Source organism: Elgaria multicarinata, chromosome 22 (genome assembly GCF_023053635.1).
Source record: "Elgaria multicarinata webbii isolate HBS135686 ecotype San Diego chromosome 22, rElgMul1.1.pri, whole genome shotgun sequence".
NCBI lineage: Eukaryota > Metazoa > Chordata > Lepidosauria > Squamata > Anguidae > Elgaria > Elgaria multicarinata.
In genome coordinates this window covers 2,905,927-3,046,002 of record NC_086192.1, presented here as the reverse complement: position 1 = coordinate 3,046,002, position 140,076 = coordinate 2,905,927, and the positions used below count along the sequence as shown (strand labels likewise).

Genomic DNA, 140,076 nt, shown 5'->3' with positions numbered 1-140,076 from the left:
GAGATGACTGAGGGTTATAAACAATAAAACTGAACTGAAACCAAATAAATAAATAAATAAAGGAAACCACCAGATTCTTTGCCTTCCTCCAGACATGCTCGTGTTTGTCAATATCCTTCTTAAAACATGACTCTCTCCCTGCAAGAACTGGGTGCAATACCCCAGATATGGCCTGATCAGCTCAGAAATAAAGTACAATTTTATTCCTCACACGCCGTTCAGCGGTTTGGGAACTAGCGCCCTCTCGGCCCAGCCAGGCCACGTGAAAAGCAAGTATTTGGCCCATCGCCTGCCAGGGCCCTTCCAGAAATGAATGAATAGCGTTTTACCCACAGCCGCCCTTCTCAGAAACGTTTGGGGACGGATGCTATAACTGAACAGGAAGGGGGAGGAGGAGAAACAGGTTCTCAGGATGCAAGAAATTCTTTATTTCAGGGCTTTGAAATAAAGAATTTCTTGCATCGTGAGAACCCGTTCCTCCTTTTTTCCTGCCCTGACTTGGTTTTTCGCCACAACAGGAAGAAATTAAAGGGGAGACGGAAAATTAGACAAACTTGGGGAGAGATTTCTTCCGGACTTCCGGCTCTTCTGAATCCGTGGCGTCTTCCGAAATGGGCTTGAGCGAACCCTCTCGCTTTCCGTCTCGCAGAATCGGGACCAGGGTCTTCCAGTTTTTCCCTGAACCTGGGGTGGAGGGTGACGGTAGTTTTTTTTAATACGGATCCTCTTCTCACACACTCCACCCCTTAACCCGCCCTCCCATCTCCCTTTCCCATCGCCCGTGCTTTCGAGAACAGCAATTATTTCACGTGACCTCGTTCTTGGGTGTCCGCTATAACCTTTTCAGTGGTGGCCCCTTCTCTGTGCAACTCCCTGCCCCAGGAAATTAGCTTCCCCAGCGCCCGCGATTTGTCCCCAAACACACACATAACTTTTTAAGAGCCTCCCACTGTCCAACTGTGATGACAGCAATGTGGACTAGCCCCTTGGACGCTTGCAAATATCCTCACTTCTGCCAGGCTTGAAAGAAAAACTCAGGTTCCGCTTCAGCTCCTCGCTGTATCCGCCGGGATCTTCGTTGATGATGCCCAAGTTGGTGTTCCATGTAGACCAGTTCACCTCATCCACCCTGTGCGGGAGAAAAAGAAAATGCGACGTCCCTTCCTGTCATTGCAACTGGAAGGTGGCTCCACAGAGCTCTGAAAGCATGTGGCTACGGATGACCCATGCACAGAATCATAGAATAGCAGAGTTGGAAGGGGCCTACAAGGCCATCGAGTCCAACCCCCTGCTCAATGCAGGAATCCACCCTAAAGCATCCCTAACAGATGGTTGTCCAGCTGCCTCTTGAAGGCCTCTACTGTGGGAGAGCCCACCACCTCCCTAGGTCACTGATTCCATTGTCGTACTGCTCTAACAGTGAGGAAGTTTTTCCTGATGTCCAGCTGGAATCTGGCTTCCTGTAACTTGAGCCCGTAATTCCGTGTCCTGCACTCTGGGAGGATCGAGAAGAGATCCTGGCCCTCCTCTGAGTGACAACCTTTTAAGTATGTGAAGAGTGCTCTCATGTCTCCCCTCAATCTTCTCTTCTCCAGGATTGTAAGCCTATGCGGATTATTATGCGGATATTAGAATGTAAGCCTATGCGGCAGGGTTTTGCTATTTTATTGTTTTACTCTGTACAGCACCATGTACATTGATGGTGCTATATAAATTAATAATAATAATAATAATAATAATAATAATAATAATAATGACTAAACATGCCCAGTTCTTTCAGTCTCTCCTCACAGGGCTTTGTTTCCAGATCCCTGATCATCCTTGTTGCCCTCCTCTGAACCCCCACAAGCGGGGCATTGTGGGAGGAAATAAAATGGCGGCCATCACTGAGTTGCAAGAACTGGGATAGGGTGCCCCCAACATTCCCCCAAACCCCGATCCTTCATTCCCCACCCTGGAGAAATCACCAAGCTAACCCCCTCCTCTTAATTTTATGGACTGTGAAGAGGGCTGTGAAATGGAGGGTAGGAGGACACAGTCCCCCTCCCCTCACAGTTCCATGGTCAACTGAGAAAGAGTGGACCAACCTGAAGCACCAGCGGTAATCGTCCTTGCCGTCCGGGGTCATCCCCACCAAAACCTGCTTCCCGGATCGGAAGGGGTTGATGATGCAGTTCCAGTAGCTGTTCTCGATGTTCAAGATGGTGATGGCGCGCTGCACGCAAAGACGAGGAGGGCAAGGTGGGTGGGAGAGAGAGAGAGAGAGAGAGAGAGAGAGAGAGAGAGACCGACCACAGGAGTCACAAGCCATTCGAGGGGGTCAGAAAAAGGCAAACTGTGACGAAGAGAGTTTCTAGTCCTCAAGGTACCGAATAAAGTGGCGGTACTCATCCAGCAGGGCTCTTCTGACGATCTCCCTCTCAGGTTTCGGAGAAGCGTCCTTAGAACATCAGAAGTGCCCTGCTGGATCAGACCGAGGGTCCATCCAGTCCAGCACTCTGTTCACACAGGGGCCAGCCGGCTGCCTACGGGAAGCCACAACTAGCAGGACAGAGTGCAACAGCACCCTCCTGCCCACGTTCCCCAGCAACTGGCGTATACCTGGCTCCTGCCTGGAGACGCCAGGGACTGAAGCTGGGGCCTCCCGTTGGCAAAGACCAGCGGATGCCGGCGCCCTCCCGCGGAGGGCCCGGAGGCGCCCCAGCTCCCGCGGCCCCCCAGCCCACCTGCAGCTTCCAGATGCTTTTGCTCTCCTGGGCGATCTTGTTGACGGTCTCCCCCATCAGGGCGATGAGCATGTTGAGCAGCAGGATGTAGGTGAGGATGACGTAGACCACCAGCAGGATGACGAAGACCGACTTGAAGCGGTAGGTCTCCGTGAACTCCAGGTCGCCCATGCCGATGGTGAACTTGAAGAGCTCCAGGCAGGTGGAGTAGAGGTTGTTGTAGGACGGACGGCGCCGGGCCTGGCACGGGCAGAGGCTGCTGGTCTGGTTCAGGTGGGGCCCCTCGCCGTCCTCCTCCTCGATGAGCGTCACCACGGCTGCCGCGGGGCGGGGGAGGGGAGGGCCGCGTGAGACGGGTCCAGGCCGACCCTCCTGCGCCCCCCCCCAGCGAAGCTTCAAACCGACCCGTCGAAACAAAAACGGACCCGCCCGGCCCTCTCGGCGCCACGGCCCGTCCTCCGCCCCCCTCCTCCCTCGGGCGGCCCCCCAATTACCTGTCGAAAAGCCGAAATGGAAGAGCAGGTAGACGACGATGAAGCGGCCGAGGTCCCGCAGCATCATCTGCACAAGGAGAGGGGATGGAGAGGAGCGGGAGTCAGGGCACGGCCACAGTAGCTGCCTCTCTCCCCCACCCTAGTAGGTCGGCCCTCGGAGGGGAGAGCGGGCAGAGCCCCCGGGCTACTAGCCGCCTGCCGGCTTTTCTGAGCCATTCCCAAGCTCAGAGAGGCTTTGCGCTCAGGGACCCTTCCCAGCTTCCTTGGAACACCTTCCTCCCCTCTCCAATACTGCACTGTTCCCCAACGCCGTGCCGCCTGGACCTGTGGGACTACAACGCCCATCAGCACCCCGCCAGCAGTCGGGGTTGATGGGAATTGTATTCCAAAACATCCAGAGGGAACCAGGTCGAGGAAGTTTGCTCAACTGATTAGAAGAGGATCGCCAGGTTCAAATCCTGTCCTCCAGCATTGGGCAGATGGCCCCGCCCCTTTTCCTTGGCCCCACCCCCTTTCCCCCTTGGCTGTTGGGCGGTTCCCTGCCTTTGGTGCTGTCTTCCCCTGCCCCCCACCCTTCTAAAAGGCGGAAACCCTCCTCCTTCATTCCTAACCATGAGAGCTTCAAGCTAATGCAGGCTGGCATTTTCCAATCCCGCCCCTTTTGCCTTTAGCTCCGCCCTCTTTTCCTTTGGACCCGCCCACTGCCTGAACACAGTCCCCCGAGGGCTTCCGCGAAACGGAACCCGGAAGAGGTCATCACCCAGAGGCAGCAGGTTATGGCCGACTCGATGGAGCCACGGACCGATGGGCCTGTAATGGAGTCACCTCGCAACCAGAGGTCTGGCCTGGCTTCCACGGCCGCTGTTCCGTCCCACGCTCACCTTCTCTAGCATGACGGAGTAGATGCCCATCTGCTGGAAGCCGCGGGTGTAATAGAGCAGGTTGGTCCAACCCATCGCCAAGGCGAAAACCATGAAGACCACGTAAAGTTCTTGTCTGCTGAAGTACAGCACCGCCGAGCTCAGGAGAAGGACGGAATGGATGAAGCTGCGGAAAGCAAGAGGAAGACCGGGGGGGGGGGGGGGGAGCGTGAACTCACCAAAATCGCCATTGGCACGAGGACTGCGCAATTTCGGGGCGCAGGCGGGCAGCTGCTGAGTGCTTGCTGGGGCTTTGCGAGTGCTCGGGGGTGTCCGCGCTCGCAAGAGGACCGCCCAGCTGGGTCGGGAGTGGGCGGACGCCAGGGCAGTCCACCAAGGGGCGGAACCAGTCAGGTGCTTGCGAGGACCCTGAGGGAGAGGAGCCCTCGCTTAGGTGAGTACGGGGAGACACAAGTAGAATCCTAGAATAGCAGAGTTGGAAGGGGCCTACAAGGCCATCGAGTCCAACCCCCTGCTCAATGCAGGAATCCACCCTAAAGTATCCCTGACAGATGGCTGTCCAGCTGCCTCTTGAAGGCCTCTAGTGTGGGAGAGCCCACAACCTCCCTAGGTGACTGGTTCCATTGTCGTACCGCTCTAACCATCAGGAGTTTTTCCTGATGTCCAGCCAGAATCTGGCTTCCTGTGACTTGAGTACCGGGGAGGTGCAATATAGAGGCATACAAAATGATGCACGGTGCGAGTCAAATGTCTGGAGAACATTCCCAACGGTCAGAGGAGCCCGACAATGGAACCAACGACCCGGGAGGTTGTTGGCTCTCCGTCGTCAGAGGTATTCAATCCGAGATTTGGTGGCCATCCATCGGGGACCCTTGAAAATGGATTCCTGCCCTGCGCAGGGGGTTGGGTTTGTCGGCCTTAAAGGCCCCCTTTCCGACTTGAGGATTCTACGAAAGCAGTCCTTGCAGGGTTGTCGTACAGATCGCAAACAGATACCCGATACAAAGCAGTGTGAACTTCCGAAAATGCTGCAGAAAGGCGGCACGTTTATTACGTAGTGTAACTTTTAGAGGTGGCCGACAGACAACTGAACTAAAAAGTCAGTGAAATTACGGACTCTGGGCGGCTCCTGCGTTTGAGCCCACGGGAAACAGCGCCCACGTACGCGATGCTTACAAAAGCAGCTCACTGTAGCTGTCCGTAAAGACGGTCTTCAGGGAGGGGCGCCTCTGCTGGAAATACTTGATCTGCAAAAAACGGAGGGGAGACGGGGATTTAAGAGGTCCCGCTCCATGGAGAGCCAGGGAAGTGCGCTCCAGTGGGCGGAGTACGGGTCAAGTTGGCCAAAAGACACTCAAGTTGCGCTTGGAGCAGGCTTCACCCTTCTCTTTTGAGGACCAGCCTTTGTTTGAGCGGGAGTCCCGTCCAGCTCTGGTTTAAAGATAAAGGACGATCAGATCGGTGGAATTCCCGTCCACAGTGAGCAGCGCCCGAACAGCCGATCCAACAGGTGGGGAAACGGCTCACCTGCTCAATCCTCCCCGGGATGGTGAGTCGCTCTGTCCCGCTGTTTACATTATAAGGACGATTGCTGCATTTGTATCCACGCGTGCGAAGGAGCACACGGCCGTTTTAATGCAAAGCGATGTCCCTTTCGGCCTTCCTTTTTGGGGTCGATGCATTTCCTCTTTGGGGGGCAGTTCATAAATGCCCCCACTTCACCCCAGGACGGACCCCAGTGCTGCGCTATAGAGGCCCTGCTTTGCATGCCAAAGATCACATGGTTTGACCCCCAGCATCTATGATTAAAAGAAGTCTCGTCTTGCAGAGAGCAGGGGAGACGCTTCCCAGCCCAAGAACCCAGGGAGTCTGCTGCCCATGGGATGAGGCTGCGGGGTGCTTAGCAGTGGGATCACTGCCATTAAGCAAGGAGGAAGAGGGGTGGCACAAGGGGGCTCTCACAGTACTGATGGTGCGGACATCTCCTCCTCCTCCTCCTCCTCCTCCTCTACTTCCTGGTGCTGCTGAGAAATAATGAGCCACAGCTAGCTCCTGTGCCATGACTCAGCTGGATTTCAAAAGAAAAAACAAAAACCTGCAAGCAACCACTTCAGACATGGGGCAAGAGGGATGCATACTTTTCCCTAGCAGCCCACTGGGCAGGGAAGGAAGGAGGAAGGAGGTAGCAGGATGGCATGGAGAGAGAGAAAATGGGGTGGGGAAAGAGAGAGAGAGAAAATGGGGTGGCAGAGAGAGAGGAAGAGAGAAAATGGGCTGGCAGGAAGAGAGAGAAAATGGGGTGGCAGAGAGAGAGGGAGAGAGAGAAAATGGGGTGGCAGGAAGAGAGGAAGAAAGAGAAAATGGGGTGGCAGAAAGAGAGGGAGAGAAAGGAGAGAAATTTGGGTGTCAGAGAGAGAAAATGGGGTGTCAGGAAGAGAGAGAAACAGGATGTCAGAGAGAGAGAACGGGATAAGGAAAGAGAAAGAAAGAGGACAAAGAAAAGGGGTACCAGAAAGAGAGCGAGAAAATGGGGTGATACAGAGAAAGGGAAAAAGGTGGGGGAGAGAGCAAGTGAAAAAACAGGATGGCAAAGAGGGACAGAACAGGGTAGCAGAGAGAAAATGAGAGAGGGAGGGGGGAAAGGGTTATCAGAAAGATAGAGAAGGAAAGGGAGTGGCACAGACAGAGAGACTCAAATGGGGTGGCCCAGAGAGGGTCAGCAGGCGAAAAACAGGGTGGCAGAGAGAGAGAGAGAGAGAGAGAGAGAGAGAGAAAATTGGCTAGCAGGAAGAGAGAGAAAGAGAGAGAAAATGGAGGGGCAGAGAGAGCGGGAGAGAAAAGAGAGAAATTTGGGTGGCAGAGAGAGAGAGAAAATGGGGTGGCAGGAAGAGAGAGAGAGAGAGTGTGTATAATGTTTTTGGCCCTAATGAGAGTAACTCTGACCAAGCTCTTACCCCTCTGAAGAAGAAATAGGCCCCTCCCAGGACACTCAGCATCTCCCCGGTGACGCGGAAATACTCGTGGGTCGTGTGATGAAACGCAAAGGGAGGCTGTGGACGAAAACACAAGCATGGTCAGAGGAGCAAAAGCCCAGAGTCCAGGTCCAGCCACGGACCAGAGGGAGGGAAGGAGGGAGGGAGGGAGGGAGGGGGCCGCAGCTGCGGAGGAACGCCAACGCTTACAGAAGACAGAAAGGGAGAGGAGCCTACAGGATGCTGATTTCTGGCAAGGGGGGGACAGAAAATGGCCGCCTTGAACCCTAAACAGGAGGATCGCATACGGCAACTTTTTCTTGCACGTCCCACTGGTAAAGTAGTATTCCTTAAGAACATCAGAAGTGCCCTGAGGCTGGATCAGACCAAGGGTCCATCTAGTCCAGCACTCTGTTCACACCGTGGTCGGCCAGGGACCCACAAAGCAGGACATGCTGCAACAGCACCCTCCTGCCCATGTGCCTCAGCAACTGGGGCACGCAGGCTTACTGCCTCTGCTAGTGGAGGTTGTACTTCGCCATCAGGGCTCGTAGCCACGGATCGCCTCCTCCTCCAGGAAGTTATCCAACCCCCTTGGAAAGCCATCCAAAGGCCATCACTACATCTTGTGGCAGTGAGTTCCAGAGTTTAACTCTGCCTCCTTTTTCTTTTGTGCCTCGCCTTGTCCCCACCCTCCCCTTGTGCATCTCAGAGCCGCACAGCAGGTGGAAACCCAGCAGGTGAGGCATGCCGTAAGCAAGCACAAACGTCCCGTTTCTCCGCCCGCCGAACTTCCGCTCGCCACGCCACGGCGGATCGTGGGGCCGTGCGAGGAGAATTAAAAAAAACGGGGATAGGGGGAAGCCTTGGAAACCCGCCGGGTCTCCGAAACGAAAAAGTGGCAACCCGAGGCTAAGTCCGGCCACCTTCCCGTGCTTCTTCGTCGGCCGGTAGTAGGCGGCTACGGTGAGGGTGAGGATGTGAGCGGCGTACACCAAGAAGTTGAAGTAGAAGAGGTGCTTGACAAAACGGTCCCACTTGTCCTGTAGGAGCTGGTTGAGAGGTTCCACCAGCAGCATCTCGTGGCGGTTCTGGAAGGGAGAGAGCAAAAGAACATCAGAAGTGCCCTGATGCTGGATCAGACCAAGGGTCCATCTAGTCCAGCACTCTGTTCACACGGTACCCAACCAGCCATCAGCCAGGGATGAACAAGCAGGGCATGGTGCAACAGCACCCTCCCACCCATGTTCCCCAGCAACTAGTGCACACAGGCTTACTGCCTCGAATACTGGAGATAGCACGCAACCATCAGGACTAGTAACCATGGATAGCCTTCGCCTCCAGGGATTTATCCAGCCCCCTTTAAAGCCATCCAAATGGGCGGCCATCACTACATCTTGTGGCAGTGAGTTCCATAATTTAACTCTGCGCTTTGTGAAGAAGCCCTTCCTTTTATTTGTCCTGCATCTCCCACCATTCAGCTTCTTGAGATGACCCCAGGTTCCAGTCTTTTGAGAGAGGGAGAAAAATGTCTCCTTCTCCACCTTCTCCACACCAGGCGTGATTTTGTACACCTCTATCATGTCTCCCTTCAGCCTCCTTTTTTCCAAGCTAAACAATCCCAGTTGATGTAACCTTCCCTTATAGGGGGGATGCTCCAGCCCCCTTGATCATTTTAGCTGCCCCTTTTCTGCATTTTTTCCAGCTCTATAATTTCCTTTTTTAGGTATGGTGACCAGAACCGTACACAGCATTCTAAGTGTGGCCGCACCATCGATTTGTATAAGGGCAGCACGATACCGGCCGTTTTATTCTCAGTTCCTTTTCTAATCATGCCTAACATGGAGTTTGCCTTCTTTACAGCGGCCGCGCTCTGGATGGACAAAGACGGAGAAGCACGCCTGGTGTGGAGGAACCGGGACGTGTCTTCCGCTCATCGCCGCCCGTCAGGAAGTGTTTCATCGGTACAGAACGGGGGGAGAAACTACATAAAAGCTGGAAATCAGCCCGACCAAGGAATTAATAAGCCATCTGCCGTTGGCGGCCAGGGGGCTGAGAGCCAAGCGTTGGAAAGACGGCAAGGGACCGAAGTATTGATAACCGGGACCAAAGTTGTTTGGCAGGTGGCCCTTTTAGAAAAACTCACCCTCAAAACTGGGGAAAGCGCAAGGACGACGAAGCGAGGACAAATTCGAGGGGGTCCAGAGGGAATGCCCTGACTTTGTGAACAACACAGGAAGCGGGAGGACGCCTCCATCGGCGTATATAGAGCCACGGACGGGGAGGATGGGTGGAGAGACTCATTTCCGAGGTATTAGTTAAAGTTAAATAATATTTGACCCAGGCGGGAATGTGTATTTGGGTTGACACTGAATGTACATATACGATGGAGGACCTCACCTATGTAGCCAGAAGCACAAATTATAAAAATAAATATTTAAAAAACAGAAAAAAGAGAAAGCAACCAGATGACTGGCAGTCGGGGAAAGGGGGTGGAGTCAGGGAAAAGGGCGGGGCCAACGGGGTGATACTGGAGGACCCCAGGAAGGGCGGATTTGACCCCACGGCTTTGAGGTGCACCCCTGATGTAGGGCGTCAGCGCGAGTCGAATCTCTTGGTTACGAGTCTGAGCGACGAGTCCCAAATCGCCCAATTCAGAATTCAGGCGTGACCCAACTGGGAGGCAGGGCCATCACCGGCGGGGGTCCTCCAACCCACCGGCGTGTCGCTGCTGTAAGCGATGATCTCCAGGACTGAGTTCTTCTCACAGGTGTCGATGCTGGAAAGGTCGTAGAGGGACGAATGCACGGGTCCGTACGCCCACTCGGTGAACTTCCGGGAGAGGTGGCGACACCCCGGCTCTTTCATCTCCCGCCGGAGGATATAGGCGAAGACCTGATGGTGAGAGGAGCGGAAAGGGGACACGCCACAAGGATGGATCAGTGGAAGCTGGATTCAGAGGAGGGGGAGGCAACAGGGATTTACAAGTGAGAGTTCAGAGGAGGGCAACCAGGATGATCAGGGGTCTGGAAACAAAGCCCTATGAAGAGAGACTGAAAGAACTGGGCATGTTTAGCCTGGAGAAGAAGAGATTGAGGGGAGACATGAGAGCACTCTTCAAATACTTAAAAGGTTGTCCCTCAGAGGAGGTCCAGGATCTCTTCTCGATCCTCCCAGAGTGCAGGACACGGAATAACAGGCTCAAGTTAAAGGAAGCCAGATTACAGCTGGACATCAGGAAAAACTTTCTGACTGTTAGAGCAATACGACAATGGAACTAGTTACCTAGGGAGATTATGGGCTCTCCCACACTAGAGGCCTTCAAGAGGCAGCTGGACAGCCATCTGTCAGGGATGCTTTAGGGTGGATTCCTGCACTGAGCGGGGGGTTGGACTCGATGGCCTTGTAGGCCCCTTCCAACACTACTATTCTATGATTCTACGATTCTATGAGATCTTTATTGGATCCTTAAGAACAGAGGAGGAGCCTTGTTGGATCAGACCAAGGGTCCTTCTAGTCCAGCGCTCTGTTCACACAGTGGCCAGCAAGCCATCGACCAGGACACACAAAGAAGGGCACAGTGCAACAGCACCCCCCTCCCATGTTCCCCAGAAACTGGGGCACACAGGCCCACTGCTTCAGACACTGGTGGTAGCACTTAGCCATCAGGACTAGTAGCCGTTGATAGCCTTCTCCTGCAGGAATTTATCCAACCCCCTTTTAAAGCCATTCAAATGGGTGGCCGTCACTACACCTTGTGGTAGTGAGTTCCACAGTTTAACTCTGTGCTGTGTGAAGAAGTCCTTCCTTTGATTTGTCCTGAATCTCCCACCCATCAGCTTCATGGGATATGACCCTGTTGGGTTCTAGTATTATGGGAGGGGGAGGAAAATGTCTCCCCCTCCCTCTTCTCCACACCAGGCATGATTTTGTACCCCTCTCCCCTCTCTCTCCTCAGCCTCCTTTTTTCCAAGCTGAACAATCCCGGCTGTTGTGACCTTCCCTCCTAGGGGAGTTGCTCCAGCCCCTGGATCGCTTGAGTTGGTCTTTCCTGCACTTTTCCCCGCTCTATAACATATATATTTTTCACCCCCTGCCTTGAAATTAGCTGGGCTTCCTTCCAAACAAACTCAGCTAGTGTCAAGCCGTGTGAGCCGAAACACGCTGAGAATTTCTGGAAAGATCAGGCGTGCAGATTGGCAGGCGAGAAAGTCTCCATGCCTGGGTAGAATATTCTAAATCTGAAACTCCGGAAAGCTGATGAAAGTCAGCGTTAATCAGCCTACCCCAGCGGGTTTCTCTGGATGTGTGGGACTGCAACTCCCATCATTCCCAGCCAGCATCTGGCTGGGAATGATGGGTGTTGCAGTCCCACACATCCAGAGAGACACAGCTTTGGGTAGGCAACTGAGTTACACAGAGAAATGTGGCGTGACTATGTAAAAAGCAGTGTCTGGTGTTCCTCCTGACAACTGAACATTCCCAAACTCAGGGCCGGGACACAGATGTATCGCGACACACCTGTCAATGATCTGGGTGTGGGTGGGTGTGCATTACATAATCATGAATCCAAAGGAAAGGGAGACAGGAGACTTCACGGCACACCTCTGGCGTGATTTCTTGTCCGGTTTCACTCTGTTCAGCCAGCTTCCTCCTCTGGAGGCGAATCACCCAGCCGTTATCTCTGCAGGGACTTCTGATTCAGAGATGTCGCATGCCCAGAGGAGGAGGCATCCCTGGGTGAGCCAACGCTTGGCATGTGTCTCCTTCAGAACAGAGCCGTGACCTTGCAGAGACTCACGGGGACGGGCACGTTAAAAGAAATAAAAATCAACCGTTTTCTCGAGTGTTAAGACCGAATCGGGTCTCTGCTTTTCAGCAAGAAAACAGGTGTTTCAGCCGTCTGGCTTACAACCACCCTGCGAGGCAGGCTGGTGCTCTTAGAGGCATGCTGCAAGATGCAGAGTTTGAGAGAGAGAGAGAGAGAGAGAGAGAGAGAGAGAGAGAGAGAGAGCACGCCTGGCTTAAGACCACTGAGCAAGGAAGTTTTTTGTAGGAAGGCTGGGAGTTGGGAGACATTTTTCTGTCTAAACATGAACAGAATTTGCGCCCTCCATAGCTTTTCAGTTTGGGCATTCATTGTGTGCTGCTCTGAGTACAATTTTAGCCAACAGATACTTTATTACTTTTAAAAATTACTATTTGATGGTCATTTCTTTATCATCATCATCATCATTTACTAAGCTTGGTTACATCCACCTAAACGCAGAACTTGAGCTCCTACAGGAAGCTGAGTTAGACCCCGGGCCCTTCACGCCCAGTGTTGCCAACACAATGGGTCTGTCCCCTCCATTGCCTGTTACCTGGAGGTGTGTGGGTGTGGTCTCCTGGGCAACCCTTGGAGGGCCGGGTTCGGCCCCCGGGCCGGGAGTTCATCACCCCTGCTCCAGTCTAACACCACGCTTTTTTGAGGAGCCTCTCAGAGACGGCGCGGCCTCCTACCTGTATCTTCCCGGTCTTGGCCGCAAGGGTGAGCGGCGTCAGCCCTCGCCGGTTGGTGATGTCTTCCTGCTTGAGAGTGGGCTGGATCCTGGCCCCCAGGATCAGGATGTCGTTGTACATCTTGGTGACGAATTTGGTGTTGTCTTCCGTGTTGTCAGCCACCTCCACCAGGGCGTGGAGGACGGTGTTGCCCATGGAGTCCTGAGCGGCGATGTTGGCCGGGTGGAAAGCATTCTCCAAGAGATACTTCACGATGTTGAGCTGGTTGGTGCAGGCGGCCAACGAGAGCGGGAGCTCACCTAGCAGCAAGAAGAAAGAAAAAGGAACCGGGGGTTTCATGGCACAGCAGCGCCCCGTAGCATCGAGGGAGCCATGGGAAGTGGAGACTGACCCAAGGGGAGATCTCGGGGTTGTGGTGGACAGCTCGATGAAATCGTCAAACGGAAAGCAGAGGAGGAATAAATGGTCAATTCTCCCAAAGGAGGAAAGGAAATAGTGGGGTCCCACAGGGATCAGTATTGGGACAAATCCTTTTCAATTTGTTCATTGAATTTGGAGCGTGTTCAGAGGAGGGCAACCGAGATGAACAGGGGTCTGGAAACAAAGCCCTATGAAGAGAGACTGAAAGAACTGGGCATGTTTAGCCTGGAGAAGAGAAGATTGAGGGGAGACATGAGAGCACTCTTCAAATACTTGAAAGGTTGCCACACAGAGGAGGGCCAGGATCTCTTCTCGATCCTCCCGGAGTGCAGGACACGGAATAACGGGCTCAAGTTAAAGGTAGCCGGATTCCAGCTGGACATCAGGAAAAACGTCCTGACGGTTAGAGCAGTACGACAATGGAACCAGTTACCTAGGGAAGTGGTGGGCTCTCCCACACTAGAGTCATTCAAGAGGCAGCTGGACAACCATCTGTCAGGGATGCTTTAGGGTGGATTCCTGCATTGAGCAGGGGGTTGGACTCGATGGCCTTGGAGGCCCCTTCCAACTCTGCTATCCTATGATTCTATGATAAACGATCTGGAATTAGGAGTGAGCAATGAAGTGGCCAAGTTTGCCGATGACACCAAATTATTTAAGGTAGTTAAAACACAAAGGGATTGTGAGGAGTTCAAAAGGGATCTCTCCAAGGTGGGAGAGCGGGCCTCCAAATGGCGGATGCAGTTCGGTATAAAGTGATGCACGTTGGGGCAAAATAAACCCAACTTCGAGTATAACCTAATGGGATCGGAGCGGGTGGTGACTGAACAAGAAAGAGATCTTGGGATAGGTGAAAATGTCCACCCAGTGTGTGGCTGCTGTAAAGAAGGCAAACTCCATGTTAGGCATGATTAGAAAAGGAACTGAGAATAAAACGGCCAGTATCGTGCTGCCCTTATATAAATCTATGGTGCGGCCACACTTAATATACTGTGTGCAGTTCTGGTCACCACACCTAAAAAAGGATATTATAGAGCTGGAAAAAGTGCAGAAAAGGGCAACTAAAATGATTAAGGGGCTGCAGTATCTCCCCTACGAGGGAAGGTTACATCAACTGGGATTCTTTAGCTTGGAGAAGAGGAGGCTGAGGGGAGACAGGATAGAGGTGTACAAAATTATGCCTGGTGTGGAGAAAGTAGACAGGGAGGAATTCTCCCTCTCCACTTTCTCCACGTCATGCACCATTTGCTAGACCTTTATCATGAGTCCTGTTTCCACACACACACCCAAGCTACATTTTTTTCTAATCACGTAGGGGGCAAGCACTGTTCCAGGGATGGAGTTGCTTCTTGCCACGCCCTATATCAGAGATGGGGGACTTGCAGGCCTGTTAGGGCCCACGGTTCTTCTTTATCCAGCCAATAAACATCTGTTGGAAGCCCCGCCCTCTCTCCCAGGCCCCGCCCAGTGCTCAGTGCTAGAAATGGGCTGCCTTTCTAGCACTGAGAAAGGAAACCCCGCTCTTATCTCCAATCAGTGAGAACAGTGGCCACTCTCTAGCACTGAGAAAGGAAACTCTGCTCTTATCTCCAATCAGTGAGAACAGCGGCCTCTCTCTAGCGCTGAGAAAGGAAACTCCGCTCTTATCTCTGATCAGTGAGAACAGCAGCCTCTCTCTAGCGCTGAGAAAGAAAACTCCGCTCTTATCTCCAATCAGTGAGAACAGCGGCCTCTCTCTAGCACTGAGAAAGGAAACCCCCTCTTATCTCCGATCAGTGAGAACAGCAGCCTCTCTCTAGCACTGAGAAAGGAAACTCCGCTCTTATCTCCAATCAGTGAGAACAGCAGCCTCTCTCTAGTGCTGAAAAAGGAAACCCCCTCTTATCTCCGATCAGTGAGAACAGCGGCCTCTCTCTAGCACTGAGAAAAGAAACTCCGCTCTTATCTCCAATCAATGAGAACAGCAGCATTTCTCTTTGTCAGTGACCCTAATAACCCACATACACAACCCACCATGTCATTTATTTATTTATTTATTGCATTTATATACCGCCCCATAGCCAAAGCTCTCTGGGCAGTTTACAAAAAAACCGCCCAGAGAGTTTTTCATGAGCAGCATTTTCGTTTTTGGGCTGACCCAAGATCTGAATGATTGGTAGCTCTAGCGTCCTGCTGTAGAGAACCCTACCGAAATAAAATCCAGGCCGCCCTTTGATCTTCTGGAAGAACTCCCCGTGGGCTCTGGCGTGGACATCAGCTCCGTTCTGGATCAGGAGCTTCACCAACTGCATGTTCCGTCTCTCTATGGCGATGTGAAGCGCCGTTTGACCTAAGGAGGCACCAGTTAGAGCAGGAGATTTCAGCACCTTGGAGAGGTTCTTGCTGAAACCCCGAGTGGATTCGCCGCCCCACCGACCACCAGCCAACACTGGGTCCCCCACCCCTGCCTTAGAACTACCCCTGAGCACTGGATGTTTATCCTGAGGAGCCTGTTGCGGAAGAACATCCAATGGATCGGGGCCTTGAGGCCCAGATCTCCACTGCCGCCCTTAACGCCGCCTGTGGCCTGCCTTACCCTTGTAGTAGCTGTCCGTGTACTCGGCGTTCACAAAGTCCTTCAGGTTGTCCGTCTTCTCCGCGATCTCCAGCAGGAGGGGAATGGTGTCATTCCGTCCGTTGTGGAGGTTCAGCATGGCTTTCAGCAGGCACGTCTTCCCCGTGTCTGGCTCTGGACAAAGGCGAGAGGCGAACATGGCCACAGGCCGCCGGGAATTCTGGTGGATCCCCGGCTGGTGTCCCGCCCCAGCACAGCTCCGGACCCCAGCGTTCCCTGCTCCTCGTTACTTCGGCGGCTGGCTTGCCCATAAAAACTGTCTACTGTGGACTTATTTCGACTTAGGCATAAAAAGCAGACCCCCAAGTCAACACAGCAGTTTTGTAAAGCAAGTGGCTCTTAATGGGGCATCCTAGACCACCCCCAAACCCTTTGCATTCCAACAGGGATGGCGCACGACAACGAGGTACCTGTTTTCGCCGAGCTACTGTGGCGATCCCTGCTAAGCTAGGCGAGCACAGAGACGTCTGAGAGGCGTGGCAGATGACCCAAATAAAGGACTGACGGAAGGACCCAAAGGGCCCAAATACAGCACTGACTATCCTACCCCTGAGGAAGCCGCCCGCGCCTCGTCCTCCTCAAATTCCTCTCCTGCACACTGAAAAGGCTGGTGATAATTGCCGCTCCCAAATCCTGGAGGAGAAAAGCGGCCTGCTCCTCCCTCTCCATACCTTTGAACTCGTCATCGGTCAGATTTTTCAGAGACTCCAGGAGATAGATCAGGAGGTCATCCAGTTCGCTGGGATCACCCTGGGCCACAGCGTCGAAGAGCCTCCTTCGGTCGTAGATCTTGAACGCCTTCTCGGCGCGCACACCAATAGAAGCTGTAGACAGAAACCTGTTGCGGAGAAAGGAAGGGGATTCCAGATTATTGAATTCTGGAGATGAAATAATCGTACTCTGAATAACGCTGCCCACCCACCCAGACGATTATAACCCTGTCACCAGCTTTCAGACGAAGACAAGTGGTCACTTAAATAACAGCAGAGTGTGTGTTTTTTCCAGGACCATAAAGAGCAAAACAGTCACATGTGAAAGGAAGGAAGAGGCAGCCAGTGGTGGAAAAATTTAGAGCCATAAATCATGTGATAGACAGCTGTAAGCTCAGACTAGATGGACCCTTGGTCTGATCCAGCGTGGCATTTCTTATGTTCTTATGACTTGACAGTTAGTTGCCACGTTCAGCTTTCCAGAGATCTCCACTTTCATTTTTGCAGGATGACCAAATTACCAGCCCTTGTGGTGGGGAAAATATTCGTGAAGGGCTTTGTCCGCTAAAACCTTAGAAGCTGGGCTGATGGTGCACAAGCGGATCGATTCCTTCGCCTCCCTCCTGACTGGCAGAATCAGAATAAGTTACGCCAAACAGCAAAATAATTTATCAAATATAAGTCAAATAATTACGATTTCTTCCATTTCTGTCATCTTTACGGAGACCTCAAAACCCAGCCCTTTGGCGGTACAGGATGTGGATTAACTTGTCAACCTGGCCATGCATTTTGACGTCTTCCTCTGCCGTCCAGACAACAACCCTGGCTGGGACTTGCAGAAGAAGCAAAATGCAGGCAAATGTACTTCGTATATATAATCGATTGTTCTGAGCTGGCGGAGGGAGAGAAGTTAGACGAAAGAAGGTTGATGGGCCAAATCAGGCTGGACACATTCTTTTGTTAGGTAAATTTCAGGCAATGCATTGCTACGGGAACTGAATACTTCGCCCATTGCTTCTCGAGAGAGGAGGATCGTTTGGGAGGAATATTTTTGAATAGGAAAATTGAAGGCGACAGACCCTTCCCAGCTAAGGATGATGCAATCCAGAAGGCTGCCTGCGAAAAGGACTTTAGGTCTGAGTCAAAACTGCACTCGGGAAGAAAGAGCTGTCAGGCTTCCGATCTGTAAGCATCTTCGGGTGCGGACCGTCTCCCTGGTGGTGATCAGATTTCGGCTGTGCGTTGGAGCACTTAAACTCCGCCTAAGCTCAAACTATTGGTAAATAGGGTTGTCACAAGCCCCCGACTGGATCCAGGACCCCTCCCCCGCCGCATCCGCCCCACCCAGACCCAGTTGGGCGCTCCTCTTACGAGCGTGGACACTCCCGGAGCGCTCGTGAGGCCTCGGCATCCGCCCGCTCACTGAAACTGCGCACTTTCCCCTTCCTGCCATTGACGTAACGGGGGGGAGTGCGCATTTTCGGGAGCCTCCATAAATGGCGCATTCCCCCACAAACACCAATGGTGGCCTTAAAGTCCCCACTGATGCACGGCTAAAGGGGCGAGTTGAGTCTCCCGCCCGCCTGGGGTCCCATGTCAGCCCTGTAAGGGTCCCCAGACGGCTACTCGCTCTGCTCCTGACCCCACACACTTCCCCCCCTCAACCGCTGATCGTTTGGCGACTTCCCGGGTTTTGCAGGGTTGTTTCCCCATTCAAAAAAATCGAAACACCTCTCTGAAGGTTTCATTCCTGGCAGAACGGGCTGGAAGCAGAAAGAACTGAGCGTTTGGGTCCTTCGGCCCCGCCCCTTTTGCTCCGCCCCCGCCCACTGCTGGCCCCCAGGAGCTTCCCCGAAATGGAATCCGGCTCTCAGGGCCGAAGAGGCTCAACGCCTCCAGCGTAAAGCACCCCGATTGTACCCCAGACGGAGCCCCACTCACTTGGCACAGTGGCTGTCACACTTCCCCCGTTCCAAGCTGAGGCTAAACTTAATGATAGGGCTGGAGACCAGGTGGTCCATCTGGTAGAAGGAGTCCATGGGCGCCATGTCCTTGTCGCCGTCGCCGATCCCGAAGCGCGCCCGCTTCGCGAAGATGCTGTGCTTGGCTGCCTTCGTGGCGTTGTTGGGGGTGCCCGTGGTGGACTCCTCGCTGTCCGTGTGGTCGTCCACGCTTTCCGACTCCTCCAGATCCGAGCTGCCGAGTTTCCTCATCTTGCCCAGGATCCCCGACATGGCCGAGAGGACGAGGACGCGTCAAGGCGGCCGAGATCTCCCTGGAAGCCACAAAGAAGATCTCTCTCTCTCTCTCTCTCTCTCTCTCTCTCTCTCTCTGACATTCAGTGGTACGCCTAACCTAGCAAGCCCGCCGTTATGCACCAGGAATTCGTTACAAGGCTGACACAAGATAGAAGAATAACAAACAGTGGTGACTCCAGGATTTAGGAGTGGGGGACCTCCAGCCAAATAAAGAGTCCTGTGTCACCCGAAAGACTAACGCAATCATTGTGGCAAAAGCTTTTGTGTCAGGTCTCCCGGTCCCTCGCACAAGCTCATATTCTGGCAAACCAATACAGGACACCCGAATCAGTGAGACCTTCTTAATTACCAGGAATCCTACAGTAAAAGCTGAATGGTTGCGCACTTCAGAAATCTTATAGCTGATGGTCAAAGCTATCGGCTCCAAGAAATTCCAAAGCAGTCAAAAGTTCATCACTACGTTTTGTTCAAACTACTGCATGCGCATTCGCCAGGGATCCCTGCCACAACTCCGCAAAGGAAGACAGAGACATTATCCCCAATTTGTAGGATGGAGAAGATTGAGGGGGGGAAGACTTATCCGGGTGAGACTTTGAACTCGCACCCCCATCCTGGTGCCTCCTCAGGGACATTTACTCAGAAGTAAAGCCCGGCATGTCCAGGAGGGCTTGCTTTGAAGTTAAAAGTTCTCCGACAAATAAAGGAACTCAGTTACACTTCTCCTATTCAGTTTGCACCAAGAAAGGGTCAGCGCATAACTTTAAACTCCCTTTTCTTCAAAATGCCCCCCTCCTCAGCAACAACTATTTCTTCCCAAGCAGAAGGGATAAATAAATACGCTGCTCCATTTATGAGAATAATGTTTCGAGTCCATTTTCCAATAGCGTACACTTTCCAAGTAAACTGGTGCATTCTTATCCTGCCATCCTCCAGCTTCTTTGGACTACAACTCCCAGCATCCCTGATCATTGTTCATGCTGTTTGGGGCTGATAGGAGTTGATGTCCACAACATCTGGAGGACCCCACTTCAAGGAAGGATGCTTCACAGCAACCCTGTAAGGCGGGCCGGCATTCTTATCCCATAGCACACGTGTGTGTGAGAGAGAGAAATAATAACTTACATTAGTCAAACACAGCAGGTTATAGAAACTATCGACAGAAGTCAAAGGGAAGGGATCAAATGCAAACCACATTTTCCAGGCAAAGGTAAAATGCAGGACTTACAAATCCCGCAAGGGTCTTCGGGTTAAGAGCCGTTCAGAGAACCTCTGGCATCCCCGCACGATTCACGGTGTCCCTTCTTAGGCGTTGGCTGGCTGGCTGGGAAATCAGGGATTCATTTGCTTGTAAATTGGTCCATACAGTTGCGATTTTGATAGGCAGGCGACGACGCAGACAGCAACCCGGACTTGAGTAATAGAATAATGGAAAAGACAGTTCTGGAAGCATTAGCGATCTCTATTCCCAGGAGTTCAGCAAAGCTTTTTGCAAACAAACAAAGAAAATCATCAACATCATCTTTGCCATGTTTAGGGTTTCACATCTTTCTTTCTCTTCCCCCTCTTTTCAATTTAGCAGCAGACACTTCAAATTTCCTCTCCGAGGGAGGGAAACACATTTAAATTACAGCCACCGGTTCTCTCCGGGGCTTGGATGGCCGTCAACTTTAAATTTCCTGAAAAGTTACTCATTATTACATTCATATATTCTGCTCTGCCTACCATGAGCGTAGGGAGGAAGACTATGCAGCGCCTCTCATTTTATTATCACGACAACCCTGCGAGGAAGGTTGGGGGGAGAGAGAGAGAGAGAGAGAGAGAGTACAACCAGCCCGAGCTCAGAACTTCACAAGTGAGTGGGTTATTTGAAGCTGAGGCTCCCTATACAGCAGCCTTCCTCAACCTGGGGCGCTCCAGATGTGTTGGACTGCATCTCCCAGAATGCCCCAGCCAGCTGGCTGGGGCATTCTGGGAGATGGAGTCCAACACATCTGGAGCGCCCCAGGTTGAGGAAGGCTGCTACAGTGTCTGAAATCCTAACCGGTATCCAATTGGTTCCATAAGAATATAAGAACAGCTCTGCTGGATTACACCGAGGGTCCATGTAGTCCAGCACTCTGTTCACACAGTGGCCAGCCAGCTGTTGGCCAGGGACCCACAAAGCAGGACATGGGTGCAACAGCACCCTCCCACCCATGTTCCCCAGCAACTGGTGCATATAAGCTTATTGCCTCAGATACTGGAGGTAGCACCCAACCACCAGAACTAGTAGCCATTGGTAGCCTTCTCCTCCTCCAGGAATTTATCCAACCCCCTTTTTCAAAGCCATCTAAATGGGTGGCCATCACCACGTCTCGTGGTGGTGGTTTCCATAGTCTAGCTCTGCGCTGTGTGAAGGCGGCCTTCCTTTGATCTGTCCTGACTCTCCCACCCATCAGCTTCATGGGATTCTAGCATTATGGGAGAGAGAGAGAAACGTCTCCCTCCTTGCATTCTGCACACCAGGCATGATTTTGTACACCTCCATTATGTCACCCCTCATTCGCCTTTTTCCCCAGGCTAAACCATCCCAGCTGTGGTCACCTTCCCTTGTAGGGGAGATGCTCCAGCCCCTGGATCACTTGAGTCGCCCTCTTCCGCTCCATCTAGCCCCAACATCCTACTCTGGTCCCAGGAACATCACATGCAAAGCACCAACACGGCCACTTCCCCCACGCCATCCACAGCAATGATATTGCCGTGTAGCTCATAAATGTATAATAAAAACATAATTTACTTTTGATTCACCAACTTACGCGCTTCTGTGTTCCCAAGGTGTCCCCTGAGTATGTAGAATGCGCTGCCTTTTTCCTTGAGGCGGCTCCTCTCGGCTTCCAAAACGATCCACACGTAACCACCGGCGTTCGGCATTAGAAGGAATGGATGGGGCCTCCTGCGTATTGACTTCAGCTTACAGGGCCGGCCCTAGCGTTAAGACAGTGAGGCGGCTGCCTTAGGGCGGACAAAGAGCAGAGGCGAGGTGCTGGATGATAAAGCGGGCGTGTGTGCTTCATGGCCCCTAAGCTGCCCTCAGGCACCGTGGATGCTGTCCAGTTGCAGATGTTGACGTATATACATGGAATTGCCCGTTTGTGAATGAGATGTAGGCGTGGGAGAACCATCTTGCCCTCCGCCTCAGGCTGAGAAGTATCTTAGACCCTCTCCCCTGCTACTCGAACCCAAAGGCGTCATCTCATGATGCTAATTGCTGGGAGATTCAGGAGAGAGAGAAAAGAAGGACTTCTTCACACAGCAAAGAGTTAAACTGTGGAACTCACTTCCACAAGATGGAGCGATGGCCACCCATTTGGAGGGCCTTAAAAGGGGATTGGACAAATCGATGAAGGAGAAGGCTATCCACGGCTACTAGTCCTGATGGCTACCCCAAGATGTAGTGATGGCCACCCATTTGGGTGGCTTTCAAAAGGGGTTGGATAAATTCCTAGAGGAGAAGGCTATCCACGGCTACTAGTCCTGATGGCTATGTGATACCTCCAGGATCCGAGGCACGATACCTATGTGCACCAGTTGCTGGGGAACATGGGCGGGAGGGTGCTGTTGTGGTCATATCCTGCTTCCTGTGGGCATCTGGTCGGCCGTTGTGTGAACAGAATCCTGGACTGGATGGACCTGGGTCTGACCCAGCAGGGCGCTTTGCCTGTCCTTATGACGATTCCCTCTTCTGAAGAGACAGTGCAGTACAGAAGGATCCACACTTGAAGGATAAGTTTGCTATTAGTACATAGGATTGAGCGGGTGCTGCAGAACATTTCCAGATCTCCGGACTTTGCCTGGCTTGGCAGGACTTGGAAGGGAAAATAAACAGGCCCCTCTTTGGATTCTGATGTCATCTTCCGTTTGAACAAGGCTCCTCCAGATCCCGGCTGCGTGGGGGAGATTGCAACTCCATTGCTGCAGCCAGACCTCCATCTTAAACGTTGCCCTGAAATAGGCCACGCTTCCAAAGAGTCCTCTGAGGAATAAGTAATTAAAAACAAAAAGAACGGGGCGAAAAAAACTCCAGAGTAATTAAAGAAAAAGGAGAACACGCCACGGAAAAGCAGGATCCGCTCGCTTCAGGCTTTTTGATGAGCTCAGGACGGAAATGTCAAAATTGGTGTGGAGGAAGGAAGGGTGACGATGATGGGGAAAGGGCAGATGGACAGAACTTTAGTGCTCCAGGATTGGAAAAACGATTCGGTGCTCATGGAGAAGAACATCAGAGGAGCCCTGCGGGATCAGACCGGGGGCCCGTCTAGTCCAGCACTCTCTTCACATAGTGGCTGACCGTCAACCAGGCACCCACAAGCAGGACACAAGTGCAACAGCACCCTCCCACCCATGTTCCCCAGCAGTTGGTGTACCTAGGCTTGTTGCTTCTGTTACTGGAGGTAGCACACAGTCATCAGGGCTAGTAGCCCTTGATAGCCTTCTCCTCTGGGAATTTATCCAACCCCCTTTTAAAGCCATTCAAATGGGTGGCCATCACTACATCTCGTGGTAGTGAGTTCCAGAGTTTAACTCTGCGTTATGTGAAGAAGTCCTTCCTTTGATCTGTCCTGAATCTCCCTCCAATCAGCTTCATGAGATATGACCCCATTGGCTTCTAGTGTTATGGGAAAGAGGGAGAAAAATGTCACCCTATCCACCCCAGGAATGGTGTTGTACAGCAAGCCCTCTGCAAGTAGCAGGAACATCGCCTATGTATGATTATAGGGAATGGACTTGCATTGGATCAGACGGAAGCAGTTCACGGAGGGAAGACTGAACATCCCCCTCCCTAGGCACCTCTCCACCGTGCCTGGGTCCAGCTCCAGCTGAGAGCCCCCTCCCTCCTGCTACCAACTGTCTCTGCAGAGGCCACCAGTGAGGGAGGAAGCAGCAGCCAGGCACCTCTCCACCGTGCCTGGGTCCAGCTCCAGCTGAGAGCCCCCTCCCTCCTGCTGTCAACTGTAACTGCTGAACTTTCCAACTAAGATTGTAGTGCCTGAATTTGCTTTCCTTTTCCCCCTCCTCCTCCCTCCCAATCCCCTTTCCTTTTGTGTCATGTCTTTTAGATTGTAAGCCTGTGGGCAGGGACTGTCAAGAAATACTTTTGTAAGCCGCCGTGAGAGCCTTTTTTGGCTGAATGGCGGCATAAAAATCCTTAAATAAATAAATAAATAAATAAAATAGTTGTGATCCGGGTAAAAATCCCACTGTGCCAGACAATGGGCCTTAGGGAGGGGAAGAGCTCCTGTTGGCACCGATGGTTGTGAAGAAAACCACAGCCCCAAACACTAGCATTTATTTATTTTTAAACAGATGTGATCGCTACCTGCGCAATAAACGTCTCCTCTAGCTCAGAGGTGTCGAAGCCCTTTCAATCCGAGGGCAGAAGTCAATTTTGGAGCAGCTCCTGCGGGCCTCGTTCCAGCAGTGGGAGGAGGTGGGGGAAAGAAACGTGGAGGGGGGGGGCAGACCCAGCATAGCCCCCAAACGCCAACCTATTTTGGCTTGAAGCACTTGCTGGGGCAGCTCGCACAACCTGCTAACCCACACTCGGCGGCTGAGAGCAGGTTGTTTCTTGAGCCGTGGCTTGTTTGTTGAACCGTGGATTAGCGTGACGTCTGAACCTGGGATGTTTTCCGCCAGGGGGGATTGTTAACCACGCTGTACGATCCAACCACAAACCGTGGGCTCTCAAGGTGGCTTGCACACGAGAAAAATAAGCCACATGGCATGGTTAACAATGACAGAGTCTGGAAGTTGGGCAAACCCAGTCACTGTCAGTAACTAAGGTGAAGCATCTCAACATCTTAGAACTGGGGGGGGGGGGATGTAGAAAGCCTGTGAAGACAACAAATAATTGGCAGTTGTATAGGGGAGAGGAGCCAGGCCATCTGGGGGAACCCCCAGAGAGCTGGATTTGGCCTGCGGTCCTGAGGCTCAACACCCCTGATCTAGTTTAACCCCAATGACTGAAAGAACTGGGCATGCTTAGCCTGGAGAAGAGAAGACGGAGGGGAGACAGGATAGCACTCTTCAAATACTTGAAAGGTTGTCACACAGAGGAGGGCCAGGATCTCTTCTCGATCCTCCCAGAGTGCAGAACATGGAATAACGGGCTCAAGTTAAAGGAAGCCAGATTCCAGCTGGACGTCAGGAAAAATGTCCTGACGTTTAGAGTGGTACAACAATGGAACCACTTGTCTAGGAAGGTTGTGGACTCTCCCACACTAGAGGCATTCAAGAGGCAGCTGGACAAGCATCTGTCAGGGATGCTTTAAGGTGGATTGCTGCACTGAGCAGGGAGTTGGACTCAATGGCCTTCCAACTCTATGATTCTGAGTTACGGCTTCAGATCGATTTTCCCTTCCCACTTGGAGAGGCAAAAAATCGAGGCGTGTGAGATAAAACATAAAACGCAAAAGGAACAAGCCGAAGGCAGCGCAGAGGTGGCAAAGAAGAATTTTATTGTTTCTATTGCACCAAGATGTCTGCCACCACTCCAAAGTAGTAAACCTTCTCTCCTAGCCGCTGAAGGCCGGAGGAATCACGGGCTGGAGACGGGAGGCCAAGTGGCACGGAGGCATGCCCCCCAACCTCCAAAACGCCGTTCCGGAACATTTCGTTCCAGCAAAACAGACGGCACCGCAGAGCGGTCCTTCTAAAACCCACCACTGCAGCCACTCACAGGGTGGCTGAGCCAGCCTGCCCTGACTCCAGGCCTTGCTGGCTGTTGGCTAGAAGCTGAAGGCCAAAATATCTGGAGGGTGACCAGAGTGGCAGATGTCCACACTGATAAAACAGGAAGACATCTCCAGTCCCTCTACGCAGCAGAAGGGTGGATTACCTGGAATGCTGTTTCTTTGGGAGACGGCCAGGCGGACAAACTCCCCTTTCTTTCACCCCACACTTTCGGCAGTGAAGAGGGAGTGCCCCACCCTGCCAAAAGAAACCTTTTTGGGGTGTGGAGGAAGAGTTTGGCTCCAATGAGGCATGCCAGAAAGCACGTTTCCCCCGAGGCCTGCTTCTCCCATTTGGAACGCAAGTCAATGTGAAACCAGCGACCTTTCAAACCCCAGGTTCCCACAGTCCGAGGCCCGGCATCTCAGTCGGCGGAGATATTTCCCAGTCGGTTGGGGCACCACATATAAGCATCCTCCCTCCTTGGCTAGGATTTCAGGCGGGGATAAATCTTCCAGATTATTTCACAAGGGGAGGGTTCTCCCTCCTACCTGCCTTCCCACAACGTTTCCGCACTCCACATGTCCTCATCCCAAACAGAAGGAGATTCGGCAGCCCCAAGCCCAGCGTGACCTCACTTTCTGCGCAGCATGGCCAGGGCGGCGCCCACTGCCGCGTCCACTTCTTCCCCATAGACCACCGGAAAGGGGAACGCCATCTCCACTTCCTGCCTCATCACCTTGTTGCGGCAGAGGCCGCTGCCGCTGGCCAGGATCCGCTTCGCCCCCGCCTCCCGCAGGCGTTCCGAAGGCAGCATGGAATGCAGGTTCTGCACCACGCCCCGGCACAAGGCCCGGGTCACGTGGCCCAAGGAGAGGCCGGAGGCCGCAATGCCCGTCACAGAGGCCAACCTCTCGGGCAAGTGCCTTTCTCCAAAGATGGTCGGGCAGATGGCCAGGCCAGGCTCGGTTTGGGCCAAAGCGGCCCGGATCATCTGAGGATAGAGGTCCGATTCCGAGACTTGGACTCCTGCAGAAGCAGAGAAAAGGGAAAATCAAAGGCAAGCTGGAGCCAGTGTGGCATAGAGGTTAGACGCGCAGCCTTCCTCAACCTGGGGCGCTCCAGATGTGTTGGACTGCATCTCCCAGAATGCCCCAGCCAGCTGGCTGGGGCATTCTGGGAGTTGTAGTCCAGCACATCTGGAGCGCCCCAGGTTGAGGAAGGCTGGGTTAGAGCATTGGACTAGGACTCAAGAGATCCGGGTTCAAGTCCCCGCGTGGCCATGACGCTCACTGGGGGACTTTTGGCCAGTCCCGGACTCTCAGCCTAACCTACCTCACAGGGTCGTTGTGAGGGCAAAACACAGAGGAGGCAGAGGATCGCGTATGCAACTTTGGGCACCTCGAAGGAAAAGCGGCGATATCAGCGGAACAAATCAAGTTTAAATAAAATGAAACGCACAGGGAGAAACGCAACAGGTTTTTAAAATCGCTCCAGTAGCAAAAGCAGTTGCTGAAGGCCGGCAGAAACGGAGAGAAGGCGAGAGGCCGCTGAGAAACGAGAGGGCGGCATCTTCAGAGAATTGCAAAAGTACAACAATGTGAAGAAACAAAATAAAACCTAAGGTGTAACATACACACCGCCTAATAAGCCCTACAAAGACTGAGCACGACCTCTTCCTTTCCGGTCAGCAAGCAGTCCAGTTGACAGTAATTGTGGTTGGTGGGAAAGACAGAATAAATGACCGGCTAGCACTCAAGCCATTAAGCACTTGAAATCCCCAAGAAAAACGGAAAGGCGGGGGGCGGCAATTGAAATCTTCATTCAGGCGCTCTTTTGAGGCCCTGTTAAAAGACGAGTACCGGGGGGGGGCGCATTCTGTGGCTTGGAGAAGGCGAGGAACCTGTTCTGTCTTTGAAATAACGGCTTTTTAGTTCTGCTGAGGGAGAATCCGTGAGGGAGAGTGAAAAGGAAGCAGTGGGTTGAACTCCGATGTCTCCTCCTTCGGGAGCACCATGCAAGGGTGCTCAACCGTTCCCCTGCCAGCCGCAATCTCCCGAAAACTACCTTCCTGATAAACACGTCAGGGGGAAACAGGCCAGCAGGGAAAAGCTACTGCAAGAGACCAAGCGCTGGGCTAAATGGACCACCTTGGTCTGGTCTGGCAAAATCCTGCTTTCTAACACTAAGAGTCGCGGACTTGGTTTGCACATAATGTTAGCCCGTGGTTTATTCACTAAGAAAACATGGGCTGATAAGCAACCCAGAAAAAGAACCCATGGACCTGGTTCGCAGGTAATGACAATGCATGGTTTAATTAACCTGTGGGTTGTTGCCATACCCAGAGTTAACCCACAATTTGGCTGGCAGACGATTGGACAAACCACTGGTTTGGTCAATTCCTGAGTTATTTGGTTCCCACATTCTTCACCCGCTCTCTCCCTTATCCCTTTGTAAACTGCCCAGGGAGCTTCGGCTATTGGGTGATATAAAAATGCAATAAATAAATAAATTTTCCCAAATGCCTTTGCGGCACTGTAGAACTGGCTAGGTGGGGTTTTTTAATCACTCTTGCTTGCCACTTTTGTAGCCTACGGAAACAACCCATGAACAACCCACAGTTCTGAGTTTGCACTTCACAACAATCCATGGTTTAAACAGTTCACAACCCAACAACAAACCATGGGTTTTCTTCCAGGTGAAAAACTCATCGTTTCAGGTTCACGCGTGATGACAGGCCACAACTCAACAACCCATAGTATGGGTTATTGTTACATGCAAACCAGTTTGTTGTCGAGTTGCAAACTCTGGGTTGTTTAAACCATTGGTTGTCATTATGTGCAAACCCAGAACCATAAGTGGTTCAACGGGATGTTTCACCAGGCTAAACGGCGAAAAATAAAACCCAGCCCCTTTATAAGCCAGTACTACAATGCCACAAAGGCACTTGGGATACAGGGCAGGAGCAGGTGGAGGACAGGGAAAACCAACCAACCCAGGGATTGAACAAACCAACCATGGTTTGTTTGGTCATCTGCCAGGCAAACCCTGGGTAGGGCAACAAACCGTGGTTTATTTAACCAGGCTGTGGTTTACAAACCAGGCCTTAACATTGCTTCTGTAATCCATTATCCACTCCCGCGACGGAATACTTTACCCAGCTCAGCCATCCACTTAACCAGCATGTTGACAAACGTCGCCATCACGTTCCCCCCGTTCAGCGAGGCTGCCACCACCAGATAGCTATCGTCGAAGTAGGGATAATACGCCACAGGCGAACGAGGATCCGGAGACTCTCCGGGCTGGAAGCCAGAGGGCATCAGGACAGTGAGCTGAGCGGAAGTCCCAATGTTGAGGACTAGGAGGAGGAAGAGGAAAAGGAGTGGGGGGAAAACAAGGTAGGAATCTGTGGGAGGGGGGACTTAAACCGTGCTCTTCGTGTGGCGCAGAACTTTTGGTGTTTCGGCCGTTTAAAATGTGGGATAACTGCACAACTATGGGTAGTTCAGGGTAACAGGCGCAAGGCCATAGGAAGAGGGAGTGTGGACCTTTGCGGGTGCCCTGAGAGACTAGACAAATAAAATAAAATAAAAATAAATAATAATAGATTGCAAGCCAGATTGGGCGGCTTTCGGTTTAGTACCTCTGCTTTAACATACGGGCACTAGCAACGCGCGCGGCATGGCACTCCAAAACCAACAACCGCAAAAGTTGCGTTTCCAGCTTATACTATTTTATGGATTCAAATTTTTTAAAAAAAATCTGAAATTTTTAAAATAGAAACGCACTAAATAAAACAAATTTCAGTTCCAAGATGGACGCCTTGCAGCTCTCTCGCCCTTACCTGCGTCTGTGTTCTCACTCATGCCGGAGTACACGGAGCACTGGAAGTCCCCCAAGGCAGCTCCAACTTCCGTCCCCTTCGGGATCCGGTGCCACACGCGGGAGGTTCCTCCTGCCAGGTCTCCGGGCTGGACCACTTCGGGAAGCAAACGGACAGGGAAGCCGGATTCTTGGAGGCTGCAACCGGAGACAGGGGTCAAAGTGAGCTAGCCTAGGCAGGCACGAAGAGGACTAGCTCCTTGACATGCATTGAGGTTTGCGGGTGGAAGGAGCAAACTCAGGATAACCAAGCCATGCAGGTTACGGCTGCATCAAGTCAGTGCTCGAATTATTGGAAAAACCGGGGGGGGGGGGGGAATAGGTGGACAAAATCCACAAGTCCCCACCCTGCTGCAATTTCGTTTTTGTCACGGATGCATTCGATCCCTCATAGAATAAAACCTTCTCATCGTTGCAGAATTCGACAAGGACACAATACATTCGCCTTCTCCAACCTGGTTCGCCCAAGGTGGAGGGGACTGCAGCTCTCCCATCATTTCTAGCGAGCAGGGCCGTTGGTAGCTGGGAATGATGGGCGTGGTAGTCCCAGATATCTAGGGAGAACCGGGTTGGGGGAAGGCTGCAATGGATCAATGAAATCCAGCACCGTATTTAAGGAATTCCAAACCTGTGGGTCCCCCGTATCCTTCCTAAACCCACAGCTAAGGGGAACCTCAGGACAGCACACCCCTCCCCCCGGGGGGTAATTCGAGCACTTCGTCAAATGACTTCTCGGCGACTCAACGACACACTAGATCAAGGAGGCGAGCAGGAATCTCGACTAGGGACGAGGGAAAATGCAACGTAGGGCATCGTTGAGATTCACAAAATTCTTGTTTTGCCTCTGTTTAACCTCTGAACACAAGTGTTTTTTCCCCCTTCTATCCAGAAAAAAAAAAGCATTTTAATTTTGCCCAATTGAACATAAATACACATTTCCCCCCACTTGAATCAAAATCCGCATCTGCCCCCCCCCCCCCCATCAGCTAGACTAGAGGGTGAAAATGGTGGTGGGACGTTTGCCCAAATGCGCATTTTCAGAAATTCACACTTTTGACCAGGAACGCAGGCTTGGGGAACTACAAACATTTCCGGAGAATTGCGTTCCTGCTTACATTCACGTCCGGGGTTGGGAACAGGGCACGTTTGCGCGATTTGGGAGCGGGAATGGAATTTCCATGCAGCTCTCACGGTAACCGAAGAGGCGTCGTGCACTTGAGAGATGTGAGACTTATGAGAAGGACACACAGACAACCATGCAGTCGTACGCCACTGGATGTCATGTGCTGAATGACAGCCGGGGTTCAAGTACCTCGGGATACGCAGGTCAGGAGTGCAGAGTGTCTCAACTAGGCAAAGTTGGGCGGAAACCCAGCCCCAGCCAAGAGCCAGAACACCAACACGTCAAGGCAGGTCAGGGAACTGCCTCCAAACCTTCCCTCTAAAGCAGGGGTGTTGAACGTTTTTTCAGTCCGAGGGCCGGATTCCATTTCATAGAGGCCCACAGGGGCCGTGTTCCAGAGACAGGCGTGGCAAAAGGACAAAACCAGCTTGCGACCACCAGGATACCAACCTGCCCGGTCACTGAGGTCATTCCTGGTGGTCCCACGTGGACCTATGGCCCAAATGGAGTCCACTATGAGAAGAGCCTTCAGTGTGGTGGCCCCTTCCTTTTGGAACTCCCGGCCCCCAGAGGTCAGACAGGCGTCAACGTTGTATTCCTTCCGGCGCCTCCTGAAAGTGTTCCCTGAACGACCAGCCACGGTTTAGTCGGAACTCTGTTCTTTTAAAAATGTAAGTTTTTTTAAAGGTGGTTTTATTCTGAATTTTATTGTTTGTTCACCGCTCCGAAATCTTTGGATAGGGAGTAGTATATAAATATTGTAAATAAACGAATAAAAAATGCCAGCATATTTTAGTTTAAAGCTCTTATGGCCCGTCACTGAGCCTTCAGAAAGGCATTTTAACCTCCCTTAAACCATGAGAAAGCTGGGACACCAATGAACGGTGGGGTCAGGGAAAGAAGGCGTGGCTATCTGGGGAACCAGATGGCATCCTAGGCAGGCAAGGCCTCCGGATCAGGGTTATTCGCTTGTCACAATCCCAACAGCGCTGGCCTGGGAGTGCAGCCCCTTGCTAGGTGGACATAGTGACCCTGTTCAGACGCCACCCTAAGCCACGGTGGTTAAGCATTCTGAGCTCAACATTATGGCTTAGCGTGTCGTGTGAACCATTCCCAACCATGGCGGCTACCTAACTGGGGCTTCAACACGCTCGCTAACCATTTGCTGCAACCGTGGCTTAGCTTGTCGTCTGAACAGGCCCAGTGTGTTATTCCCCATGTGTTAGTCCTTCCAAAGAAGCAAAAACAGCAAGCAGTTAGATCTCATAACAGCACGCCGCTTACGCCGGGTTAGCAATGAAAACGCGAAAGAGCAGAGCACACGTTTTCTGCCAACCTCGAGATGGCCAGCGAGTAGTTTTATCGTCCCTGCCAGAGGGTGGGGTGTGTACGGTCTTCCCGTCTTGGGAGTCCTGGCCCAGTTGGAGGCCACAGACTCTCCTTCCTGCAAAGAACAAGGTCAAGATGCCGCAAAAACAAGACCGCGCACGACTTTTACAGCGCTGTGAGACAAGCCGGCAGGGAGATCAACCAGGCGCGGTCCAGCCGTTGTCGGCCTGCAACTTCCATCGTCCACAGCCCAACACATCGGGGGGGGGTGGAGTCGGGGAAAGCTACGATAGGCCCGACGCTTCAATTCCCCACAATGCTTTGGGGTGCAGTGTTGATGGAAATTTAAACATTTGCAAAATCCATTTGCAATTCAGGGAGCGGTGATTCACGTAAACCCACCAGGAGTCAATAGTGGGAGATGGGGTGCTCAGGGCGGCTCTCAGGCCTGGAAGCAGCTCCTGGAAATGACCCACCCTTTCTCCCTTGTTGCTCCGTATACCTGGAACCAGCTCCCAGAACACCACATACGGTCATCTCTCACGCCTCCTACAAACCCCTCCTCAAAAGCCCACCTTTTCTGTCCCCGTGGTCCGCTGCAACTGAGCCCAACGAGGTGCAGTTGAAATAAATGCACATTCTTCCCTTGTGCCGTCGTCTAGATCAGTGGTCTTCAACCGGCAGGTCGCAGCCCCAAAGCGGGTCATGGGACCAGTCCGGATGAGGGTGCGGCAAAGCAGCGGCCGCTGTTCTGGGTGTGGAGAAAAAAGCGAACGCCTGCCCATGCCAGTCGAAGACCACTGGTGTAGACTGCAAGGTCCTTGGGGCGGAGAACCCTTCTCCCATTCTTTGTAAAGCGTCTTGTACAAAGACGTCATCATCATCACAACCAACCAAACGCCATTCAGTTTCTACATTTTGCAATTTTGCAACTGTGAGGTCAAGCGTAGGACACAAATATCAACAGCAACAGATTATTATGGATTGATTAAAGCGACAGTTCTACACCCGCTTACCTACAAGTAAGCCCAACTGAGCGCAAATGAACTTAGTTCTGAGTCGGGATAATCACATGGGGCAGAATTCCCTAACCTAGTGTCCTCCAGGTATGTTGGGACTACAACGTCAATGACCATGTCGGCTGGGGATGGTGGGAATTGGAGTCCAACACACCTGGAAGGCACCGGATCCAGGCAGGCTTTGTTTTTACTTACATGCCCGTGTTCCAGCTTTTACTCGTGGTGTTGAAGTACCCCCAGCTGGCTGCGTTCTGGACGGTCATCCGCGCCCGTTCGCGGCCGCACAGCATGGCCACCACGTAGTCTTGGATGGTCCCGGCAGCGTCGTAAGGCTTCAGGAAATCGGGGCTACCGGACGACAGTATGCCAATGTAGGGGGAAAAACGCACCAATAAGCGTGGATGCTAAAAAGAGAAATCAACTCTGGTGCTTGATAAACGTGTTAAAAACTATTTTATTCTTTAAATCCAAATTTGGCTTTGTATTTATGTATTTGTATTTTTATGTACATGTAACTGGGGCGTATAGTGATGCAATGACTGTAATAGCTTATATTCTACACAAGGCATCGCCAGGGGAAAGCAAAATATCTGTGGCAAGGTATCAATAGGAGAAGGTAGTGATCGCATATAATCAAAAATAAGCCATTAATGGGGAGGTGATAAGACAAATCAGAAAAGCCTAGATTTTCGAAGTGTAAAATTTGTGGACTAAGGTCAGCAAATTACATTATGTAATCCTGAGGAGGGATAAGGACAAAAGTGTCCCTAGAAAAACCTTTAGTCTCCACGACTTGCGGCAACTACAAAATCTGGAGACAGGAGTAGCTGAGGTTTCTACATGAAATGTTTCAGTAACGCATGGGTGTTGTTCCTGTTTTGTTATTTTTTAAAAAAAACCTGTATATTTTACTATAGCTCCTGATGAAGGACGATACGTCCGAAACGTTGAGCAGAGCATTTTTTGGGGTTTAAAGAATAAAATAGTTTTTAACACGTTTATCAAGCACCAGAGTTGATTTCTCTTTTTAGCATCCATGCTACCGGACGACAACAAGGAGAGCACGCTCGGCAACTTGCTTTTCATTGGCAACTGATTTTCAGCAGGGGGCGGGGAACACCGTTCACGCGCAACCCATGGGCTTCACCTGGCCTGCTGCCATCCCAAAAAGGCAGCTCGGGGTGAACCGGAGCTCCCAGCATTCCTGACCATTTGACATGTTGGCTGGGGCTGATGGGACGTGAAGTCCAAAACAGTCTGGAAGGCACCAGACTGGGAGACGGATGCCGTTAACTGCCACACTATGCCAGCGCTACCATATTCTATTTTTATTCGTTTAAAATATTTTAAGCAGGCCTTTTAGGGTACAAACGCCTTTAGGACGTTCACAAGGTTGTGTTTTTTTTTTAAAAAAAAATGCAATGATAATAAGGATTAACAAAAGCAGGGAACAAGAAAAGAGACGTGCCACCTGGAAAACATTAAAGCCAAAAAAGAATTTTAGTTAAAACCATCAGCGGCCGTCCTGTAAAGAAATATGACATGGGCAGAGGCAGAGGAAAACCAAATGAATTTTTAGGGCGGGGTGAACCTCATTTCCGTCCTCGGACCAAATTCCATCAGGGAGTAGTTTTCAAGGGGGGAGGGGGCGTGGCCATCTGGGGAACGCCGGATTTGGCCCGCAGGCCTGCATTTCTGACCCCCACCCACCCCGTTTAGGGCCTGATGGACTTCACTTGGTAGGTGCAGTCCCAACACGGAACTTAGCAAAAGGGCTACCCTGGATTTTGCCTCCAAACAACCGTCAAGGAATCATGCAGGGGAAAAGCAAAGGAGAGGGAGCGACACAGTTCGCGATACCTGTTCTTCAGGTACCAGTAGATTGTGGCGCAGCCGTGCCCTGTGGTCACGTTGAGGTGAGACCGCGGCCGGGGTAGGGAGGCCAGGAAGGGGCAGCTGCAGCGGCCATCTTGCCAGGTGACCAGGGGGCTGACTTCATCTGGTTCAAACTTCGGCCCGGATCCACAGTTTGTCCACTTGCAACCTGGAATGAGCAAATCAGCCAGTAAGGGAGGCCTGCTGGGCCGGCACAAGACTTTCAAAGCGGCCTGGGCCACGAGGAGGCAAAGTTAGACACTCACACGCCCGACCCAAAGGCTTCGTGGGGCATCCAGCGGTTGTAATGGCAGAGACTGGGACAAAATGCCTGCCATTTATTGACCATTTTTATGCGCTATATGCTTCATTCACCCAACAACCAACGTTCTCTCGGCAGATTATAAACAGCTCAAAGACCACATAGAATCAGAGAACCACAGAACAGCAGAATTGTAAGGTGTCTTTAAGGTCATCAAGTCCAACCCCCTCCTCAATGCAGGAACCCACATCAAAGCGTCCCTGACAGATGGCTGTCCAGCTGCTTCTTGAATACCTCTAGTGTGGGAGAGCCCACAACCTCCCTAGGTCATTGGTTCCATTGTCGTACAACTCTAACAGTCAGGAAGTTTTTCCTGATGTCTAAGCGGAATCTGGCTTCCTTTAACTTGAGCCCGTTATTCCGTGTCCTGCATTCTGGATCGAGAAGAGATCCTGGTCCTCCTCTGTGTGACAACCTTCTAAGTATTTGAAGAGTGCTCTCATGTCTCCCCTCAATCTTCTCTTCTCCAGGCTAAACAGGCCCAGTTGTTTCGGTCTCTCCTCTTAGGGATTTATTTCCAGACCCCTGATCACCTTCTGAATAGAGGGGAACCAGTACCTTGTGGTAGCATTTGCTTTTTTCACAGCCACCTCACACATACAAAGAGTTAAAAATATAAATAAACAAATGTTGGGAAGAATAAAAGACAATACAAAACGACAAACAGCACAGGAATAGATTAAAAAAAACCATGAAAAATCTGGAATTACATCTCAACAATGCCTGGGAGAAAAGTAGTCTTTGCTAGGGGGGTGGGGGAGGGAGGGATGCAAGAAACTCATGGCTCAGGTGAGACTAAAAGTAACTCGCCTGAAAACCTGATTGATTGATTGCATTTCTCTACCGCTCTCTGGGCGGTTCGCAAGAAGAACAAGGCATGCCAACCTCCCAGTTAAACCAAGAACAAGCGTTTGAAAAACATCTTAAGAAATAAAGTTATAAATCCAAAAGGACCATGGTGGAGACCCCAGCACGATTAAGTGTGTTAAAGATTGCAGCCGAAAACTCTATTATTATTATTATTATTATTTTAAAAAAGCCAAACACAATCAAAATTAACTGACTCGTATAAAAGACAAGCCCAAGCAAGTATTCCATATCGCCGCCCTCTTCGGCTCCTACCCAGTAAATACTTTCAAGGGATGCAGTGGGGAAAATAAACCAGTATTTAAGTGGCCCCCTGAAGAATAAAAAGCAAGCAAGGTTCATAAGCCTGACCCCCGGGAAAGAATTCCACAGCAGCAGTGTGTGCAATTTGGAAAAGGCTCAGCTCTTAAAACATAAATAAATAAGATTTTAAAAAGAAATCACCCTCATTTCCTTCTTCCTGTCCTTACTTTTCCTTAAAAAGGAAAAAAAGCAGCTTTCAAATGTTTATTTTTCTTCTTCGTCATCCAATTTATCTCTCCCTAACTCGAAAATGGGCTCTTTGAAGGAACATTAACAGCAATCTCTTAAAAGGCCAAAAAAAAAAAAAAAGAAAAAGGCCACAGTTTAGAAAATAAGCACATAAACCAACAACAACGCCTCACTGGCAGCAAAAAGCATTGTGGCTTCTTTTTGGATAAACCGCTCAGGAGGATGGAGAAAAGACAAAAAAACATTTTACTGCGGAGGCCAAGAAACAAGGAATTGAGGCAAGGCATGGGAAATGTAACCCCCCCCCCCAAAAATCAAGCAATTCCACTTTGAAAACATGTATTTTATTTTTATTTTATTGGCATGGTGCCCACAGGAGATCTGGAAAGCAAAGCAACCTGTCTGCCGATTGAACACTCATTTCTGATTATTTTGGCACAAATGAAAAGTCATATAAAGGTTATTACAGACCAGATAACCTCCACCCGGAAATGACCAATACTTTCAGGAATGCTAACCCATGGTTTGTTTAACCCAGTTTGTTGCACTACCCAGGGTTGGTCTGGCAGACAGTCGAACACACTGTGGCTGGTTTTCTCAATCCCTGGGTTGTTTATCCACTCACTCCTTCCTTGTATCCCAAATGACTTTGCAGTGCTGTAGTACTGGCATGTAGAGAGGCTGTGGTTTTTGTACCGCTCTTACACACCTCTGCTGTAGACTGGCGAAACAGGCTGTGAACAACCCACAGTTCAAGGTTCCCATATAATGACAACCCATGTTTTAAACAGCCCAGAGTTTCAAACTCAGCAACAAAGCATGGGTTCTCATTGTGGGTTGTTCGCAGTTAACAAACCATGGTTTGTTAGCATCGCTGTGTTCACGCATCACAACAACCCACAACAACTGGGCGGCTGTTTTTCCACTGTGTGAACAGAATGCTGGACTGGATGGACCCTTGGTCTGATCCAGCATCAGGGCTCTTCTGATGTCCTTATACATATCTTAAGGAAGGTGGAAGAGACACAAATTCAGAAAGTACATTTCTGAAAAACATCTTACCTCGACCCGTTTTCCAAAATACAACCCCGTGCATTTGTCCAGAGATGCCAACGCGGCACACTCGTTCAAGGGCTTGTCCGGGGAGGTCCGCAAGGCATGAGTTTAAGGCAGCTATGATTTTGTGGACGTCTTGCTCGTTCCCCTGTGAGAGAAAACAGAGAAAGAAAGAATGAAAGAGAGAGAGAAAGCAAATGAGCAGAGAGAAGAGATGCCTAGAAGCCACCTTGCCCGTTTTCTGCAGTTTTGCGTCAGCAAACTACTTTCCATCTGTGTGCTAGAAAAAGGTGCACCGGTTGGATTTCTGCCTGTGAATCAGCTGTTGTTAAAAGCACAGGAGCCCTGGCCAGGGGGAGCCGACGAACGTCCCACCGCCAGGGCATGAGGTCAACAGCCCCCAAGCGACGGTTATTCAAGGATAGACTGCTCCTGCAGCTGGAGGCTCCATCTATCGAGCTCGACAAAGTAACACAAGATTGATCTCCGCTCATTTACCGTATCTCACCCCTGCTCACCTGCGGCCCGGCGTCAGGGCTGTCCACCTTCGCCTGTGTGTCCTTGGTACAGCTGGCAACCACGGCCGGGCCCCGGACCATCTCCTCCACCAAGACAGCTTTCACTGACGTGGTGCCCATGTCGATGCCCAACACGCAGGCCGCCATCCCAGCAGGATTCGAAGTCCTGTCCTGAGCTTTGGGCAGCGCCTGTGCTGCCCGCGGACTGGGCTCCCTGCAAGGAGAGAAGGGGATAGCACTGATCCCGTAATCAGTGCTGGCTCAGAAGACACAAATGGGACTGGGTTGTCAATTCCCCAAAGGGATGGCCATTTTTTAAATTTCATTTACAGTGTAATCTATGGTGACCATATGGAAAAGAGAACTGGGCTCCTGTATTTTTAACAGTTGTATAGAAAAGGGAATTTCAGCAGGTGTCCTTTATATGCCTGCAGTACCTGGTGAAATTTCCTCATCACAACAGTTAAAGCTGCAAGAACCCTGCCCTCTTTTGTATTTGGTCACACTAGGCAGGGCTCCTGCAGCTTTAACTGTTGTGATGAAGAGGAAATATCACCAGGTTCTCCATATATACAAAGGACACCTGCTGAAATGCCCTTTTCTATGCAACTGTTAATGATACAGAAGCCTTGTCCTCCTTTCCATAGGGTCACTCTAGCGCAGTGGTTCTCAACCTGGGGCACTCCAGATGTGTTGGACTGCATCTCCCAGAATGCCCCAGCCAGCAGAGCTGGCTGGGGCATTCTGGGAGTTGTAGTCCAACACATCTGGAGCGCCCCAGGTTGAGAACCACTGCGTCTAGCGTAATCCCAGATGGGTCTTCTCAGAAGTTAGCCCCACTGAGTTCAATGAGACTTACTCCTAGGTAAGCCACAACGCATGATCCTCCTACCCAGGCGCAAGGCAGCGTGAAAGGCAGCCAACAGCAGGCAAACAACTACGTTTTGGATCCTGACTTACGTCATGCTTAGAGTAGACCCACTGCAATCAATGGGGCAAGTTATTGATGACTTCATAATTTCAATGAGAAATTAGTTAGATAACTAATTTGCCTCATTGGTCTCAATAGATCTACTCGAAGCGTGATTTACATGGATCAGACTAACTTTCCCCATTGATTCGAATGGGTCTACTCTATGCACGAATTATATTGGTCAGGCTATTTTGCCCCACTGGTTTCAATGGGTCTACTCTATGCACGAATTATATTGGTCAGGCTATTTTGCCCCACTGGTTTCAATGGGTCTACTCTATGCATGAGCCACATTGGTCAAGGTAGCCTGCCCCATTGATTTCAATGGGTCTATTCCACGCACGGCTTAGGCTACGCTCCTATCCCCACTTACCTTGGAAGAAGCCCCATTGAATTCAAGAGGACTTACTTCTGAGTAGACCTGCGCAGCGCTACACTGTAAATCTGGCTACAACCCACTCAAATGAATTCATATTACCCCCCCACACACACACACACCCCACAGAAAACCAGCCAGCCCAGGTAGGTACAGCGATACAGAACAGACCTAACAAACCCTCCGCCCCAAATGGGCAGAGTTAAGGCGAAGGTGCAAAAGAGGCCTAAATTCTGAGGTGACCAAAGCCGTCGAGAAGCTGTGAAGGAGTGAACTTTGGAGCTGTTTTTCGTCAGGAAAGTGCGCCGCACCCAAGATGGCGGCCCTGGGCTGCTGACGCCGGCGCCATCTTGGGTGCGTCGTTCCTCTCAGGCCTGGTTTTCTATCCGGATAGAATTTTCTACCCGGAGCTCGACACACCCAAAATGGAGAACTCAGGCCGTCGCCGCCATCTTAGGTGTGTCTGATCCGCCACAAACCCGCCTTCTTCTCCTCAGCGTCTTTTTCAAAGCCCTGCAGCCGCGTTGAGGTTGACCTAAAAGCCTTTTAAAGTGACTAATGGACATAGGAGGGGGGAAAGGCTTGGCAGTCAGAGAGGAGGAGAAAGCGACGCCCCCTCCCATCGCTTGCCACGCCCAAGATGGCCGCTACGGCAAGCGAAGAGGCAGACGCGGCCAGCCTTCATAGAGAGCCGGTCTCCTTAGCGACGCCACGAAAGGCCTAGGCGGGAGTGAAGGGGAAAGCAGCCTTCGCAGGAAAGGCCTGAAAGAGTGGACGCTGCTGCTGCTGCTGCCCGCCCCGCTGGGGTAAGTGACGTTCCTTCGGAAAGTGGTCGAGTTCGCGGTCCGGAGAGTGTTTGGACAGGGCCGTCAAAACAAGAGAGGACTCCATCTCCCAGCGTGCCCCGCGAGGGTGCGGCCACCGCCTTTGGGGGTCTCGGCGGCCGCAATGCATGGCGGGAGTTGTAGTTTTTAATGGAGGCACTTCTCCTATAGGGTTTATGACCTTTATGTTTGTATCCCCTATAAAATAGGCGTGCATTTGGTTGGGCAGGGGCAGTTTCCCCTTCATTTCCTCCCCTCTAGGCTTCCCCTTCGCCATCCTAGACCCAAAAGGTGAGTCTCTACCCACTGGCACCATTAGGGTTGGACTCTGGGGCTAATGCCCAGGGCCCCCATAGACTAGGGTGGGCCCCTTAACGAATATATATTTCTCCCTGTTTTGCAATCCGATTGCTTTATTAAACATAAGGTCTCTTATCACTGTTGGTTGCATCTTGCTGGGATCCAGGTTTTGCTTGATCGTAGCGCTGTTTAGTTCCTTTCCCTATTATTACAGTATAATGTATTAATATAATATTTATTATTTACTACATTTCTATAACGCCCCATAGTCAATGCTCTCTGGGCGGTTCCTAACAATTAAAATCATAAAATCCAACATAAGCTACAATATTGAACTTATTTTTATGTTTATATGATTATATTAATCTATTAATTTACCTTAGTTTGTTTGCGTGGTGTAAATATGCAACTACTGACGAGGGCGTAGCTATTTATTTATTTATTACATTTTTATACCGCCCAATAGCCAAAGCTCTCTGGGCGGTTCCTATTATTACAGTATAATGTATTAATATATTTATTATTTACTATATTTCTATACCATCCAATAGTCAACGCTCTCTGGGCGGTTCCTAACAATTAAAACCATAAAATCCAACATAAGCTACAATATTGAACTTATTCTTATGTTTATATGATTATATTAATCTATTAATTTACATTACTTTGTTTGCATGGTGTAAATATGCAACTACTGATGAGGGCGTAGCTATTAATTTATTTATTACATTTTTATACCGCCCAATATCCAAAGCTCTCTGGGCGGTTCACAGAATATAGCTATGCTTTATTTATTTATTTATTATTATTATTATTGTATCCCACCTTTTGCCCAATGCTGGGCCTCAAGGCAGCCTTACAAAGTTTAAAACATACATTGGGGGTGGGGGTGGGGGAACAAAACCATAAACGTTTAAAATACACAACAAAATTATAAGACATTAGCATAGATGGAGGGCCAGATTATTCTCCAAATAAGGTATATATATCGGCAGGGATTCGAACCCAGCTCCCCCACTCTAGAACCACTACCATACAGTGCCTCTCAACTCGCATCAATAAATGTCTCGTTTCTGTCAAATGTGTGTCTCTTTCTCCCCGCAACCCCTTGAAGTTGTGATTTGCGTGCACACCCCCGGCTAACGGAGAGTTTCTTTTTCATGCTCTCTTTTGCAGCTGTTTGGTTATAATGGAGAACAGACCGCTCCTCTTCCTCCATCTGCTGTGTTTCTCCCTTGCGTCATTCGCAGCCTGCGGTAAGTTATCCGGCCTTCGAAGTTTAGCCTTCGGCTGCAAGAGATAAACAAGCTGCCTGCTGCTTCTCGCTCGCCCCGCTCTTGCAGGAGTGTCGTCACGAGGTCTTAGATCCTGTGATGTTTTTCCCGGAAACATTTCTCAGAGCAAAACTGGGACGTGCTGTTACATGGTTTTCGGAGATTGTTTCGCTTCTCATTTTCGGGGAAAAGCTATGAAACACAAACCTTGCAGGAAGGGGAGGGATACATGCAAACTAGCATAGATGAATTCGTCTTCCACCGCCCCGTATATGTATGTGTGAGTGTGAGAGAGAGAGAGAGAGAGAGAGAATCAAACATCTTTAAGCCACGTTGAATTTGTCACAGATCTTTAAGCTGCATCTGATTTGTCTGTTTTGTTTTATTTTACTTTTTCAAATTTATATCCCGCCCTCTGCCTGAAATGACCCTCATGGCGAGGAATGAGAACAAATTATCAATAAAAACAGTGTTTTTATTGATAATTTGGGAGAAACGCAGGAGCAGCAGGGACCATATGAGCTGAAGGTCGCCAGTGGGTCCCCGCCCCATATGGGCCCTAGCCTGTGCCCAGTTATACCTATCTTTGACACCTGCAATGAAAGTACCTTGCCTCAAGCCGGAAATGCAGCAAGGCAGTGCCTTCCGTGAATGTAGCTAGTTCTAAATAATATCCTTTTGGTGTAAACAGACTTAACATTTAGACAAAAATCTTGCATTGGAAGAGGAGAACCGCCACGTTTCTCAGTTGGGATACAGCTGAGATCTCTTGGTTGCCTCTCACCCGTTTGCTTCAAGCTGGGAACACAGCAGGATTACCTAGCTTCTAGTTATCCCATTCTTCTTCCCTTTGTTTTCTTTTTTCTCTCTCTCTTTTTAGATGGAGACCTCGTTCTCTTCGTCCCCGAAGAGATTTCGATGGAAAACGGCAGTTTGAAGAACATTCCGGTGACTCTGAGGTGGGTCTGGAAGCCCTGACGTCCGGCGTTTTTTTCAGCCTTTGCTCTTGAAGGAATGCAGTTGGTGCAGCTCATTTCTTTGCTTGGTTTTCATCACGTCCCCCTATACCAGCGGTTCTCAACCTGTGGGTCGGGACCCCTTTGGGGGTTGAATGACCCTTTCACAGGGGTCGCCTAAGACCATTGGAAAACACATATTTCCGATGGTCTTAGGAAACTGTATTGACTGAACTATGTCATGTATCATCTTTTGTATTATTAAAGCTATTGTTATGTATTATTTTCATTAGCAAACCATCCCATGACAATGGATCGTGTAGAGAAGAACGAAAATAATTTTATGGTTGGGGGTCACCACAACATGAGGAACTGTATTAAAGGGTCACGGCATTAGGAAGGTTGAGAACCACTGCCCTATACGATGTAGCCAAAATACAACCCCTTCTCCCTTCACCATTATCAGTGTATTCTTTTTTTCGCTGCAGAGGTGGGGAATCTGTGGCCCTCCAGATGTTGGACTCCAGGTCCCATCATCCTTCAGTCTGGCTGGGGCTGATGGGAATTGGAGTCCCAACAAGATCTGGAGGGCCTCAAAGTTTTGGCCTGCTGCTTTGACTACTACTACTATGACCTCTCTCTTTCTCTCTCTCTGGACTTTCATTGTTACGGGAAAGGGCTATAGCTGAGTGGTAGAGTCCCTGCTTTGTGTACGGAAGGTCTCAGGTTCAATCCCTGGGCTTCTCTGGGTACGGCTGAAAATGGCTCCTGCCCAGTTCCCCAAAGAAGCGCAGTCCATTAGAAGCAACTGTAGCTCATTGGCTTTGCATGGGGCAAGCCTGCGGTTCAACCCCCAGGATTTCCAGGTCGGACTGGGAATGACCCCGGGGTGAAATCCCAAAGAGCTGTTGCCGGTCAGAGAAGACCCAGCTAGAAGGACAACCGTTCTCACTCGATATGAGGCAGCTCCTCCTGCTCCTATTGAAATCAGCCCTCTTGTCAGAACCATGAGGACTGGAGCCTTACTTTGCTTTTGAAGGGAAGAGTCATAGCTCAGTAGCTGAGTGCTTCCTTTGGACAGAGAAGGTAAAATCCAACATAAGTCCTACTTAAAATAGACAGGCTGAAATGAATGGGATTTAAATTGGTCATAAGTAGGACTTGCGTTGGAGCTAAGGGTTCCACTTTTAAAAAGACCAGATATTAGGTAATATCAGGGGTTGAGGGGAGAGACCCTTCTCTGCCTGACACCCTGGAGAGCCCTTGGCTGCCAGTCAGTGTTGACAATACTGAGCTACTTGGACCCATGATCTGAACTGGTATAATTCATCTTCCTTTGCCCACTAAAGGCCCATCAAGTGTAGTCTTATTTCTGCAGCCCTCACGTCTCCCCTTGTCATTCCTTTCGCAGCGCCCCGGCCAACGAGACGCTGGTGATCACGTTTAACGTGACGTATTCGTCCAAGGGGAACCTCACCATTGTTCAGCTGCCCAGTCAAGTAAGTTCCGGAGTGAACATTGGGCATCGTGGGCTGAAAACAACAGAATGAAATTTAATTGGGATAAAGGCCAAGTTTTACACCTAGGAAAAAGAAACCAAATGCCCAGTTACAAGATGGTGGGGGGGATACTTGGCTCAGCAATACTACAAGTGAGAAGGATCTTGGAGTTGTTGTAGATCACAAGCTGGATATGAGCCAACCGTGTGATGTGGCTGCAAAAAAAGCAAAGGCTATTTTGGGCTGCATTGATAGAAGTACAGCTTCCAAATCATGCCGGGTACTGGTTCCCCTCCCTTCAGCACTGGTTAGGCATCATCTTGAGTTCTGGGCACCCCGCTTCAAGAAGGATGCAGACAAGCTGGAGGGGGTTCAGAGGAGGGCAACCAGGATGATCAGGGGTCTGGAAACAAAGCCCTATGAAGAGAGACTGAAAGAACTGGGCATGTTTAGCCTGGAGAAGAGAAAGCTGAGGGGAGACATGATAGCACTCTTTAAGTCCTTCAAATGTTGTCACTCAGAAGAGGGCCAGGATCTCTTCTCGATCCTCCCAGAGTGCAGGACATGGAATAACGGGCTCAAGTTGCAGGAAGCCAGATTCTGGCTGGACATCAGGAAAAACATCCTGATGGTTAGAGCAGCACGACAGTGGGACCAATGACCTAGGGAGGTGGTAGGCTCTCTCCCACACTAGAGGCCTTCAAGAGGCAGCTGGACAGCCATCAGTCAGATGGATTCCTGCATTGAACAGGGGGTTGGACTCGATGGCCTTAGGGGCCCCTTCCAACTCCACTATTCTATGATGCTGTGATGGCTGTTGGCGTTGTCCCTGCGAGGGAGGACTGCAGTTCAGCCCTGGTTTGCTGAAGGAGCCAGGGTGATATCTCCAGGTAGGGCTGTGGAAAAAATCCTTCAGACCCATGAGGACTGGAATCTTGCCTTTTACATCTCCCCAACTACCAGGTAGTTGTAGCGGCCGGCCAAAAGAACACAAGTTTCCAAGTCCGGGCGAAAGCCGTGGGGCAAATGACCGTCTATCTCCACAGCAATGCACTTAACCAAACCGGGTAAGTTGCCGAATAAACGGTGGCCATCAGGTAGTTCCGTTAGCCGGGGTACACGCTCCCTATTCCTTACGTGTCTTTCGAAGTCTTTCCATGCTGGAGAATTCTTGTTGGTGTTGTATTACCCAAATGTATCTACTGCTTTCCATGGCGTTATTGAAGCGGTGAGCCCGCAGTATTGTTGCTGCCAAAACACAGCACAAGTCCTACGGAGTAAGAAATAAAGACTGCTCAACAATAAAGCTCCATGCTCCACTGTGTGCTACAGACCACAGCTGGCTGGGTCATACCTCAGGGGAAGGCTGCATCTCAATATTATTATATTTATTTACATCCCACCTTTTCCCCAATACTGGGCCTCAAGGTGGCTCAAGAAAATTTTGACACGACCAAGTGCCTGAGTGTTGCTTGCTTTTTTCCTCTTCCCTCCTCATTCCTCTTCCTTTTGTGTCGTGTATTTTTTTTTTACATTTTAAGCCTGAGGGTAGGGACTCTTTCATAAGAAGAGCCATGCTGGATCAGACCCAGGATCCATCTAGTCCAGCACTCTGTTCACACAGTGGTCAACCAGCCATCAGCCAGGGACCAACAAGGCAGGACATGGTGCAACAGCACCCTCCCACCCATGTTTCGTTATTAATCTGCAGAAGTCATTCTGGGTGGCTTCTTTGGCTAGCATCAGGGGCATGAAGGGTGAGGAGATCCTTAGGGTGAACAGGTCTCAAATTGTTTCAGGCTGCCGCTTCTGTGTTGGGTGCCCGGCTTACACGAAAACGCTGACCTGGCACGCTTCAGGGGTGTTGGATTACACTTCCCAGGCCAGCTGGGGGATGCTGCCAGTTGTAGTGCAACGCCTCGGGAGGGGAGTGGAGGGCGGTGGGTCCAGTTTTGGTTAGGCAGAGGTTCCATTCTGGGTTTTTGTTCCAACCAGCCAGGAATCTAAAGGAGCTGTCCAAGGTGTGGTATCCCATCACCTTGGAGAGCTCCTGTATTTTTTATTTATTTCCTTTATATCCTGCCTTTTTTTCCTCCAAGGAACCCAAGGCGGCATACATAATCCTCCTCCTTCTCTCCATTTCTATCCTCACAACAACCACCCTGTGAGGTAGGTTGGGCTGAGAGTTTGGGACCGGCCCAGTGTCACCCGGTGAGCTTCCATGGCTGAGTGGGGACTAGAACCCAGATCTCCCGACTCCCAGTCCAACACTCTAACCGCTATGCCACACTGGTTTTAGACTCCTGGCTGGTTGTAACTAAAAGCCAGAACGGAATCTCTGCCTCACCAAAACTAGGTCCACCAGCCCCCCGTTTGGAGGGTGCCAAGTTGGGAAAGGTGGGCTAAAGCCACACACTTTCCGACCGCTCCCGAGTCCTGCCGCCCTGGCTCCCAGGTTTCATCCAAACATGCCCCTTGTGTGCCAGTCTTAACGGCTGCAGTCATGAGGTCTAGGAACCTGACACGCCCGGGGGGACCGCCCATTTGGCAACCCGGTCGCCGATTCCCTTTCGCAGGCCCAGGATCCGGTTCCTCGTCCTTCACAGCAACGTGGTGCGGGTCATGGACCAGGTGATCGGGTGGATCTACTTCCTGGCCTGGTCGATCTCCTTCTACCCTCAGGTCTTTGAGAACTGGAGGCGGAAAAGGTAACGACACAGCTTCCTTTTTAAGATAGCTGGATTAACAACAGAGCCTAGTCTATTGTTAGTGTATGTATGTATGTATATATATATACATACATACACACACACACACCAGGGGCTTCCCCGTATGCCTTGGGGCTATGGGATCACAACCAAAACAGTGTACCTCTGTATTTAGGCTGGTTATCTACACCCAAATATAGGAGGGCATTTTCCCTAGCAAGGCTTAATGCTCTGCCTTCCAGGGTAATGGAGGGCAGATTTGGGAAAGTCCCACTATCAGATAGATGCTGCCCCTGTAACAATGAGGAGGTGGAATCTATCTCCCACATCTTATTCAACTGCAGCTTCTATCAGGAGGCAAGAAAAGCCCTTTTCCGTCCTTTCACGCAACGATTACCTGGCCGATCGTCCGTGACCCTTATGTCGGTCCTTTTACAGGCTCGATATAAGCCTACCACCGAACAAGTTGCTAAATTTCTTAATCAGGCAATCATCAGATCAGTTATGGTGGCAGGGCTTCCTTTTGCTTCTAGTACAGAACTTTAAGGAGGCTTCATGCGATCATGCTCTGTTTTAATTCCATGTATTTTAAATATTTATTATGTGTTTTCATATGTTTTATTGGTCTGTTGACTGTAATAAAAAGAATTGATTGATTGAGCTTTTCCTTGGCCTCTACCAGTGGGATTCAGAGTAGGGCCCCTCAAAATTGTAGGCCCATGCCAACTGGCCCCACTGCCACCCCCCTCTGCCCAGCCCTGGTCACAGGTAGAATTCAATATGTGCCCAGGCTTCCTTGTGACAGCGACGTCCAACGGAGAGGTGTATTCTGCAGCTCCATTTTTGCTGGCTTCTTTGAAAAACAGAGCCTCTCTTGGAGGTGGTTGTGGGAACAAAACTCCGGAATCCTAACCGAATTCAGCGAAATAGCCAGGAGCGAGTTCCAATCCCGTTGTTGGATTTGCTCCAGGGACCCCGAAGTTCGCCAAGTTGATTTTATTTATTTGGGTTTCAGCTCCTTTCCAGGGGAAGGGTTCCAGGCTTTGGAAGCCCTTCCTGATTTTCTTTGGCCGGAACAGAAAAATAGGGGTTTTTTCTTGCTAGTTACCAGTAGAGGGAGATCAGTGATAGGCAGAAACCTTGGTATTACAGCTACCTTTTTTCCCCAACCTGGTGCCCTCCGGGTGTGAGGGACTACGACTCCCAGCACGCCCCGGGGCATACTGGGAGTTGTGGTCTAACAGATCTGGAGGGCACCAGATTGGGGGAAAGGCTGCATTTTCAGTCAGCACCTCCTTTAATTCATTTTTCCCTGGATACACCAACTTTATCTCTTTGGAGGAACACACACACACACACACGCAGGCCAGGAAGTCTTCCGCTACTCCCAGCCCTTTGACCGTGCCTGGATCCTTCTCAGCTTTCCCTCTGTCTTCTGCCAATCTCACTCACCCAGCGATTCTGGCCCCTCCGGAGCAACCAAAATCAAACCCGCATCTCCTGCCACGGCAGCCTCTCTGATATTTAACCCTTTTTAAAAAATGTCAGCCTCCCGGAAAGGGTTTCTCTCATGGTCATGAGATCCAGGAACTTGGATGTTCTGGTTTTAAACGAAAGCTCAGAAGCTGGGACCCCAAGTTGGTAGCGAGACATCAGATTTGCAGCATTTGTTTTTATTTGGTACCTTTATTATTCCCCTTTCTTCCATTGTGGAACTCAAGGGGGGGGGGGGCTGCATGCATTTTCCGTGGGTGTCCCCTTCCAGCCCTCACCCATTCCGGAGATGCTTCGGCTCATGTACTTCCGGATCATGCCCTGCGTTGTCCCGGAAGGCTGCTTCCCTGGATAGGCATTTCAACGCTGATTTCTCCGGATCCCTTTCTCCCTTCTCGCCAGCGTCGTGGGCCTCAGCTTTGACTTCATTGCTTTGAACCTCACCGGCTTCATTGCCTACAGCGTCTTCAACGTTGGGCTGTTCTGGATCCATGCTGTGAAGGTAAGCGGGTTCCCTTCCTCTGTCCGTCTGCGTCTGCCACCCTCCGCTGCCAGCACTGACCCGGCCGGGGGCATCTTTCTTTCTGCACAGGAGCAGTTCCTGCAGGTGTACCCCAATGGCGTGAACCCCGTGGACAGCAACGATGTCTTCTTCAGCCTCCATGCCGTGGCCGTGACCCTCATCATCATCCTCCAGTGCTGCATCTACGAGGTGGCTGGCCTCCTGTCCCTTTGATTTATCCCAAGCGTTTCCATCCTGCTTTTCGATCCAACCGCTCCCAGGCGAGAACGAAGCATCGGATGGGCTCACCCGACTCCGGGCTTACAAAAGCCATGACACGCAAGGAAAGGGGGATTGGGAGGGAGGAGGAAAGGCAAAAGCGCTATGGCATTGTGCGATTCAGTTACCCAAAGGGATGGGAATTGAACTCATGGTTTGTACTGTGGCTGTTCTTTGCTGGCCGCCTTCTTTCTTCTCTTCTGCAGTTTCTTTTCTTTTGAGTTCTTGATCCGCTTCTTCTCCCATCCCCTCAGGAAAAAACTTTCCTTAGATGTCCTCCTGGCGGCACTGAGGACAAAACATGTAAAAGGCGCAGGGACGGCTGTGCTCCAATGCAATTTAGGTTTTAAGAGCATAAAGCTGCAAATGGAGCCCCACAGATACCGGACCTAGCCACGGGCTGAGGGACGATGGCAGCTTTAGGGCCGAGGTGTCTGGCGGGGCGGACGTCGCCCGGCCCTGTCGTAACTTTTCCGTGTGGTGCTCAGCACTTGTATGGCAGCCGTCACCGACTCGTCGCCCTCCGGAACTGTTGGACTACAACTCCCAGCATGCCCTTGGCCAAGAATGCCAGGACTTGTAGTCCAATACATCTGGAGGGCGACAGGTTGGGGAAGGCTGCGTTAGGCAATGGTCGGTCTCGAGAGAATAAACGCAGCCTTTCCCAACAGGGCAGGCCCTACACGCGCGGAGGACACAATTTCCATCATCCCTGGCCAGCATCCCTCCACCCTCCCGGGTTCCTTCTATCCCAGCCTCGCGGAAGCGCTCTCTGTCAACGCCGCCTGGTTCTGCATCCTCGCTTTTATAAAAAGGAATTGCTTTCTTTTCCCTTCTCCTTTTGCCGCTCCGGCCTTGTCAGAAAGGGGAGCAGAAGGTCTCCTGGGTGGCCATCGGGCTGCTCCTGGTGGCCTGGATCTTCGTCTTCATCACCTTGACCGTGGCCGCCGTCGGGGAAATCACCTGGCTCCGGTTCCTGTTTTATTTCTCCTACATCAAGCTGGGGGTCACCCTCGTCAAGTACTTCCCGCAGGTAAGCCCGGCCGGCCAGTGGCTTTGTGGAGCTCAAAGGGAGCCGCACGGCCCCACTTCAAAATTGAGTAGCAGAGAGAAGCAGCTCTGTGCATGCAAAAAGATCTGGGTGGAATCCTCTGTCTTGGTCTGTCTGTCTTTCTCTTCTTTTTATGTGTATATTTGTCTCTCCTCTGTGTCTGTTTATATGTCTGTCTCTTTCTTGCTCTGTGTTTGTATGTCTGCCTGCCTGTCTCTCTCTCTCTGTTGGTATGTCTGCCTCTCTCTCTCTGCCTGCCTGTTTGTATGTCTGCCTGCCTGCCTCTATTTGTATGTCTGCCTCTCTCTCTGTTTGTGTCTGTCTGTCCCTCTGTGTCTGTCCCTCTGTGTCTGTCTGCATCTCACGATTTTTCCTTGAAAAGCCCCACTGAAATCCTGTTGAGCTGGCAAGCCCGCGCTCGGTCATCGGCGAGGCCTAGCATGTGAGGCTGTGATGAGCAGGCTGCTGGTGGTGGTGGGCACTGTGGGATGCTGCCGAGGCCGCAGCGAGGTCAGCTGCCCCCAGGTCTGATAAACACAAACACGCGAGGCTGCCTGGCAGCCGCTTACGCCAGCAAAACCCTCAGGGCAGGACTGCGGGTGGGGTGGGGGGGACAGCTCAAACCCATTGTCGACCCGGTGTGCTGTGAAAAAGGGCAGATTCCACACCGAGGACGGCTCGGAAAAGAACCGAAAATAAAACTGCCGGTATCGTAAAGCCTTTATGAAAAATCTGAGGGGCAGTTACACTTGGAATATTTGCCTGCGGTTCTGGTCGCCACACAACAAACAGGGGGATTGCAGAGATGACAAAGGCGCAATGCAAACGGCCGAGGGGCTGGAGCGACTCCCCTATCAGGAAAGGTTGCAGAGTCCGGGACGTTTTTAGCTTAGAGAAGAAGGGAGACAGGATCGAGGCGTACAAAATGATGCACGGCGTGGGGAAAGTGGAGAGGGAGAGAAACGTCTCCCCCAGACGAGTAAGAAACTATCCCAGGCTAACCCCAAGGGAAGCTTTTAGCCAATTCCAGGGCTGTTTCCCTTGCCGGCTGCCCGTCAGCACCCAGAACCAGGCGAAGGAGACGCCTGTGAGCGAGTGACGTTTGCAGACTTCTTTCGGAAGCTGGGCTGGGCTGGTCCGTGGTGCGCTTTTGCCCTCTATCCCCTCCGCTGTCCCTTCTTTTAGGCATACATGAACTTTCGGCGGAAAAGCACCGTGGGCTGGAGCATTGGCAATGTCTTACTGGACTTCACGGGCGGCGCTTTCAGCCTCCTCCAGATGTTTCTGCAGTCGTATAACAACGGTGAGCGTCCCTTGGCCGTATTGGACCGGGGTGGGTGGGGTAGGGTCTGGAGTCAGTTCTCCAACTACGGATAGGTGAAAGTTCAAAAGCAAGGAGGTCACAGATTTTTTAAAAAAACCATCGAGGAAGACCAAAATGATATTTGTAGAAGGAAAAGAAAAAAAGCAGTCCTCCTCCAACACACCCCAAGATCAGGTGGACTCCTGGTGTGACGCATTCCTAAGAGCAAATTACGCATTTGTTTGAGCGGTTTCCTGATTGCTAGCATTGCCAATTGTTGCATTCACTGATTTGCCGCATTTCTACACCGCCCCCTAGCCGAAGCTCTCCGGGTGGTTCACAGAAATTAAAACCATGAAGTATAAAACCTAAAGCACAGCACAAAAGCACAACCAGAATAAAACCCAGGGGCCATGCAGAGATTTAAAGTGCAGATTTATAACAGCAAAGTTAAAAGACTAGGGTGGGAAAATGTTAAAATAACTGGGGAAATAAAAAATGGTCTTCACCGGGCATTGCAAAAAGGTGCCAGGCGAACCTCCTCAGGGAGCTCCTTCCACAGCCGGGGAGCCACAGCAGAGAAGGCCCTGCTCCTGGTAGCCACCCGCCTCACGACCTACACTGGTTAATTTCAGTGGTGCTGCGAAGTCATTTTTGACCTGGACTTTCAGACCCTGTTCTTATGGGAAAGGGAAGCTTCAGCTGGCCGTGTGTGTTATTTTAGCTGCAAAGCCCACGGCTGACATTTCAAGTGCGACTCTGTACTTTAAAACGGCTTCCACGCTCCCGATACGTTAGAACAAAAATAGCAAAACGGTTTGCCGGCCCAGGGTTTTGTGTTGTAGACTCGCTTTCAATCACGGCGCCATCATAACCTCCAGGAATAAAATGGGAGTTTACTTCTGCACCTGCCACTCTCTCAGTGGGCCTATGGTTGCAGGCCCCTGGATCCCAAATTCCGACCCTAGCGGAACCACTGGGGATCTTGATTGAGATACTTGAATGCTTTATTGGTCAATTTTGATGGTTTGGTTTTCTTTTGTGAACCGTCTTGGGTCGTGTGTGTTTTAAAAAAACACACCAAAAGCGGTCTGTAAACCTTAAATGAATCACTCTGTGTGTCGCCCAAGTTCCTCCCGTGTTCACTTTCCTCCCCTGCCTTTTCCCCCTTCAGATGCGTGGAAACTCCTCTTTGGTGACCCCACCAAGTTCGGTCTCGGCCTCTTCTCCATCTTCTTTGATGTGGTGTTCATCATCCAGCACTACTGCTTGTATCGCTCTCAAGAATACGAGCCGTTTGAGTAGACGTTTCCACTTGGCAGCCACGGACACTGCAAGAATGGACGCGGCGTGGCCTTGGTTTTCCTCTCCACGTGGACAACCTCACTTACCTCGCTTATTTCACCCTCTGGTGCCTTAATAGCCTCCGAGGCTGTTCAGCGTGACACAGCTGGCCTCCCCTGAACTTTGCAGCTACATTTGGTGCCCAAGTTTGGTGGAGAGCCCAACTGGTTTTTTCGCACCAGTGAGAAAGTGACTGGTATTTTGCTATCATGTCTGTTCCCAGATAAAACAGACCAATTTGTGATCTGATCCACAAACCTCGCCTCACCTACAAAAAGGGATGCGTCTTCGGTGAAGTCCGGCTGCAGACACGGAGGAAACGGCGACCCGCGGAGGACCTGGGCCCCGCCGCCATCCCAGTCTACTACTTGAAGGAGTAAATTAAGCCAGTACTGGATCTCAGAAGAGAGTTCCTAGAGGATGCTGGACTGAATCTCCGAGCCCGTTCTTGTGCCAAAGAATTTGTTAACTGGACTCCTGCGTGCTGTGTGTGAAGCACCCTGAACTTGGGTGCCAATGCGATTAAATCTTTTGTGGCAAAACTTTAAGTGGCTTGGCTGGCATCGATCAAAGGGGATGTGGATCTCTCCGTGGGCCAGTGGAGTGGTTATAACAGTGGGGAAAGCGCTGGAGCACCATGGAAGAGAACTCAGCAGGGTCCCAAGGTTCAAATGGCTGGCATCTCCAGCCAGGGGTGGGAAACCTCTGTCTCTGAGGCTGTGGAGAGCTCCTGCAGGCAAGCTGATAGATTTTTCCAGCTGTGTCAGACTGCAACTCCCATCACCCCCTGCCTGGGGACGATGAGAGTTGCAGCTGGAGGGGGCCAGCTACGTGCAAACAGAATTATGGATAGATGGACCCATAGTCTTACCCAGTATCAAGTAGTTCTGAAGGAGGAGGACTGAGGCGGAGGGAGAATCCTATACGCTGCCCCTGAACACCTTGTGGATGAAACTGCTGCTCTTGAAAATGTGGGGTTATAGGATATGAGCTGGGAGATGGATTTTTTAAAAAGGGTTTGGGGCCTGAAGTTTAGTTATGGCTGTTAGCCACAACAGCTTAAATAGAACCTCCCCGGTATCGGGTGCTGAGGACAAACAGGAGAGAGCCGTCTCCTTCAGGTGTCTCTGGGGAGCGTCCCAGGTGTGTTTACCTGGCTCTTGAGACGGCCATGCCTGTTCCAGCAAGGCAGTGGCGGCCTGAAAAACCCTCTTGAAATTCTTCTGAAGTTTACATTGGAACGAAATGCAGAGCTATTCCCAATGTGGAATGTCTGTGTAGATAAGGAACTAGAGAAATCAGATGCTTGATTGCTAACTGCCAGGTTGGCTCTTACCGTAGGGAGTAAACTACCTTTGTGCTTGCATTCTTGAGCAACTTAGTGGGAGGAATACTGAGGCTCCACATGAGATAAATTGTCTTGCCCTCAATTGAGCAGCGAGTCCTGAATTAAGTGGCTTCCTGACCTTTAAAGTCCACTTTTCTTGACTTACGTCAAAGGTGGGCCACTTGTCATCCCTTGAAACAAGCAAACCAAGGTTTATAAAACAAGTCTTTTTTACCTTCTCCCTACAGAGAACAAGGCAAGTCTTAGCTCGAGTTCTGAAGCTACTTCTTGGAGTCTAGCTTAAAATATAACGCAGGAGTGAAATACACACTGGATAGAAAGTCCAGCTTTGTTTATTATGTGTAAAATGACATGCAACAGCTGCACAAATACCTGCCACCACCCACCACCCACCACCCATGGCCCCAAACTACAGAAACAAGGCTGACGTGGATAGTTGACCCACATATGCACACACCGCAAAGCTTTGTGATTTACGTTTTTATCAAAAGATACAGTCCCAAAGCAATCTTGGAATAGAAATACAAAACCCAGTGATTGAGAGGCATCTAGTGGTTTTAAGAGCCTGGCGTCTCCTTTACTCCTGGTGAGGTCGAGAAGTGACGTCACTGAAGTAAAATCAGCCTGTGAGTGGAATAGCAGTAATATACTGAAATAAGTTAGTGATACAAACTTCCAGAGAGCAGGAGGTTGAGGGGTATTTACAGTGGATTTTTTAAAAAAAATAAAAATTATGCTTGACGATTGAAAAAAAATCAATACAAAACGCATGATTAGAAGACAGCTTTGGAAAGACACAAGAATTAAATTGGCAGCCAAGGGTATCCCTCTGCGACGGGATGAGGACGTGGGCAAAAAGAGTTCTCTTCCACCTTGCCTTTTGAATGAATTCCATGAGCATGGCTCTACTTCCCCCTCAGGCGAATTGTGCTAAGGCAGGAACGCCCTTTCCCAAATCATGATTTAAGGCCTGTGCCACGGAAGACCAATTTCAGGGTTTGCTGGATTGTGAGCAACACAGTGTAGTGCAACCACAATGCAGAGGGACGCACAACCGGCATTTTTGTATTGGCAGGGAAGCCTATCTATTCATCGCTTCTTTCTTGCGTTTCAACGGAACGCAGCTCCTTTCCAGCTGCAATTATTTGGTATAGGTTCAAGTACAACACTTTCAGTACAGGGACACAGTTTTGCCACCGTTCCATGGCGCAGGCTTAGAGAAAAACTCACACAGGGTGTTTTTGGCACTGCAATGTTTCGGCTTAATCCACGTGGAAGGTTTTAATAGAAGTATTGGGCCTCGCTGATGAACTGCATTTGGCATACTAAACGCAAGATTTAGAACTAGAATGGGGAGACACACAGGATGAAATGTATAAAGGTTATTTACAAAAATGCCTCGTCTAGAAAACTTGAAATGTGGTCTCTCTGCGCACACATGCGTGCACAAAAACAGGTTTAAGAGCTTTTGGTGTTTTATGCTAGTTTCCTCAGCTAGATGATATCTTAGAGGAAGCTCTAAAACAAGCGGACTCGATGCTTTAAAACTGCCTTGCCCTGGAAGACTGGGGCGAAGCCAGACCTAGGGAGCCGAATTCACCAGGAACACCTCCGGCACAAAACCTGAATTCCGTCCACCACAGCACGATCTTGTACAAGAGAAGGTCACGGTGGATTATGGATTATCTCCGTGGGGCTAGTCCTTAAGCAAACACAGTTAAGGGAGCGCCTCAATTGGAGGCCTGTAGTTTTAGAACAGGGTGGGAGCCCTCTCCAAAGATGGCGGTAAGCACACGCCCAACGGCCTGGAGGATGCCATCTTTGTACAGACGTGGGGCATGGCTCTACAAAGATGTGCTTTGGCACCTCCATCAGCGGAAGGAATTTTCCTGCTGTGGGGAGCAGTAGCCCCCTCCCGCTGCGACCGGCCCGTGATCCATGTTCAGCATCCTGCCCTCCCCGTTCTAGATGTCTCCCGTGCCCCGACTCAGTGGCACGGTTGGGACATCATGGATTGCTGCACGGCCTTCTGGAGAGAGTGTCGGGTCACCAGGAGTCGGACCACTTCCTCGTTCCGCTTCGTCAGCCTCTTCCGGGCCTGGTCGTGAGTCACCATGGTCATATCCCAACCGTTCACCTGCAATCGTTGAGCATGAGTTTAGAAGGCTACAAGCTGGATGAAAAACATTAAGCAACCAGAGCTCAGGAGTCAGGCGTGAAGGCAAACGGCTCCTCCGATTTGTTCTCAACAGCTGGCCCCCTCAGAAAAAACTTTTCCTGGACATGGACTTCCATTTCACTACCAGCGTTAATAGCTGTCAGAGCCAACAAATACTGACAAAAATACTTTAAAAAAAAAAAAGAAAGAAAGAAAAGGGAAAAAAGCCTTCTACTGTTATCGCCTCATCTTTGCGTGGTCATAAATTACTTGACGCTGCCTCAGTCCTAAACTGTTTGCCAGTTATCCGGACTGTTGGTTCGGGAATGTATTAGGCCAGAAGGAGAAAAAAATCCCCTTTCTCCACACCATGAATAGTGATACAAACCTCTGCCTTCCCGCCACGTTTGCCCACAACTCCCAGCATCCCCCAGCCAGGAGACACACATGGGATTGCGGCGTTGTTCACAGAAAAGCCGAGCAGTCCAGGAAATCAAGCCCAGCTTCCCAGGTGTGGTTTACCTGCATGATCTTGTCCCCAATCTGGAGTCCTGCCACTTCTGCCGGGCCACCTTCCGTCACTCTGGTGACATAAATGCCCTGGGGAGAAGGAGCAGAGCATTTATTCGCTTTCATAACTTTTTTAAAAAAACTTGCCGGAAGCGTCCTTACGCAGCCTCAGAGCTGCGTTGGGGCTGGCCGTTGCGTAGCCTTCTCCAACCTGGTGAACTCCAGATGTGCTGAATCACAACCCAGCAGCCACCACCCAGCAAGGATATTGGGAATTGTAGTCCAACACACTTGGAGGGTATCAGGTTGGGATGTTTCCCAGGCGCAAATCAGCATCCAGGAACGAGGCTACGCCAACAGAAGCCAGACGCCCAAGACGACTTAAGTGCTATTTTGGGGGGTAGAAAGGCGGGGGTATAAATCAAATAAATAACCCCGAATCCCACCAAAGTGGCTTTTGGGCAGGCCTCCGGCTGGGCCGGCAAGGTACTGACCTTGTCCGTCTTGTCCTCTGAGAAGGGATTCTGGGCCGGGTCCTGGTCAATGCCTCCTCCGATGCTGAAGCCCAGGATGAGATTCTCCCCTTGGCGGAGTTTGTGGATTTCAACTCTTTGCTGAAAAGCGGGGAGGGAGGAAGAGAAAGGGGCAGTCAATAGCGAGCCCTCATTCCTGGCCCGATGGCTCAGAATACGTTCGTTTTGCTTCCGGCTTTAGGGAACTCTTGGATAATACAGCAAGATCTAGCAATCCAGCAGATGGAGACTTTGGTTCAAAAGCTACTATCTCACCAAGGGGGATATCCTGCCCGGTTCAAGGAACAAGCAAAAGGTCTCTGAAGTCGGAAGAAGGGGCTATCAACAGGAGGCTTAGAGTTGCAGTATTAATGAAAGCGTTTGCTGTTATACTACTAGTCACAACGACATGTTAATAATAATAATAATTTTAAAGAAAATTCTTACCCGCCTCTCCCTTCGGATCGAGAAGGGGAACAACGTTAGTACAGGAATCAATACATCTTAAAAATTCTTGATTTTACATTGATCTGGATAGGCCTGTCGGAAAAGGCTAATCTTTAAAGCTCCCTTAAAATCACACAGAGAGTTAATTTTACGAATCTCCTCCGGCAGGCCGTTCCACAATCTGGGGGCGACAGAAGAAAAGGTCCTCTGGGAAACTGATGTCAGACTAGTTTTAGCTGACTGAAGTAAGTTCTCCCCAGAGGACCTGAGTGTGCGGGGCGGACGGTATGGGAGAAGGCGATCCCACAGGTAACAATGACCAACACTTTGTACTTTGCCCGGAAACTAATTGGCATCCAGTGGAGTGATTTTAATATTGGGGTAATACGCTCACCCCTAGATGTACCGGTGACCAACCTGGCTGCCGTATTTTGAACTAGTTGAAGTTTCCGAACTAGGTACAATGGTAGCCCTATGTAGAGCGCATTGCAGAAGTCAAGCCTTGAGGTTACCAGCGCGTGCACTACTGTCTTTAGGTCTTCTGACTCTAAGGAAGGGTGCATATTACGCCCACCCGCCCCCAATTCAGTCTCTGCTCTCCGTGAACCGCTTCTTCTCGTCTGCAAGAAATGCAGGAGAAATCCACTCTCTCCCGAAGTAGACTGAGAGGCTGGGCTAGAGAGAGCTCCGGCTATTGGGCAGTATAGAAATGTAATAAATAAATAAATAAATAAATAAATAAACCAACCCCGAACAGTTTCAGGTGAGCTCAGGTCCTCCAAATGATTAGGCGGTGGCAATGAAGCGTCCCGCAGCAATTGGGCGCACTGCCCTCGTTGCACATAAGGGCAGCGCCAGAGGAAAGGGTCTCTGGTACCACTGAAAGGGGCATGAGAGGCGGATGTGCTCATTCCTCCCGACGCCTAAGAGTAGCCCCGCCGAATCGAACCAGTGGTCCATCTAATCCAGGATCCCGCTTCTCACAGTGACCAACCAGGAAGCCCACAGGGAGAACATGAAGATGATTCGTTCTTATAGCTACTAGTCCTCATGGCTATTTGCTACATCCAGTATCAGAGGCAGCATAAAATAAATATAAATAAATATACTAGTTGCTGGGAAACAGTCATATCTTACTTCTGGGTGTTTGGACACGCTGTGAACAGAATGCTGGATTAGGCCATAGTTGATCTAGCATGGCTCTTTGTATGTTCTTACGGCCTTCAACAGCATAAAAAGCAAACCAGTCTAGGAAAGGAGAGTTGGAAAAAAGAGAATTGCCCAAAGAAATAAGGGTGAAGAAGAGAATTAAGAGAGGCATGGGTGGCTGATGGCATGTTCAATTGAAACAATCCATCTCCTTAAGTCTTGAAATAAAATCACGTCCTCCCAGTTCATGCCACACTTCCTTTCTCTTTGTACAAGATCATTTCCCCCTCCAGGTCAAGGGGGCCCAGTCTGAAATGAAGGAAAGCCTGGGATTTAGCTCATGTAAACAGACACCCTTTTATATTTTTTATTGGAGGCTAGACTTGGGGATGAGCTCATTGGGGAAAGAGCAGCCATTTTCCAAAGAGAGATAAAAGAGAGAGAGAAACAAGGCAGAGGACAGTGCAGGCTCTGATAGCGTTAAGTGGTTTGCTGTCTGTGGAACTGGAAATGGCATGAAAGGTCAAAGAGTACCACGCAATCACACAGCATCCTTATCTGACATACGGCCCCCAGAACGAAGGCCAGAAGCCAACTCCTGGGACACGAACTTTACTGCCTCTTCTGGGAATGTTCACTTCCATTTCATGGGAGAAGATAATGCCCTTCTATTGTTAGCCTTTTCACAGCGCAACGGCCACGTAGCTGGGAGATTAGAAAGGTTAGAACCAACACCAGAAGTCCTTTTCGCCGCTGACAACCTCCATCTACCTGTCTGTGCCCCAGACCTTCACCAAAGCCCTTAAAAAAAAATTGTTTTAATGTAATGTAAGAAGTCAGCATCTTTTCAACATCCCTGTAAAAAGTTTGCAAAAAGGCAATGTAAGTTATGGGCTGGGCTGCCTGGAGGAGTCCCTCTCTGCCTGCCCTAGACGTAACACACACAAGGTACACTTACTCATTCCTTTGACTGCCAAAAAAGAAAACAAAACCCCCATTCCTCTGAGCTATTTGCTGAACCTGAATCAGCAGCCACTCCCAAAAAGATGACTGATCACTCAGAACCAAACAGATGTAATTCTTACTGGGCGGGGCCGGGGGGGGGGGGAGGTGAACAAGGCCACTGTCTGGAGGGTGGGGCAGGCAGAACCAGGAAAGGACTTGAGAACAAAGTGTAAAATTTGCAAGAAGAAAAGACTGAAAGTGGGAAAGAGTCACGAACCTAAGACGAGCCACAATGGAACAGAACAAGGGTCCACCGAGTCCAGCTGCCCAAGGGAAACCCACAAACAGGATTGGAGTCCCACAGCAACCTCCCTCCCATGGTCCCCAGTAGCTGGTGAACTGAGGCATCCATGAAGGCAGAGATTAAACATAGGTAGACTACGGAGAATCCTGTTCCAATAAGGGGTAATGAAGGAGTAAATCCAAAAAGCCATCCAAGGGCTACAAGAACAGGTGGTGTAAGAGGTCCCGACACTCACCAAAGAATAAAGGCAGGTGAGAACAGAGTGCTGGACTAGATGGACCCTTGCTCTGATCCAGCATCAGGGCACTTCTGATGTTCTTATCAGTAAGCCTGTGTGCACCAGTTGCTGGGGAACATGGGCGGGAGGTGCCGGGGGGCGGGAAGGCAAAGCCCTCCACTAAAGAAACCATAAAAACGTTCCTGAATGAATGCGAAAAATTAACCCCAATAATGGGATGTGAAGAGAGAGAGAGAGAGAGAGAGAAAATATTGCCTAAGGAATTACAAAATGGGGATGTGTTGCGGGGAGAAGCAGCCAACTCCCAAAGAAGAGAAAGCAAATTTGGCTGTTTGGTGCCTGGCCTGCCTTGGTGGCCACTAGTCTGTTGGGCTCATCACGTAAGAATTAGTGCTTCAATGTCATAGTTTTCCTGTTTGCCCACCTTCCCGCTATCGTGTTTAGCTCATCATACGCCTGTGGGCAGTTTTCAGACTCCTAGAAAGCTTTATCCAAAGAGTGGTAAACTTGAGAAAAGTTAAAATGCTTTATACATTTGGATATTTTTATTACTATTATTATGAACATGTACTTATAAACTGATGTTATGCACATACATATATCACACAAATATGTATATTTACACTCTATGCGCATATATATTTACACACCCAAATACTTTTATACACAAGTGTGTGTATATATAATTATACAATTGTACTCTGTTCTTATTGTTATGAAAAAGGCGGCTCCCAGAGTAGCTTACAGCTGAATATAAAAACAACACTATCTCTGTCCTCAGGGCTTACAATTATTTTATTTCTTTATCTGAAGTATTTTTATGCCACTTTGCAGCCAGAAAGGCTCTCAGCGTGGCTCACATGCAGCCAATTAAAAAGGATAATCTAAATGACAAGGCACAAAAGGAAAAAAGGGACAGGAGGGAGGAGGAAAAATGCATTTCCTTCCCCAATGCTCCAAATTGAAGAACAGGAAAGGGTGGGGGGAAGTGAGACCATCCAAGTTCTCCCCCTTAGAAGAAATAAGGAGCAAACTAGACTTCCCCTACTTCTATACGGTATTAGTCACAGTGATTGTGGCTATTAATAATAATAATAATTCAAATCCAGAGCAGACGGACCCCTAAAAGAGTAATAATAATCATAAAGTTGAAGAGGATGGGTGGCATAAAGAGATTTTTTGGCACCTGAAAAGCAACCTCCCCGCCCCGCCCCGCCCGGTTCAGATATGCTGGACAACTCCCATCACTCCCATTGGGCCTGCTGGCTATGGGCAATGGGAGTTGTAGTCCAGCATATCTGGAAAGGCTGTTGAAAGCAGGAGCGTCCCCCCTTAGATGTTTTGGCCTACAACTCCCATCCTTTGGGTATGCTGCCTGGAGGTAATAGGAGTTGTAGTCCAGCACATCTGGAGAGTGCTCGATTGTGAGTGTTGGGATGGGGAGGAGGCCGAAGAAAAGCTGCCTTTCAGGCCATTGAAAGCAGGGGCGCGCCCCCATTTATATGTCTTGGCCTACAACTCCCATCATCCTTCTCCATTGGCTGTGCTGGCTGGGGCTGATGGGAACCGAAGGCCAAAACTTCTAGGGGGGCACCCCTGGGTTTGAGGTTGCCTCAGAAAACAGGCGAAAGGGGGGGGCGGGTGAAGGGGCGCGGGGAGCCCCCACCCCACCCCCATGAGGTGGGGGCGGGGCAGACTCCATGAGGGGGCAGAGAAGGGGGAGGGGCAGCCCTATTCATTCATTTATCCCCCCCCTGCCTGCCTCCCTCCCTGCCGCCGCCCTCCGGTCCCTCGCTCACCACGACGGCCGTGACCGGCTGGCCGGGGATGTATGACATGGCCCCGTCGGCGCTGCTTCCCCGTCGCCTCAGACGGAACAAAAGCCGAGCTCGAGAGGGCCGGCCTCGCCCCGCCGGGCCCCGGCCACGCCCCCTCGCCCCGGCCACCAACCGCCGCGCGCCGTCGGCCACGCCCCCTCCGACACGGCTCCGCCCCTACTTCTGGGGCCACGCCTACCCACCCACTCAGCGGAGTTTCAGCTTCTCCTCCCCGCAGCCCTCGGGCGGCAGGCAGGGCGAGGCCACGCCCCCTCCCCAACCGTCGCTCTCGCCCGACCACGCCCCCTTCCTTCCCTCCCTCCCTCCGCGCGCAAGCCGGCAACCGCCACCAAGAGGCCCCGCCCCCTTCCTCATCAATATTCATATATTGGCCAACGCCTCTTCGGTTCCTCTCACTTCATGGGGTTATTTATTAATTTAGTGACTTTTTTTTTACCGCCTCATATGCTAAAAAGCCAACAATTCATTATCTGACCAACCAAAATGTATTCGCTTGGGGTGTGTTTTTATTTTTTTTTAAAAAAATAATAATGTCTGAATGTGTTTTATTCGACTTTCTCAACCCTCAACAACAACCTTCTGAGGTAGGAGGGTGGACTGGAGCAACGGCGCTCCTCATTTCCTTCAGGGCTGAGCCTGACGCGTCGAACTGTAAACAGGATATCCGGTCTGCGGGGCAAGGGAGGGGTCGCTCCAGGAGTTTTCTACGCATGGTTTCTCCGTGGACGCTCTACCGTCCGCACTTCTATGGTGAAGTGAAGGGAGAGCGGAGGAGAAAAACTTCAGGAGAAGGTGACCGGAAGTGCGCCGTGAGGGAGCCGGAAGTGCTCAAAGCAGCCGGCAGTGCCGTATAAGGACAGCCGCGGTCGCGCTGAGGAAGGAGACGGTGTCGCTGACGTCACGAAAAGGCGTCTCCCTCGCTCCCAGCATCCCTTCCGTTCCAAGATGGCGTCGGAGTCCCACTTCCGGTGAGGGCGGCTAAGGAGGACGTGTGGTCGGCCGGGCTCGGAGAGGGGGGAAAAGGCCAGGTAAGAAGGGCGCCTGCTTTGGGTCCGAGAAGGGGAAAGCGGGCCTCTCCTCCGGCCAAGCAGCTGGCCGGGCTCCCCTTCTTCTTGAAAGGCGGAGAGAAAGAGCCGGGCGATGAGGGGAGCAATGACGTCTCCGGAGGGGGCTTTGACGGCAGAGCCCCTCTGACGTCATCACAGAAGAGGGGGGCTGATGGAGGGGTGGGGGTGGGGAATAGGGTTTCTTTGGCCTGCAGGGAGGAAGGATAATTAATTTATGAGGTATGTTTACCCTGCCTTTCAGGATACTGGGCCTCCCAAGGAAACTTACCAGTAAAAGAAAAGGGGAAAAAGCCCTCTTAAAATACCAACAATACGTTTATTTTTTTACATTTCTAACCCACCTAATAAACTTAAATGTTCAATAAAAGCTATATTGAAACATAACAAGTCATCCAGATCCTTCCCGCTAGAGCGAGCTCTGGGACCAGCTTCCCCCAAACCAGGAGCTGTCCAGATGTAGTGGACTACAACTCCTATCATCCCCAAGCCATCCAGTCTAGCTGGGGATAATGGGGGCTGAGTTGAACACATCTGGAGGGCGCCAGGTTCAGGGAAGGCTCGAACTTCTCTCTTCCTCCTGCGTTGCCCCCTCCTTTTGCCGCTTCCTCGCAAATTATTTTGTTAATTGGCTTGGTGGCACCGCTGCAAAATGGTCAACAGCTGCTCAGGTTTCCATCACTGTAGAAAAACCCTCGTTTCCTCCTCCTGCCCCAATCGTAGCCTTCATCTGTGGCAGCAGAAACAACAGGGTCTTGGAGCACTTCAGACTTAAAAGATTTCAGGGCGCAATTCTGGGCATGTTTACACAGAAAAAAAAGCCCTACAGTGCACATAGGGTCCTGCCCTAATGGATTTCTGTGGTTTCTAAAACAGCAGCAAACCCAACAATAAGATTTCAAAGAGGCGCAGCGGGGAGAAAAGTCTCTGCTCCAAGCCAAATGGGTTAATATTAAGGCGAAGCACAAAAAAAAAAAAATAGAAAGCAGTGTTGCACCGCCTGCAAGGGAATGCTGTAGGACTTTTTTTCAGTCTAAACCTGCCTCTGCTTGAACCTCTAGTCAATTACGCTGCCTCAGTGGCTTGTGAATTTCAGCCAGAACCTCTTGCTGATAACATAGTTGCGTTTTTAAATCATTGTGGGATGCAGAGGTTGCTTGGATCGTGTGCAGCTGCCGTTGTTTTATTCTACAAAATGCAGCACGTTTATTTCTGCTTGGGGTCCACGATATTTACTGTTATTTATTGTTTATAGGCAGCTTTAGAAGTTATTTTTCCTTCATTTTTAAATAGAGTACTTTACTTGCCCTCCTCCATCCATGTCCCAGAATCAAGGAAGTAGTTCGAACAAGGTGCTATTTTTAAAAGACAAGGATTGATTTATTTTTAAGGAGAAGTGAGAAACATACCCAAACACTGGTCTCAAATACGGCGATATTTCACTAATGAACAATGGAATGCATTTAGTTTTAGATCAGCCTTTTCCCCCGCCTCCGCCCAGATATATTGGACTACAACTCCGAGTAACCCCCAGCCAGCTGGATGTGGATGCTGGAAGCTGTAGTACAACACACTTGAAAGGCACCAAGTGGGGGTGTGGAAGGTTGTTTTTGATGAAGCATAGAAACATAGAATAGCAGAGTTGGAAGGGATTACAAGGCCATTGAGTCCAACCCCCTGCTCAATGCAGGAATCCACCCTAAAGCATCCCTGACAGATGGTTGTCCAGCTGCCTCTTGAAGGCCTCTAGTGTGGGAAAGCCCACTACCTCCCTAGGTAACTGATTCCATTGTCGTACTGCTCCAACAGTCAGGAAGTCTTTCCTGATGTCCAGCTGGAATCTGGCTTCCTTTAACTTGAGCCCGTTATTCCGTGTCCTGCACTCTGGGAGGATCGAGAAGAGATCCTGGCCCTCCTCTGTGACAACCTTTTAAGCATTTGAAGAGTGCTATCATGTCTCCCCTCAATCTTCTCTTCTCCAGGCTAAACAGGCCCAGTTCTTTCAGTCTCTCTTCATAGGGCTTTGTTTCCAGACCCCTGATCATCCTGTTTGCCCTCCTCTGAACACGCTCCAGCTTGTCTGCGTCCGTCCTTCTTGAACTGTGGAGCCCAGAACTGGATGCAACACTCTAGATGAGGCCTAACCAGGGACGAATAGAGAGGAACCAGTACCTCACGTGATTTGGAAGCTATACTTCTATTAATGAACTATTGCTTGGTTCTATTCCACGACGTGTGTTCCCAAGAAACAAACTTTGCATTGATGAATGTTTCCTATTTCTCTTTTTTGACAGGTGCGCTGAAAGAGACACACCCACCCACCCCCGGGAATCGGAGCCATGGCTGCCGTAGTAGCCAAACGCGAAGGCCCCCAGTTCATCAGCGAAGCTGCCGTCCGAGGGAACGCGGCCATCCTGGATTACTGCAGGACGTCGGTCTCTGCCCTCTCGGGAGCGACAGCCGGGATCCTTGGTTTGACCGGCCTGCACGGGTTCATCTTCTACTTCCTGGCCTCCGTCCTCCTCTCGGTGCTTCTGGTGTTAAAAGCCGGGCGGCGGTGGAACAAGTACTTTAAATCTCGACGACCCCTTTTTACCGGGGGGCTGATTGGGGGCCTGTTCACCTACGTCCTCTTTTGGACTTTCCTCTACGGCATGGTGCACGTTTACTAGGAGGAAGAGGAGGACGACGACACTGCGTCGGGGAGGTTCCGATGGAGCGAGAGGACTGTTGCCAAAACATCCACCTCATCTCTTAGGCCGGAGATTTGCTGATCCATTTGCTTGCACTGTTAACACTGTCCATAACTTATGTCAGAAAACATGCCTGTAGAATCCTGCTAATTAAAACACAATGTGAAATCACTTGAGTGTTGAAAACGATGCCTGATGTCTAATAGGACCTCCTCCAGAGGAGGGCCCCTTCCTTGCCTGCTTTCCACGACCCGTCCCATTCTTTGGCCTCCTCTCCGCCCGACAGCATTCTCTTATAATAAGCTGGCCCTTTATGGCTTTGACAACAGCAGTGATAAATAAAAAACACAACATCGGAAATACTAATAACGGAACAGCTTCACATGACGCGTTCGCCTTAACAGAACTTTTGAAGGAAAGGCTTCCTTTGGGTACCCATGTTATAGGCAGGTGCTTGAAGCTGGGAGAAGTGTGTTTGGACGAAGGGTGCTTACTGCCAAGTAAATCAGGTGGGCAAGTGGTGGACCGCCAGATGTTTTAGCCTACCCATTCCCATCAGGACTATGATGGGAATGATCCCTAGGACATGTGCATAGGATTGCAGCCGGAGCAGGTTCAGGGGTGACGTGGCTCACAGCTCCTTCTTTTCGATTTGCTAGCTGTAACGGCTCCAGCATCTGACGCACTGTGGGTTTCGTGTAACCCTCTTAACTCCTTCCGGAAAGAGTGCCGAGGTGCCATTCCAGCTGTTTTCCTTGGCAAGGCAAGGATTCCAGAAGGGCAAGGTTGTGGCTTTCAAGCTCTGTTTGCAGCCTCCCAAAGGCTGCCCCCTGCTGGAAACAGGACGCTGGGCTAGATAAACCCAACTTCTCTGATCCTGCAGGGCTAATTCTGGAAATATGGAGCCCAGACCAGGAAGAAGGCTGTGGTATTAGTCTTGGATAGTCTTCAACTTTAACCTGTAGTTCATCTTTCTCCAACCTGATATCCTCCAGATGTTTTGGACTACACCTCCCAATGGTCCAGCCCATTGGTCGTACTGGCTGTGGCTGATAGGAGTCAAAGTCCAAAATCTCTAGGCAGCACCACTAGCAGAAGGCTGGTATAGATATCAACCTTCCCTATTCCACGCCTGGGAACAATATTGAATTTAATGTTTTATATTTGCCGTGAGTGTCCATTTTTCCACCTCTTTTGCTGCTTCCTTTTCCTACTCTTATCAGGCTTTTCACCTTACTTTAAAGCATTGCTTTTATTTATTTACTCTATCAAACTCATTCATTATGTTACTTGCTCTTTGCAACAAAAGCCCTCCACAACTGAACCCACAACTGGGTTGCATCAGCCACAATGTCTTAATATGCTTTTAGCTCTTCCGCTGTTTGAACTCAGGGGACGTGCATGCGTGTGTGTAACCTACCATTGGGGACCCCGACACAGGTGGATCTTTACACACAGTCACATGCATGCAGCCTGCTCCAGCCCATCTTTGTCCTGGCTTAGTATAGTAACTTAGCCCTGGCATCTCTGACATGCATGCACTGAAAACGCGCACACATCAGCGTTCCAAGAACTGCAGCGGTGTTTCTTGATCCCCCAAGCCAGAACAGGAGGACTCTCGCCGTTGCAAACTCATCGATTAATTTAAGGAACTCGTCACCGGTGGATGTGGTGGCATCTGGTTGGTTTTGGTAGCTTTCGACAAGGTTTGGGTGCTGTTCGGGAGCGTGAGTTTAATCGCTACTGGGTTCAGAGGCAGCTTCTATCAATGGTGACTTGTCACAATGCTTGCGTGTAACTTCCAAGTTCAGAGAGATCAGGATCAGATCCAGCAGGGTTCTTCTTACGCTCTTATGAGATACAATAGGAATAGTACCTCTACTGAGGCAGTATATCTTGAAATATTCCGGGGGGGGGGACGGGACGGGAGAGAGCTCTTGGCCTCATGTTTTGCTTAAGGCAGGCTTAATTTGGGGATGGATGACTGGACGTGTCCTCCCTTTGATCTGATCCAGCCTGGCTTTACTTAACAAGATGGGATGGATCCAGGATCTGCCTTGTGGGGTCTGAATAGCTCCTCTCAAAGATGCCTGTGCCCGATTTGGGGGGACCCAACCCACATCTCACCCCATTCAGCAAGGTCCTCTGTTTCTAAGTTTAGCATTCAGGGCGCTGGACGGCTGCTATGCAAAGTAGTGGGCCTCCCAGTCCCACGTGTCTGAATCCTGGGTCCAACCCTGTTACGGAAAAGAAGCATCCATTAAGCCAACAGAAACAAGCAACCTTTCAGTCCTTTGTTTCACAGTAACTCTGTATTCAAGTTATATGGATTTGGGGTGATCCCACAGGCCTGAGTTTGGACCAGTGCTCCATCCTTCACCAGGGCAATTCAGACACAAAATACCTTTCGATCACTAATACACAAAATAGGAAACTGCAAAGCCCCTTCCATGCATTTTGGCTTTGTAAAACGAGTCCCGAGCGGACGACGTGGGCCTGTGATAACGCAAGTCGAATATTTCAGCGAGAGGCTACGGATGTGGTCCTGTCCATGGAGGTCTGCGATTCCATCCAGCAAACAGGATTGAAAGCTGCTGATTTTGATACTTGATGCCTCGTGGCCCATGTTTTCGTTGAACTCGACAAAACATAGGCGTTATAATCTTAATAATAATGCAACCCACCCACACCCACAGTTTTAGCAATGTCACTTTCGCATTATTACAACAGCCTTGGCAAATAGGTTCAGGAGCTAAGCCTGGTTCCAATGAAGTCCTTTGGCTTTGATGTGAGATAACGCCCTGCCTACGACACAACTCACACCTTTGATCAGTTTGTCACCTGCGTGCACCATTGCTTTGTTGATTAAATCTACAAAATGCAACAGAAGTCTTCAAGTAAGAGTTTACATCTAGCCTTACATACGGGCTCATAACCTTGGCCCTGATGGAATTCTAGCTTGCCTTACATTCAGATTTGAAGCATATATATCTTTCCCTTTTTAACAGTACACCCTTGAAATTGCATCAGCAGTAATTCGCCATGGCAGATAAAAATGAGGGCCGAGCTAGAAGTTGCTCGCTGCTTTTTGCCTTCACTGATGCTTCGTGGAATCTTAATTAATTCGGTTTTGATGGCTGGTGACATCCCGGCAGACATATCGGTTTGGAAGAAGCAGCTTGTGCCAGATTGAAGGAAGGGACAAGGAAGTCCGAACATGTAACACCAATTCTAGTTCACTTGCCCTGGCTGCCTGTATGTTTCTGAGCCCAATTCAAGGTGCTGGTTTTGACCTATGAATTTCATAACCGCAATATCTGACAGAAAGCCTCTCCAGGCACCCTCCTCCATGGGAAGTTCAGATGTTGGTAAGGAGAGTGAAGTTCTTTTCAGTGGTGGCCCCCCAATTATTAACTAGTACATTTCTAAGCTGCCCAATAACTACTGTTCTCTGGGTAGACGACAAACAGTTAAACTAAAATGCCGTTTTAAAACACAGATGACAATATAAAATGCAATGCAACTATTTAAAATAATAAAATACAATATAATGCAAAACAATAAACAACCGAGGAATTGATAAAACAGCGATAATAACCTTAGAACTAAGCTTCTAAAATGCCAGCAGGGGAGAGGTCTTTGCCTGGCACCAAAAAGAAAACAACATAGGTGTCAGGAAAAGCTCTTTTGGGGAGTTTATTCTGTAAATGGGGTGCCACCACTGAGAAAGCCTTATCTCTTGTAAGCCTCCTGCCTAGCTTCCTTTGGCAGGGGCACCCTGAGGAGGGCCTCTGAAGACGACCTAAGAGAAGAGGAAGAAACAGCAGCGGCAAATATTTGCCACAGCTTTTCCTAAAAACATTTCTGCCCATTTAAACGCCCTGAAAGCGATCTTCATTATGGTACATTGTACATTTTGTTCACAATAAACAAACGAATGCTAATATTGTTAAATGACAGGGAAATTAGAATTCCTTTTTTAAAAAAATAAATAAATAAATCCTGTTCTATCTTCTGTCCTTCCCCACTCTAAATACACTCCACTCATTATAACGACAGGAAATTCGTTAGTCACTAAGAAAAAAAAGTATGTAAGTGGTTTTCTACTTCCATTACGCAATCTGTGACTTCATACAAAAATGGCCAGAGATAATTGTCTTAATAAAGAGAGAGAGATTATCCATAATCAAGAGAAGCAAACCTCCCAACAATCTGTTAGTCAAAAGTTTCCCGACTCTTGCGAAACACAAGGTAGATGTAAACGAGGAACATCTCTTTTGAAATGGCCTAGAGCATGTTCAGCCAGATCGACGGGTATGTTTGTGTGACTCTGTTCTTAGCATCACGGCGTATTTGCTCCGTCTTTGGAAATCTCAGCTGCACCTACTGGTTTATCACATTACACGGGACTAATCTGTACGGCTCGTGGTTTTAACACTCAGCAGTGAGAACAGATCCATCACACTTGCACCAATAGTAGAGTAACTAATCTATTGCCAACCACACCCTGGCTTTATGATTCCTAAAGGTGCAACAGTCAGGATTGAGCCTGACGTCGTTGTGTACGTCTCTTCTTTCATTCCATGGAGTTGCCGTCCCTACGGGGAAGTTGTGAAATGTTTATGAGCCCATAAAGTGTCCTAAACCGAAAGACCTGTGGATGGAATCTGAGATCAGCCCTCCCTCTGAAGTGGAAAATAATTGACTACAGGAGTTCGTTTGGGGCAGTCTGGTTGAAAACAGGTGAATGGGTTTGCAGGATGGAATGCAAGATGAATTAGAAGGATGAAAGCATCTGGATGAAATCTTAATTAACCCACCGAGTTCTTCCAGAAATATTTACAGACGTTTTGTCAGTTGGGCCGAAGGAAGTGTCCTCATCATCCTGTCCATTGAGGACAAAGGCCAGCTGAGCCCACAAATAATAAATAACCCTTTGGTCTGTTGTGAGTTTCTCAGGACAAAATGGATGGACCATGGCACATTCAAGATGGCTACCCTGTTGCTTACATGGATAGTCTTGCTTCTGTATCTCCATCACGCAGAGACAAGTATGTGCATTGTTTGGGCGTGTGGTTCGATTTTTATTTGTTTTTTAAAGTGAAATCCTGTATTGAGCGATGTGGATTTCCTCGGCTCAGGGTATGGCAGAATGTCTCCTGGAAAATAAGGCCTTGAGGGGCTGAAAGGGCTGAAACGAACCACTTCTCTCCTGGGATTGACCATCTTCCCATGAGGGCCGTGGTGGCTCAGATGGCTTATTCCTCGTGGAGCGTGGTTTCCAATCAACATCCTCAGGGTTAGGTCTCGATGGTTTGCAGTTGTCTCAGCTGGTCCAGCCTGGACAGAGAGTCGCTACTCTGATTCCCGTTGATGGTACTTTCCGGTAAAGGTTTCCTGGAGAAATAAGCAAAGCCGTGAAAGTGTCAGAAAACATTGGCAGTAGATTTCCCTAGAGGAAAGGAGGATCATACAAGCCCGATTGTCATCAAAGACTCTGCTCTGAGGGAAATCACATGCTCGGGGTGATGTGACTTGTAGTCCAAACACTTTGGAGGCACCAGGTTGGGGAAGGTTGAGGTAAACAAACCAAGAAGGGGGATAGCTTTGCGTGTTGTCCAAACCTGGGATGATGGTTAATTGTGCCTAAACAAGCCAGGATTCACAAGCTAACAAGGAACCCTGGCTTAATGCTGGCTTACATCTCTGCACTAGCATGTAGTGCATTCACATCATGGTTGTTAAAACGCATTCCCAGATATATCATTAATTTTAAGCTGCTTCTATGCCACTTGACATCCCAGGCTCTTCAAGCGGTTCATATAAAAACACGTACGACACAACAGAAAAACCAGTATAAACAGAGTATTAAATAATAAGTACCTTTGATTACAACAAAAGTAATTTCATGGTTGATTACAAGTCAGGGAAGGCCTGAGTTAACAAATGAGGGATGGATGAGAAATTTGTTTCATGTGAGCATGCCTCTGCATGTTGCTGAGACAACAGCCCTGTCTTAGTGAACTCCAGCCATAGATGTGTCCAGGGTCCTCCCAGACCCTGCTTAGTATGTTGCCGTCTTTGACCGCTTCATCGGATTTGACTATCCCTCACTCTTCACCTCAGCCTTCCCCTGGGAACCTTGAGCTGAGCCAGACAGGACAGCTGTGTTCTTTAGAATCCATACCACAAGTCTCCCACAATGCACCAGGGTTCTAGAGGAAGCATTTAGGAGTTCCACAATAGAGAATTCCATGAGGAAAGAATTCCTCACTGGCAAAAGCTCAAAAACCACCACCACAGAGTGGTCCAGCATCACATCCAAAGGTGACATACCTCACTTCTTCGTATTTTTTGCCTCGGTAAAAATTGCTCTTCTGGAGGAGATACAGCAGCACCAAGTCACAGAAGAAAGCACCCTACAAATATGAACAATACACTATTGATACAGAATCATTACACAATAATAATAATAATAATAATAATAATAATAATAATAATAATAATAGCCTTCTCCCTTATCAATCTGTCATCACTGATGACATCCCTTATCAATCACTGAGGTCATCAGAAGGCCAGTTCCTGGTGGTTCCACATGGACCTATAGCCCAGAGTCTACCTGGAGTAGAGCCTTCAGTGTATTGGCCCCTTTTCTTTTATGGAACTCCCTGCCTCTGGAGGTCACTGTGTTCCAACACTGTGTTATTTTCATCAGGCGCCCAAAACGTCTTTATTCCAAGAAGCCTTCCTCGATTGGCCAGCCACAGTTTTTATCAGCATTCTGTCTTGAAAAACTTTGAATGTGGCGTTTTACTTTTTCATCGTCTTTTATTGCTCACTACTCTAGAATCTGTTCAGATGTGAAGCGGTATATATGGGTGGTTAATGAATAAATAAAGGTGGATGTTGTCTCAGCAGGGAGCAAAAGCCAGGTGAAGCTTTGTGTAGGCTGACGAGACCTGTCATGCGGTCAGTGCCAACCTTCCCGGAGAAGCTGAGTGGATTGTTGAAGGGTCCGCACCTGATTTTGTAGCCTGAGACTCCTATGAGGCTGGAGACTCTGACAGGGACTCATCACCTGAGCCAGAGGACAATGGCAAGGCTGTGTCCTCTGGTCGGGAGGGCCCCAAATAAGGCCCTGACTGTCCTACCCCCGAAGGAGTAGCCTGTGCCTCATCCTCATCAGAATCTTCAGCTAAACACTGGAAGGCCCAAGGAGTGGAGGTCATGATACCACGGATCCCCAACCTGCGCCTTCCAGAAGTTATGGACTATGACTCCCACCATTCTTGGTGGGGTTTGATGGGAGTTGAAGTCCAAAACATCTTGCAGGAATCAGGATAGGGAGAGGCTATTATATCGAACCACACTGTAATCCCAAATGTGATGAAGTGCAGTACACATAAATCTTTTAAGTAAGTAAGTAAATCAATACTCGCTGGATCAAGGCACAAATCCCTTGTCTCCATCCAGACTGCCACTTACCGCACCCATCAGAGCAAGGCCCGATCCCACGTTGATGACCGTTGGGATGATGTTGAATTTCCCCGCCTGAAAGAAAACGGGTAGGAAGGCGGAAGTCAAGACGTGCGCTTCAGATTCCAAACCAGAAGCCCAAACCCTTTCAGTTCAATGACTTGACGCCCGAGTCAGTCTTGTTTCGGGCTGTTCCATCCAACACCACCCTCGCTTCTCTCTCTTGTTTTAAGCCGCAGCTGTTGAGCTATTTCCAGCCCAGGGACCAAATTCCACTTCCAGGAAGCTCTTGGGGGCACCTTCTGGAAGTGGGCAGGGCCAGAGCCAAAAGAGGTGGAGCCAAGACACCCCAAATCCCAGCCTACTTTAGCTTCAAGCTCTTTCTGCTAATAACTAAGCCTTAGGAGAAGTGCTTTGCACTTCTGGAGAAAGGGAGCATGGCCCTCTGAGATTCGGCACCCGTGGCGACCTCTGACTTTTTTTGAACTGGAAGACGCCAGGGATCGAAGCTGGGACCATTTGCATGCCAAGCAAAACTCCCTGACTGGCCTAGAGGCAAATATCTTGCCCGCATTTTGAAAAAGCAAAGCCCCAGGGCTCAGGTACAAATCAGGTACGCTTTGCGCTTCCCGAAGAGCGCGTGGTGCAAGCTCGACCATACACATCTCCCTCCGCCTCACGCGCATCACCTTGCCGTTCACCATCACATCGAAGCGGATCCCGTAGGCTTTGATCAGGGTGCGTAAATCCACGCCGGCTGCGTCCCGGTAATACTTGGCAAATCTGAAAACCGGAAAGACACATCGAAGGGGTCTTTATTTCTTCTTCTAATTCCAAACATCAGCCTTTCTAGAGTCGAGCAGCGTCCCCGGTTAGGGTTATCAAATTAGCCTCCATTTGCCTAGGAGCAGGCTGGAGGAAGCCCTTGTATCTGTTGTTTTAGGCAATATCTTAGAAGAGGCATTTTTCTTCCTCCAGTGCGGTAGAAAAGATTCTTTATCTTTCAGAATCATTTTATTGTATTATTTTATCGTTAATTTATTACCCATGAATTAATAAAAAAAGAAAAGCGAGGACGCTTCTTCAACAGTATCTGTCGAGAGCATCGTTGAGATGTCCTTGGGTTAAAAATAAATTATTATTATTATTTTTAAATGTATTAATTATGGAGTCGTAGTGTTTTAATCGAAATTGTAGCTGTTTTAAATTTTGTATATTTTAATCTTTTTTATCTTGTTGTAATCTTGAATCTTTTTTTAAAACAATCATGACTAAGAAATCCCCATCATCATCTTGTATATTTTAATTTTTTAAAATTTCGTTGTAATCTTGTTGCCTTGAATCTTTTTTAAAGAGAAAGGCAACTGAGAAATCAAATTATTTTTATTGGTTTGCATGTTTTAATCTTTTAATCTTGTTGTAAACTTGTTGCCTTGTTATTGTTGTTGTTGTTTTTAAAGAAAAAGGCGAGTGAGAAATCCAAAAATAGTAATAATGATGGTGGTGGTGGTGATAGGAGGAGGGTGTTTTAATCCATTGTTCTGATTGATTCATCAATTAATGCCACAGCCCTCTACCCACTTACCCAGGAATAAGCTCTGTTGAACTCAAGGTGACTTACTTCTGAGTAGGCATATATGAGATTGCACCCCATGGGGAAAACTCCATCGAGCGCAGTGGGGCTTGACTGTCAGGTTGTGGTTCATCAGGCTGCGTTTGCAAAGGCCGCAAGCCCTGCCTGTTTCCACACATCCCAAAACCGTCCCGGGATGCGCTGTGGCGTTACACCCCACAAGTCAATTCCAAATGTATGTCTGCAGTTTGTAAGTCTGTGGTTTTTAGAATGTTGGCCTGAGTGGGCAGAGTTAGAAGGTCTTGGGAGGGGGGAGGAGGGATATATAAGGGAAGGACGGAGGGGATGGAGGGATCTTTTCAGAAAAACTTTTCAGGGGGGCTTGTTAGTTACTCTTAGAGTCTGTAGTGCTCTCTGTGTTTAGGGTACTTAAGTTCTGGGAAATTTGAGAGTCAGTGTAGTGAGTGGTGTCTTTAGAGTGTGGCGTGCACGTAGTGGATGTATATCAATCAATACTGATAATAAAGAAAGTTCAAGAGTGATTGTGTGAGAAAAAGGAAAGCGCGTATGTGAATGAGTGACAGGATTGTATGAAAGGTTTCAAAAAGGTTTTTAATTGTTTTATTTGAAACAAAGCTTGTGAACTTTTAAAAATAAATTTTGATTGTTTTGTTTTTAAACTACCACAAAAATCCCACGTGTCTGTTTGGCGTTTATCATCGTAAGTTTACACATTTAGCACCCACTCTGACAATCATTCACCTAAGCAAATATAACTCACAGCGCATTATTATATATATTAAAATCCTTCTCCATTTTAAACCCCTTTCTCCACATAGTTTGGAGGAAGGTGGGCTTTATCCCTCGCCTCAGGCGTATCAAGCGATGCTGCTTGGCTTGAGCAGGGAGTAGCCTCGGCCGGGTCTGGTGTTCAGAGCCTGTGTCGCCCCATAAGAAGTGGTGGCAGACGTGAGGTCTGGTGTTCAGAGCCTGTGTCGCCCCACGCGCCCTCCCTGGTCTGTTACCTGAAGTTGTACCCGGATGAGATGGATTTCTCCGCAAGCTTGTTATCCAGCCGGCTAAAAGAATAGTGAGGGTTGCATTCAGAGGGAGCTTTATCAAGGTCACAGTTCCACTCAATCTGAATTCCTATCACACCACCCTTGACGAAAGAGAGACAAGGTTTTCTTCAGCGGGGCGCTCTCGGTTGGAAGTTAGACAGCCCCCCCTTCCCCCGGACGGCACTTTGAATACCATCTGACCCACAAGACCAATCTTTGGCAACCCTGCACCTTCCACACATCCTGTCATCCAGTTGGCGGGGATGGTGGTGATGGGAATTGTAGTCCAAGGTGGAGGGTGTTGGGTTGGGGAAACCTGCACCCAGGTCTTCCAATTGGCTTGTGACAAAAGTGGCAAAAGACAAAATGCCGTTTGCACCCTCCCATTACAAAAAACCAAGTCCAGCAGCCAAATCTCACTTAAATGCTGGCAATGGGCTAACGTCCTCTGTTGCCGTGTCGGAGGGCTATGGGCTAGCTTAGCTGCTTAGGACTGGGGTGGCCAGAAGGTAAATCAGGGTCCACTGGTAAGATCTCTGGTTGAGTGGAGGTAAATGGCCGAAGAATTCTGACTCCCAATCATTCAACAGCTGCAGCAACATTAGACAGCCGAAATCAAAGGGGGTCGAATTTCTTTCCACTTGGGGACTGAATACCATTATAGAGACTCTCTCGGGGGCCGATGCACTGTAATTCAAAGCTCTAGCATTGTCTCCTGCGACCAACAGAGATTCTCTAGGGTCTCCAGCAAAGACGGGTCTCCCCGTATCACCAGCTACCTTTTGACTGAACCTAATGCGCTGGGGTCTCCCTGCAAAGGACATAGAGAGGGAGGAGAAAGACCCCTTTTTTTCATACCTCTGATGCCATTTCCTGAAAGTCACTCCCAGCCCACCGTACCAGGTCCCCCAGCGAGAATATGGGGCAGTACGGGTCGTCGGACCCGTAGCGGCATCTCTTCAGATAGGCATCATCTTTGGTGTCAAGGACGTTGGTTCTGCGTTGGAAGAAGCGACATTCAAGAAGTGGTTCATAGACAGACACCACGATCCCATGCCACACTATTCTCTAAACCAGGGGCACAGAACCTCTTTCAACCCTAGGGCCGGACAACATTCCGGAGAAGCTCTTGAAGGCCAGCTTCCAGTCATGGGTGTTATTTGGGGAGTTTTAAAATATTTAACAGTAAACCAGAAAGAAGAGAGGGGAACATGGCTGTTAAGGACATAAGAATTAACCTAGTAGATCGGAACAATATTCCCCCTATCCCACTCCCCTGTCTCTGATAATGGACAGCAAGATGACCCTGGGAAACTCACAAGCAGGGGATAAGGGAGCTATGATATCATTTGCCTCCAGCATTTGGTACTTAGGGGTATACTGCATTGGTAGAATCATAGAATAGTAGAGTTGGAAGGGGCCTATAAGGCCATCGAGTCCAACCCCCCGCTCAGTGCAAGAATCCACCTTAAAGCATCCCTGATGGATGGTTGTCCAGCTGCCTCTTGAAGGCCTCTAGGGTGGGAGAGCCCACAACCTCCCTAGGTAACTGGTTCCATTGTTGTACTGCTCTAACAGGAAGTTTTTCCTGATGTCCAGCCAGAATCTGACTTCCTGTAACTTCAGCCCATTATTCCGTGTCCTGCACTCTGGGTGGATCGAGAAGAGATCCTGGCCCTCCTCTGTGTGACAACCTTTCAAGTATTTGAAGAGTGCTCTCATGTTTCCCCTCAATCTTTTCTTCTCTAGGCTAAACATGCCCAGTTCTTTCAGTCTCTCTTCATAGGGCTTTGTTTCCAGATGTCCTACTTAATAATTAGCACAAAACAGGAGTCCATTACACTGATGATATGAATATAAACTGTGCAACTGGATAACTGAATTAGCTAAACATTTAATTCTTTATTGTCACAACACTTATAGTATACGTACGACCATAGAACGTTATAGAATTTTTTATATATGAAAAATCAAAGGTACTTATTTACTGTGAATATAATGCACAGATGATATATAATTGTCAAGCAACAATTGTATCTACAACGCTCAGGGAGAGAAAAGCGAGTAAGATATGAAGCACCGCACACAAACTAAATTTTCCTGTTACAGAGTGACTGATGAAGCAATGAAACGTGAATACAATCCGGAATAGTCGTTTCACTCTGCATAGTGTTTTTATAGCAAATATGTGCTTTACAAGAATATTTATTTGTTTTATTTCTTTATTTATTTTAGAATATTTATATACCGTTCCCCATTGAAAAATTATATGTCTCACTTTGTCAGTTTTTCACAGCAAACATGTTGCTTGACAATTATATATTGTCTGTGCATTCTATTCACAGTAAATAAGTACCATTGACTTTTCATATATAAAATAAGTACCTTTGATTTTTCATATATAAAAAATTCTATAACATTCTATGGTCATACTGTAAGTGTTGTGACAATAAAGACTTGTGTTTTGTGCGGGATCCTCTCTGTTGTTCTACTTCATAACAGCCATCAGCAATTTTCCAAGTGGGACCCGCAACAAATTGCAGTTCGGATTCCAGCTACTCCATTGCATTCCCCCATCGCTGTTTTCCGTATGTTTTAATTTTGTTGTAAATCCCCTAGAAAACAATGTAGTAGTAGTAATACTAATAATACATCGACAACAATTTTAATTTCACAGAACACTTTTGAGCTTCATTGGACTGTTTTGTGACACCCCCCCCAATAAGGTTTTTTCCTTCCCTAAAAGAAATAACCCCCCCCCCCGAGCCTGTTGACACCTCCGTGTTGCATGTGGGTGGGGCTGTTTTGGCTAAATAAAAAATGCCACTCATAGAACTGAGATCGAAATTAGCAGTGCTGACCATAATGGCTGATCGCTAGATCTCTCTAACAGCCCCCTATTATTATCGCAAGACCTCCTGCATGAAATTTGGCCACGCTTTCCCAAAACCTGCTCAGCCAAGCCATCACCCAAGTAGAAATCATCCCCTCGACCCAACCGCAAACAAAAATCAAAACTACGCCAGAACCGAGACTTACTTGGAGAATTTAAACTTGGGGAAGCAGATAGAGTTCTTGATGTAAACGGTGAAGTGTTCGGCATTTGCCAGAAGCGGTGTCCTACCGGGAAAAAATGCCTTGGATTAGTTTTGTTTCCATGGGGGGCTCTTTACAGTGCTGCTTTGGCTTCTCGTTCCTTCAAAAACCCGCAGTGGCGCAATCGTGGGGTGGGAATGGAAAATCACAAGGGCCGGAAGGAGCGTGGGCTGGCTGGCTGGAAAAGCCGCAGCGCTGGGAGCTATATTCGGCTCATTGAGCCTGCGACCTGCCTTCCTGCGACCTACTCTGGGCCTCGATCCACCCCCAGGATCGCCTCCAGCTTCAGCCCAAAGCAAAGCCACCGAAAATGGAGGAAAAAAGGTGGTGACCTAGAGCAAAGGAAGAAGTCGTGGCAAGTCAGCAGCTTTTAAAGTGCGCTGTTTCAGAGGGAAGCCCATGGTGGCTGTGAGTTGGCTGCTGCGTCGTATAAACAATGCCCGCCGCTGCGCTGCCACCACGGGGTAGGCGGCGCATATAAACAGTCCCCATGAGGCGTGGCAATAGATTAAAAATCTGGAGGAGGAAGAGGCAGGGGCAGAGAAGAAGAAGAAGAAGAAGAAGAAGAAGAAGAAGAAGAAGAAGAAGAAGAAGAAGAAGAAGAAGAAGAAGAAGACGACGACTAGAACCTGGGGTCATTCCATGAAGCTGATTGGTGGATGATTTAGGATAAAAGGAAGTACTTCTTTACACAGCACAGAGTTAAACTATGGAACTCACTACCACAAGATGTAGTGATGGCCACCCATTTGGATGGCTTTAAAAGGGGGTTGGATAAATTCCTGGAGGCAAAGGCTATCCATGGCTACTAGCCCTGATGGTTGTGTGCTATCTCCAGTATTCGAGGCAATAAGCCTGTGTGCACCAGTTGCTGGGGAACATGGGTGGGAGGGTGTGTTGCACCATGTCCTGCCTTGTTGGCCAACCAGCCTGGCCGATGGCTAGTTGGCCACTGTGTGAACAGAGTGCTGGACTAGATGGACCCTTGGTCTGATCCAGCATCAGGGTGCTTCTTAGGTTCAGAAGAAAAAGGAGGAGGAGGAGGAGGAGGAGGAGACAAGGATAGGAACCAACTTGGGTCTGCTTTTGTTCTCCACTGGACACCAAGCCAATATTTCGCACGTCCCGCTCATGTTGGTCCCGACTTTCACACAGAGGCCCGTCTTGACACCTGGGGAGGCAAACAGGATGATGTGCAAAACGTCAGGCAGCGCCGTAGCTTGTACTTTCCCTGGAATGGGGCGGGGGGGGAGATGGAGTAGCAGCGCGCGCCCCCCCCTCCTTGTTTTCTCTCGCATTGGAGAAAATGGGTGCACAAGAGGATGGAGGGCAGGCTGCGTACAGCTGGCAAAGAATTATTGGATGTTTTTCATCATTATAAAACAGTGACCTTGTATTTCTAAAATAAAATACTTGTTTCGATGATGATGATGATGGTGTTGATGATGATGGGATTGATCCTAGGGGAGTAGCTCACTTTGAGAGTTTTTCAATTCTTTGAGGAGATCCATGCTTTTTTTCTCTTAGGAGCAGAAGGACCCATTATGCACACACCCCAAAATCCATTTTTGTTACTAACTCGAGAACGGGCCTTTGGGGATATTTTGGAAAAGGCCTGACTTACCGTGGCCAGTGGCCACTTCTTCCCCAGAAGGACAGTCGCTGTTGCGGTAACACTGCGCATGTGGAATACCAGGATTCTGTTGTCGGGGGAGAAAGAATCCATTTAGATGTAACGCCAAACCATGGTTTGGTCAAGCCATGGTTGGTTACGGATTGATTTATTCCATTGATATCCCAGCTATCAGAGAGATGTCCTTGGGCAATTTACAATGAGAATAATTTAAAAACCCAAGCAACAACATTCCTGATGTCCAGCTGGACATCAGGAAAAACTTCTTGACTGTTAGAGCAGTACGACAATGGAATCAGGGTTACCTAAGGAGGTTGTGGGCTCTCCCACACTAGAGGCCTTCAAGAGGCAGCTGGACAACCATCTGTCAGGGATGCTTTAGGGTGGATTCCTGCATTGAGCAGGGGGTTGGACTCGATGGCCTTGTAGGCCCCTTCCAACTCTGCTATTCTATGATTCTATGATTCTATGAATAATGTTTTCAGCCAAGCCACAGTTGCACCGCTATGCCAAACCAGTTATATGGTTCGGCCAAACCACGGTTTAGTGTGGTGTGACTGAGCCTCTAGTTCACATGCTCCTTCTTTCTATTTATTTTGACATTTATATTCTACCCTTTCTCCGAGGAGCTTAAAATGGCACATTATTTCCCCACACACCCTCATTTTACCTTCACAACAACCCTGTGAGGTAGGTGAATCTGCATGGAGGTTGATTGCTGAGTTTCATGGCTGACTTGAATGCTAGCCTGACATTCTAACCCACCTGCCCTCAACCTGGTGTTCACCAGATCCTTTGGACTTCAACTCCCATGATCCTCCCCCAGCTGGCATGACCAATGGAAAGGGATGCTTGGAACTGTAGTCCAAAACATCTTGAAGTCACCAGGCCGGGGAAAGATACTCTGTAGTGTATATGTCAAACCCTTTTTCGGAAACCTTCAAACTTTGATCTGTCCGTATGTTTCCATTTTTGTAATTTATTTTTTGGGGGTATTTCTCCCCTTGCAGTGACAATTAAATTGCCTATGATCTCACCCTGCCTCGATTATTAATAATCATTCCATTAGCATTAACAAGCATCTTTATCCTGTTGGCTGGGAGGAAAGGCATTTGATTTTGGACTCTGACTCCAACAGCCACAGCCAGTGTGGCCAAGAGTCAGGTATGATGGGAGTTGGAGCCCAACAAGATCTGGAGGGCCATAGGTTCTTCGCCCAGTTTTACGGGAGGGAAACTGAGGCAGAGAGGACAATGGACGCAAAATAGCATTTTTGTATTGAACTCTCCACAAAGTATTCCTGCAGCAGTAGAGATGAGAAGTCTGATCTGAGGAGAGAGATGCATTGGAGGTGGGGTGGAGCTGCACCTGTTGAATTTTGTTCTATTGTGTTAAATCAGGGGTGCAGAATCTCTTTCATCTCGAGGGTGGGATTGCTTTGAGGAAGCTCTTACCTCAGGGCAGGTGCCCTGCTGTTGGTTTGGGGTGACGATCAGGTTGGTCATCACGAAGAAGACGCTCTCGCCCTGTGGAGGGGAGTGGGAAGGAATCGGAGAACGGTCATTTCAGGATATTTGCAAGAAAAAGTTGAGAACTAAAAGAAAGGAGGGGGGAAGGAAGGAAAAGGAGGAGGAGAGAGAGAGAGGAAGGAGAGAGAGAGGGAGGAAGAAAAGGAAGGTGGGGAAGAGAAAGAAAGAAAGCAAGGAGAGGTGGAAGGAAGGAAAAAAGAGAGAAAATGAATTAAGAGGAAGAAAAGAGGGAGAGAAAGAAAAGGAAGGAAGGAAGAGAGAGAGAGAGAGAGAAGGAAGGAAGGAAGGGAGGGAAAAAAGATTCAAAGGCTCAGTTCAGACCACACGTTTCTCAATGGTGGCTTTTGAATTCCACGGTGGAGTTTTTACTCCACTGTTGAGAAATGTGTTGTCTGGCGGGAAAACTCCAAGCAAGGGTGGAGTTTTTTGGGGGGAACGTTCCATGCGGAATATCCACGCTGTGCAGAGGAGAGTTCCTGCACAACCCTTGTGTTGCGTGTCATGTGGTGCGCTCCGTGGAGTTCTCTGTTGCGTTGTGTTGACTTTTCCCACTGGCTACACAGTTCCCTGGCAAGAGCGGCGAAAGGAGCAAGTGCCGCTCTAGGAGAGACGCCGGGATTGTGTGTTTTTTCACAGCAATGGCTGATGGGATACCATCAGGAGGCCCCGGGAAGGAGAGAGGGTGGAGGAACTGTCAATCAAATGTTGAATTGGCTTTTACTCAACTCCACGGGAGCCCGCAGTCACACAACAGCGAAGTTAGAACATGTTGTGTGAGGAGCAGTCTCCTAAAATCTCAACCATTGAGTGGAGTTTTCACAGTGCATTGACTAACGTGTTGTCTGAACTGAGCCACTCAAAGTCCTTTGCCTGGACAGATGCATCTGTCAGTTTCACTTTCTCCCACACTCAATTTTTTTTAAAAAAACCCTCAAGTTCTTTCCATCCCATTCATGGAGAAACTTGACAATTTTGGTAAGTTCAGTAAGGGGAAGCAGGGCCATTCACCCAGCCCTGCTGAAAAGCAGCTTATTTCCCCCCCCCCTTTCCCCTCCTCATCCCTTTTTCCTTGCGTGTCGTGACTTTTTAACCTTTTTGAACGGTTAAAAAGGTAGGGCAGAGACTGTCTTGTTTGATTGATTAAGCTGCCCCATGCACTTTTTCGACTAAGGAACAGAATAATAATAATAACTATTATTATTATTTAATTGAATAAATGCATTAAATGAAAAAGGGGTTCTCCACACGAGCGATTCATTGCACGCTCGTAATTGCTTGCTCAGGGAAGTTTGCGGGTACTTTTCATGACATCGATGGCCACCGATACCTCTCCCGCAGTTTCCAAGCGGGAATCCACCATTTTACAAAACCACAGAAATGCAGTAATAAATGGGAAATGCGTTACAAAGCCGCGCCATCTGCTGGTGGTAAAATGGAAGCCTACAGGAAGGAGGCGGCAAAAACAAGGTGGTGGTGGTTTTGAAGCGTGTGTATTGCGCCAACTCTTAAATCCGCGAAGACTCCGGAAGCCAAAGTCCCGGTAAGGCTGCGTTTTTTTCTGCAAAATGTGAAGAAGCGCAAAATGCACCCAGCCAACTTCTCGCCCGGTTGTACATTTAAAATCATCCAAAAGCATGAGAAGGAAAAGAACTCCGTAAAATTGGCACCTGAGGGGGGATGACATAGTCTACGACATCCCATATCCGCTCTCCCAGCTCCGAGGTGTTGGTGAAGGCAACGCCTTTCAGCTTGGTGATGACAGAACTCTGGATGGACGTGTCCACGTCTTGGTACCCTTTCTTGACCATGAACACCCACCTGAAACGGGCACAGAAGAGTAAGCAGTAGCAGATTTATTTATTTATTTATTTATTTATTACATTTTTATACCGCCCAATAGCCGAAGCTCTCTGGGCAGTTCACAAAAATTAAAACCATCATAAAACAACCAACATGTTAAAAGCACAAATACAAAATACAATATAAAAAGCACAACCAGGATAAAACCACGCAGCAAAATTGATATAAGGTTAAAATACAGAGTTAAAACAGTATAATTTAAATTTAAGTTAAAATTAAGTGTTAAAATACTGAGTGAATAAAAAGGTCTTCAGCTGGCGACGAAAGGAGTACAGTGTAGGCGCCAGGCGGACCTCTCTGGGGAGCTCATTCCACAACCGGGGTGCCACAGCGGAGAAAGCCCTCCTCCTAGTAGCCACCTGCCTCACTTCCTTTGGCAGGGGCTCACGGAGAAGGGCCCCTGAGGATGACCTTAGGGTCCAAGCAGTTCCATATGGGAGGAGGCGTTCCTTCAAATAACCTGGCCCCAAACCGTTTAGTGCTTTAAATATCAATACCAGCACTTTGAATCGGGCCCAGACCTGGACTGGCAGCCAATGAAGTTGTAAAAGGACTGGCGTAATGTGATCTCGCCAGATAAGGAAGAGGGGCAAAGTTTGTTTGTTTTCTGTGTGTGTGGGGGGGAACTTAGTATGAACTGATGAGAAACCCTCTAAAATCAATGATTCATTTGTTCTAGGACTCTGGCCAGACAACAAAAGTCATTTCTAGCCCCCGTGTTCAGTATATTATTGGGCTGTGCACAGAATCCCCTACCCGCTTCGGTTGGGATCTTCCAAATTGGCTCCCATCCGCCTCGGCCTGGATTCAATCCATTCCAGATTTGGAGCGAGATTCTGATGTCAGAATTATTTGGAGAACTGACAGGACTGGATGGATGGATAGCGCCCGAGACTCCCCCCACAGCCCCTTACCTGGACCTGCTGTGAGCACCTGCAACCGCCCCGGCCTCTTCTTAAAATAGCGACTCCCTTGAAGAGGCGCAGATGGCTGCAAGGACTCGCGACAGATCCAGGTAAGGAGCAGGGGGCTTGGATGGTGTGGGGTGCCGGATCAGTCCGAAGCACTCTGAAGCGCTTGAGTCTCAATCTGACCCGAATCAGTCCGAATCGTCCCATAGCCAGGCCAATTCAGTTCTGGCCTGATTTGGGCCAAATCAGCCCGCTTCGGCTCAGAATTTGGATCTAGACCCAAACTGGTGCACAGCCCTAGTATATTTTACCAGGCACGGGTTCGTTTCGGTAGGGGACTTGCTGCCAGAATATCCCCAAATCTAAAGATGGTGGCCAGCGGCACCTGAGCAACTGCTGGCATTTTCTTCTGGCCGCCTCCCTGGGACCAAGTTTCCACCTCTCTGGATGCCTCCTGGTTATTGCTGTTGATCACAATTCGATGTATTTTGAGATCGGTTTCGGCCGACGCTTTAATGTTTTGTTGCAATCTGCTCTCTTCCTCATTAGAGTTTATGGGATGTTAATGTGGTTTTGTGTTTTCCGGCTCTTGTGCAGTTTTTTCCCCTTCCTAAAAGGTTGAGATGGCTCTTCTAAGGCGTAATTACTTACAGCAGGAAGAGCTGTAAGCTACAATACAATGTTAGTCTTCCTATGATGGCCCGCCCCTTTTCCCTTTAGCTCCGCCCACCACTAGGGCACGATCCCTGAGAGCTTTTCTCAGAAATGGAGTAAGGCCCTTGGGGCTCAAAGAGTTTTTCCTTTTCAGCAGGCCCCTGAGGGTATGAGGGCCCTCAGCAAATGCCCCGTCGTGACAAGAAATCCCCTCAAATTGGGTCTGCTTCAGCTCTTAACCAGGACACCTGTCCTACGTCTTGCTTCTTCTCCCCAAAATAATAATAATAATAATAATAATAATAATAATAATAATAATTCTTACCTGCCTCTCCCTTTGGATCAAGGCGGGGAACAACATTAGAACAGGAATCAATACATCTTAAAAAATCATGATTTAACATTGATCTGGATAGGCCTGCCGGAAAAGGCTAGTCTTTAAAGCTGCCTTAAAATCACACATAGAGTTAATTTTACGAATCTCCTCCGGCAGGCCATTCCACAATCCGGGGGCGACAGAAGAAAAGGTCCTCTGGGAAACTGATGTCAGACTAGTTTTAGCTGACTGAAGTAAGTTCTCCCCAGAGGACCTGAGTGTGCGGGGCGGACTGTATGGGAGAAGGCGATCCCGCAGGTAACCGGGACCCAAACCATTTAGGGCTTTAAAGGTGATGACCAACACTTTGTACTTTGCCCGGAAACTAATTGGCAGCCTGTGGAGTGATTTTAATGTTGGAGTGATATGCTCACCCCTAGGTGTACCGGTGACCAACCTGGCTGCCATATTTTGAACTAGTTGAAGTTTCCGAACTAGGTACAATGGTAGCCCTATGTAGAGCGCATTGCAGAAGTCAAGCCTTGAGGTTACCAGCGCATGCACTACTGTCTTTAGGTCTTCCGACTCTAGGGAGGGGCGCAGCTGGCGTATCAGCCGAAGCTGATAGTAGGCACTCCTGGCCATCGCATCTATCTGGGCTGTCATTTGGAGCGACAAAATAATGGCACACAAGGCTATCGAGATACATGAAATTGTGTTGGAGAGCGACTCCATTTTTGGAGGGTGATTAGGGAGGGCAAACGCTCCTGCTGATTAAATAATAATAATAATAATAATAATAATAATAATAATAATAATGGAAATGCCTGATTCTGAAGGAGAAATGATGCAAACACAGCTACGACTTCAAAAACTAAAGATAAACCCAAGAGCGGAATTGGGCACCGCCTAAAACGTCACAAGGTGGCTTTTGAGTTTCTCAGCGCGTCCCATCTGTCTGGAGCTTAAAGGGACAAATTAAAGGTGACTTTGGAGGAGGGGACGTGGAGGGGAGTTAAATGTTGCTGAGCGTGGTGGTAAAAATAAATAAATGACCGGTGGGTGATTTGTGAGATGGAGCAGAGAAGATGTCATATGGAGTAATTGTAGGGATGCTGTCTTTGGAAGATTGAGGGAAGGGCTGTACCGCAGTGGTAGAGTCCTTGCCTTAGATGCCATCCTTGCCTTAGATGCATCCGTCATCTCCAGGGAGGTCTAGGAAAGACACCCCCCTTCTCTGAAATGGCACCCACAATCTGGAACCGCCCAGAGAGCTTCGGCTATTGGGCGGTATAAAAATGTAATAAATAAATAAATAAATAAATAAATATAAACCCTCCCTTGTGTGGCTCAGGAGGCAGAAAAAGCAACCTCCTTTAAATGCCTCCCCAAAACACATCCTTTACACAAAGACTTGTTTGTTTGTTTGTTTATTTATTCCTTGGGCTGCAAACGCGGCTGGATTTTTTTTTTATTTTTATGTTGGTTTCATCACTCAGTGTTTTTAAACGTCTAGAGATTTCTATTGGGTTTTGATTGGTTGTATTTTATGGATTGAATTGTGAACACAGAGGGGTTTTGGGTAGCTCATATTTGCTGCCTTGAATCCCAGTATTGAGAAAAAGGCAGGATACAAATAAATATTGCAATGATAATAATAATAACAACAACAACCTCAGCTATTTTGGGCAGTGCAAAAATGTAATCAATGAATAACTAAAACAGAAACAGCGCTGACAATACCAGGCTAGCTGGATGGCTTCCTCAATTCCTATTTCAATCAAGCTTTTACTCAGAACGATGAAGACTAGAATATTACTTTAATTTTAGGGGAAAGATCGTCGTTCAGAGACAGAGGCGCTTTGAGGCGGCCCTAACAAAGTCCGAATCACCCTGGATTTATTTTATTTTGGGAGGGGATGTAGCATACTTAAGTGTGGGCAGTGGCGATGCAAAAATAAAAATCCAGCAGGCCTACCCAGTTGAATTTTAAAACGTCTTAAAAGATTTTAGGACTTTAATAATATATTGGTTTTATGTTTTTGTATTTAATGTTGTCCCCCGCCTCAATCCAGAGGGAGAGGTGGATAAGAAATAAAATAATAATAATAATAATAATAATAATAATAATAATAATAATAATAATTTTGTGGGCTATCGCATTTACATCAATCTGCTGCTTTTCAGGCATGGGTTCAATCTGAAAGAAAAGGGGTCAGATTCACTACAAGGCAGCTACTGATACTCCCAAGGCTAGGGACAAAGGAGGAACCACGATCAAAAATCCAGCCAGAAATATTTCTCCCCTTGTTTCTTGCCATTCTAAGGAGGAGCAGATCCTGCCGGCACTCTGACGTACCCATTTTCCAGCCGGGGAACACTGAGGCTCAGGCGGACACAACTCGCCCGCGTCTCTCTCGCTTTTAATTTTTTAATTTCAAATATTTCCCGGCCGCCTATCAGGGCAGAAGGCCCCCATCCCACCACACCCCAAGGCGGCATGTGCACATGAAACCGATGCGATATTAAGAGCGATAAAACGCAATGAAAGAGGAAGACGACAATAAAATCCAGAAGGAAAGCAACACTGGTTGTACAAGTGGGGGTCAGAAACTGCAAGATTCCGAAACCCTCTTCGGCTACAAAATCCGTGTATGGCAGCCGAGTCGAACGAGAGGAGGTCCTTGCACAAAAGGAGCCTTCCCCAACCCGGGGCCCACCGGATGTGTTGGACACCCATCATCCCCAGCATGGCCGGGGACCATGGGAGTTGCATTCCAAGCCAGCCAGAGGACGGCAGGATGGGGAATGCCTCCGTCAAAGCATCCTCAGCGCACGAAGAGACCGTGAGCGCAAGGCGAGGGAGAAGCTGCACAAATCCAGCACTGCAAGGGCTGCTGCGTTTTTTGTACAGAGCACGGGGCCTGTGCGGAAGAGAAGAAGTCGGATGCAGGATGCAGATGTGGGAACGTCCCTCCCTGCACTCCCATTACGACTTCACGGTACACTTTGTCCTTTTTACAGACCAGATCTGGAGTACTGTATTATTATTATAACATCTTTATTAAGAACATACGGGCATCCATGCTGGATCAGACCAAGGGCCCATCTCGTCCAGCACTCTGTTCACACAGGGGCCCACCAGCTGCTGACCCAGAAGCAGGACAAGAGTGCAAAAGCACCCTCCCACCCATGTTCCCCAGCAGCCGGTGCACACAGGCTTACTGTCTCTGCTACTGGAGGGAGCACATAGCCATCAGCGCTTAGTAGCCATGGATAGCCTCCTCCTCCAGGAATTTATCCAACCCGCTCTTAAAGCCATCCAAACCGGTGGCCGCCGTTTCATCTTGTGGAAGCGAGTTCCATAGTTTAACTGCACTGGGTAAAGAAGTCCTTCTTTGATTTGTCCTGAATCTCCCACCAATCAGCTTTGTAGGGTGGCCCTGGGTTTAAGGATTATGCAACAGGGAGGTAGTTTCCTCTCTTTCCACCTTCTCCACACCAGGCTTCATTTTGCACACCTCTATCCTGTCTCCCCTCAGCCTCCTTTTCTCCAAGCTAAACCGTCCCAGCTGTTGTCACCTTCCCCCCGAGGGGAGATGCTCCAGCCCCTGGGTCACTTGAGTTGTCCTTTTCTGCCTTTTTGCTTTTTCCAACTCTACAAGATTTTTTTTGGGGGGGGTTATTTATTATTATTATTATTATTATTATTATTATTATTATTATTATTATTATTATTATCTTAAAGGCACCCAAACTCCAGGTGTCCTCCTTCCTTTATCGTCCCCAGCGCCTGATCTTTCTTGTCTTTCTCAGCCCTCCCTGGAGAGGTGGGGATTGAATCCAGGAAGTTCTCCCTGCAAGCGGGGCCTTGATCACCGAGCGACGGGACCTCCCTATAAACGCCGTAGCCCACAAAACAGCATGGCCTCTGCCCACATGTAAGAATGCCACATCCCCCCAAATCCAGATGGATTCAGCCTTTCTGAAACCAGATCGAAGGGGCTCTGCCCTGAACTAGGACCTTTGCTCTAAAGCTAAAGTAAGTTTCTAGTCCTTAAGAGTTCAGAATAAAGGGGTGATTGAAATAAGAACACAGGAAGCTGCTTCATATTGAGCCAGGCCCTGGATCCATCAATCCCAGTATTATCGACACAGACTGGGAAAAATACTCCCAGTTTTCAAGCAGTTTTTCCAGCCCTACCCGGAGATGTCGCGATTTGAATCCGGGACCTTTGCATGCAAAGCAGGGACTCTGAACATTTACTTGTGGCTCCACGTGGCTACTAGCCCATGACACCCGTGGCCCTCCGTGAACTGACAAAAATGGAGGAGGCACCAGATTTGTCGGTGGCGATTAACCACAGCGGCTAAAATAGAACCTCCAGGCTTGAGCGCAGACTACCTTTGAGCACCCATCATGAAAGGACTATTACATGGAACAGGTGCGGCAAGCAAAACCCAATCCTTGCCAGTTATGAAGGGGGGGGGGGAATGAATGTCATTTGGGAACCCAGGGAACCAGGAACAAGAGCAGCTTTTACCGAGACGTTCCCTTGCACATGGGTGGCACCCTTCCCCCACCCCGCAGGGAATCACCCCAGGGTGCAATGAGGCATGGACACATCAGCAGGCAAATCAGCCATTTGGGACCAGGAATCTTTTAAGAGGACAGCAGGTGAACCGATTCAGTGAGTCAGCCATGAAAACCGGCATCTTTGGGCATTATGCCAAGGCCTTAGCATCCCTGGGGGGCACCACCGCAGGCTCTCTCCCTACTGGCATGGGGGGGGGGCAAGTGACACCTCGCCAAGAGCCCCCCCGAAACTTGGGGGCTGGCCCTGAATGCCCGGAGAACACCAGTCCCTCGGAGGCTCCAACCGACAGACCGTCGGGCGACCCACAAGCACAGGGCAGGTAAAAAAATAAAACACCCAAAATGAGCACACTAAGAGAAATTACCACCGTCCCCCACCCCCACCCCAAACGAATAAGAACATCTGACGTATACTGATGGATGAGACCGTCAGGGTGATGCGGTCCTGGTCCGGCATCCGGATTTTGAACAGCGGCCAGCCGGTTCTCACAAGCAAGGTATGAAGCGCAGGAGGTCACAGGTTCGAGGCAGGAGCTAGGAAAGGCGTTCTCCCCCACCTCTACCTGAGTCCCCGGAGTGCTCTCGGGGTACCCGGAGAGATCCGGTATTAGATCCTACTTCGGATGCTCCTACACTCTACCTAGCTCATCTCAGATCCAGCGCCGCGAATCTGCGTGGCTGGCAGGAGCCGAGAAAGAATATCAGCCGTGCCGGGGGAAGGACGGAGCTGCCCGTCCCTCGGTGCCCACCCCGGGGATCTCTTACCCCACAATGTACGCCAGGATGGACAGCTGGACCACACGGTACAGGACCCCCACTTTCTTGTTCTTAGCGATGACATATTTTTCGGTCTTATAATCGAACAGCGACGACCACAGTGCCTTCCACGCAATCTGTCCCATGCTCCCGGCTTGCTGGGCATCAGAGGCGCATCTGGAAGAGGAGGAGGAGGAGGAGGAGGAGGGAGGATGGGGAATATATATATATATATATATATATATATATATATATATATATATATGAAATGACAGCCCTGCACAGGGGAAGGGGGGAATCAGCCCCTCGTGCCCAGCGTTGAAAGCTGAAATGTCAGCCGGTGTTCCCAAGCGGATGGCTCCTTCTGCCTGCCGGCTGTGTTGCTTCTCAGGCAGAAGGCAGAAGGCAGAAGCCTCTCTGGAGCAAAACACTGCAGCATCCGCAGCCACTGAGGTTCCCGGGTTGGTTCTGTGAAGGTATGTGGAGCGTCTACTTTGCTGAGCATCCGGCCGGGCACTGGAATCTCTCGGCTGAGTCAGAGGGCTTTAAACTCTCTACGGCTGCAGTGATGCACCGTGGGGACTCGAGCAGAGGAAGAATCGAGCACACCAGCACCAAGCATGCGCACACAAACACATGCACACAAGCACACAGGTATATAGAAACACACACACACACAAACACACACAGAGATATACACAAGCACAGAGACACACACAAATCCACAAGCATGAACACATAAACACACAAATCCACACAAACACAATGGCATACACACACAGGCATATACAAACACAGAAACACACACAGAGATATACACAAGCACAGAGACACACACAAATCCACAGTATACACAAACACACAAGCATTCACACACAAATACACACAAACACAATGCCATACACAAACACACACACACACACACACACGTGTTCACATGCAAACCTACAAATACATACACATGTATACACAAACACACACACACACACAGGCATATACAAAGACACAGACACACACACAGAGAAAGAGAAACACACACAGAGATATGCACAAGCACAGAGACACACACAAACCCACAAGCATGAACACATAAACACACAAATACACACAAACACAATGGCATACACACACAGGCATATACAAACACAGAAACACACACAGAGATATACACAAGCACAGAGACACACACAAATCCACAGTATACACAAACACACAAGCATTCACACACAAATACACACAAACACAATGCCATACACAAACACACACACGTGTTCACATGCAAACCTACAAATACATACACATGTATACACAAACACACACACACACACACACAGGCATATACAAAGACACAGACACAGACACACACAGAGAGAGAGAGAAACACACACAGAGATATACACAAGCACAGAGACACACACAAATCCACAGTATACACAAACACACAAGCATTCGCCCATAAACATACAAATGCACACACAGAGAAACACAATGGCATACACACACAAACACACACAGAGACACACAATGCACAGATATACCCAAAGACATACACACACACAAGTGTTCACACACAAACTTACAAATGCATACACACATATACACAAACACACACACTCAGGCCTGGGCTAGCAATAGCTAGGGAATCCTTTTCCTTGTCACTCTTCTTCCATCACAGATCCAAGAAAAGGAAATGGCGTGGGAAACCCCCAGGGAGTGCTGCCCTGATGTTTTGGGTGGCAGCAGCAGATGCAGGGGAGAGGGCACTGGTGGGCTGCCAGAAATGGCTCAGTGGGGCGCATGCAGGACACAGGACACACTGTTTGCCACCTTGCTGTACCCACTTACCTGGGCATAAGCCCTTTTCAACTCAGGGAGGCTCACTTCTAATTACACCTGCAGAGAATTCTCCATTTGTAGCTCAATCCTGATTCCGGATCCGTAGCTAGAGCATCCCACATGTTTCACATACATCACCTACCTATAATTCTGACAACAACCCTGTAAGGTAGGTCAGTATCATCATCCCCAGTATGGTAGATGTGCGGAAGGGGGAACTGAAGTGGAGAGACAGTAGCTTTCTAAAACAGGCCAGGGCCTTTTAAGAGATCAAGCCTCAGTCACTATGGAGGCGGAGCCAATCAGCCTAAATGCAGCCAACCTCCTATTTAAGTCTTGGTCTTGCCCTGCTCCTTGTTGGGCCAAAAGGCGAATCATCCATTTATACAGATAAATGGTACATGAAAAGTGTCTTTCTTTCAGGTAACCACAGGTGTCCAGGAATGGCTGGCAGGCGCAGAGGTAGGTAGAAGGTTTGTGGTTACATGCTTGTCCACCCCTGCTGATGCTGCCTATGTGTTCATTAGAACAGGGGTGCAGAAATTCTGGCCTGCGTAGTTTCTGCATCCGGCCTGCAGAGCCTCGCCCCGTGGACGAACCCTATTATTATCTCCAAGCAGGGATGCAAGCAGCATGAATACATTGAGAGGGAGATATTAATCCAGAGAGGATATATTATTCATGGGCCTTTCTATATAGTATCAGATAAGTTCCACCGGTAGTAGAAATCTAGGCGAACGACCTGGTCTCTGAAGAGGACCAGATATAGTCCTGCTGAGAGGAAATTTGGGGACAGATAAATCCTACCAAGGAAGTTGAAACCTTCTTCGTCTCGTAAGTCATGCTCAGGGGAAATGCAGGTGGAAATGGAAAAGCTTGACGGATGCTTCTGCTTGCTCAGCAATCCTCCGAGGACCCGTTATTTCTTTCAAAGAGATAAATCATCCGAGGGGTCTGCTGCTCTGAACAGACGAGGCCTCACTCTGTCACAGGACCAGGATGTTAAATACTACTGAAAAACGCCCGTTTCATTACGACCAGGCTGTCAACTTGCCGCCCAAATGCTTCCCGTAAACCACTTCTCCAGACACGATGTCAACATTGCGATATGCTTTATTTTCTCGACGCTGTTACTGCCTCAGCTCCGTCTCCTTTCCCACTACTGAGACGCCAGGCTTGAGACTTTATTTTTTAATTTTTCTTTAATGACAAAGCTGAATTTTTATGGACAGCCAACCCACACTCTCCCTACGGCCACAATCCTGACCCACTGTGAAATTATCCGTTTGAAAAATCAGAGGAAAGTTGCAAAGTTATCACTGGTGCTAGCCATTATGTCCCTTCCACAGTTGTCTTTTGTATGTTTGTTTGCTTATTTATCACATGTCTTCATCTCACCCATTAGCCAAAAAGACCCCTGGGGGAGAGTACAGAGACAAGAATGAAAGACGCGACACAAAAGGAAAGGAGATTGGGAGGGAGGAGGAAAACGGTTTAACGGAGTTGCAAATTTTTCATTGGTGCTAGCCAATAGGCCCCTTCCACAGCTGTCTTTTGTTTGTTGCTAATCGTATTGGAAACTTGCATCACCAGAAAAGCACCGCCCGCCCCAAAGAAAGTACAGGCAAGCTTGAGGGAATGCCAAGGATTCCGGAAATACAACTAAATCTTCAGCAGAGGCGGAGGGCAGGAGACGCCCCGCAACACAGACCAATGAGGACTGAGCATGCTCAGTGCAGCCATGGAATACTGACTGACTATTGGAGAAGGAAATGGAAAACCGGGGAAGGGGCATCGGAATGGAATATTTTAAAAACGGGCATGGCTGGCACACCGCGCTGTAACATTTTGTTGTCGATCCAGTGAAGGTGCCTCCATGTGACCCACAGATACATTTTATTAACACCTTTCAATAGCTGACACGTATCAATTTCACGTTTACTGCCTCCCCTGCTGTTTACTCGTTCTCACGCCAATATGCACTTTTTTATGTGAGGTGCTTTCTCTGGGCGTGGGCGTGCCAGAGATTAAATCCATTACCTCTTGACTGGCGGTGAGCTGGTTTTGCTCCGCATTTGATTAATTCTCCCCTGCCTCCTTTACTTAACAGTGCCCGTCTGTCAGATATAGGAGAAGGCATTAAAACGCCAGGCACGCTAAAGAGCTCTGTGTAAAGATTTACAATACTGCTGTGGTTGGAGGGGGAGTGTTTGTGATGGCACAGATGCTAGCCAATAGACACAATAACGACAAAAACAAGCTAAGGATAGCTGCGTAAAGACTTCTAGATTCGGGGAGAGCAGAGGAGAGTTTGCGACGCCACAGATGTTAGCCAATAGCTATCCACATTCTCCAAACCGGGCATGATTTCGTACAATTCTAACGTGTCTCCCCTTAGCCTCCTTTTTTCCAAGCTAAACAATCCAAGCTGTTTTAACCTTCCTTCGTAGGGGAGATGCTCCAGCCCCTGGATCATTTCAGTTGCCCTTTTCTGCATTTTTCCGACCTTCCGACGACAGTGTGCGTACTGTCTGTTTATATGTTTGCATGTAAACTTCTTTTTTTTACAGTACTATGCATCATATTGTATTTTGAAGGCTTTTAATCTCTGTAAACTGCCCGGAGAGCGGTATAGAAATATAACGAATAAAAACGACATGAAATGAAATCTATCTGTCTGTCTGTCGTGGATGCCGTTTGCTGCCCTCACAAGGATGCAAACATGCAGCAGAATCATGCAAACATGCAGCAGAGCCAAGCAAACATGCAGCAGGATTATATTTTTCACTGGTATGTTTCCTGGAGTGCAATTAGATAATTTTATACTCTGGATTTAATGAGCTTCAGCAGCAGAAGTTGGTGGCTCCGAGGCCAGTGGGGCGGTGAATCCGCTCCGGGTTTTGGTCAGAACTCTAAAGGTGCTCTCCATTAAATCCGGAGTCTAAAATTACCTAATTGCACCCCTGGAATCGTGCCTGTGGAAAATATAATCCTAACAAAGCTCTGGCAAAGAAGGAACTGGATCCGGAAGTCGTGGGCGAAAGAGCTAGTTACTCAGGATGCATCACTCGGAGTGATAATTGAAGGGTTAAGGTGTTGTGGAGAAGGCGGCCCGGGGACTGTGCTGAATGAGGCAGTGTGAATTTCTCTACTTCGACAAGCATTCGGGATGTCTTAGCATTCCTTCTTCCCCAAAAAAGCTTTCATTTTCACTTTTTAAAAAATTGTTAGGTTTTTTAAATGTTCTTTTAATTCAAGGATGCACTGAGAAGGGAAACTGTGCTCTTGTCTCTGATGTCTCATTGGAGATAAGAGTGGGCTTCCCTTCCCACCCCTTGAGAAATTCAGCCTTCCTCTAGCTCCAAGAAGGGGAAGGCAGCCCCTTTCTCCATGCCCAGCGCCATGCCTCTCTATCCACAGAGAAAGAAGTCAGATGACACCAGTGGGCGGGGCTCTGGAGGTAGGGGCGTGGCTTCAGGAGGGAGAGCCCTTCCCCTGGGCTGCAATGGTTTTCCCACCCCTGTTTTAACTGAAGCTTGCATAAGATGTTCTGTATTTTTAATGTGAAGGACAGGTTATACGTTTATTAATATGCGAATGCAAAACTACTCAATCCTTTTGAGCCCTTTTAAAAACCAAGAACTGGATCCAGAGCACAAGCGTGGCTGCCAAGACGACGGAGAAGCTGGCGTTTTTCCAACGGTGTTCTCTGGAAGACAGCCGGGCTTGGGAGCAACTGATCTTTCCTTCTCAAGTTGGGCGGAAGGAAGAGTAGCAGCCATCTTGCAAAAGGAGTCACCAGAATTCTATGTATTGTATGGATGTAGCTCAGCGGTGGGGTCACGTGCTTTGTTTGCATGCAGAACGCCCCACGTTTGATCGCCGACTTCTCCAGGTAGGGCTGGAAAACTCCAGCCTAAAAAGCCGGAGAGCAGCCACTGCCAGTCAGTGCTGACAATCTTGGGCTAAATGGATGAAGGGTCTGACTCGTGATCGATGATCCCTATGCTGTTTTGGCACATTCATTACCTCCGAATTGTTGATTTTATCATAATTTCATTTGCACAATTTTTAAAAAAAATACGCATTCGAGCCTGGCACGCAAGGTTTGGGTTTGACAGTGAGGCCTGGAGCCGGTATGCTGGGAGAGATCGCTTTTCCCTGCCAGGACCTGACGCAATCCTACTAAGGGTGTGTTAAACACGCTTAGGGGAAATCATCCAGACTTTAGGCGTTCTAGGAAAAGACGGAAAAGGCTGGGAAGAGGCGGGGTGTCAGCAGTGCAGGCAAGGCGTCATGTGCTGCAAATCCGCACACCAGGCATGGCTGGAGGGCACTGAATCGCTGACGTGAGGGCGCTCCAAGTCTGGAGCCCTCGTAGGAGACGGGAGAGGCGGTTTTCCGGATGGATCAGCTGTTTCTTCCCCCTCAAATAGGTAAAGTGATGCCTCCTTTACAAACGATTTGTTGACATCCAGGATTTTGCGGGTGTTTTTTTTTTAAAATAACATTAACTATTCTTTTTCCCCCCAAAAGGAACACAGGAGGAGGAGGAAGAGGATTGTAACATCTCTCTTGCCAATCAGGCTTCATAGGTTGTTTATGAGCATTATACCCAAGAGCCCTGGGAGAAGACGTACCCGTCTGTTTTGGAAATCCCCGACGACGCATCGAATTGCAGAATTGTTTTGCCAACGTTTGCGCCCAGGGGAGTCAGGGCAAAAGGTCCCCCAAGTACATGCTAAACGGCGCAGATGTCTAATTAGCGAGAGCAATTATGGACAATTTCTGAATTACGCCTGGTACAGCATTGCCCAGGAGAGAAGGCCGCTCGCTCTTGGTTTCTGCGCTAAAAGGGAGAGCGGGATCGTCTACAGTGAACCGATAGCCTCTCCTGGGCGTTGGGCGGATTTGGGGCTTGCTGCCGGGCATTCGGTACCAAAGGCTCAGATGCCAACAAGGCGCAATAATCAGGAAATCCAAGCAGGCATATCCAATAGGCCTGGAGGACACATAAGCCAACAGTGTGATGTGGCTGCAAAAAAAGCAAATGCTATTTTGGGCTGCATTAATAGAAGTATAGCTTCCAAATCACGTGGGGTACTGGTTCCTCTCTATTCGGCATTGGTTAGGCCTCATCTAGAGTATTGCGTCCAGTTCTGGGTTCACAATTCAAGAAGGACGCAGACAAGCTGGAGCATGTTCAGAGGAGGGCATCCAGGATGATCAGGGGTCTGGAAACAAAGCCCTATGAAGAGAGACTGAAACAGCTGGGCATGTTTAGCCTGGAGAAGAGAAGATTGAGGGGAGACATGAGAGCACTCTTCAAATACTTAAAAGGTTGTCACACAGAGGAGGGCCAGGATCTCTTCTCGATCCTCCCAGAGTGCAGGACATGGAATAACAGGCTCAAGTTAAAGGAAGCCAGATTCCAGCTGGACATCAGGAAAAACTTTCTGACTGTTAGAGCAGTACGACAATGGAATCAGTTGCCTGGGGAGGTGGTGGGCTCTCCCACACTAGAGGCCTTCAAGAGGCAGCTGGACAACCAACTGTCAGGGATGCTTTAAGGTGGATTCCTTCACTGAGCAGTGGGTTGGACTCGATGGCCTTGTAGGCCCCTTCCAGATCAGCTATTCTATGAACTAAGAAGCTTTCTCTGCCCTGTGCCAACAATGTAAAACAGGGGTCGAGGAACTCAGCCTGGGGGTCAAATCCAGCCCCACTGGGGTCCTAATCCGGCCGTCTGGGATTTCTCCGGTGGTCACGCTTCCTCCCCCAGGCCCCCACCCAGGGCAGCTTACATGGGAGGTGGGAGGACAATGATAATAATAATAATAAAAAGATGTTCGACCCTCTCTTTTATTTTGCCCAGTCCAATTCTTAACACAGTCCGAAGGTTCCATTTTGCTCTCTTGCTCCACGCTTCTTTCTCAGGAATCTCCCTGCTCCTCCATCATGGCTTTGTAATTCCTTTTGAAGAAGCCGCACTGAGAACGAAAAGAGGCAAACAAAAGCGAGAGAAAGAGAGAGAAAGGCACTGGGATTTAGGAAATGCTTGCCGTTTTTGGTTTTGAATGGCCATTCCAATTGATCGATAATCGGAGAGATACAAATAGTTGACCTGTTTTATTGGAGTATCATGTTTTGTCTAAGATGCACACTTTGGATCTCTGGAATTCACTCCCCATGGAGTTGTGACTGTTCCCACTCTCTCTGCGTTGGAGACGCATCTTTTTAACCTCGTTACGGCTTTTTTAAGGCTGTTTCTAACGCGGTACTATGCTTTGATCCAATGACAGCTTTTGCCACCTACATTTTCTGTGAACCACCTCGGCTGGCTTCGGAAAGGCGGTGCAGAAAATACGCAATTCATTTTTCAGGGGTGACGCCGAGTTCGAGTTTTGTGTCTCGTCCCTATACGAAATCTCCTTGAAAGGACGTTCACAAAATTGCTCATGAGACACAGAAATGCTGTCAATAGCAAAATTCTATATAAAGATATATAGCATGCTTTTTAAAACTACACACTGCTGAATGAGAACTTGAAGCTGTGCAACTAAGGAATACTGACCTTATAAAGAAGAAAGATGATGAAAATCAGGACCATGAATCCACCGACTGAGCTCCCGACGATGACAGGGAGGAAATCAAACGTTTCCTCCTTCAGAAGAACAACCGTGATCTGTGTACAAAGAAGCAGAACGGGTCAAGAGGACGCCGCGTTTACGCAGGGAAATTGTTTCCAAAGCGGTGCAACCTTCTCCAAGCTGTCACCCATCGGATGGATTGGACTGCAACTTCCATCATCCCCAGCCAGGAATGGAGAGAGTCCCTGCTCCCCGACCCTAAGAGTCCCGCTTTCCCAGTTACCTCAGCTTTGTGGTTTTCGGTGTTCAGGCCCACATAAAGACTGCTGTTGAAAACAATTTCCCCTTGAACCAGCAAATCTGTCCTGTTTTTTAAGACCTGAAAGAAGAAAGGGAACAGGCAGTTGCTCCACTACCTATGACCACTTGGGATATCTAATTCTTAAAATGGGGGAGGACAAATATTTATTTATGTATTTATTGCATTTATATCCTGCCTTCCCCGCCCCCCCCGGCAAGGAACCCAAGGCAGCATACATAATCTTCCTCCCCAATTTCTCCTCACAACAACAACCCTGTGAGGTAGGTTGGGCTGAGAGTCTGTGACCTGCCCAAAGTCACCCAGTGGGTTTCTATGGCCAAGTGGGGACTAGAACTTGGATCTCCCAACATTCAGTCCAACACTTTAGCCACTACACCACACTGGCTCTCTTATAACAGGCCTTCGGGGGTGGGTGGGTGGGTTGCATGGATCTCTGCCCATTTTACCATCACAACAACCCTGCAAGGTGGGTTGGATTGAGAAGTAACACCCGGCTCAATGTGAGTTTCATGGCCCAATCAGGATTTGAACCCATGTCCAAGTCGGACACACTACGTGCTCTACCATGTTGTGTGAACTTCCCCACTCCCAGTCCCATCCGACCTGCCAATGGTTGGGGAGGATGGAAGCTGGAGTCTGACAACACTTGGAAGGTGACAGGTTCCTGTATGCGTGGCTTGTCTACATGGCATTACAAATTCTATGGTTCATCCTGATCAACGTCCAATTTTATCTCCCTTGTGGATTGCATCCTGGCCAGGGGAGGATTATTTTATTTTATTTATTTATTGCATTTCTGTCCCACACAATAGCCGAAGTTCTCCCGCCGCCTCTACCTGCCAGGCATTAGCTAGCGGCAACTCTGCCGTCACCGTCACGTCCTCCTTCGCGGACGACACGCTGCAATTCACGAGCTGGTATCTGACGCTTTGGCTGTTCTGAAAGAGAAAGACGGGCGGGTGGTATTTCGGATCCGGACGTAGGCAGTCCGGGAGACGATTCGCCACACCTTCACCGGAGGAGCCGTTTTAACGAGCCGCAAAGAAGGATTCCGTCGCCACGGATTCACGCGTCGAAAGGCACTTCACTGACAATGCAGGAGGCCGGTTAAAATGGCCAGTTGCTCCAATTTGGGAAAATGTCATTCTGTTCACACAGTGGCCAGCCAGCTGTCGACCAGGGACCCACAAGCAGGACATGGTGCAACAGCACCCTCCTGCCCATGTTCCCCAGCAACTACTGGATACAACCTTACTGCCTCTGACACCAGAGATAGCACATAGCCACTGGGACTAGTAGCCATGGGTAGCCTTCTCCTCCTCCTCCAGGAATTTATCCCACCTCCTTTCAAAGCCATCCAAATGGGTGGCCATCACCACATCTTGTGGCAGTGAGTTCCATAGTTTAACTCTGCATGGCATAGTTTTATCTGTCCTGAATCAACCACCAATCAGCTACATGGGGTGACAGGGTTGTTTCCAGGTTTGATTCAAGGTGCTGGCTATTACTAACAAAGCCCTAAAGCAGCCTTCTCCAACCTGGAGTCTGCCAGATGGGTTGGACTACAACTCCCATCATGTCCCAGCTGCCCTAAACTTTTGGTAAACAGGATATTTGAAGGACCACATCCTCCTGTATAACCCTTCCCCAACTACTGCATTGAGCATCAGACACCCAGCTCTGTATGCCATCCCAGCACAGGTCCAGTTGACTGAGAGGCGGGCAGGGCCTTTTCAGTTGCAGCCCCATGATTCTTGAACTTGCTTCTTAGAGGGGTCCGGCTGTCCCACTCATTGGTGGTTTTGAAGATACCTGTTAGGACTTTGACTAATTTAGATTCTTGACCGCTAAACAGATTGGTTGTTGTTTTGCTCCATTTTTTAAAATGCTTGCGTCCTTTGACTTTCTATATTTTATGACTTTAACATTCCTTCGGCCCTTTTGGGAGGCAAAAGGCAGGATATAAACAAACTCCAAATCTCCACTCCCCCATGTTACCTTAGCGCCTGCATGTCTCAAATCCGGTTTTACTTCCTGGCTGAAGGTGTGTAAAACAGGGTCCATTTTGCACACCGTGGTACTCTGGCGGAAGAAGAGAAAATATTACGATACTGTAGCCTTTTTAAAAAAACACATATTATTGCCTAAACGTCCATCACTAAGAACACAGGGAAATTCCTTCCTCCCCACCTAGGGTTACAGATTTTGTTTAATCTGTTCCATGTGTGTTTCGTGTGTTATCAGCCATTTTTTGTTCCGCCATCCGATCATTGACAGGATCAGATTTTTTTACCCCTCTTTTACCCCTTGATTGGAAAAGTACAGGGGTGGGGTGGGGGGATCCCCCGCAACTGACATAACTTTCATCGGAATGTAACATTTATGTATTTTTCTTAGCTCAATCAATGAGCACAGTGCACACACAAAAAAGATGCTATGAAGCAGAGGTTGCAATTATCAATAATAATAACAATAATAATGTCTAAAATTTTCTAGATGCTGTACACAAATAAAAACAAAACGAGACAGCCCAGTCCCTGCCTGGAGGCTTGTACTGTAATAAACACAACATGTGCATTGCACGTTCATTACGTTGGGCCTCTTCAGCTGGCCGACTATTTAAAGAACCTGTCGGTGGCTAAATATCGTATTGCCTTCTCCAAGGCCAGATGCAATGTTTATTCTATTGAATTACTTTGGGGCAGATATGCTGGTGTCCCTTATCAGGAACGACGGTGCCCTTGTGGGAATATGGAAGTGGAGACGATGGAGCATATCCTTCTGTCCTGTAGCTTTTATAATCAGGCCCGTCATCTTATGATCACCCCATTGTTGAGTAAACTGTCCAGAAGTTCAGACAAATTTTATGTTAAGTTTCTGTTGGAAGATAAGTCCTCAAAAGTAACTTTGGCTGTTGCTAAATTACTTACAGTGGCGGCCAGGATTAGAGCTCTGTGTGTATTAGACGAAAGTTGACAATAGCTCTAACTGTCTGATGTTTCATGTTTGATTCTTGTTTTTTCATGGATCTATGGATCGCAGTAAAGATGTATGGTATAAACACAACACAAAAGGAAAAAGCTCTGGGGAGGGAGGAGGAAAAGTGCAAAACCGGTCACCAATTCTTCATATGGTGTTATTATCCTCATGCAGGATCACGGGTAAGGGGAGGAGGAGTTCGGGGTCAAGAAGAATTTACTCAGCTTGATCCTCAGTTTCCCCTTCGCGCTCCTTGCCTTGGTCAGCCCAGGCTTATGACAAACCTGCAGTGCGGTCTATGGTTGCTTATGACACCATGGGATGGTTTATTTGACATTACTAAGTCAGCAACTTTGAGCTAGGGAACAAAGCCCCCAAATATAAAATAACATTTCAGCACAAGGCTAAACTGGCCTACTCTGAAGTAAGTAGCCCATTGCCCATTGTTCAGTGGGCCTTACTTCCAAGTAAGGGGGGGGGGCGGTTATTAGATTGCTCGCAGCCTTTTACCACTTTTGCAAACCACCCTGGAAATACTGTACACTGAAGGCTCTAAATGTATGAAACCAATAAATATATTGACATAAATGTAATTATATAAATAAATATTAAATCCCGTCAAAAATATGTATGTATTTATTTAAAATTATTAATTTGAGGCTTCAACTATACACCTTTACCCGGGTGTAAGTCCCATTAAACTCAACGGCGCTTACTTCTGAGTAGGCAGGAGATTGTATTTATGCGTTAAAATTGAATGTTGTTTATTTACATTTTAAATAACATTTAATTAATAATTAAAATTAATAATTTAAAATAAATTTTAGATTATTTTTTTAAATTAACCCCTTCCTTTCCCCCATAGCAAAGGCCCAATTGAGCTGGAGCTGAGCCGAACTCGCCCCCATGGACCATTCAAATGGCGTCCTTCCGCCCTCAAATCCCCAAACCCGAAGTCGTGGTACAGGGCCAACTTCCCCTTTCCTCTATGCCGGCCGACCATAGAGAACCGACACGGGCACGCCCGGCCTCTCTTTCTCTCTCTCCGATTGGCTGCCGCGCCTCGAACTCTCGCAGCGCGCCAAGCCTCGCGAGAGCCCGCTCCGCTCGGATTGGCCGCAGCCGCCTTGGGCCGAACCCTCGCGAGAGAACGGGGCGCGGCGGTGGCTTCCTCTCGCGAGAGTTGGGTTTGAAATGGCGGCGGGCGCGCTCGGCGGCCCATCCTGGCCTTGCTGACGGGGGCCGCCCGGCGAAGAGCAGCAGGGCTCCGCCCGTCCGTTTCCGGCCCACCACTTCCCGTCGCTCCGCTCCCTCAGGCCGGCCTGGCTCCGCTCGCATGGAGCAGCCCCGGCCGAGGCTGCTGAGGACCTACTCGGGGCTGCGGGGGAGGCGAGGGGGCGACGGCGGCGGCGGCGGCGGGAAGAGGAGGAGGAGAGGGAGGCCTGCGCCCACCGCCGGCCTGAGGCGCCTCCCGGCCCCCGCCCTCTGGATCTCGCCCCAGGTCGACCCCAAGCGCTTCTTCAGCACCAGCTCCTCCTCCTCCGCTGCCTCCTCCTCCTTCGACGACCCGGATTTCCTGTCTTCCAAGGGACGGCTGGGCAAGAAGCCACCCAAAAGTGAGGGGCCGAAGAAGAAAAAGGGGGCCAAGAAAGGCATCAAGAAGGAGGATCGGTCCCAGAAAGAGGGGGCCGAGGAGGATCGGTCCCAGAAAGAGGAGGCCCAGGAGGATCGGTCCCAGAAAGAGGGGGCCGAGGAGGATCGGGCCCAGAAAGAGGAGGCCCAGGAGGATCGGGCCCAGAAAGAGGAGGCCCAGGAGGCTCGGGCCCAGAAAGAGGGGGCCCAGGAGGATCGGGGCCCACGCGACAAAGAGAACTGGGCCTTCAATAACGCCCTCGAGGACGACAGCGGAGCAAGCAACTTTGTGCCCCCGACCCTGCTGCGCAGGCACGTCACCCACCGGCAGCGCACACGGTGGGCCCCGTCGCTGGCAAAGGCTCAGAGCGGGCTGCGGGCCCGGCCCCCTCTGCTGTGCAGCACCCCCCAGCTGCCCCGCTTGACTCCGCAAGTGGTGAAAAGGGCTTTGATCAAGGGGGAAGAAGAGAGCGTCTTCCAGGATAGCAGCCCTGTTTCCTGCCTCTGTGATTCTAGGCTCACCTGCTGGCCGGATTTATTGAGAGAGGACAGCTGTGCCGCCTGCGATGGTCGCCTGTCAGAGCTGAGCTTGCTGAAAATGGACCAGGACGCTCAGGAGATGGGAGGCAGCCTGGAGCTCTTTGGGCAGGAAGGCTCCGGAAGCCGCCGGCGGAGGCCTTCGTGCGAGGATTTCCAGACGTTGCGTCTTATCCGGTCGCCCTGCACACCCTTTCAAATCCAGTCCGCTGGGCAGCTGCGCAACATCTGGAACAAGACGGAATCATCCTTGGGGTACCGGGAAGAGCTTGCAACCTTGCCGGGGAGTTCAGCCTCCAGCCCCGATAAAAATGACGTCCAGACGCTGCCAGGGTCTCCAACGGCTTCTCGTGGAGCCTTCCAGCTTCAAGCCAGGATGTGCGATGGCAAGATTGCCCTTTCCTTGCCCAAAGAGGCAGCCCGTCTTGCTCCCAAGAGACTGTGGATCTCTGCTCAGGTTGCCACCACGCCTCAGAAGACGGCTCCTGAGCTGAACGGCATCTTCTCAGAGGAGGTGACCGACTTGGACCAAAGTAGCCCCCAGTTTCAGCCAGTAGTGCTCCTGGACAATCAAGTGGTGCCAAACTGGTTGGCTAGCCAGTCCTCCAGAAAACAAGCCCCGGGTCATTTTTCTGAGAAGAAAAAAGACACTTTGCCGTTAGTTGCTCTGCCTGGGATCTCTGACATGGGGAGCACTAGCCAGGTGGTCCCTACCTGTGGCGCCGGAGCCACTGGCCGCAAAGCCTGCATCAGCGGGTTCAGCTCCACCCGGTGGCGGCAGCGGGGGAAACCCAAGCGAGCAAAACACAAGAAAAACGTGGGGTGGAAGCAGCGGGCCGACTCCTCCTTCCTTCAAGAATCCATGGAGGATGACCTCGCTCTGTCTTTCCTCTCTCCGGACACCACGTTCAAGAACTCCAGCTTGTGGCGCAGGATCCGAGCTTCTTTTTCCCTCCACAAGAAAAAGAAAATCCTCTCCGAGGCCGAAAGCTTCAACAGTAGCGTTGTCAACGTTTCGGCCGGAGGCCGGTTTGCAGAGCCCCTCAAGACGCCCTTCACTCAAAAACTGGGCTATTCTATTTGTCCGTCCTCCTCTATGATCCTTCTGTCATCCATGACCTCTTTTTCCACACTGGAGGTGACGCTGACGGATGCCGAAAAGGTCTACGGGGAATGCCAGCAGAGGGGCGCTATCCCCTTTGAGGAATGCATCCCCCCCAAGAAGATGGAAAAGTGTGAGAAAATCGGAGAGGGCGTCTTCGGGGAGGTGTTCCGGACAGAGGGCGTGAGGGGAGCGGTGGCCTTAAAAATCATTCCCATCGAAGGGGAGGACAGAGTCAACGGAGAACCTCAGAAGACCTTCAGCGAGATCTTACCCGAGATCATCATCTCCAAAGAGCTCAGCCTCCTGGCGGATGAGGAAGTCAACCAAACGTCTGGGTTTATTCGGTTGTATTCCGTGCACTGTGTGCGGGGTGTTTACCCTGAGCCCCTCCTGAGAGCCTGGGACGAGTACCACCGGCTGCGAGAGTCCGAAAACGACCGGCCGGACTTCTTCGGGGACGAGCAGCTCTTCATGGTGCTGGAGTTCGAATTTGGAGGCACCGACCTGGAGAACATGCGGAACCGGCAGCTGAGCTCCCTGGCGGTGGCCAAGAGCATCTTGCACCAGGTCACGGCTTCGCTGGCCGTGGCAGAGGAGGCGTTGCGCTTCGAACACCGCGACCTCCACTGGGGCAACGTCCTGGTCAAGAAGACCGACGTGAAAGACGTGAGGGTGACGCTGAACGGGGCCACCCACGTCCTTGCCACACAGGGCTTCCTCGTGAACATTATCGACTACACCTTCTCCCGGCTGGAGCGGGACGGCTTGACGGTGTACTGCGACCTTTCCACCGACGAAGAGGTCTTCCAAGGCCAAGGGGATTATCAGTTTGACATTTACCGGCAGATGAGAGAGGGCAACGCAAACAGCTGGGCCGGCTACTACCCGCACAGCAATGTCCTGTGGCTCCACTACTTGGCCGACAAGCTTTTGAAAGAGGTGTCTTACAAAAAGAAGGCGACCACGGCCTCCTTGAGACAGATACAGAAGCAGCTCAAGCTGTTCTCCAAAGAAGTGCTCGGCTTCAGGTCCGCCACGGATCTGCTGAACGCCAGCACTTTCTTCCGGTGAATAAACGGAGCTTGAGGAGCACTTGGTGCAGTCTAAGGCACTTCAGGGACACACCGCTATTTCTTAGGTATTATGTATATAGCAGAGTTTCTCCCCCCCTCCCTTGCTTTTTGGGATACTGCAGACCTCAAGAACGAAACACGCGTTTGCTATGCCATAATATGCTAGTTTAGCCAAAATCACACCGGCTAATAATTTTATATTAGTAAAGATTTGTACGTTGTCCAGTTTCTATGTTCTTTGTTTTTCAATAGATGATATTTTTGTAATCGCTTATGGCAGGAACAATATAGCTTTACTTAACTATACCTCCCCCCACCCCGCCTTGGCTCAAAGCACTTTTTTCTGCTTTGAGGTTACAGGGCCTCTCCCCACCTCTCTCTCCGTCCAATATTTTTTCTCTGGCAAAACCAGGGGTCGCAAAAATGAATACTGGCCCTGTGCTGCATCTTCCTCAGGGTAGAAGAAAGGGGTGCTATGCTCTGGTTGCTGAACCTGTCCCACACTGTACATCAGCAACTTTTAAAGTTGGGGTGCAGAAACTCAGACTTGCTGGGGAACACGCTCAGCCCTCGCCGTCTCCCCAGAGGGCCACCCCCTCTTGCTCCCCACTTCTTTCCCCCGACAACCAATCATTTACGTCAGGGGTCCCCAACTTGCTAACCGCAAAGCTCTTCCTTTCCTGCCCCCTTCAAAAAGATTTTTCCCAATAAAACATTGAAAAACAGCAGGGCGCCTGGTTCTCCTTCATGTTCCTGAACCTGTTGCCAATCCGCTGTTCAGTGGGTAGGAAGAGAAAGCAAACCAAAGGGGGAGAGAAGAGATAAAGGCTGGCAGGGGGGTGGGCAGGTGAGAAACAGTGGGGTAAAGAAGTGGTGTGTGGGTGTGTGGGGGGAGGGAGAAACAGCAGGCTACAGGCTGGGAGGGAGAGCAAATGGGAAAGGCGTGTGGATGGAAGAAGATTGGGCAGGCCAAGAAACAACTTTTTTCTGGTTTCTCCCAGCTTCGTAGCTTTGCTATTTCTCTCCCCATTACCACTTCCTGACTAGCCAGACCCGCCTCCGCAGCCATTCGGCCACATCTAGCCACATCCTCCACAGCAGCCATTTTGTGCGCCCCCCGCTAGTTTCTCAGATTCCCAGATGGGCCCAAAGAGGTTAGTTTCGGTGTCTTCCTGGATGTCGAGAAAGCGGAGCAGAAGCTCACCTTGAACACTGTCTAAGCCACCTGTAGGCCCTCCAGATGTTTTGGCCCACAAGCGGCCCGCCTCTGTCCTAGGCAGTTGGGGCCTGAGTGGGCTACAAGCATGTACGGTGTTGGGCCAAGGCTGTACCTTGCCGTCGCGAGGTTGCTCAATGCAGCTGCTCAACTTGATAGCCTCTCTGGTCGCAAAATCTCCACTTCAACACCACGGAGAGCCTCGGCCAATTGCAGGAGGCAATACTGGACTAGGTAAACCAATGGCCTGACAGGGTCAAAGGTCGGGCCCCGCTCTGGCATGACCCACCTCGCCAAAAGGGGCACGTCTTTCTGGCCTCGATGTGCCAGCAACCTGAAGGCCTCCACAGCAAGGAGAGGCATTTGCGAGTAGCCGTACTCCAGTTCCCATCATTCCCACCTGGTGTCATTATCAGGAGCGGAGAAAGCCAGGTCTGGATCCTTGCTCAGCCACGTGCTTTGGTAGCCGTTCCGTCTGGCCTTTCGCGCTCAATCCTGGCCTACCTTGCAGGGTTGTTGGCGAGGATGAAGTGAAGGGCAGGAGATCCTTGTGCACCACTCCCCAGCGCCTTGGAGGGAGGGTGGGGGTGGGATAAAGAATTTTTGGATGCTAATAATTCCCAGGCAAAGTGGGAAGGGGGCAGCTTTCACCAGAAGCATCTTGGGCTTTGTAGGTTCATAGCAATATTTGAGGTTTTTCCAAACATCAAATATTTGGGCTTAATTCTGCACCCCTAACTGAGGCCATGAGTGCCGGCCCAATGGTTACCTGTGTACCCGTCGCCTCCTTTATGCTTGTCAGCTGGCGGTTGTCTATCGTGATGGGGACCCAGATCCGCAACTCCAGCTGCGCCCCAAACGGGTTCCGCCCGTTGATCTGCAAAGAGAAGACTCCGGGTGTTAGAACCGGCGTCTTTCAGTCACCGGGGGGTGGGGGGCACAAGCTGCCATGTACTTACGTTAAACGTGAAGTGAATCCTCTGAGGGGATCCTTCACTTGCACTCACGTAGAGAATTGGGACCGGCCTGCAAGCAAATATATCTGGAATTAAGGTGTTACCAGGCAAACAAAAGTCCAGTGCGTTGAGGTGCGGAGAAGGGCTTGGCTGTTTGAATTCATGCAAACCTGCGGTGTCTCAGATCTGTGGTTATTTAGTCATTTGTGATTTCTGAAAAGTCTTAAGTTATACTAAAGCGGGGGGGGGGGGGACAACAACCCGGTGGCCCTCCACATGTTCTTGGACTGCAACTCCCATCAGCCCCAGACAAACATGTCTAGTGGTCAGAGATGATGGATGTTGAGTCCAATGACATTTGGAGGGCGGCAGGTTGATTTATTTGATTTATACTCCACCTTTCTACCCAAAGATGGGTACCCTGCCCTGTAGCTAAAGCTCTCAGGATAACATACAACAATAAAAACAAAATTGACTTTAAAAATATGCAACCCGATAAAATAAATCTAAAGCAGTAATCAATTTATAAAAAACCTAAACAGATACCATGCAAATTCACCCTTTGAGGGTATAAAATGTTTACGGCAGATGTGGGCAACCTGTGGTCCTTTTGATGTTTTGGACTACAAATCCCATCAGCCCTAACTAGTACAGCCAATGGTGAAGGATTTTCTACAGCAATGCAAGGTCCATTTTCAGAGAGAAGGGAGGTTGTGGCATCAAGTGAAACTAAAGGTGGGCTCTTAAGTCCGTTAGCACCGTAAAAGCTAACACTACTACTACTAATAATAATAATTCTTAAAACATGCTCAATTGTCAGGAAATTCCTGACTCAGTAAAAGACAGCATCACCTAGCAAAGCCTGTCATATCTATCTAGAAAAACCGCCACAAGCGAGAAAAGAGAATAATAATAATAATAATAATAATAATAATAATAATAATCCACAAGTGGGGGAGAGAATCCAAAACCCACAGTTGGGTGATAGTGTATTATTAGGACCAAACAAGCCACAAAAATATGCAAGCTTTCATGTTCTCCAGGACATGGGTACTTTTTGTACAACCAAGCCCAATGAAGAGTCCTGGAGAACTCGAAAGCTTGCATATTTTTTGTGGCATTTTGCTTGGTCCAGATAATGTAACAAGGACGTTACAGGACTTGGTTGCTTTAGCTTAACAAATTGGCTCGCTTGCTGCAACAGACTTAACGTAGCAGCTCCTTCTGGTGCTCTCAGTGAACGTTTCGGCAAACCGTTGCAAATAAATTTTGCAATCCCCGCCTTGCAGTGCAAGGAGAGCAACGCCAACCAAATTCACATGGTTATGATAATCCTCACGGAGATCATGTGAATGAAGCGAGCAGAGGCGCTCAAAAAATGTACGACCTAAATGTTCAGTCCTTCTCACCCGAGGGGCGGGAGGGGAGGGGGACTTGAACCGTCTAATCTGTCCTGTGACAGGACCACATTCATAGAATCATAGAATAGCAGAGTTGGAAGGGGCCTACAAGGCCATCGAGTCCAACCCCCTGCTCAATGCAGGAATCCACCCTAAAGCATCCCTGACAGATGGTTGTCCAGCTGCCTCTTGAATGCCTCTAGTGTGGGAGAGCCCACAACCTCCCTAGGTAGCTGATTCCACTGTCGCACTGCTCTAACAGTCAGGAAGTTTTTCCTGATGTCCAGCCGGAATCTGGCTTCCTTTAACTTGAGCCCATTATTCCGTGTCCTGCACTCTGGGAGAATCGAGAAGAGATCCTGGCCCTCCTCTGTGTGACAACCTTTTAAGTATTTGAAGAGTGCTATCTTTTGCGTTGGAAGAGGCAGCTGTGTTTTGACTACTCCCGAAGGCCGTTTACCTGCTGAGTATGGCACTGAAGGCGTATTTCACACCGAGAGAACGTTCTTCAACCAGAGGCGTGCTGTTCCTGTTGGTGCTGCAAAAAGAAAAGGAGTGAGCATCAGCATTGGGGACCCTTTTTTGCAAGACTTTATCACTCCCCCTAAAGAGCACAGACAATTGCTTGGCTGATGTTAATAAAATAATATTCCTCTTCCCTCCCGGTCCCTTTTTCCTTGTGTGTTGCATCTTTTTAGATTGTAAACCTGCAGGCGGGGACTCAAGAATTTAACATTGAAAAACACTTTAAATAAATAACTTAACATATCAGCAGATAAAAGCAACCGTGCCCCACACATGCTCAAGCCATGGTAAAGTAATTTGTCTCCGGGCAGGGGTCAGCAACCCATTGCCCTGAGTTAAAATATGGCCTGCATGTTTTTTTTGACTAGCTTACTAAGGAGCTAGTAGCCTGCAGTTCTACGGGGGCCATGGAGAAGGGAAAATGTCCTTAGCAAGCGTGTGTGTGTGTATATATCTCTTTACCAAAGTGGAGAACAGGCAGGCGTCCCTCCCTCCATGTCTAGCTCAGAAACCAAGTGGATTAGTAGGAGAAGGAATGAAAGATCCACCCTCGGCCAGACCATTTGCTCGCCTGCACGGAATATCTGATCACCTACGCCGACTAGGCTATTAGTTTAATGCAAGGCTAAAGTAAGGATACTTCAGGAATGTTAATTTCACGTGGGATCTTTCAGTTCCAGGGAACTAATGTTTGACAGTGCGACAGACAGCCCCGGGGATCTGTGTGTTTGCGCTCTTTCATTGGCAAATTACAGACACCCGGATTCCGTAATGAGTGTTTGAAATTCGAGTTTCATAGGGCTTTGGGAGCAGTGCAAGGCCAGATCAGTAGTGCAGTTAAGATCATTTTAGACTGGACTTAAGGGTCTTATTTAATCTCTCCCCCCATCCACTCCACGATGGTAATGTGTATTAATTCCAATTCCTTCAAAAGGCGGTAAGCCAACCTTGCTGTGTTTCCATCCCACGTTCCCCTGCTCAGTCGGGCTTGGGTCATCTGCCCCAAAGTACGACCATAATGGTGCCGCTACATAGCGCAGGGTGAGGGAGAGAGCTGTTAAAGGACTGGAACTGCCCGTCCTGCTTCAAACGTGCCAGGGACCCCTGGTCTTTGGGGTGCTACGTTTAAGAAAGCGTTTTTTTCTCGTAAAGTCTGCAGTGTACGAAAAGGATACGAGACGTTTTATCCCAAACGTGTTTAAGCTTCAGGCTCTACCTGCCGGTAACCAAGCCCCCAGGAGAGGCATTTCAACGTTTTAGTACAGAAGAGAAATGGCACCAAAGACCGAAAATCGCCAAACGGTCAGTGGTTGGGGAAATAGGGATGAGAGAAGGAACCCTGGGGTGGCGGGACTAGAAGCCCTGAATTTGGCCTGCAGGAATGAGTTTCTGCACCCCTGTTTTACAGCGTCGTCACAGAAAGCCTCTTAGTTGACTCTTCCTTGCCTCTTGGACTTTCCTATCTGTTTTTCCTGCTTGTTGCGCCTTGCTGGCATTCGGGTCTTTGGTACTGAGTGCCTGGGAGCAGGCACCAAATCCATCCAATGTCCGGAATAAGCTACCTGTTAACTGCAGACCATACTGCCTTCTTGTGTGTGTGCAGAAACCAAAAGAGCACGGCCTTCTCTCCTGAGTGATGTCGTACACGGAGATTTGTCAGTAATGGCTCTCTCTAATTAGACCTCTGTGCCGTTTAGTGAGTGCATGGGGACCTTTTGCCACGGCTCTCCAGGGCGCGAATGTAGGCAAAACTCTTTTGCAATTGGATAACCCGTGAGGGATTCCTAGAACAGATGGGTACGTCTTCTCTCGGGATTCTTCCGCGTGCGGTCGGATGCCGGAATGAACAACACCTTATTGACAAAAGGGATGCTACTGACAGGTCTTTCACCATCATCAACATGTCTGGCTTTCTTTTAAATTAAGCGGTGTTTTTAAAAACATACAAGCTGCAAAAGGCTTGATAGCAACAACCCTTTTGTAACTGAGGCATCGATTCGCTTACTTGTGGCAGAAGGAAACGGCCCATTGGCCAGGAAACGGACTACCCTGTCTCCTATAAGGATTGATCAAAAGCATCTAATCTCTGCACCCAGTTTTATCCACCCTGCCTTGCTTGTTTAGCTGGACAGGAAGCTGAACGTACTTCGGTCGTCGGCTTTCCTTGGCCCGGCCAGCGTCGTCTCGCTACAGTTTACTTACTTGGTGACGCTAATGGTGATGTTCGCGGAACCGCCGGGGAATCGTTTCCCGTCGAGCTGCCAGACCACCGAAAAATTTACCTGTGCCGCAAGGGAGAGAGAGCGAGATTAGAAAAGGAGCAGAGCACTCCTAGGAAGCGTTCCACTTTTGATGGGCAGCTTTTGAAACAACTATTCGGTTGACCGGTTGGCTTGGATGAGACTGCTTTGAGAAGAGGTAGCCCGGCCGTGGTTATCCATGCCCTGGTAATCTCTAGGTTAGACTACTGCAATGTGTGGTGTGTGGGGCGGCCTCCGGAGACTGTTCGGAAGCTGCAGTCAGTTTCCAAACACTTTGGAAAGCTGTTTGGAACAGATCTCAATGAGATCCGGCACACAGTTCGAAGTAGACACTTAGGCCAGGGGGTGAAATGCAGGGTTGAGGTCCTGCCTCTGGAGATAGCCACGCCCCTTTCCTGGTCCCACCCACTTCTGCCAACCACCAATGGTGGGCTGGTTTCTGAGTGTTTTCGCATCCCCCCCCCTCCGCCAATTCTAAAAGGTCAAAATGACTTTCCTACTGCTTAGATACTGGCAGTGAGAGTTTTAAGAGAAAAGATGCAGGCATTTTGGCCGGCTACTGGAATGCCGCTCTCGAAAACATCTTGTTGAAAGACCTACATGACTTGAGAACCTGATACCTGAAGGATTATTCATTCATTTTCCATTTATTTATTACATATCTATACTGCCCAACAGCCCAGGCTCACTGGGCAGTTCACAATGAAAACCATAATATACAAAGGTCAACATTTAAATATATATGTATGTATATTAAAATGTCATATAAAACCAGAAAAAGTCTAAAAAGATGTGTTTTCAGGAGGCGTTTGAAATTTGTTCTATTTCCCGCCTCCCGAGCTGCACGAGGGAGGGGGCTGCTACAAAGAAGTCCCCACTGTTGAGCTTCTGCATGACGACATTCTGTTCGTCTTGCAGTGATGAGCAGGGCCTCATCTGAAGATCGTAAATGTCGCCTGGGTGTATACAAGGAAGGCGGTCTGCCAGGTAGCCTGGTCCCAAGTTGTGTAGGGCTTTATAGGATAATAACATAACCTTGTATGTGGCTCAGTAGCTAACAGGCAGCCAGTGCAATTCTTTTAGCACAGGTTTTATGCGAGCCGCCTAGCTGCTGCGTTCTACACCAGCTGCAGCTTCCGAATCACACACATGGGTAGCCCCACATCCCCGCCCTCACTTTGATCTGCCCTATGAGATCTGTCTAATACCCTGGAAGACAGAAACAAACTTCAAAGTGATCTTGATAGGCTGGAGTGCTGAGCTGAAAACAACAGAATGAAATTTAATAGGGATAAATGCCAAGTTCTACATCTAGGAAATAGAAACCAAATGCACAGATACAAGATGGGGGATACTTGGCTCAGCAATACTACAAACGAGAAGGATCTTGGAATTGTTGTAGATCGCAAGCTGAATAGGAGCCAACAGTGCGATAGGGCTGCAAGAAAGGCAAATGCTATTTTGGGCTGCATTAACAGAAGTATAGCTTCCAAATCACGTGAGGTACTGGTTCCTCTCTATTCAGCCCTGGTTAGGCCTCATCTAGAGTATTGCGTCCAGTTCTGGGCTCCACAATTCAAGGATGCAGACAAGTTGGAGCGTGTTCAGAGGAGGGCAACCAGGATGATCAGGGGTCTGGAAACAAAGCCCTATGAAGAGAGACTGAAAGAACTGAGCAAGTTTAGCCTGGAGAAGAGAAGATTGAGGGAAGACATGAGAGCACTCTTCAAATACTTAAAAGGTTGTCACACAGAGGAGGGCCAGGAGCTCTTCTTGATCCTCCCAGAGTGCAGGACACGGAATAACGGGCTCAAGTTAAAGGAAGCCAGATTCCGGCTGGACATCAGGAAAAACGTCCTGACTGTTAGAGCAGTACGACAATGGAATCAGTTACCTAGGGGGGTTGTGGGCTCTCCCACACTAGAGGCATTCAAGAGGCAGCTGGACAGCCATCTGTCAGGGATGCTTTAGGGTGGATTCCTGCATTGAGCAGGGGGTTGGACTAGATGGCCTTGTAGGCCCCTTCCAACTCTGCTATTCTATGATTCTATGATCTTCCCCCGGAAACTCTGCACTGGGTGCTCTTGCCATCTGAGATGAAGCAGATGGTAATGTAAAGGCGTGTTTTTGAGTTCTGGTATTATAAACCCCAGGACATTTTGAACTCTATCCTCATCACACACAGTCCCTTCCTTCCCATAGGGTTTGTGCTTCTCCCATTGACAAAGTTCCTTTGGAGCCATCAGAAATGTCGGGTGAACATTCCATGATGTCACACAGCAGCCCAGCCAATGGCTAGGGAGTGGGCAGGGTTAAAGGCAGCAGGCAAGCATCAATTTACAGGGCAGCTCCATTTGCACGAAACAAGGAACATGGTTTGTTTGTTTTAAAAAAACATAAATTTTAAAAATAATTATTACTTACTGTCGTTGCCTTGAAAACAGGATGTCCAACCTTACAGCTCAGGGAGGTGAGTTTAGAAGCGTCACACTCAATGTCTGGAGTGGAAACCTGCAGAGACATTAAATTATGGGAACCTTCCTTCAAACCAGAATGCCGCAGGAATCTCTGCGATGTAGAATAAGAACATTAAAGCGTCAGATAAGACCCAAGGAGCAAAAGAATGAAACCGTACAATGAAACATGCGAGCAGCAAAACATGAAACATTAAAACCTTGATGGAACAGGTCAGACTTTACCAGCTGTCTAAAAGCTTAGAATTTCTCTCAGTGGAATGGTAATCGTGTGGATTTTTTTATATTATACATTGTGTTTTTATATTAATGAGTAGGAAGCATGTAAGAATCATAAGAGACCTTCCCACCAGGTTAAAATTAAATCCTCCAAAGCTGAAAGAGATCAATGTGTATTATATAAGACACAAGAATGGAGTTAGAGTTAGACCCATTGAAATCAATGGGACCTACTTTAGCCACAACTGACTTAGGTCCCATTGATGTGAATGAATCTACTCTAAGCATGAGTATATCTGGATCTGACCCAATCTGTCCGGATAAAAGTTATCCTGAAATGTGTTGTGCCATTGGGCAGTCACCCATTGAAAAGAATGGGACAAGTTAGAGAAGGCCCACTGAAATGAAGGGGACTTAAATTATCCATTACTAATCCAATGAGTTTACTCTGAGTAGGACTAACATTGGATACTGCCCAAAGACAAGTAAATAACCCCCATTTCTCAATCTGTCCAATTGTGGTGCATTTTCTCTCTCTATTATAGCGTACAAACTGGATTTTAAAAATAAATATTTTGACTTTTATGTTCCAAATACGTCCATACTATTCAGAACTAAAAGGAATTCTTCAAGCAGCTAATGTTCGTCTAATTTGAGGTGAGTTTTTGTTTGTTACAGAAGTTTTTTTAGAGATGGGTTCCATTTCTAACTGTAGCTGCACCTCTCTGGGTATTTTTTAAAATATATATCTATATAGCTTTTATTTTAAATATTTATTGATATTTTCCCAGACATTGCATCTAAAGGAAAGGCAAAGGCACACAGGAGAAAGACAACAGCAAAGCAATTTGGGTGACGGAAGACAATTAAGCACGGGGAAATTTGAGACAATACCTCCCGGATGTTTTTAAAGTGGAGGTTTGTAGGATATTCCAGAACCAAAGAGGTCATGTATGAGTTGTCACCACTGTTTTGCAGGCAGATGTCCATTGCAACTTCTTTGGTAAAGCCAACCACCAACTCCTCCCTGCAACAAACAGGGGGACATTTTATAGCCCCATAGCAGAACACGCGCTTAGCAGGCAGTAGGACAGAGCTTTCATCTCCAGCATTTCCAAAAAAAAAATTATTAAAAAAAAAAAAGAGATCAGGTAGTGTGGTGTAGTGGTTAGAGTGTTGGCCTGGCACATGGGAGACTTGGTTTCTAATCCCCACTCAGCTAAGGAAGCTCACTGGGTGACTTTGGGCCAGTCACAGACTCTTAGACTAGCCTACCTCACAGGGTTGTTGTTGTTGTGAGGATAAAATGGAGAGGAGGAGGAGGAGGAGGAGGCTCACGTACACCGTCTTGGGCCCCTCGGAGGAAAGGCGGTATATAAATGTAACAAATCAATGACTAACGAGCTGTTAACGAGAAAGACGCTTCTCCATCCGCGACCTTGGAGAACCACCGCCAATGAATCAATCAATCCATCAGTTTATTGATCCAGGCAACAGACTTCCAGATAAGAGACATGGGAGAATAAAGCAAAAAGCTGTTGTTTGATTTACAGAAGCAAAATCCTAAAACGTAAGTCAAATATGTCTATTTGTGCAATTTTTAAAAAAGAGAAAAGTGGGGGGGGGGGGGGGAAACCAAGCAGGAAAACTAAAATGCTCAAGAAATAGATTTTACTGGGGCTCACGACCGTCGGCTGCCGGTCTGTTTCCAGGTACATTTCAAAGTGCTGGTTATGGCCTATAAAGGCTTATACAGCTTAGGACCAGGCGACCTGAAAGGCCACCTTCTCCCATATGAGGCAGCCCAGGTCTTGAGATGTTCGGGAGAGGCCCTTCCTTTGAGACTGCTGCCTTTAGAGGGGCATTTTGCAGTCCCACGATGCAGGGCCTTCTCGGTGGCTGCTCCCTAGCTGCGGAACTCCCTGCTGAAGGAGGCTACGTCCATTCCCTCTCCGTTGACAACGACCGCTTTATTCCAGGTGGACTTCGGCACGTAAGCTCGTCCGTTACTGTTTATTTCTTTCATTGTATTTTCAATGTATTTGTTTTAAATCTTATATTTGAATTAAGACTTCATTTTCTGGCGGTTTTCTACAGCTAGGGCACCATTTCGGAGTGGAAACACGGGAAAGACAAATTAATTTTAAAAAGTAACGCTCAAAAGACTCACTCTGTTTGAACAGCCAAACTCAACCGCGGCCCACAGACGGTCTTGTTAGCACAATCGTCTCTATACGGCAGCTGAAATGACAAGAAAGGCAGGAGAATTTTAATTGAATGATTTTTGGGGGCGTGCTTGGCTTTTTTAAAAAAATGCTACTGCATAAAGTTTTGAAGCCAAACTGAATCGGGCAACTGAAGCCTTTTCATTAGGCAACTCGGGTGTCGGTTCGGACGGAGCTCCTGCGCTTTTAAAAATTGTGGAAGAGAGACGGACAGAGAATTTGGAAAATGCAGCTCCTGGTCTAGCTGGTTAAGAAGCTGCATCAGCCAAAATTCTTTACAAATTCTTTACAAAACCAGCAGAAAGAGGGACGCCGCGTCCTGTTGTCCCTACAACATCCAGACTTTATCCTTTTCTTATGCTTCCTGTTCCTCGGCCCGGAGAAGATGCAAGAAGAGAAGAAAATGCAGGTGCTAACATCTCCCTGCAAAATCCAGAGAGTTTTTCTGGCTTCTGGAAATTCCACCCTTGTAGGGGAAGGGCTTGGAGTTCACAAACAACAGCCAAAAGAATTGCACGGGGGAACCATGTTGGAGAGTGCACGGACCCTTTTCAGGTGCCTTCTGCGCTCCCAATCCGGCACTCTGGGATTTCCCAGAAGGCCGTGTGCTCGTCCTCCAATCCTGATGGTTTCCCAAATATTTGCAATTTCCACCCATTCTAAACGGTTGAAGTGCCTTTCTTGTGGCTTAATTACCGTCAGGAAGAGCTCTCAAGCTAAAATACGCCTGGCCTCTGGGGTTTCCCCCCCTCCTTCTTCTCTGTCCTCTTTGCCTTCCTGCCCCACCTGCCTGCCACTGGTATGCGGGCCCTGAGAGCGTCTTTGAAATAAAATTCACCCCTGGGGCCGAATAAGTCCCGACACCCCTGTCTTAGAGCAGGGGTGGGCAGATACGGCCCTCGGACCAGATGCGGCCCTCCGAACGGTTTCCAAAGCCCTCTGCGAGCAACCCGTTCCGACCTATGGCAAAAGAGATCCGTCCCTCCCGCAGCAGCCTCCCACGTAGGGGGGAGAGAGAAGGGGTGTCCCTGCATGCCTGTCTTAGGGGAGCTCCACTCTGAAACAAACAAGGCTGCGTACGTCTCGTTTACCTGGAAGCACAGCTCAGAGTCCTGAGAGGCATCGAGCACGGCCGTGGGAGAACTCGGGTCTTCCTCCAAGTCACGAAGCTGGTAGCGGAGCCTGAGAACGATGCTGGCGAAACAGTTGGCGTTGCAGGGCTGGCATAAAACGGGGGCGAAACGGGGGAGAGAGAAAACCAGATTTAAGCCAACAAACAATCTGGGCCTGTTAGAGCAGCAAGGCGGCAGAGGGAGGAGGCAAGCCATGTTTGTTTATCCGCATGCCGGCCTCCTTCACCTAAAAAGTGAAACTTGAGCGTTCTAATAAAAGGAGCCTGCGGGCAAGGGGAGATGAACCCTCTTCCCTGCCTTCCTTTCCTGCCTCCTTCACATATAAAATGAGACCAGAGAGTTCTAATTCCTTCCCCTGTTCATTGTCCCCAGCATGGGATACTGAGTGGTAGCATGTCTCTAAGCCAGCCTTCCTCAACCTGGGGCGCTCCAGATGTGTTGGACTACAACTCCCAGAATGCCCCAGCCAGCTGGGGCATTCTGGGAGATGCAGTCCAACACATCTGGAGCGCCCCAGGTTGAGGAAGGCTGCAGAGTCTAAGCCAAGAGGTGCCGTTGAACTCATAGCTGTGAACTAGGGTGACCCTATGAAAAGGAGGACCGGGCTCCTGTATCTTTAACAGTTGTATTGAAAAGGGAATGTCTGCAGGTGTCATTTGTATATATGGGGAACCTGGTGAAATTCCCTCTTCATCACAACAGTTAAAGCTGCAGGTGCCCTGCCCTCTTTTAAATCTGGTCACTCTAGTATAGCTCCTGCACCTTTAACTGTGGTGATGAAGAGGGAATTTCACCAGGTTCCCCATATGTACAAATGACACCTGCTGAAATTCCCTTTTCTGTGCAACTGTTAAAGATACAGGAGCCCAGTCCTCCTTTTCATAGGGTCACCCTACTGTTAACAGACCTATCCTTGGCCAACTTTACAACCAAACCTGGGCCTCTCTCAAACCCCATTTGTGATCTGGAGAAACTCCACCATACCGTCCAAGATGGCAGCCTTTGCTAAGACGGGATTCCTCAGTATCGTCAGCTTCGGTTCCTTAGACCCTTACCAGGATGTGGAGCTGCAGTTCAGAACACAAATTCTCAGCGTAGGAGATCACGCCGCTGGTGGCGGCCGTGTGGTCTTCAAACTGCGCCCTCTTCTTTTCCATTTCAACGTCCAAATCCACAGTGTAGTGAACTAGAAGGTTACGGACCCCTTGGAGAATGGAGAAGATGTCCGGGAGGTGGCGGGTTATTCAAACACACCTTTGGCATGTATATATTATTTTATTTATTTATTTTTGACGTTCCTAGGCACTTCACAACAATTAAAACTATGAAATACAATATAAAAGTTTCAGAGTTTAAAACTATAGTATAAACCAGAAGGAAAAACTGAAATAAAACGTAGCAGCGATGCAAAGATGTACAATATTGTAACGGATTTAAAACAACTGAAACTGAAGCTGGTCTGTTGCTGAAAAGAGTTGCTGAAAGAGTTCTTAAGTTGGGTGCTGTGCATTATTTTCATTGTCGTAGCAGGGTACACATCAACATTTATAAATTAAGTATTAAATAAACAAAGAAGTGCAGTTCGACAGTGCTGCGTGATTTACTCATGCCAGCAGAAATATCACTTAGGACAGGGCGTGGGCTATGTTGGGAAGCCTGGTGCGACAGACAGCAGAGTTGCTTTAGATCGAGAAAGCGTGGCAACACAGCATTTAGTATAGGAAGCAATAAACGCAGAAGTTCAAGCCAATTTACTTTTTTTTACTGGTTTTATACTCATTCTCAGAGAAGGCGATCTAACACTATTTAACTTCACACACAAACCTAAAGCTGGGTGTGTAAGCGGAAGTAAGTGAAGGCATGAGTTATGGTTACATGCTTCCTCTCGGGATACAGCACATGGGCTTTGTTGTAGAGGCAAGAGGAGAAGAAGGAAGGAAGGAATAGGAGAAACGAACTGATGAGACAACAAGGGGGCTGAACAAGACAAGCATCTGTTGATGCAACCTATTCTTTATCGCCCCCTAGTGTCTGGAAGTATGCGGAGTTGTTCATATTGTGGAATTGCAACTCCCATCAGCCCTTGACAGCGTAGGCAACGGCGAGGAAGGTTGGGACTTGAAATCCAACAACATCTGGAGGGCCAGAAACAGCCCACCCCAACTTAGACCTTTGTTTCAGTTTAGAATTATTGCCTCTGGGACCTTTCTGGAGGGACCCATACATCTCAAGGGTGCCGAATACTTACCTGTCGTCTGGCCTGCTTATTTGTCTCCTGTTTTCATTACCTGGTTGCGCGGCATCTAGAGGGAAAGCGCTGTCAAAGCACAATTTGGCGGCGGCAATGCTGCTGTTGTGGAAGTTGGATATCCTCGCTGGGGTAAAACGCATGTTGGGCTCCAAGCGAAGAACCGGCCGCGAACTGGTCAGAAAAGCAAAACGGTCAGTGTTTGCAACCCCCGAGAAAGCAAGTGAAAACAGATGACGTCTTAAGGCTGAAACAGACCTGACTGTGAATGTGTTAAGGGACCGGAGCATCTCCCCTAGGAGAGAAGGTGACAACAGCTGGGATGGTTTAGCTTGGGGGGAAAGGAAGTTAAGGGGAGACAGGACAGAGGTGCACAAAATGATGCCTGGTGTGGAGAAGGTGGAGAGGGGGCATTTTTCTCCCTCTCCCATAATGCTAGAACCCAACAGGGTCCTCCCATGAAGCTGATTGGGGGGAGAGTCAAGACAGAGGAAAGGAAGGATTTCTTCACACAGTGCAGAGTTAAATTGTGGAACTCCCTACCACAAGATGTAGTGATGCCCACCCATTTCGACAGCTTTACAAGGGGGTTGGATAAATTCCTGGAGGAGAAGGCTATCCATGGCTACTAGCCCTGATGGTTGTGTGCTACCTCCGGTATCCGAGGCAGTAAGCCTGTGTGCACTAGTTGCTGGGGAACATAGGCGGGAGGGTGCTGTTGCACCATGTCCTGCTTGTTCATCCCTGGCCGATGGCTGGTTGGCCCCTGTGTGAACAGAGTGCTGGACTAGATGGACCCTCGGTCTGATCCAGCATCTTATGTTCTTCTTATGTCTGACAACTACATCTTTTTCTCATTTTTACTCTAGTGTAAGTGCACGGGCTCCCCGATCCAGATTGGGACTGTAGTGTGGGAAGTATGGGTGCTTTCCTAATCTGGATCAGGGACCCTGCACCTACTGTAGAGTAAAAATGGAGGGGGGAGGCACAGACGCACATTTAAAATCACGTCATTCCTTAAGCGTTGCTTTCAGTGCAGAAAAGGTTTGGAATGGGCTATAATTTACTAATCCCAATTCATAAAAGATGGTCTCCACTCTTTCCTCTTTCTTTCTTTGCTTTCTCTCCCTCCAGTAAATCGCTGGAATGTCCCCCCCCCCCCAATTTATTTCATGCACTGGTTTCAACTTTTACAAACGGCAACATTTTTTTCGATGGCAGGCCGTGGAGGCTGGTGGCTCAGATGTCACTGGGCCTGTGAATCCATGCTGGGTTTCAGTCAGAACTAGCCAGGACTCTAAAGGAGATCTCAAAGGTTCTGAACCCCCTCAAAAAATTTCAGCACTTTGGAAAGCTCCTTTGGAGTTCTGCCTGGTTCTAATTGAAACCCAGAGTGGATTCACACACACACACCCAGACATCTGAGTCTCTACCGATGTCAGATCTTCTAGCGGCATCAGAAATACTCAAATGAAGAGGGCATTTACACCCGTGTCTCCCTCTTGGAGAACTACCTACCGGAGCAAAACCACGTTGCCTAAAGATCCAACAACGAGGTCTGGGAGTCCGTCCTCCGTGAAGTCCAAACCCCCAGAAACAGACCTTCCAAAATACATGAGTCCCGGCAAGCCCATTTCTGCCGCTGTAATCCTCTGGAAGGGAAAAGGGAGAAATATGTATGTGTGTGATTTACATAATTTACTTTTCATTGTAAAACCCCAATAAAGGTGGTACTGGAGAGCGGCACTCCGCAAAAACGATCTTGAGAAATAAAACGTAAACAAAATCAGGAGTAGCCAAGAGAAGGATTTGGGGGCACATTGGGGAATTGAAGAGGGACTCTAAAATTAAGCCCTTCTTGCACGCAAAAGTGAAGGGAGATCCCATTTTACTTTGGCAAGAAAAAGGGGGAAAAGGAGAGGCGTCTCAGCCATCAGAAGTCTGGCAAACGCTGGTCTAGTAGGCTGGTTACAAACGCTGGTTATCATAAAATGGAGGGGGGGGGCATTTTGTCCTTTGCCCCAGGCAGCAAAGTGTCAAAGTGTTTCATTTTATGAAACTGGACTTGGGAATTGAATCTTACCACAACCCTGGCAATGAGAAAGCGTCCTCCACTCCACCCCAAGGGCACCAGGCTAGCTTAGCGATGGCAGGGCAGGGCAGAGATCCACAGCTCTTCCCTCCTAGGGGTGGGGGGCACAGGTGGAACAACCGGGGGACATGCCAGTGCTGCCTGCCTGCCTGCCACGTCTCCCACCTGAGGACATTGCTCCACTCTGCCTTATAACAGGGCCAGTTAGTCTTTCTGTGTATGTGTGAGAGAGAGAGAGAGAGAGAGAGAGATGGTGGCACAAGGCTCTCCTACCTGGGAGAAGGAACTTCGGATCCCATCCTGGCCACCGTTAAAGATGTAAACGCTGCCGGAAGAGCCGGGGTTCAATTCGTGGCCTTCGAGCGGTGCGCCGATGGCGACGTCACTGAAACCATTGGCGTCAAAATCTCCGATGTCAGCCATGGCAAACCCAAACCGCGCAAAAGGGAATGCTGGGAGGCCCCTTAAGTGTCCTACTGGAGCGAACTGGTTAGTCTGGGGATGGGGGGAGAAGCGGAAAAAGCAGAAAAGATGAGTTCCAAGCAGTTTGTCCCTGTTGCCATCAGCACAGAATGCTTTAAACTGCTTGCTTGCTCTCCTTCCTTCTCCTCCTCAACCAAAAAAAGGCTCCTGCAATTGCTTACATTCTCTTCGTAAAACAAGGTTGTCCTTTGTTACAATCTAAAAAGGCCCGACACACAAGGATCAAGGGATGAGGAGGGAAAAGGAAAAAAAATCCCACTCAACCGTTTAGATTAACTCCGAATTTCAGCAAAGCATTTCGATAGATTACCAAAGGGCTATTACCTGCTTCTCCAGGTGATAAAGGTAAACCTTTCCTTCCTCTCCGTGTATGTGGAAAAACGGGGCTCCGACAAGGAGGTAATCTGTCCTCCCATCCTTGTTGATGTCCAACGTACAGAGTTCCGAGCCGTAGTAGGACCCAATCTGTGGTCAAAGGAAAGACAGGCAAAGAATCCTCAAACACAATCTCTCTCATCTTGGTGTCCACCCAGATGTCTTGGACTACAACTCCCATCAGTAATGGGAATAGTAGTCCCCAGATACCTAGCGGTATCAAGTTGGGGACTGAAGAAACGCCCGCGGGAAGTCTGCAGAACTCCATCCAAGATGCTGAAGGATTCCCTGTTTTCTTTCACATTTTTATTTTTATATGATCAATTTAAGTTGTTTTTTTTAATCTTGAGAGCTCAAGACAAACAACATTGAAGAAATACAATCGGATTTCCAGCAGGTATGGAAACAGCAGCAATTTAAAGCACCGTGTGCTTCCGCCGGGACAACAGCTCAAGGATCTCGCTTTTTCGTTGTTGTTTTTGAAAGCAAACAGAGACAAAGCAGGGTTCTAGTCCTTAAGACGGCAAGGGCAGCCTTGAAATCGAGTGGCAGAGCTCGGTCTTTGGATGTGTAGGGCTAGAGAGAACTGAACAGTACCTTCACAGGGCCGGGTTCCAAGTCCTGCTTCTTCCATCCCCTCAACCCTTGACTGGAGTAATGTCTTGCAGATTTAGCAAACCGATGCATATTTGCATAAATGACGCAGGTGACACCCGTCAGTTTTCCTTTGGGATACCTTGGAGCATCAAGGGCTTAAGTTTGCTTGTTTGTTTACACCAAACTGTGGACGGTTTACAAACCCGGAAAATTATACGGATCCGAGGTAGACGTGGGGAGCACCGAATGACTGCATTTCGGACCACTTGCCCAGTCAACGGGACATGTTCTGCTCTTACTACAGCCTCACCAAAATCTACTATGTCAGCAAAGTGCCACCTAATCTCACCGCCTCCGCCTGCATGCAAGACGTTTCACTTCGTGCGCCGCCACAAGCGTCAGCAACCTCAAGACGTTACAAACAGGCAGTGAAAAATCACCTTGAAAGGGCAGATGGCAGGAGGCGGAGGAACGTCATTGAACGACGCCCGTGTGCTTACGGGAGCCTGGATTTGACGGTGTATAAACGGCCCACGACAGCTTTCAGACACACACACCCCGTGTGCATTGCTGCTGCTTTCTGTAAGCACTCCCCATGTGATCTTATGGATAGAGCATTGGACCTGGGTTCAAATCCTCCCTCTCAGCCACTGAACTTACTAGTTGGCAATTCTCTCTCTCTCTCTCTCTCTCTCAGCCCAAACCTACCTCACAGGTTTGTTCTGAGGATTTAGATAGATCTATTTCTATTTTTCTATTTCTTGCATTTTATATCCCGCCTTTATTCCTCCAAGGCACCCAAGGAAGCATACGTCATCCTCCTCTCCATTTTATCCTCACCACAACAACCCTGTGAGGGAGGTTGGGCTGAGAGTCTGTGACTGGCCCAAAGTCACCCAGTGGGTTTCCATGGCTGAGTGGGGACTAGAACCCGGATCTCCCAACCCCCAGTCTGACACTTTAGCCACCAGGAAGAAGGAAGGCATAGATAGGTAGATAGATCTGTAAAGAGGAAGGCAGGAAGGCAGGCAGGAAGGCAGAGGCATAGAGATCTCTCTAGATAGATAAGAACATCAGAAGAGCCCTGCTGGATCAGCCCAAGGGTCCATCTAGCCCAGTGGCCAACCAGCTGTGGACCAGCGACCCACAAGCAGGATATGAGCACGGCAGCACCCTTTCGCCCATGTTCCTCACCAACTGGTGCACATAGGCCTACTGCCTCTTGATACTGGAAGTAGCATATACCCATGAGGACTAGTAGCTGCTGATGGTTTATTTGCCCAACCCCCTTTTAAAGCCCCTCCAAAGTGGTGGCCGTCACGGCATCTTGTGGCAGTGAGTTCCGTAGTTTGTGTGAAAAAGGTCCTTCGTTTTCTCTGTCCCGAATCTCCCCAACGTTTAGCTTCATGCGATGAACCCCTCAATGGTCTTACGGCAAATGGGGAGAACAGCCGAAGCCAACACACACACCCAAAACTCCTACCTGCTCGCCAGGCAGTCTTTGCTTTAAGTGAACGCCTTCGAACACCAGGACTGTCCCCGTCATGTTGCGCCGAGGGGCCCCTGCCACGATCAAAGGGCCCCGTGACGTCTTGACTGAGCCCACGCTGTAGCCTGGCATGGAACAGACCAGAAGCGGAAGGTACATGGGGTCAAAGAAAGACATTCACACATGAAGGACAACTCGTCAGATAATAACGGCTCATTTAACCTTTGTCTTCAGGGATGTCTTTAGCGTATCCTTTTTTTAATGGATGGCAGGGTTGTAAAACGTCGGCCCGGGTGCCAAATGCGGCCTGCCTGGAGACGCAATAAAACCCTCCAGGGGGTTGCAAATGGCCCCACATTGAAAAGGAGTGTTAATCTAGTACTAGTATACAAAGCCCTAAACAACTTGGGACCAGGATACCCGAGAGAGCGCCTTCTCTCTTACAGACCTGCCTGGTCACTGAGGGCATTGGAGGGCATGCTCCCGGCGGTCCCACATGGACCTTTGGCCCGGCTGGAGTCCACCAGGAGAAGAGCCTTTAGTGTGGTGGCCCGTCCTCTTTGGAACTCCCTGCCCCTGACCCCTGGAGGTCAGGCAGGCACCAACACTAGACTTGTTTCTGTCATCTCCTGAAAACAACTCTGTTCCAGGAAGCCTTCCTCAACTGACCAGCCACTGATTTTATTGGTGCTTTGTTAAATTGAACAACTTTAATTTGCTATTTTTATCTTCTTTCTCTTTCACTGTTTTATTCCTATATGCTGCACTCCGGAATCTATTTTAGATATGGAGCGGTATATAAATATTGTAAATCATCATCAACATCATCTGGTACTAAAAGGGTTAAATAATGTTGCTAGTGAAAGATGGAAGGGGCAACTTCAAATTGAAGATGGCCAATTGGATGCAGAATGTTGGAACGGTTTTGGAAAGACCGTGAAGAAGACCTCCTAAAAGATCCCAGGCTCATACTTTGCGTAATTTGATCCCAAACCATTTTATTATTATTATTATTATTATTATTATTATTATTATTATTATTATTATTTATTTATTTATATAGCACCATCAATGTACATGGTGCTGTACAGATTACACAGTAAATAGCAAGACCCTGCCGCATAGGCTTACAATCTAATAAAGTTGTAGTAAACAATAAGGAGGGAAAGAGAATGCAAACAGGCACAGGGAAGTGTAAACAGGCACCGGGTAGGGTGAAGCTAACAGTATAGAGTCAGAACAAACTCAATATTTAAGATTTGAAAGGTAGTGTCAGTGCTTTGCTGATACCAATATTTTGCGGATCAGGCTGGTACTAGCTTCCAAATCACGTGAGGTACTGGTTCCTCTCTATTCGGCACTGGTTAGGCCTCATCTAGAGTATTGCGTCCAATTCTGGGCTCCACAATTCAAGAAGGACACAGACAAGCTGGATCGTGTTCAGAGGAGGGCAACCAGGATGATCAGGGGTCTGGAAACAAAGCTCTATGAAGAGAGACTGAAAGAACTGGGCAGGTTTAGCCTGGAGAAGAGAAGACTGAGGGGAGACATGAGAGCACTCTTCAAATACTTAAAAGGTTGTCACACGGCCAGGATCTCTTCTCAATCCTCCCAGAGTGCAGGACATGGAATAACAGGCTCAAGTTAAAGGAAGCCAGATTCTGGCTGGACATCAGGAAAAACTTCCTGAGTGTTAGAGCAGTACGACAATGCAATCAGTGACCTAGGGAGGTTGTGGGCTCTCCCACACTAGAGGCATTCAAGAGGCAGCTGGACAACCATCTGTCAGGGATGCTTTAGGGTGGATTCCTGCATTGAGCAGGGGGTTGGACTCAATGGCCTTGTAGGCCCCTTCCAACTCTGCTATTCTATGATATGATTCGATGATTCGGTTTAAGGCAGATTGCAGTGTTCCTAAACTTGTACCACTTGGAGAAGAGAGGTGAATATAATGGCAGAGGTGCCGGAATGAAACTGGAAACGATCCCAAAGATAAATTCTAATCTATGAGGATAAACGGCCTTGCCAGCAACAAAGCCCCGAAACAAATTGACAACATCTTTATGTCCTTCTTTCTGGCCGAAGGTTGTATTGATCTGTTTGTTTTCATGCTCTCGATGGATCGTGCCGCCCCCGGAAGAAACCATCCATCCAAAGCGAAAGCTGTTCAGGACAAAGGGCTGGAGAATGACGGCCTTTTGGCCTGCGGCCACGCAGTTACCTAGATAACCGTTTCGGGCGTCCGTCTCCTCCTTCGATTCGTTCAAGAAAACCGCGACTCCGCTTGCTACGTCGTATCGAAGGACGCCTCCGGACCAGTCGAAGGCCCCCACGGCGCCAAACAGAATATAGTTCTGAAGAGGCAAGAACGAAGCCCAGGCTAAGTCAGGGTAAGTCTTCTAACCCTAAATAAAAATGCCGGGGAGGATGGGAACTGTCGTTCAACGCATCTCACGGTTCCGCTTCGGGGTTGTTCAGAGCAGGGCATTTCGCGTGGTGGCACCCGCTCTGTTGAATTACCTTCCCCCTGAGAGTAGACCTGCACCAACAATTCTGATTTTTAGGCACCCATCGGAGACATATCTGTTATTGCCTTGTTTGCAACTTTTATCTGCCGCTCCAGATCGAAACTGATTCCGGAGCGGTGAACAGGAACAGATGAAAAGGATAAAACACCACATTAAAAGCGGTTTTGTGATCACAGAAACCATCAGGTTTTAGAAAGAGGTTCCACACCTTGGACACCTCCTTTAGAGTTGTGGCTGGTTCTGACTGAAACCCAGAGCGGATTCACTGCCCCACGGACGACGTCAACTAGGAGACCACTCACCTCATCCAAGAGGTGGACACTGAAGCCGCTTTGAGCCAGCTCAAATTCCAGGATGTCGCCGGCCGTACCTGAGGGTCAGAGGAAGAACAGGAGAGAGATTGCTTCAGGAGGGACCATAGCTCAGGGGTACAGCAGATGTGCTGTAGGTCCAAGGTTCGACTTTGGGCCTCACTGCTTAAAAAGGATCAGCTGATGGGAAAACCCCCGGAGTATCACCGGCAGCCAGTGTAAATACCGTCCTAGATAAGGACCTGCCCAGACCCTAAGATCATCCTCTGGGGTCCTTCTCTGTGATCCCCTGCCAAATGGAGTGAGGCAGGTGGCTACCAGAAGGAGGGCCTTCTCTGCTGTGGCACCCCAGCTGCGGAATGAGCTCCCCAGAGAGCTTTGCCTGGCGCCTGCGTTGTGCTCCTTTTGGTGCCAGAAGACCTTTTTATTTCCCCCAGTATTTTAGCATTTGAACATCCTTGTCTTTTAGCTCCGCTGTTTTCATTCTGCATTTTAAATTTCTGCATTGCTGCTCGGGTTTTATCCTGGCTGTACTTTGATATTGAGCTTTATCACACCAGCGTTATACTGTGCCATCACTGTGAATTGCATGCAAAGGACTCAGACGTTTTCCACCTTATAATCTGCTTTGATTGTGAAGCACTCCCAGGCATCCTGCCTTAATTGTGCAATAAAGCCAAAAGATTTGCCGTATTTAGCCCCTACTTTTTGACCGTATCTTCCGAGCCGCCACTGGGGCACAGGAGCAGGATTTTAAACAAATGCTTACATCTGCGTAAGCTTTAAAGATAAAGGCACCAAAATTGGCACAGTAATAGATATTAGGGAGAGCTTTAAGCATACCAAATTTGAATTGGATTGGGTCATCTGTTGATTTTTTAATGATTTTTTTACATTTCCCTCCTTAAACTCACTTCCTGGTTTGCAAAGGATTGCAGTCTCCTGGTAGCAAAAACAAAAACTACCGCGAAAGAACTGAGGGAAGCATGTATGTGGGATGAACCTCGCAGTGGCTCATCATGCAATATAAGTTTCCACATTTTATATTTTAATTGTACTTTAAAGTTTTAATTTTTGCAAACAGCTCAGAGAGAGTTTCGGCTGTAGGGTGGTACAGAAATGAAATGGATGAATACATAGATAGATAGATGGATGGATGGATCGATATCAATCCCAGTTAAAAGGTGACAGAAAAGGCCTTTTTCTCTTCTGGAGACCCTGGAGAGATGCTGACAGTCAAAAAAGACAATCCTAGGCAGGAGGGAGACATTGGCAGACCTGACAGAAAGGAGTCGTTGGGAGAAGAGCCTCAACCAGTGAGGCTGAAACTCAGGCCTGGGGGTCCCAATCCAGTCCTTTGGGGGGCAGTCCTCAGAATGCCCCGCCCCTTTCCCTGGCTCCGCCCCTTTCTCCCAACTACCAATTGTGCTGCTTCCCCCTCTTCTAAAATTGGGGAAATGCCTCTCCTAAGGTATCGTCACTGGCATTCAGAGTTAAGTTTGAATACCTTTATTGAATAAGTCTTCTGACCATCTCAAAAAAGAGTTCAGTTTAAATAGGTGGGACTTTGGGGACTTTTGTCCCCGCCCCTTTCCCAATGGCTCCACCCACCAGAGGAATGCAGCCCCTGAGACGGTGGCTCCCCCAGCCTGAAAAGACACCCCCAATGTCCCTTTGCCCTCCTTCCTTACCTTCTATGCCGATAATTTTCTGCTGCAGCGTGGAAAGAAGCACGTTCAGAGCCGAATAGTTGGTCACTCGGAAGAGATGTCGGTCGTCCGGATCCGAGGCGATCAAGCGCAGCTCCTCGAGGGCTTTTGGTTTGTTGAATGCCTCCCCAACCTAGTGGGAACGCCCCGGTAAATAATAAGAAGAGGCAGATCTTGACGGCCTGCTGTTTATCGAACACGGCCACCATACATGGCGAATGAACATGGGAGCGCAGAAGCCAAACAGACACGTTCCTGCCTTAATGAGCACAGGGATAATCTATATTTTTCTCTTTCTCTAACCACTTTGCCTCCTAGGAAAACCAGTGTTCCTGTGAGCTGCCAGCATGGCAGCCATTTTGTGCATGGGCAAGCCCCACCCTCCATGGCAGCCATTTTGTTAGAGCGCCCATGACATTATCAAAATTCCACAGGTGCCCGCTGACCCAAACATTGGGGGGGGGACCCCTGCCATGAATTGCCCTGCACTTCTCCTCCTCCACTAGAGAAACCTCTTTCTTTCTTTCTTTCTTTCTTTCTTTCTTTCTTTCTTTCTTTCTTTTAAGAACCCTGGCAGAATTCAGCCCTTACCCCGATGGCGTAACGCTCGATGCCCGCCATGCTGGACGAATGGATCACCGCTTCTAATGTCAAATTGTCCAATAATATCTCCCCATCCGTCAACACGACAATGATCTTGACAGCTTTCTTGTGGGACCCATAGTTCGGGTTGAAGATAGAATCTCTGTAGTAGATAAGAACAGTCCGGTTTGCAAAATATCCTCTGGAGGTTACAGGGAACCAGACACTACATTTTAGGTTGGTGCCTTTTCAGTGTTGGCATCCCACTGGTGAAAGGCTCTCCCTGCGGAGGCTCACGGCTAGCAAATACGATATGATCTTTCCAGCTTTTTCTTCCCCCAAGCATTTAAAGGACTGTTTCGAATGCTTTCAGTCTTTTATTCTGTTGCTGGTTTTGATTTGGTTTTTGGTGTTGAGATGATTTTCTCTTGGCTTTATTTTGGGCTGTTTTTAATTCTTTGTTGTTTTGCTTTTTGCGCTGCGTTCCCCCCACCTCCTGCCTCAGGCATTGAGCGTATTGTTTCATTTCACAACTCACAGGACATGTTGGATGGCAGACGCCGTCCGGGTGACGCTGCACACTTGCGTAACGCCCGGCACTTTCTCCAAGGCGGGGCCATCTTTCCTGCCGTCCCGCAGGTCAAATTCCGTTTTGATGATGTTTCCGTATTGGACCAAGGCAAAAACACACTGGAACGAAAGGAAACGGCGTGAACAAGAGGGAAGGGACAGCGGCCTATATGACGATGTGTCAAGAAATAGTTGAGCTGCTGTGATTGGTTGAGCTACTGTGATATCACAGCAGGGAAGGGGCGGGCAAAATTTTCTCTAGCTGCTATTGACTGGACTCTTTCAGAGGAAGAAGCATGCCAAACAAATTCAGGAAATTATTATTAATTATTATTATTATTATTATTTAGTTAGTTCTTACTTGCCTCTTCCTTTGGATCGAAGCGTGGAACAATGTTAGTACAACAACACAATATAAACCAAATACATAAAAAATAATTAAAAGACCAGGGGAAAAGAAGCCCTGGAAACTGGAGAAGTGGACACTATGAATGTAGTGGGCCAAAGAAATAGTTGAAGATGGTTTGCCCCACGCAGGCGACAGAGGAGACTATTTGGTTTTCTGCTGCTCCAGATGTCCCAGCAGGCACAACTGTCAAAATAAAATTCAGCCAATGTGCTGCCAGGTGTAGAATCGCCGGCAAAAGTGGAAGAAGTCCAGAGGTAGAATCATAGAATAGCAGAGTTGGAAGGAACCTACAAGGCCATCGAGTCCAACCCCCTGCCCATCCTACTTGGATGGCCGATTCCAGAAGGTGGTGCTGGGGGATTATTGCTCTGTGCCGTGGCTCCTAAGCCATGGGGTTCCGCAGGGCTCTATCTTATCCCCTATGCTGTTTAACATATACATGAAGCCGCTGGGGGAGGTTATCTGGAGATGTGGACTGAGGTGTCATCAATATGCGGATGATACCCAGCTCTACCTTTCCTTTTCATCAAACCCAGGTGAGGCAGTGGCTGTTCTGAACCCGTGCCTGGGCACGGTAATGGACTGGATGAGGGCTAACAAACTGAGACTCAATTCAGACAAGACGGAGGTACTGTTAGTGGGTGATTCATCTGTCCGGCGAGGTGATGTTTGCCCTGTCCTGGACGGGGTTGCACTCTCCCTAAAGAATCAGGTCTGTAGTTTGGGGGTGCTCTTGGATCCAGAACTGTCACTTGAGGTACAGGTGAACTCAGTGGCAAAGAGCACCTTTTATCGCTCAGGCTGATTTACCAACTACGCCCTTATCTGGATAGAGATAGCCTAGCTACAGTGATCCACGCTCTGATAACCTCTCGTTTGGATTACTGCAATGCGTTATACATGGGGCTGCCTTTGAAAACGGTCCGGAAGCTTCAGCTGGTACAAAACAGGGCAGCCCGTTTACTAACAGGGACTGGCCGGCGAGATCACATTACGCCAGTCCTTTTACAACTTCATTGGCTGCCAGTTCAGGTCCTGGCCCGATTCAAAGTGCTGGTATTGACATTTAAAGCCCTAAACGGTTTGGGGCCAGGTTATTTGAAGGAACGCCTCCTCCCATATGTACCTGCCTGGACCTTAAGATCATCTACAGGGGCCCTTCTCCGTGAGCCCCTGCCAAAGGAAGTGAGGCAGGTGGCTACTAGGAGGAGGGCTTTCTCTGCTGTGGCACCCCGGCTGTGGAATGAGCTCCCCAGAGATGTCCGCCTGGCGCCTACACTGTACTCCTTTCTTCGCCAGCTGAAGACCTTTTTATTCTCTCAGTATTTTAACACTTAATTTTAACTAAATTTAAATCTTACTGTTCTAACTCTGTATTTTAATCTTATATCAATTTTGCTGTGTGGTTTTATTGTGGTTGTGCTTTTTATACTGTATTTTGTATTTGTGCTTTTAACATGTTGGTTGTTTTATTATGGTTTTAATTTTTGTGAACTGCCCAGAGAGCTTCGGCTATTGGGCAGTATAAAAATGTAATAAATAAAATAAAATAAAAATAAAATAAAGAAGTCACCTCAAAACACTTATCGTAGAAGGTCTTCATCATGTCGTAGATGAACTTCTTGGCCCGTTCGAAGTCCGGAGGGTCGATGCTCCCGGATCCGTCCAAGACGATAGCGATTTCGGTCCGCAGGTCTGCAAGGGACGAAGTGGGGAAAAGAACCAGACCATAAAAGAGAGGTTTCATCTCTTGGAGCTCAGAACCTCCATGTTTGCCTCGCATTTAGCTTCTTGGCCAAATTGCTTTTCTTTTAGTCTCCCCGGTTTGCCTTCTGGGAAATGAGCATTTTGTGACTGTCTGCAGCCACTGTGGCAGCCGTTTTGTGAATGGAAAACACACACTCACACAGCAGCCATTTTGTGAGAGCCCCCACGGCACTCTCTCAAGAATTCCAAATGCACCCACTGACCCCCAAAAAGTTGTCATAGTAACAGTACTCTACTACAGATTTCGACAAGGTTTCCTCCAGATGTTTTGGACTACAAGCCCCATCAAGCCAACATGGCCACCTGGAAGGCACCAGTTTGGGGACAGCTACTCTAGTGTAACTAAGTCTCTGTCTTCTCCTGTTTTCCTATGGCTCCATTTCCCTTCTGTCTGTTTTTAGCTTGTAAACCCCGTTCTTTGTGAAGTCCATCGGATGCATTGTGTGTTTTTTTACTAAAACCTTTGAGTTCCACCAAAATAGGGATTCGTGGGGCGGAGCCAGGTGCAAAAGATGGCAGACTAAGAGGTGGAACAAATCGCCCATGCCACTCCATGAGCTGGATACTGGGACGGCCAACATATCCAAGCATCTGAAATCCACCTCCGAGCAGGGCCGGCGCTGCCATAGAGACAACTCAGGCGGCGGCCTAGAGCACCAAGCAAACAAGGGCGCTGAATGACGCACCTGGAAGCTGCTCTCCTAGAGCGGCTTCCGGGCGCGCTGTTCCAAAGCTGCCGCCCCCCAACCCCAGCGTCCTGGCTTTGAAGCCAGGAGCGGGCGCGGGGCGGAGGCTTCAGTATGGCGCGCCAGGAAGACACTTCCAGGCGCGCCGCTTCGAAGCCTCCGCCCCAACCCCCAACCCCAGCGTCCCGGCTTCAAAGCTGGGAGCGGGCGCGCGCGCACACGGGGGGGGGGGGGCAGGGTGGAGGTTTCAGAACATGCCTGCCTAAGGTGCGATATAGTCTGTCTCTGGCCTTGCCTCCGAGCAGCTATGGAGGAGGGATTCTAAAATCATTTTGCAGTTTTGCAACTGAGCTCACATTCCTTCTGCACAAACATCCCCTCCTAGCTTTCCTCTGGAGGCTTTCTGATTTCCAGCGGCACAACTGAGACGGGGAAGGAAAAGCTGTTTTGTGGTCACTATAGTTTTGTAGTTGCTTTTAACTACTGGGGTTAGAAAACCTTGGCCAATCCTGCAGAAAAAACAACACAGAGACCTACTGGTTGTTCTTAATCTACTTTCTGCTTGCCCCGACTTACAGAATTCCTCTTCTTCTTCCTCCTCTTCTTCTGTGCAGTTGTTGTTGTTAGAGTTACGGATTTCGTAGTCAGTCCCAGATCTTCCATCTGTAGAATCTTTTATTGTACGAAAAAGAATGAGAACGAGAAACGTGACACGTGCCTCGCTCTGCAAAGCAGCGGGGTGCAAGGCTGACCCAGTTCTTGCAATGTTGGGCCTAGGTGGAGGCCTGTGGCTGAAACACTCTGATAGAGAGCCAAAGTCCACCGCTTCCAGGTCAGGTCCCCAGGGAGACAGCCAGCACCCCAAAACACAGTTAGCTCCCTGAATCCAAAAACCCTGTGTCTCTCATAGGCGTGCGCAAGGGGTGTGTTGGGTGTGCCCAGGCACACCCTAATGTCTCAAGAAATAATGTTTCTCTGCTGGGAGCCACATTTCAAAGAGGCCAGGAGGAGGGAACACGAAGGCTAATATCGCCTCATAAGACCCTCCCCCAGCCAGTGTCACCAATGCCAGGGATTGAGAAATGTCTCCTCATTCACACACCCCTTCACCTGCAACAGCCCTCTGAATGTGGAGTAGAGCATCAATGGAACAGTGTTTAATAAATAAATGAATAAAAATAATGAGTCAAATAAATGCTTGCCTTTAAAAGTAAATTAATTAATAAAAATTTCCTGGGTGCACACCCTAATGAAATGTGCTGCTCGCACCTATGGTGTCTCTGTGTTTCACACACACATACATACTCACACACACACACACCTTGGGTGCTTCCAGATGAGGCTTCTCCCTAGCCTTGCAAAAGTCTCAGGCTATAAAATCAAGCAAGGGCCCTTTAACAGTAGTCTGCTCCACTAAGAGGGACAGAGCTGACCCCACAGCAGGACTCATCAGCCTACATAAGGCTTCAGCTCCCTGCTGAGACAACATCCTCCTATACTCGTAGCAGGAGAGAGCTCCAGCTAGCAGGACTCACTGGGAGCTCTCCAAGGTCTCGCTTTCTTCCTGCCTTCATCTTGCTACCAGCTTCCCCAGTGAGCCTCAAGGGACCGCAAAATGGCCCACCATGGAGGAAAGAATTTAATTGCAATAATTGTTTTTAAATGGGCACCTTTGCATACATGACCAGGTGCCAGGTTTTGACAGGTGCTGCTGGCGACAGAGATGGAGTCGTCGGTGTCAACACTGCCAAATCCATTCTCGCTTCTTCTTCTTCGGCGCTTCTGGCTGCTCTTGCTCAACCTGGTCTTGACTACAGAGAGCGGAAACAAAGCAGAGCAAAACCTCCGTAAAACATCCGAAGAACACGCAAAGCCTCAACAATCTTTGGCTGTCTGCAGGCAGACAATATTTTCAGGGCGAGTCGAAGGTGGTGTGAGAAGGGCCAAACAGACAGACGTAACATGGTTGTTAAGTGCAGCGATAGGCAAATCTCTCGATTTTTTGGTTTCCTTTTGCTCCAAATTTTCCGCCCTTAAGTTGGGTTCACCTCAAACTTTGAGGGAGGGGTTGTCTTAAGAGTTTGCCTGAAAATGCATAGGGCCTTCCTGGGTGCATTTCCCCTATTATTATTATTATTATTATTATTATTATTATTATTATTATTATTATTTTATATAGCACCATCAATGCACATGGTGCTGTACAGAGTAAAACAGTAAATAGCAAGGCCCTGCCGCATAGGCTTACATTCATGCATTTCTGTTAGCAGTTTCGCTGAATGCGCAAATTTTCTTCAATTTTACGAACACCATGCCTTTTGAACATTATTTGCGTGAATGAATGCATTGTTTACACTTTTTTGGCTTGGAGAACTCAGCTGCAAAAGGATTAGAGGTGGGAAATTCAAAGGATCGCCAAATTTCAGTTTGCATCTCAGTTCGAAAGCACAAAATTAGATGAATGCTAGCTACAGTTATCCACGCTCCCATAACCTCTCGTTTGGATTACTGCAATGCGTTATACGTGGGGCTGCCTTAGAAAATGGTCCAGAAACTTCAGCTGGTACAAAACAGGGCAGCCCGGTTACTAACAGGGACTGGTCGACGAGACCACATTACGCCAGTCCTTTTCCAGCTTCAGTGGCTGCCAATCCAGGTCTGATTCAAAGTGCTGGTATTAACATTCAAAGCCCTAAACGGCTTGGGGCCAGGCTATCTGAGGGAACGCCTCCTCCCTTATGTACCCTAAAGTCATCCTCAGGGTCCTTCTCCGTGAGCCCCTGCCAAAGGAAGTGAGGCAGGTGGCTACCAGGAGCAGGGCCTTCTCTGCTGTGGCACCCCGGCTGTGGAATGAGCTCCCTAAGGAGGTTCGCCTGGCACCTACACTATATTCTTTCAGGTGCCAGGAGAAGACCTTCTTATTCTCTCAGCATTTTAACAGTCTATAAATTTAATTTTAACTTTGCTGTTTTAAATTTGTATTTTAAATTTGTATTTCTGCACCGCTGCTAATTTTATCCTGGTTGTGCTTTTATTATTTATTTATTTATTTATTTATTTATTTCATTTCATTTCTATACCGCCCAATAGCTGGAGCTCTCTGGGCGGTTCACAAAAATTAAAAACATTCAAAGTATAAAACAACAGTATAAAACCATAATATAAAATACAATATAAAAGCTCAACCAGTTAAAAACAGCAGCAATGCAAAATTACAAATTTAAAACACCAAGTTAAAATTTATTTATAGACTGTTAAAATGCTGGGAGAATAAAAAGGTCTTCACCTGGCGTCTAAAAGCATATAATGTAGGTGCCAAGCGAACCTCCTTAAGGAGCTCATTCCACAGCCGGGGTGCCACAGCAGAGAAGGCCCTGCTCCTGGTAGCCACCTGCCTCACTTCCTTTGGCAGGGGCTCGCGGAGAAGGACCCCTGAGGATGACCTTAGGGTCCGGGCAGGTACATATGGGAGGAGGCGTTCCTTCAGATAGCCTGGCCCCAAGCCGTTTAGGGCTTTAAATGTCAATACCAGCACTTTGAATCGGGCCCGGACCTGGACTGGCAGCCAATGAAGCTGGAAAAGGACTGGTGTGATGTGGTCTCGTCGGCCAGTCCCTGTTAGTAAGCGTGCTGCCCTGTTTTGTACCAGTTGAAGTTTCCGGACCGTTTTCAAAGGCAGCCCCATGTATAACGCATTGCAGTAATCCAAACGAGAGGTTAGCAGAGCATGAATCACTGCAGCTAGGCTTTCTCTGTCCAGATAAGGGCGCAGTTGGTATATCAGCCTAAGCTGATAAAAGGTGCTCTTTGCCACTGAGTTCACCTGTGCCTCAAGTGACAGTTCTGGATCCAAGAGCACCCCCAAACTTTATATTATATTTTATATCATGTTTTTATACTGTTTGTTTTCTACTTTGAATGGTTTTAATTTTTGTGAACTGCCCAGGGAGCTTCAGCTATTGGGCGGTATAAAAATGCAACGATAAATAAATAAATAAAAACTGACCACAACGAATTCCTTCCCTCCCTCTAGCAGAGGTGAACTGGAAGAGTCTTAGCAGTTGCACTGAAATCGCACATGCCATCCGTTAAGGCAGATGCCTGGCTTATTATGGGATTGACTATGGTTTTCAGTACAACGCCAAGGTCTGCCATTTGACCAGTTGCAAAATGGTGGGTGGAACAAAATGGCGACTTGCAGGGGGTGGAGCCAGGCACAGAACGGTGTCTCAGGTGGGCGGAGCCAGCTCCCACCTGCACCCCCATTGGACCAAATCTATCTGAGTTACTGCTTTCGTACTGATGTCTGTAAGGTTGATTAAAGCTTTCTGCTGGAAGCCGGCCGTGAGTTGGACGCAAAACCCGTTCAGCTCCTCTGTGACCCAACGGCGTTCTCTCCGTTTCTGCTGGAAACAAGCCTGTGGAGGT

General features: G+C 49.0%; 7 protein-coding genes across 8 annotated transcripts in view; 2 read left to right on the top strand and 5 right to left on the bottom strand.

Annotated features, from left to right (window-relative positions):
• The window catches only part of TRPV1 (transient receptor potential cation channel subfamily V member 1), a 22,645-nt gene extending 1,111 nt beyond the window's left edge, over positions 1-21,534 (bottom strand). The window contains exons 1-17 of the mRNA XM_063146596.1: positions 21,373-21,534; positions 19,803-19,986; positions 18,261-18,594; positions 16,281-16,447; positions 15,571-15,723; positions 15,184-15,324; positions 12,576-12,874; positions 9,792-9,968; positions 8,000-8,164; positions 7,056-7,151; positions 5,278-5,348; positions 4,102-4,267; positions 3,221-3,287; positions 2,727-3,043; positions 2,088-2,215; positions 1,011-1,129; positions 555-684 (exon numbers count right to left, since the gene is read on the bottom strand). Of these exons, the coding sequence (XP_063002666.1) occupies positions 555-684; positions 1,011-1,129; positions 2,088-2,215; positions 2,727-3,043; positions 3,221-3,287; positions 4,102-4,267; positions 5,278-5,348; positions 7,056-7,151; positions 8,000-8,164; positions 9,792-9,968; positions 12,576-12,874; positions 15,184-15,324; positions 15,571-15,723; positions 16,281-16,447; positions 18,261-18,553 (2,489 nt within the window). The 5' untranslated portion in view covers positions 18,554-18,594; positions 19,803-19,986; positions 21,373-21,534. The remainder of the gene's footprint in view (positions 1-554; positions 685-1,010; positions 1,130-2,087; positions 2,216-2,726; positions 3,044-3,220; positions 3,288-4,101; positions 4,268-5,277; positions 5,349-7,055; positions 7,152-7,999; positions 8,165-9,791; positions 9,969-12,575; positions 12,875-15,183; positions 15,325-15,570; positions 15,724-16,280; positions 16,448-18,260; positions 18,595-19,802; positions 19,987-21,372) is intronic.
• A 4,315-nt stretch (positions 21,535-25,849) lies between these two features.
• SHPK (sedoheptulokinase) lies at positions 25,850-39,401 on the bottom strand. The gene is made up of 8 exons (XM_063146598.1): positions 39,289-39,401; positions 37,769-37,982; positions 37,257-37,398; positions 34,499-34,682; positions 32,834-32,986; positions 29,130-29,305; positions 28,443-28,643; positions 25,850-26,314 (listed from the first exon to the last, which is right to left on the bottom strand). The coding sequence occupies exons 2-8, from the start codon at positions 37,913-37,915 to the stop codon at positions 25,920-25,922; spliced, it is 1,398 nt and encodes a 465-aa protein (XP_063002668.1). The 5' UTR covers positions 37,916-37,982; positions 39,289-39,401; the 3' UTR covers positions 25,850-25,919.
• A 310-nt stretch (positions 39,402-39,711) lies between these two features.
• On the top strand, positions 39,712-53,199 carry CTNS (cystinosin, lysosomal cystine transporter). 2 transcript variants are annotated; one of them, XM_063146599.1, is made up of 11 exons: positions 39,712-39,923; positions 41,418-41,497; positions 42,396-42,474; positions 43,883-43,970; positions 44,934-45,037; positions 46,547-46,678; positions 48,575-48,674; positions 48,765-48,884; positions 49,816-49,986; positions 51,190-51,307; positions 52,482-53,199. In XM_063146599.1, the coding sequence occupies exons 2-11, from the start codon at positions 41,431-41,433 to the stop codon at positions 52,610-52,612; spliced, it is 1,110 nt and encodes a 369-aa protein (XP_063002669.1). In that variant the 5' UTR covers positions 39,712-39,923; positions 41,418-41,430; the 3' UTR covers positions 52,613-53,199. The 2 variants fall into 2 exon arrangements, with proteins under 2 accessions (XP_063002669.1, XP_063002670.1); XM_063146600.1 differs by lacking the exon at positions 39,712-39,923 and adding an exon at positions 40,119-40,232.
• Positions 53,200-54,464: 1,265 nt separating this feature from the next.
• On the bottom strand, positions 54,465-62,143 carry TAX1BP3 (Tax1 binding protein 3). The gene is made up of 4 exons (XM_063146603.1): positions 62,062-62,143; positions 57,162-57,281; positions 56,680-56,757; positions 54,465-56,136 (listed from the first exon to the last, which is right to left on the bottom strand). The coding sequence occupies exons 1-4, from the start codon at positions 62,098-62,100 to the stop codon at positions 55,987-55,989; spliced, it is 387 nt and encodes a 128-aa protein (XP_063002673.1). The 5' UTR covers positions 62,101-62,143; the 3' UTR covers positions 54,465-55,986.
• Positions 62,144-63,024: 881 nt separating this feature from the next.
• EMC6 (ER membrane protein complex subunit 6) lies at positions 63,025-66,028 on the top strand. Its single transcript, XM_063146437.1, has 2 exons — positions 63,025-63,128; positions 65,459-66,028. The coding sequence occupies exon 2, from the start codon at positions 65,504-65,506 to the stop codon at positions 65,834-65,836; it is 333 nt and encodes a 110-aa protein (XP_063002507.1). The 5' UTR covers positions 63,025-63,128; positions 65,459-65,503; the 3' UTR covers positions 65,837-66,028.
• A 4,111-nt stretch (positions 66,029-70,139) lies between these two features.
• P2RX5 (purinergic receptor P2X 5) lies at positions 70,140-91,484 on the bottom strand. The gene is made up of 12 exons (XM_063146726.1): positions 91,329-91,484; positions 83,893-84,043; positions 82,151-82,222; positions 80,688-80,763; positions 80,138-80,234; positions 79,007-79,087; positions 76,826-76,964; positions 75,932-76,068; positions 74,023-74,116; positions 73,343-73,408; positions 72,194-72,276; positions 70,140-71,254 (listed from the first exon to the last, which is right to left on the bottom strand). The coding sequence occupies exons 1-12, from the start codon at positions 91,463-91,465 to the stop codon at positions 71,158-71,160; spliced, it is 1,230 nt and encodes a 409-aa protein (XP_063002796.1). The 5' UTR covers positions 91,466-91,484; the 3' UTR covers positions 70,140-71,157.
• A 7,581-nt stretch (positions 91,485-99,065) lies between these two features.
• ITGAE (integrin subunit alpha E) lies at positions 99,066-136,023 on the bottom strand. The gene is made up of 29 exons (XM_063146784.1): positions 136,005-136,023; positions 134,769-134,890; positions 132,755-132,906; positions 132,226-132,379; positions 131,617-131,767; positions 129,917-129,984; positions 129,308-129,440; positions 127,081-127,211; positions 124,950-125,090; positions 124,416-124,637; positions 123,569-123,702; positions 122,091-122,224; positions 120,858-121,006; positions 119,761-119,889; positions 118,615-118,685; positions 117,339-117,471; positions 116,176-116,319; positions 113,693-113,772; positions 111,426-111,503; positions 109,569-109,635; positions 109,379-109,486; positions 106,592-107,247; positions 105,201-105,270; positions 104,419-104,640; positions 104,047-104,278; positions 100,904-101,076; positions 100,029-100,124; positions 99,730-99,840; positions 99,066-99,145 (listed from the first exon to the last, which is right to left on the bottom strand). The coding sequence occupies exons 1-29, from the start codon at positions 136,021-136,023 to the stop codon at positions 99,089-99,091; spliced, it is 4,137 nt and encodes a 1,378-aa protein (XP_063002854.1). The 3' UTR covers positions 99,066-99,088.
• Between the last annotated feature and the right edge of the window lie 4,053 nt (positions 136,024-140,076).

Bases quoted from the DNA above. Each gene is read 5' to 3' on its own strand.
- SHPK (XM_063146598.1), bottom strand. From the start codon at position 37,915: ATGGCGGCCTGCGTGTTGGGCATCGACATGGGCACCACGTCAGTGAAA. The intron at 34,683-37,256 runs GTAAGATGTTTT...TGCTCATTCCAG, and splicing joins ATTTTGGAAAACGGGTCGAG to GTTGCAAGTGGACAAACTGT. The intron at 29,306-32,833 runs GTAAGTAAAAAC...CTCCGGTTGCAG, and splicing joins AAAAGCTGGAACACGGGCAT to CCTCCAAGAATCCGGCTTCC.
- CTNS (XM_063146599.1), top strand. From the start codon at position 41,431: ATGGAGAACAGACCGCTCCTCTTCCTCCATCTGCTGTGTTTCTCCCTT. The intron at 42,475-43,882 runs GTGGGTCTGGAA...TTCCTTTCGCAG, and splicing joins AACATTCCGGTGACTCTGAG to CGCCCCGGCCAACGAGACGC. The intron at 43,971-44,933 runs GTAAGTTCCGGA...CCCAACTACCAG, and splicing joins TTGTTCAGCTGCCCAGTCAA to GTAGTTGTAGCGGCCGGCCA.
- TAX1BP3 (XM_063146603.1), bottom strand. From the start codon at position 62,100: ATGTCATACATCCCCGGCCAGCCGGTCACGGCCGTCGTG. The intron at 56,758-57,161 runs GTCAGTACCTTG...CCTTCTCCCCAG, and splicing joins CAGAGGACAAGACGGACAAG to GGCATTTATGTCACCAGAGT. The intron at 56,137-56,679 runs GTAAACCACACC...CAACGATTGCAG, and splicing joins TTGGGGACAAGATCATGCAG to GTGAACGGTTGGGATATGAC.
- EMC6 (XM_063146437.1), top strand. From the start codon at position 65,504: ATGGCTGCCGTAGTAGCCAAACGCGAAGGCCCCCAGTTCATCAGCGAA.
- P2RX5 (XM_063146726.1), bottom strand. From the start codon at position 91,465: ATGGGACAGATTGCGTGGAAGGCACTGTGGTCGTCGCTGTTCGATTAT. The intron at 84,044-91,328 runs GTAAGAGATCCC...TGCCCGTTTCAG, and splicing joins ATCCTGGCGTACATTGTGGG to GTGGGTGTTCATGGTCAAGA. The intron at 82,223-83,892 runs GTGCCAATTTTA...TCCCCTCCACAG, and splicing joins ACTATGTCATCCCCCCTCAG to GGCGAGAGCGTCTTCTTCGT.
- ITGAE (XM_063146784.1), bottom strand. The intron at 113,773-116,175 runs GTAAGTAATAAT...CTTGCGGCACAG, and splicing joins CTGTTTTCAAGGCAACGACA to GTAAATTTTTCGGTGGTCTG. The intron at 109,636-111,425 runs GTAAACGGCCTT...ATTTGCTTGCAG, and splicing joins TTCAGTGCCATACTCAGCAG to GCCGGTCCCAATTCTCTACG.